At 36.6% G+C, this 144179-nt stretch overlaps 2 non-coding genes and 1 pseudogene across 2 annotated transcripts; 1 reads left to right on the top strand and 2 right to left on the bottom strand.

Moving 5' to 3' along the window:
• Window positions 1–37080: 37080 nt before the first annotated feature.
• Window positions 37081–143521, bottom strand: LOC128054816 (voltage-dependent anion-selective channel protein 3-like; annotated as a pseudogene).
• Window positions 90198–90269, bottom strand: TRNAW-CCA (transfer RNA tryptophan (anticodon CCA)). The gene has a single exon. It is a non-coding gene; the product is annotated as a tRNA-Trp (tRNA).
• Window positions 101753–101824, top strand: TRNAW-CCA (transfer RNA tryptophan (anticodon CCA)). Its single transcript has one exon. It is a non-coding gene; the product is annotated as a tRNA-Trp (tRNA).
• Window positions 143522–144179: the final 658 nt, after the last annotated feature.

Genomic DNA, 144179 nt, shown 5'->3' with positions numbered 1-144179 from the left:
TGATACAAAGCAGTCTTAAGTCAGGACAGATTTATGTGCATTGGCAAAGCCAAGTAACAAACGAAACATGTTCTCACAGTATGTCTGGCCTGAGCCTGTGTGATTAAATTCTGACTTTGATGAATCCCAGACCTTCAGGGAAGAGAAAATAAAGTCCAAAGACAGTTGGTTAATAAGAAATTACTGAATCAGCCTGGGTCTAAGATGTTGCAGCAAAAGGAACAACATTTAATAAGTCTGCAGAGAAATAGAGGGAAAATCCAGAAAATAAAAGTTATATTTTCTACAAAAATGATAGTCTATCTTCCCCTCAATTTTGCTTTCATCACATTTTGTATGATGTATAGATATGTAGAATATTTTACGATCAAAATTGGATCTTTTATTAAATTCAGACATGTTGCTCTTAATAATTATAATCTAGGACTGCTCTGGGAAAATCAGCTTATATATGGCACTGATTCCAAAGCATTACAAGATTTTGTTTATGTACCTGTCTCCTCACTAATATGTTGATTCCTTGAAGAGAAAGACAGTTGTGTGTAATTCACTATAATATTATCATTAACCCATGTAATGTCTAGTATGTGGCCAAAATGAAATATTTTGTTGAGAGAGAGAGAAAAAAAGTATGAATTAATGTATGTATTGATGGATAAATACTAGGGAAACTCAATCTTACTACTAATATGCTTTCCCAGTATATTTTCAAATTATGTTAGATAATTTGAACACAAACTTATTTTATACACACAATAAAGGTATATATGTACCAAAAAGATGGTTTTGTGGTAATTCAAAGGGTTGAGATTGGAGTTTGAAATGTTCAGATTTAGAAAACATACTCAATAAGAAGTACTACACAGTACTTTTAAACATTCTTAGCAGCTTAGCCATGGGTACTGATGTAGTCATCTTTACTGGGCCCAGTTAGCTGATCAAGTGAAATACTAGAACTTGTAGTGATAACATTAGCTGGAAAATATTTATGTCAACATCTAACAAAAACTATTCAGAAATCTAGAAGTCTGTTCTTCATACTGCCCTTAATAAAGGTATTCTTGTAGACTTGATTGTTACAGAACTAAAGGTCACTGTTCAGAACAACCATTTTAATTGCACATGATTGTAGGTAGACAACTAAGCAAATACATACTGACATAGGAAAATGCCTAAATTTAGTTTTATTTGGTTATTATCACCACATAAAATTAGAAATCCTTGATAATGATATCAGACAAGCACAGCATAAAAGAGAATCAAAGAATTCTAAATGAAATATTTTAAAACCTAAATGCAGCAATATTCATGGACTGCTGCTGCTAATGCTAAGTTGCTTTAGTCGTGTTCGACTCTATGCAACCCCATAGACCGCAGCCCACCAGGCTCCTCTGTCTCTGGGATTCTCCAGGCAAAAATACTGGAGTGGATTGCCATTTCCTTCTCCAACGCATGCATGCATGCTAAGTCACTTCAGTCATGTCCGACTCTGTGTGACCTTATAGACAGCAGCCCATCAGGCTCCTTTGTCCACCAGATTCTCTAGGCAAGAATACTGGAGTGGGTTGCCATTTCCTTCTCCTATACCCATAGACTACACAGTGAGATTAGTCTAGGATTTGTTGGCATAATATTAAGAATTTATTAGGAGTAACATCAATGAAAATGGGGGAGCAAGCACCTCAAAGAATTTCTTTACTCCACACACAAAAAAATAAAAACACCGGCCAAAAAAAAAAAAAAAAATCAGAATAAACTTCAGCACTCCACAAATTAACCAGAGACTAGCAAAAAAACAAGATCATTTATTTAAGGAAAACAGCAGAAAAACAGTTTACAATATGTAACTTGCCCTAATGGCACCCCACTCCAGTACTCTTGCCTAGAAAATCCCATGGGTGGAGGAGCCTGGTAGACTGCAGTCCATGGGGTCGCTAAATCAGACATGACTGAGCGACTTCACTTTCACTTTTCACTTTCATGCATTGGAGAAGGAAATGGCAACCCACTCCAGTGTTCTTGCCTGGAGAGTCCCAGGGACAGGGGAGCCTGGTGGGCTTCTGTCTATGGGGTCGCACAGAGTCGGACACGACTGAAGTGACTTAGCAGGAGCAATCCTATCTTCCTTTCCTCCTAAGCTTTGTAGTATCTTTGAAAACCAAGAGCCCATCATCACAGTAAAAATGAATAACTTAGTAATCACTAAAGGGGGCAATAAAAGGTTGGGGCTATTTCAAAGGCCCATTCACAGAGAATTTTTATTATTGACTGATCTGGTATTTCCTTAGGATATCTCACTTGCAAAGTTTTCTTTACTTAAAATGACCTAAAGATTATACACAAGAGGCTCACCAAAAATCTTAAAAGAATAAAGCATAAGATGTTAATAGGGGGTTTGGCAAATCCCCGATATATTTCTGGTAATATAGAATGCCATGCATGTAGGATGTTATACATTCCCAGGGTTATGAACTAGTTCAGGACAGATGTGAAAAGGTCCCTACACTCTTCACTACTAATTATCCTTGAAGCTCTGCATTTGCAAGAAATGAAGGCTAAGGCAGTTTTAAACTCCCTGGCTGAGTGTCAAGGCTTCACTAACATGTGTAAGCAAAAGTAGGATGCCAAGGTTGTTAGAATGACTATTCTGCTTTGTTTTTATTCCATAAAGATATAACATCTTCAGTTTAGGATAGAATTCACAGAAATATAGTGAATTTCCATGCCTCCAAACAAGGGTAGGGGCTTCCCTGGTGGTTCAGCAATAAAGGATTTGCCTCCCAATGCAGGAGACTTGAGTTCTATCCCTGGTTTGGGAAGATCCCCTGGAGAAGGAAATAGCAACACTTTCCACTATTCTGATTTTTCCAATAGTCATACACAGATGTGAGAGTTGGACCATAAAGAAGGCTCAGTGCCAAAGAACTGATGCTTTCAATTGTGGTGCTGGGACTCTTGGGAGTCTCTTGGACAACAAGGATCAGTCAATCCTAAAGGAAATGCTTCCCTTGTGGTTCAGCTGGTAAAGAAACCACCTGTAATGTGGAAGACCTGGGTTGGATCCCTAGATTGGGAAGATCCCTGGAGAAAGGAAAGGTTACCTACTCCAGTATTCTAGCCGGGAGAATTCCAGAATTCCATGGACTGTACAGGCCATGGGTAGCAAAGAGTCAGACAGGACTGAGAAACTTTCACTTCATTCACTTCACTTCAAAGGAAATGAACTCTGAATATTCATTGAAAGGACTGATGCTGAAGGTGAAACTCCAATACTTTGACCACATGATGCAAGGAACTGACTCACTGAAAAAGACCCTGATGCTGGGAAAGATTAAAGGCAGGAGGAGAAGGGGATGGCCGAGGAAGAGATGGTTGGATGACATCACTGATTCAATGGACATGAATTTGAGCAAATTCCAGGAGATTATGAAGGACAGGGAAACCTGACCTGCTGCAGTCCATGGGGTCACAAAGAGTCAGACATGACTGAGTGACTGAACAACAACATGTATACAGAGCACTTAGACACTCATTGAAAGAATTCTTGGTTCCAGGCATCTAAAAAATCTCTGTGCAATCATTATCTGACCACTAAGCTAACTGAGCAGAAGCCTTAGTAACCATACCTGACAAATAATACAAACTTCACAGAATTAGTTCAGAAAAGTCACTAAACGAACTACAACAAAAAGCAAAAGCAAAACCCTGATAAGAAAAACAATCTTATTTTCAGAGTTCCTTCTTTTCAGTGTAAGGAAAAAACAAAAGCAAACAAACAATCAAAAACTATGTGGCTTGGAAAGAAGCAAGAAAATATGGCCTGTGTTGCAGGAAATAAAACCAGCAATCAGAATCTGTCTCTGAGAAAGCCCAGAGGTTGGAATTATTTGACAAAGGCTTTAGATTAGCTTTTAAAAATATGTTTAAAAAACTGGAGCCCATATCTTAAGAAATATAGGAATATATGAGAATGATAGAGGATATCAACAAGGAGATGAAACGAAATGACAGAATGAAAAGTTCACTAGAGAAGCTCAACACCAGATTTCAGCAGGTATAGGAAAGAATCAGTTAACTGGGAGATAGCTTAATTTATTATCCAGTCAAAGGTTACAAGAAAAAATAGTAAATAAAATCAACAGAGCCTCAGAAACTCACAGGACACCACCAAGCATATCAGGATACACATAATGGAAGTTCTGGAAGAAGAGAGAGGAAGAGGACAAATGAATATTGAAGAAATTACTAATGAACGTCCAAAGTTTGATTACAACAATTATCAACTATTAATTCTAATTCCAGCCCCTTCTTCTCTCTGGAGAACGGGGTGAGGGACTAAAAATCCCAAGCTTGTAAGCATGGCTTGGTCTTTGTGGTGACCAGTCCTATACAGGAGCCATTCAGGAGCACACTCCTAACAAAAGAACAAAGGACATTCCTAGAACCCAGGAAATTCCGAGGAATTTAGGAGCTCAATGTCAGCAACCAGTGCCAAAGAGCAAATATTGGAAGAAAAGATGTTCCTAGTGTTCTCATCACTTAGGGAATTATAAGGGTATTAGGAGATTTATTCCAGGAACTAGAGATAGAGACAAATATATATATTCCCTTCTATTATACAAAAGGTTTTGTATACTATTAAATTTGAGTTGATATCAATCTAAATCAGATTTCTATACATCAAAATATTATTTGCAATTCCAAAAAAATCATTTTTTTCTTCAGCTTTGTAAAACAGTTAAAAAATAGTGGAAAAAAATGACAAAAGGATAAAAATGGTACAACACAAAATGTCTATTTAACACAAAGGAAACTACTAATGAAGAAACAGAAGAAAAATGTTTAAGATATTAAATATAGGAATATTACAGATATAAATCCTATCTTATCAATTCAGTTCGGTTCAGTCTCTCAGTCATGTCTGACTTTTTAGAACCCCATCGACTGCAGCATGCCAGGCCTTGCTGTCTATCACCAACTCCTGGAACTTGCTCAAACCCATATCCATCCAGTTGCTGATGCCATCCACCATCTCATCCTCAGTCATCCTCTTCTCCTCCTGCCTTCAATCTTTTACAGCATCAGGGTCTTTTCCAATGAGTCAGTTCTTTGCATCAGGTAGCCAAAATATTAGAGTTTCACCTTCAGTATCAGTCCTTCCAATGAATATTCAGGATTTATTTCCTTTAGAATTGACTGGTTAGATCTCCTCGCAGTCCAAGGGACTCTCAAGAGTCTTCTCCAACACCACAATTCAAAAGCATCAATTTTTCATTGCTCAGCTTTCTTAATAGTCCAACTCTCATACCCATACATGACTATTGGAAAAACAATAGCTTGGACTACAGGGACCTTTGCTGGCAAAGTAATGTCTCTGCTTTTTAATATGTGGTCTAGGTTGCTCATAGCTTTTCTTCCAAGGTATAAGTGTCTTTTAATTTATGGCTTCAGTCACCATCTGCAGTGATGTTGGAGCCCAAAAAAATAAAGCTTCTCACTGTTTCCATTGTTTCCACATCTATTTGCCATGAAGTGATAGGACCAAATGCCATGATCTTACTTTTCTGAATGTTGAGCTTTAAGCCAATTTTTTCACTCTCCTCTTTCATCAAGAGGCTCTTTAGCTCTTCTTCACTTCCTGCCATAAGAGTGGTGTCATCTGCATATCTGAGGTTATTGATATTTCTCCTGGCAATCTTGATTCCAGGTAGTGCTTCATCCAGCCTGGTATTTCACATGATGTACTCTGCATAGAAGTTAAATAAGCAGGGTGACAATATACACCTTCCTTGATTTGGAACCAATCTGTTGTTCCATGTCCGGTTCTAACTGTTGCTTTTTGACCTGCATACAGGTCTCTCAGGAGGCAGGTCAGGTGGTCTGGTATTCCCATCTCTTGAAGAATTTTCCAGTTTGTTGTGATCCACAAAGTCAAAGGCTTTGGTGTAGTCAATGAAGCAGAAGTAGATGTTTTTCTGGAACTCTCTTGCTTTTTCGTTGATCCAACAGATGCTGGCAATTTGATCTCTGGTTCCTCTGTCTTTTTTAAATCCAGCTTGAACATCTGGAAGTTCACAGTTCACATATTGTTGAAGCCTGGCTTGGAGAATTTTGAGCATTACTTTGCCAGCATGTGATATGAGTGTGGTAGTTTAAACATTCTTTCCAACAAAATGTGGAAAATTCTTAAAGAGATGGGAATACCAGACTACCATCCCTGCCTCCTGAGAAATCTGTATGCAGGTCAAGAAGCAAGTTAGCACTAGACATGGAACAACAGACTGGTTCCAAATCAGGGAAGGAGTATATTGTCACTCTGCTTATTTAACTTATATGCAGAATCAGTTCAGTTCAGTTCAGTTGCTCAGTTGTGTCCGACTCTTTGCGACCCCATGAATTGCAGGACACCAGGCCTCCCTGTCCATCACTAACTCCTGGAGTTCACTCAAACTCACATCCATCAAATCGGTGATGCCATCTAGATCATGTGAAATGCTGGGCTGGATGAAGCACAAGCTGGAATCAAGACTGCAGGGAGAAATATCAATAACCTCAGATATGCAGATGACACCACCCTTATGGCAGATAGCAAAGAAGAACTTCACATCACAGAAGAACTTCATGATCACACCATCATGATTACCTGGGTCATGGAGATCTTTTTTGTATAGTTCTTCTGTATAATCTTGCCACCTCTTCTCAATATCTTCTGCTTTGGTTAGGTCCATGTCATTTCTATCCTTTGTTGTGCCCATCTTTGCATGAAATGTTCCCTTGATATCTCTAATTTTCTTCAAGTGATCTCTAGTCTTTCCCATTCTATTGTTTTCCTCTATTTCTTTGCATTGTTCACTGAGGAAGGCTTTCTTTTCTCTCCTTGCTATTCTTTGGAACTCTGCATTCAAATGGGATCTTTCTTTTTCTCCTCTGCCTTTAGCTTCTCTTCTTTTCTCAAATTTTTGTAAGGCCTCCTCAGACAACTGTTTTGCCTTTTTGCATTTCTTTTTCTTGGGGATTGGTCTTGATCACTGCCTCTTGTACAGTGTCACAAACCTCAGCCCATAGTTCTTCAGGCACTCTATCAGATCTAATCCCTTGAATCTAATCTAATCAGATCTAATCCCTTAATCTAGCCTTTACTGCAAAATTCAGACTTAAATTGAAGTAGGGAAAAGGACTAGACCATTCAGGTATGACCTAAATCAAATCTCATCAGTAATTTGATGAAATATAAATGAATTAATCCTACTAAAAAAAGATGAACAATGGCACAATAGATTAAAGGAAAATAAAAGTTAACTTTCAACATAAATGTAAAGGAAAACTTTGACAGTAAAAGGATGAAAAAATATAGTATGCAAACAGTAAGCAATAGAGAGCTGGAATGGCTAAAATAATATCAGATAGACATGACTTTAGGACAAAGAATTTACTAAAAAATATTATTATTATAAATTGTTAATTTATAATTATAAGGGTAAACTCATCAAGAAGATAGAACAATTGTAAACAAATGTGCACCTAAAATAGAGCCCTCAAAACAGGCAAAACATTATGGCTTCCCTGATGGTACACTGTTCGGGAATCTACCTGCCAGTGCAGGGTACACAGATCTGATCCCTGGTCCTGGAGGATCCCCCAGGCCGTGGGGTGGCTGCAGCTGTGCACCATGATTACTGAGGCTATGCTCTAGAGCCCATAAGCCATTGTTGCTGAGCCCTCATGCTGGAACTGCTGGGGCTTCCATGCCCTGAAGCCTATGCTCCACCAAGGGAGAGGCCACCGCTATGAGGGACCAGCCCAACGCAGCTAGAGAGTGGACCCTGCTCACTGCAAATGGAGAAAGCCCACACACACAGCAAAGAAGACCCAGCAAAACAAAAAATTAAAAATAAATATACAAATAAATAAATCTTTAAAAAAGAATATAAAAAAACACTAATTCACAGAATTTAAGGAAAAAACAGGCCAAACAAACTGGGATAGTTGAACAATTCAATGATTCACTCTCAATAATGGATAGAACAACTATAGAGAAGTTTCAAAAGGAAAAAGAGCACATGACCATCCTATAAAACAATTAAACCAAGCTCACATGTATAGAACACTAGGGTGTTAGCAAAATGTGGCTCAGACGGTAAAGCGTCTGCCTGCAATGCAGGAGACCCGGGTTCGATCCCTGGGTTGGGAAGATCCCTGGAGAAAGAAATGGCAACCCACTCCAGTATCCTTGACTGGAGAATCCCATGGACAGAGGAGCCTGGTAGGCTACAGTCCACGGGGTCCCAACAAGTTGGACACAACTGAGTGACTTCACTTTCACTTTCACCTAGCAAGAGCAAAAAACATATCCTTAAGTACCAGAGAACATTCTCTAGGATAGATTACATATTAACCCATAAAACAAGTCTTAATAAATTTAAAAGGATTGAAATCATACAAAATATAGTTTCCAACCACCACAAATGATATTAAAAATAAATAACAGACAGAAATTTGGTATTCACAAATAAGTTTAAATTAAACACACACTGATAAAGATCAGTGAGCTAATGAGAAATCACAAAGGACATGAAAAAATAACCTTAAGATTAATGAAACAAAATCACTGCATAACAACTTACAAGATGCATTAAATGAAAGATTAGAGGAAAATTTATAGCTGTAAACACCTATATTAAAAAAGAAAAAAGAAAGATAAATAACTTTCTACTTTAAGAAATTAGAGAAGGAAATTATGCTCATAGTATGCAAAAGGAAAGAAATAATAAAGATTAGAGTAGAAAAAAGTGAAATACACAAACCCAAAAGATGGTTCTATAAAAAGCCAACAAAAGTGATGAAGCTATAGCTAGATTATATAAGAGAAAAAGAGCAAATAATCAAATTATTAAAATCAGGAATGAAAAAAATGGGCATTACTAGAAATGAAAATTATTGCAGAGAATACCAATCCTTCATAAACTCTTATAAAAAGTAAAAAGAGAGGAAATATTTCCCAACTCATTCTGTAAGATTAGTAAAGAGACATAGAAAAATCATTTGATAATATCAAACATACTTATATAATTAAAAAAAAGAAAAACACTCAAGAAACTAGGAACCAAGGGAAATTCCTCAACCAGATAATGGAATTCTAAAAAAATAAATAAATAAAACTAACATTGTGCTTAATGGTAAAAGATTCAAGTATTTCCACTATGATTAAGAAAAGATGAGGATTCCCACTCTCACCACTTTTATTCAGCATTGTACTGCAGTCCCTGAGCAAGACAATTGGCAAGAAAAATAATTTAAAAAGCATCCAGATTAAAAGGGACTAAATAAAACTGTCTCTATTTATAGATGATATTACCTATAATATAGAAAATCCTAAGAAATCTAGTAAAAAGAAAACTATTAGAGATAATAAATGAGTTCAATAAAATTTTAGGACACAAGATAAATAAACAACAAAAAAAGTAAGACATATTCTGAAATCTACAAAATACCATTGGAAGAAATTAAATACCTAGATAAATCAAATATATCCTGTGTTGAATGAGAATAACTTAATACAGTTAATGCATCAATACTCCCCAGAGTGGTCTACAACTTTAATGCACTCTTTCACACAATATCAACTCATTTCTTTATAGAAATTGACCAGCTTATTTTAGCATTTATATGAAATTTCAAAGAACCAGAATTGCCAGGGGCCAGTGTGAGGAACTCCGCCCATGGCAAAGGTCATGAGGAAGGAGGCTTGGCATACGCAAAGGCGTGATCAAGCCTCAGGAAACCCCCTGTTCCCTCTACCCCAAAACCAGAGTCTGTTTTATGCTCTCACCTACACCTCTGACTTTACGGGGGGCTCTCCCCCATAACCGTTTCTCTAGGAGAAGGAGTAAATGTGCAGCTCCAAGGCAATAAAAATTCCTGGGCGTGACAAGAGTGTTTCAGCTTATGGACTCCTCTGAAGGTTATCTAGCCCGCCTGTATAGGTTCTTCCGGCCACATGTGATTGTTTACAGCCTCCCAATCTGAGAGGCAGGAGATGTTTTAGACTTACTAAAGGCAAATTCTTTTGGGGAGTTAGAAATTATTAGTATAGTGGGTTGGTTAGGAATTATATTGGTGAAGGGTTTTTCATTTGTTGTGTCAATAATTGCTGATAATTCCCTGCTCTGGGTGGGACAAGGATGTCTCAGGTCAAACCTCTCTGCTGACAGACTAGCTTGTGTGACAGGATTATCCATACTCCTGCCATATGATTGTTTACTACTTCTTAACCATAAACAGCACAGAGAGTTTTGGAGTATTTTGAAAGTCTTAATTAGCATAGGGCTTTTTCTTCTTGTTGAGTCAATGATTGTCACCAGGCCTCCATATCCTTAGGCACCTGGGAATATATTAATCAGTGTATTTGGAATATAGAAAAGGAAATACAGTAGTTTTTGATGTTAGCAATGCTAGACTTTTTGAGTTAATGGATTTTCTCTTTTGTAATAGATCACTGTGCTTTGTTATAAATCACTGTGTCCTTGCTATGTAAAAATGTAACTTTATCACTATCTTAAGACTAAATAGATCTTAAGGGGAACATTGGGGAAAGGGTTTTCACTTGTTGGGCTGATGTTTGCTGTTAAATCTCCATATTTCCTGCCCTTATAATGAATATAACTAACATATAGGAGAAATAAGTGTTAACCTTTAAGATTAATCATGTTAACCTTGGGTTAAATAAATTCCTTTCTTGATTGTAACTCACTACACCCTCACCCTATAGGAATGTAACTTTATTTGGAGGGTGGTGCCTGGTTTAAGAAAAAACACCCTTGGAAAAAATAAGTTTTTTGGTTATCAGAAAGAAAGGATCATAAAATCCCTAAGACCTTTTTATGTGAAGCACCTGATTTTGATAAAGGTCAGGACTGCTGACCCCCCCGTGACTCTGTATTCATCCCTATGTGTAACAAAAGGTATATAAGCAAACCTAAAAATAAAGAAAATGGATCAGTTTCCGGAAAGACTGATTCCCCCATGTCGCTTCTTTCTTGCTCCCGTTTTTCTGGCTGAATTCCCATCTGGAGCATGGATGCTATTCCATGTAGACCAAGTTATTCAGCCTCTTTTTCTCCACTAATCCTCCTACTACACTATCTGTTTCTAATCTCTCTATATATCTGTAATTAAATATGTATTTTTCCAAAGACGCCGACTCCGTCCCCCCACCTTTGAATCACCCTGGATCCACCGGGGCTGGACCCTGGCACAGAATAGACATAACAATTTTGAAAAAAAAAAATAGTAGAAGGAATCACACTTCTGATTTCAAAAGTTACAAAAATCTGTGGCAATGAGGATGAATGGCTCTGGTCAAACACTGACATATAATAGATCAGTGGAGCAGAACTTAAAGTTCAGAAATAACCCCAGATGTTACAGTCACTTGATATTTTAGCAGTGTGCTAAGATCGTTCAATGTGGAAAAGTTGTCCTTTGAATAAATGATGATAGAACAGCAAGACCACCACAAGCAAAAGAATTAAATTGAATCCCTAACCCATACTATACACAAAAATCAAGATTAAAATGAATCAAAGACCTTAATATAGAAGTTACAATCATAATTTTTTATAATAAAGCATCATGGTAAATATTTGTGGCCTGGAATAAGTAATTGTTTCTAAGATATGATACCAAAGCATAAGAAACTGAAGAAACAAAAATAAGTTGGATGTTATCAAAATTAAAATCTTTTGTGCTTCAAAGTACACTATCAAAAAATTGAACAGGTAACCCACAGAAAGAGAAAAGACAAGAAAGAAAGAAAGTGAAATCGCTCAGTCCTGTCCAACTCTTTGTGACCCCATGGACTGTAGCCCACCAGGCTCCTCAATCCATGGGATTTTCCAGGCAAGCTAGAGTGGGTTGCCATTTCCTTCTCCAGGAGATCTTCCGGACCCAGGGATTGAACCCAGGTCTCCCTCATTGTAGGCAGATGCTTTACTGTCACCAGCAGATGCTTTAGAGATGCTTCACCAGGGAAGTCACAGAAAGAGAAAATATTTGTAAATCATAAATCTAATAAGGAGCTTATATCTAGAACAAAGACAACAGAGGACTCTCACAACTCAACAATAAACCACAAATAATCCAACTTTAAAATGTTCTAAGAATTTGAATGGTAATTTCTCCAAAGATAAACAAATGGCCAATAAACACAGGAAATGGTTCTCAACATCATCAGTTATCAGGGAAATATAATTCAAAACCACAACATGGTTTTGCCATACATTGACATGAATCCACCACGGTTGTACATGTGTTCCCAAACATGAACCCCCCTCCCACCTCCCTCCCCATAACATCTCTCTGGGTCATCCCCGTGCACCAGCCCAGCCCCAAGCATCCTGTATCCTGCATTGGACATAGACTGGCGATTCGTTTCTTACATGATAGTATACACGTTTCAATGCCATTCTCCCAAATCATCCCACCCTCTCCCTCTCCCTCTGAGTCCAAAAGTCCGCTCTACACATCTGTGTCTCTTTTGCTGTCTTGCATACAGGGTCATCATTGCCATCTTTCTAAATTCCATATATATGTGTTAGTATACTGTATTGGTGTTTTTCTTTCTGGCTTACTTCACTCTGTAACCAATACAGTATTGTAAAGTAAAATAAAGTAAAAATTAAAATTAAAAAAAAAAAACACAACATGATATCACTTCATACCCACTAGAATGGCTGTAATCAAAAGACAAGCAAAAACAAGTACTGATAAGATTGTGAAGATATTAGAATTCTCATACATTACTTTTGAAAATGTGACATAATGCAGCCACTTTAGAAAAGTGTAGGGCAGTAGTAACTCAAAAAATTAAGCAAAGAGTTCTGTGACTCATCAATTTCACTCCTCAGTACATAACAAGAATATATATATATATATATATATATATATATATGCATCTCCACATAAAAAATTACACACAAAATGTCATTGTACAGTTTCCAAAGTCAAAGAATGTACAAGAGTGAACCCTAGGGGAACTACAGGACTTTGGGTTATTATGATGTGTCATTATAAGTCACCCTTGGTAAAAAAATTACCATTCTGGTGAGTGATATTGACAATGGGGGAGGACATGCATATATGGGAGACAGGGAATATATGGGAAATATCTGTACCTTCAACTCAATTTTGTTGTAAAACAAACTGTTTTTAAAAAGCAAAGTCCTAATTTTAAAAAATTTACATTTATGAATATTATGGCAATTTTATTCATAGTAACCAAAACATGGAAATAATTCAAATGTCCTTCAACTAATGAATGGAGAAATAAAATACGGTATATCCATAGAATGAACTATTATTCAGTAATTAAAATTAATACCATACTAAGTGAATTCAGAAAGACAAATACCATATATCACTTATATGCAGAATACAGAATATGGCAAAAATTGTCATCTACTTAATTTGATAAAAATTAGATAAAAAACTAAGTTATCTACTTAAAAATAGAAAGAAACTCACAAAGAGAACAGATTATTGGTTTCCAAGGGGGAAGAGGGAAGGAGAAGGATGGATTGGGAATTTGGGATTAGCAGATGCAAAATATTATACATATAAAGAATAAACAACAGGCCCTACTGTATAGTACATAAAAACTATATTCAATATCTTATAATAAACCATAATGGAAAATAATAAGAAAAAGATTAAACAAAGAAAAAGGGAATGAAGTATTGATATAACATGAATATATCTTGAAAACATGATGTTAAATGAAGGAAGCCAGTCACCAAAGGCCACAATTGCATGATTCTACTTACTTGAAATGTCCAGAATAACAAATCCATACTAATGGAAAGTAGATCAGTCATGATAAAGGTTGGGAGAGGGTTGTCAGGGAGTGAAAGCTCTGAGCTGAGAAGAATGTACTTGAATTCAGGGATGATGGTTGTAAATAACTGTGAATAAATTGGAAACTACTCAATCATATATTTTAAAAGGCTGAATTTTGTATTATGTAATTTATATTTCAAAAAAGCAATGTGAATCACTACAGATTAAAGAAAAATTACAAGTTATCTCAATTTATGAGGAAGAAATATTTTATGAAATTTAATACAGTAATAATTTTTAAATTAGCAATAAACTAATAATAGAATGCCCTACTTAAATTGATAAACATCATTCAACAACATAGCAAATAACCTAAAAATAAATCCAGAGTCCACAAAAAAACTTCTACCACTAAAATTTTATAAATCTGACACTAATAACATATCATGTACATACAGGTTGTTAGAAATACATGACCAAATAACATGGAGTGAGGGGAAGTTGGGACACTATAAAATTAAGCCTCAAAAGTAACTTAAATATTAAAAGTTGCAAAATTGGACTTTAAAATAGTTATGATTAATATGTTAAATGAAATAACTTACAAGGTAGAAAACTGTGCCGGAGGACTCATAAGAAGAATACCAAATGTGAATTTTAGAACTTAAATTACTATAACTTGCCAGGAGCCAGCACGGGAGATCCCACCCATGACAAGGTTATGTGGAGAGACCTGACAGGCAAGGTGAGTCAGGTCTCAAGGGGTCCTCTGTCTGAGCATCTACTCTGAAACCAAAATCTATCTGTTTACTGTCCGCTATACTATACTCTTCTGACATTACCACCTTTCTCTGGAAAGAGTTAACTCAGAGCTCCAGTTAACAGTCTCTTGCGTATAAAGAGAATGTCTCGGCTTAAAACGCTTTGATGGCTTTCTACCTTACCTGACCGGTCTGCCCCAACTTTTACAACTTGAGAATTGTTTACAGCCCCCCAACTGCGAGAGGCACAAAGCTTAAAACATCTTAAAGATATAGAGCCTTTTAGTTTGGTGAAGAGTTTGTTGAGTTAATGTTTGCCACCAGGCCTCCATATCCTTTATCTTTTAGGCACCTGGGAGGATAGTAATGAATGTAATTGGGATGCAGAAATAGGAATAGAGTAGTTTTGATGTTAGCAACACTAGACTTTTGAGTTAATTAATTTTCTCTGTTATAAATCACTGTACTCCTTTTTCCTTGTTATAAATTGTTGTGTCCTTGCTATGTAAGAATGTAACTTTTATTTAGTGCTTTTTGAGAGTGACACCAGACTTTGGAAAGAACAACACTATTACCCTTATCAAAAAAGGGCTGTAAAATGCTAATTGGCCTTCTGGCCAAAAGATGATATAAACCACCTAGGACTTGTGCATACAACTAGGTATGCAGAGAGAAAACCTGGTCTCGATAAGAGTCAGGGCTGTTGACACTGCATAATTTTATATTATCCATTGATCTCTATGTACAAAAAAAAAAGGTATAAAAAGCCTTTACGAACAATAAAGAATGGACCAGTTTCTCTGACCAGCTTCTCGAACTGGTTTCTTGGAAATCTGGCTCCCCCCGAGTCAAATCTCTCTCTCTCTCTCTTTCTCCCTCTCCCTCCCTCTCCTTTTCAGGCTGAATTTCCATCTGGGGCATGGAGGTTCTCTGAGTCTACTTACTTGCCCTGGCTTCTAAGACCCACGCAAGAGGGAGCCTAAGGCAGGGCACCCTCCGCTATTCAAGTGGGCGCCGGTGGCCTAATGTAGATGGTGCAAGTTCCTTGTCTTGGAACTTTATTAGTTTTCCGCGTAAACCAAGTTATTCAGCATCTTTTCTCCACTAAATTTCCCACTACACTATTCTTTCCTAATCTCTCTTTTATATTTCTTAATAAGTAAATTTTTCCTCACCTACTCCATCTCCCCTTCGAATTACCCTGGATCCACTGGGGCAGGAGCCTGGCAATAACTGAAGATGAAAATGTAATATACAGATTTTAAAACATTGAAATGTAGCAGATGAAAAAGTCAATTGATTAATAATAATTCAACAGATTATATCCAGACTGAAGCACAGAGATTGAAGGGTATGACCAATTAACAAAAATAAGGTAATAGATTTGTGGACCAGGTGAGAGAAGGGAAGTTCTAAAATACCTATAAAAGAAGTTCCAAAGGAAAATAAAATAATGGATGGGATAAAAACAATAGTTGAAACAATACTGGGCAAAAATCTTCCAAAATAGAAGAAAAAATACCCTTAGAGGTTTAAGTAGCTCAATGAATCATAGCAAAGAAAAATATAAAGAAAAGCATGCCTAGACAGAGCAGAGTCAAACTACTTAAAGCTAAAGACAGAAGAAAATTTCACAAGCAACTAAAAAGAAAAAACAGGCACATTGCCTTAGCAGAGTAACAAGAAACTCACAGCTTACTTTCTAACAATAATGATGGAAGCCAGAAAAACAAGAAATAGTTTCTTTAAAGTGCTGAAAGAAAACAACTGCCAAACTAGAATTCTATATGCAGTGAGAATGTTCTTCAAAAAAAGGCCACATGGGAATTCCCTGGCAGTCCACTGCTTAGAATTCCACACTTTCACTGCCAAGAACCCAGGTTTGATCCCTCCTAGGGGAACTACAATATCAATCCTAGAAGCTACAAGGCAGGGGGTGAGGTGGGGGGGAGAGGGAAAAAAAAAAGCCATAGGAAGATCCTATTCAGAAAAAAGAAAAACTGAAAGAGAGGATTCTTCACCTGCTGAATCTTATAAAAGATATAATAAAGGCACAAAGTGAATTCTTTGGGTAGTAGATGGAAGTACAATGGATGCTCAATGGAAATATAAAAAAATGAAGGCAGATTTTAATGGTATACATGTAGTTAAATACAATAATACAATTATTGACTATATCGAATAATAATATTAATTTTGTGGGTTTAAAGTTTATGAAGAATTAGAATTCATGACCCTAAAGTACAAAAGCTGTAGGCAGATAAGTAGACCTGTGTTGTAAAGTCCTTGTTTTGTCAGTAAAGCTGTAAACATTCTAATTTAAGTTTTAATAAATCAAAGACATATGTTGTAATCTAATGGGTAACCAGTGAAAGAATTATAAAAATATATATATAACTACAAAGCCAATAGAGGAGAAACACAGAATTTTACAGAATAATTGATTAATCCAAAAAGTCAAATACAGCAAAACAATATAGAAGTAGCACAGAAGAAATAGTATGAAACATTTAATTCCAAAATATGTACAATTATATGTGAATGAATTAAGTGTTCAAATTAGATTTGAAAACATTGTATTGCATATGAGATAACATAAATGTAAGAACATGAAAAAGTTAAAATAATGCAAAAATGTATTGCATGAAAACACTAACCAAATAAATGCTAGTACAGTTGTACTGTTAGACACAGGAGACACTGAGACATAAACATTATTAGATATGCAAATTATTTTCAAAATAGTAAAGGATCAATCTTTCAGAAAGATATTCTAAATCTGTATGCACCAGATAATTTAAAGTCAGAAGTTATAGGGAGATATAAAATCATAGGGAAAGAAGGTGCTCAGTCACTTAGACCTGTCTGACTCTTTGCAACCCCATAGACCATAGCCCACCAGGCTCCTCTGTCCATGGGACTTTTTTCAAGTAAGAATACCAGAGCAGATTTCCATTTCCTCCTCCCAGGGATCTTCCCCGCCCTAGGATCAAACCTGCATCAGGGAAAGAATACTGGATTCATAAAAAGTCAAGAGTACACATTCATGCATATAGATTATTTACCCAAATATAAACAGTGCTGCATCATAAAGAAATCCTCAAAGATGCTCTTTGATAAAAGTAGAAATAAACTAGAAATCTATAAAAAATGATGTCTGGAAAACCCTTAGATGTTTAGAAAGTAATGGCTACAGTAGATAATATGAGGGCATTAAAAACTGAATAATAACTGAAGTCATGCATAAAAAATCCTTGATATATACAGCTAAATCATCTGAGAAAAAAAGATTAAAATTCATATATAAGAAATAAGGCCTAGAAATTAATGTAAGTTTTCATTTAAAATAGTGAATGCCAGAAAATGAAATTCAAAGAAAATTGCTAAATGGAAATGACAAAATAATAGCAGCTATTAATGAAAAAGAAAACAAAGGTACAATAGGGAAAATAAATAGTGATAAATATTGGTCTTTGAGAAGAGAAATACAATTGATAAGCCTCCAACAAGAGTAATGAAGAAAAAAATCACATAAATTAAAAATGGGACATTACTGCAGATTCTACAGATGTTAAAAAGATAACAAAAACAGGCTCTGAAGAAATTCAGCTAGTGTATACCTGAATAGTCTATTTTATTAAATAAATCAAAATAGCATTTAAAATGTTCCTAAATGGCAACCCACTCCAGTACTCCTGCCTGGAGAATCCCATAAAGGGAGGAGCCTGGTAGGCTACAGTCCATGGGGTCACAAAGAGTCAGACACGACTGAAAGACTTCACTTTCACTTTTCACCTTCACAAATAAAGCCCAGATGCTTCCTTTCAGGTTCTTTCAAAGTTTTAATAATGAAATAATCTCAATCTTCTAAAAACTTAGAATATAAAAAACGGAAACACACCCACTTCATTTTAGGTGGCCAAAATGAACTCAAAAATCCTGGAAAGACCACAACAAGAAATAAAAATGTATAACTAACGTTCTCATTACCAATCATGAATTCTATTCCAAGTAATAGTTAACTGAATTTTATAATTTATATAAAATACAGTTTAAGTTATTCCCTGAGTATTAGCTTGGTTCAACATTTAAAAAAAATAATAATAATAAATATAATTCACTGTGCTAAAAGAAAAAATATGAAATTATTTTGACACGCAGTAAAGTTTTTCAACAATTTAGTTATTTGTGATAGAAACTCTTAGCAAACTATAAAAAAGTCATTGAACTATACACTTATGACTTGTGAACATTTTTGTATACATGCTAATTTTCACTGGTAAGTTTATATTCTAAATAAACAGATGAATACATTTGAACATTAGTTCAGTTCAGTTGCTCAGTTGTTTCTGACTCTTTGCGACCTCATGGACTGCAGCACACCAGGCTTCCCTGTCCATCACCAGCTCCTGGAGCTTGCTCAACTCATGCCCATCAGTTTGGTGATGCCATCCAACCATCTCATCTTCTGTCGTCCCCTCCTCCTTCTGCCTTCAATCTTTCCCAGCATCACAGCCTCTTCCAATGAGTCAACTCTTCGCATCAGGTGGCCAAAGTATTGGAGTTTCAGCCTCAGCATCAGTCCTTCCAATGAACACCCAGGACTGGTCTCCTTTAGGATGGACTGGTTGGATCTCCTTGCTGTCCAAGGGACTCTCAAGAGTCTTCTTCAACACCACAGTTCAAAAGCATCAATTCTTTGACACTCAGCTATTTTTATAGTCCAACTCTCACATCCATACATGACTACTGGAAAAACCACAGCTTTGACTAGATGGAACTTTGTTAGCAAAGTAATGTCTCTGCTTTTTAATATGCTGTCTAGACTGGTCATAACTTTTCTTCCAAGGGGCAAGTGTCTTTTAATTTTATGGCTGCAGTCACCATCCACAGTGATTCTGGAGCCCAAAAATATAGTCTGTCACTGTTGACATTGCTTCCCAATCTATTTGTCAGAAGTGTGGGACCAGATGCCATAATCTTAGTTTTCTGAATGTTGAGTTTTAAGCCAACTTTTCCCTCTCCTCTTTCACTTTCATCAAGAGGGTCTTTAGTTCTTCTTCACTTTCTGCCATAAGGGTGGGTGTCATCTGCATATCTGAGGTTATTGATATTTCTCCCAGCAATCTTGATTCCAGCTTGTGCTTCATCCAACCCAGCATTTCACATGATGTACTCTGCACATAAGTTAAATAAGCAGGGTGACAATATACAGCTTTGACATACTTCTTTCCCAATTTGGAACCAGACTGTTGTTCCATGTCCAGTTCTATTGCTTATTAACCTGTATACAGATTTCTCAGGAGGCAGGTCAGGTGGTCTGGTATTCCCATCTCTTTTAGAATTTTCCATACTTTGTTGTGATCCACACAGTCAAAGACTTTGAAATAGTCAATAGAGCAGAAGTAGATGTTTTTCTGGAACTCTCTTGTTTTTTCAATGATCCAGGAGATGTTGGCAATTTGATCTCTGGTTCCTCTGCCTTTTCTAAATCCAGCTTCAACATCTGGAAGTTCACGGTTCACATACTGTTGAAACCTGGCTTGGAGAATTTCAGCCATTACTTTGCTAGTGTGTGAGACGAGTACAATTGTGCGGTAGTTTGAGCATTCTTTGGGATTGGACTGAAAACTGACTTTTTTCAGTCTTGTGGTCACTGCTGAGCTTTCCAAATTTGCTAGCATATTGAGTGTAGCACTTTTACAGCATCATCTTTTAGGATTTGAAATAGTTCAATTGGAATTCCATCACCTCCACTAGCTTTGTTTGTAGTGATGCTTCCTAACTTCCACTTGACTTCTCATTCCAGGATATCTGGCTCTAGGTGAGAGATCATACCATCATGATTATCTGGGTTATGAAGATCTTTTCTGTATAGTTCTTCTATGTATTCATGTCACCTCTTCTTAATATCTTCTGCTTCTGTTAGGTTCATACCATTTCTGTCTTTCACTGTGAATGACAAAATTCTCCCTATTTATTTTCTTGCTTTTTTAGGTTACTTTATCCAATCATTCATTCCGTATCTTTGAATTATGAGTACCATCCATATTTGAAGCACCTCTAGTTATTGAAGATACAGTATATTGTCCTATCCCATTTTATTTGGTTTGCTCATGTGACTGCTTTGATCCTGCAATGTTAAGTAGCTCTACTCAACAGAAGCTTTTCATATGCTGTATGGTTTAATTTAGTCCCCCATGTTTCTGCCACAAGTCATGAGAAGATCATGTCCTGGGTATCACTGATCCAAGGAAAACAAAAATACAGTCTTGAGCCAAAATGTCAGCCAGGAGCAGACATCAGTCAATCCCAACCAAAGCTAGCAGAACTATACAGCCTGCTTGTACACTGTGAGAAAGAAATAGATGTTCTTCATGGTGAACCATGGAACTTTAACTGTTTCAATGCAGTGCTATTTCAGCTGAAATCTGATCAATATGGCTTTCAAAGATTTAATGGACCCATGGATAATTCTTAATTTACATCAGTAATTCATAAGGCTTTTGTGAAATTAAGCTAGAGGTCATGGAAAGACTGGGAAGTCAAATAATACTGTGTAGTTGAAATAAAATAATCATATTTTTAAATAATTAATACTTCATGCCATTGTTTTATAATATGTCACAAATTTTGGTGTATTACTACATAGAAGTATATGTGTGATTATACTGTATATGTGGTGCTGGGTGCTGGTGGATGGAACGTTTTCTTTCAATAGAGTAACCCAATTTTGCCATTCCACTACCTCTCAGTGAATGGTAAAAGTAATCTCCAATCCATGAAAATGAAAAGTGAAAGTGAAGTCGCTCAGTCATGTCCAACCCTCAGCGACCCCATGGATTGCAGCCCACCAGGCTCCTCCGTCCACGGGATTTTCCAGGCAAGAGTACTGGAGTGGGGTGCCATTGCCTTCTCCGAAAGTATTGGCAGAGTTCTTACTTACTTATGGTGACACTTCTGACTATTCCCCTATTGGATTAGTGTGGTTGGAATCTGTAAGTAAATGCATGGAGAAGCTAAGAACAGACATAAAAATTGGCTCTGCGCTTTTTTTTTTTTGGAAGCATTTGGAATATTACAAGGTGCATTGTTGGTTTACATACACATGTATGCACACAGATCTCTGACTCTGTCACAGCCATCAGTCTACTGCACAAATGTTCCTTTTTATATATCTTCACACGACTGAGCACACACACACACACACACACATAGCACAATTGCCACATTCCTGTTTCTTCCTCAAAATCATATCCACCAGAGCTGCTACACAGGTATATTTTTATCACCTCTTCCTTTACTGCTGCCAGTAGCAAATGAGGTAGCAAATCCATTCTAGGCTTTCAGACCAAAGTCTATTAGCATTTTGCAAGGCCAAAACACAGATGGGTACGATTTTTAATTTAAAAGCACAATCAGATGTTGAAAAGGAAAAAAGTTATCCCTCTAAAATACTAAGATAAGTATATTCTTTTAAAAAAGACTCATCATTTTTAATTTGTCCCAACTTATAATAGCCAGTCTTATTTTTAAATATCCTAAATATTATTGGAGAAGGAAATGGCAACCCACTCCAGTATTCTTGCTTGGAGAATCCCATGGATGGAGGAGCCTGGTAGGCTACAGCCCACAGCATCGCAAAGAATCAGACACGACTGAACGACTTCACTTCACGTCACTTCACACTCTTGTTTTATTCACATTGTTAAAGTGTAAAATACTTATCTTGCTACACAAATGTGAGCATAACCACACACATCTTTTATAGAAATTCCCAATAAGATGTCAAATAAAGAAAGAAAATGTTAACTTTTATTGCTAGTATCTATGTTAGGTGCCAAAGAGGTATATAGCAATGAAAAGCTCTCTCATACTATTTAATGCACTGAAGTATACAAATGTTTTTCACATCCTTAAACATTGGAAACTCTTCAAATCAAAGTTTATTTCTTGTAGTTGTGAATAATTATGACATTCACTCATCTAATCATAGGACTCAAACCTACCATATATCTGTTGTACTCTTTTGGTTCTATATTTTTCTCTATTCCAAAGGTGAAAGTAGGCATAATTTGGGGGGTCTTTTTAAAATTAAAAAATCCAATCAGACTTAACTAAGATCTATGCTTTTAAAAAAATAATAACATTTTATTTTGTGATACCTGCTGATGCACATATAATCATAAAAACTATCACAGAGATCCAATGTACACTTTACTAATTCCCCACCACCTCAAAAAGCATCTTGCAAAACCATAATACATTATCACAACTAGGATACTGATAGTGATACAGTCAAGAAATAGAAGATTTTCATCACCATGGAACCTTCCAGTTGCCTTTTATAGCCACCCTCACCTTTTTCCCTCAGCCACCTTCTCCTTAACCTGTGGCAAACATTAATGCATTCTCCATTTCTATAACTTTGTCATTTAAATACTGTTATATAAGTGGAATCATGCAGTATGCAACCCTTTGGGATTAGCTTTTTCACTCAGTTTAATTCTTGGAAGATTCAACCAGACTGCTGCATGTATCGATACTCTGCCCGTTTTTATTCTAAAATAGTATTTCACATTGTAGATGTATCATAGTCTATTTAAGCATTCACTCATTGAAAAATATCTACATGTTTTCCAGTTTTTGGCAATTATAAATACAGCTTTTAAAAACTTACATGTACAGATTTTTCTGAAAATATAAGTCTTTGTTTCTATGGGATGCATACCTGGAAATGCTGGGTCATGTGGAAATTACATATTTAGTTTTTTGTTTTTGTGTTTTTAATCTAACAAGCTATTTTCCAAGGTGAAATCAGCCTTTCATGCCTGGAATAAACATACCATAGATACCATATACAATCTTTACTACTGCTAGATTCTGTTTGCTAATATTTTGTCAAGGATTTTTACTACTATATGTATGAGGAATATCAGTCTGTAGTTTTCATTTTTTGTACAGTTTTTGTCTGATTTTGATATCAATCTAGTACTAGCTTCTAAAAATTAACGAGGAAGTCTCTCTTCTATTTTCTGAAAGACATTACATAGAATCTGTTTCACTTTTTTTTAAACATTTGGTAGATTTCAGTAGTGAAACCATATGGACTTGAAGATTTCTTTTTTGGTAGTTTTCAAACTACAAGTTAAATTCCTTAAGAGGAGTTTAAATTAGGCAATTTAAATTGTATGTTTCATAATGGTGAGTTATGGTAATTTGTGTTTTTAGAGGATTTAGGCTAATTTGTGAAGTTAACATACAAAGTTTAGGGATATTCTAAAAGGGATTGTGTATATTCTTACTCATCCCAATAACAAGCAGTCTGAAAACTTCCAATTCTATATGTTAAAAAGAGTTGTCTATGAATCTAAAACCATTGGTTGGAGTGGCAGGAGATGGTGGAAACACTTCCTGGTGATGGCGGCAATGAAGATAACATTGTGCTCCTCACTTAACCTGCTAGACAAAGCAGAAAATCTTGGACGTGAGAACAAGTAACTGAGGTACAATCCTGATGTGTTGCTGAAACCAGAGAGCTCTGCCAGTTGCAGCATTCCTTCCTCGCTCTTTGGGATGGCCCGGCATGAATGGTTGAGGCATTCTCCTGATTCCTAGTTAAAATCTGCAAGTGTTGGCCACCGTGACACTCTCTCTCCCTCTGGCTGGGGCTAGCAAGTATGAGGAGTCTCAGCATCATCCTCTTCCTGCCAAAAGTCAATTCAGCACTCTTCAGTCTTCCGGTTGGGGCCAACGAGAGCAGGCAGTCATGGCATCCGCCTGCTACAATCAAGAAGCTGACATGCAGACACAGACAAGGCACTATCACACTGCAGTGCTGAAGCCCACAGGCACATCATTTTCCCAGCGATTTCCTAGAGCAAGAGAGCAAGTCTTCCCCGTACACTTTCAAATTTCCTAGCTAAAGAAAATGGGTATATGCAATCCACACAAGGGATACTCCTTGACTTCCTGGCTCTCGTGGCCAAGGGGACTGGTGATTCTAAGCTCCGTGCTACCATAACAATCAGAAAGAAAGTTATTGGCAAGCTATCACAGAGCAGAAATTTCACAGATAGAAGACAAACACAATCCCAGACTACCTGTGAAAAAGGGCTGATAAGAAGAAAGACTAGTGTTTGTGATCTTACCCAAATATCTGCTAAAAAAAATCACCTGGCTATTTAACAAAATGTGATTTTTTTTTAATTCATGTATTCAAAAGAGGGAAACATTAATGATGGAAAGGACAGGAGTTTGAGTTGGGTAAGACAAATGGACAGAACTAGCATTTACTGAGTATCACCTAATTGTTATGCACTGTGTTAGACAACTTAAAATGTTAATCACTTGTTCACCATTTTCTTATCTTTGTTTCAGAGGTGAGTAAAATTAAAGATGAAAGAAATGAGCCAGCTGGCCCAACATTACACAACTTGTGAAGAAATTCATCTGCAAAATCCATGATTATTCTCTTTCTAATTTATTTATTAAATTAATGGTGGCTACGTGGTTGACCAGAGATATTTCCAAATATCAACAGATATGCTAACAACTTTAAATAATTTCCTAAGTCAACCAAAATCATATCAAAATTGAAAGACAAATCCATAACTTAAAGATAAACTTATCTATAAAATGAAATCTTAAAGACTATCTTTAGAAAACATTACTTACTTGGAGAAAACACCTTGGTTTTCAATATTCTCAAACTTAACAGATAATTGAAAAACAATATTCTCTCAACTGGACATAAGAGGCCAAAGGATATAAGTCCCAGGATAGGATCAACCATGAGGACTGAGAGCTAAGAGAAGAAGTGGTCAGAGAAGCTTATTTTGATCTTCCAAAGGAGCAAGTGCAGCTGGGGTGGGAGTTTCATCATATTGCCTCAGAGGATGAGTACTAATTTTATTATATCTGAGATCTTCAGAGTCTCAGAGTGGGAAGGGATGATGAACTCATCACTGATGGAAAGACACTGACAGGCCGTTATTCATCACAAAAAGTTGGCCTAAACTAGTCAGTTATTGCAACAAGAAGAGGGATAACAGAACCTAGAACAGGAAATGTAACTTTTTCTAGCAAGTATGATGCAAAAATCTTAGATCAGGAGAGCTATTATAGCCAGTGAAGAACTAAACATTGCTATTTTTCCACAAAAACTAGAAAAGGAAAGATAAAACTTCAGATGGTAAAAGGAGACTGCAAGGGAGACTGCTACGGAGGTCCTCCAGAGTCCAGGCTGGCGAGTCTTTAAGACACATTATTACTAGGTGTTTCATTATGGAAAAATAGTTAACCTTCCTGAGTCTGTTTCTCACCTGCAAAATGGACTATCATGAGGACTGAAAAAGATTTTTAAATATAAATATTATAGTGTGAGCTAAGAGGTTACTGAATACAAAGTGAGCACTCAGAAAATTTTTGCTGTTAACTAGGGACAGAATGTGAAGACTGGAAACGTGTGATCTGATAGCAATGCTATTCTTTCAGATGAATCTCTCCATCTCTCTTTCCTCTGACTCTTCCTATACTGGCCTGTGTGCATGCTTCAGTCGTGTCCAATTCTTTGCGACTCCATGGACACAGCTCTCCAAGCTCCTCTGTCCATGAGATTCTCCAGGCAAGAATACTGGAGTGGGTTGCTGTGCCCTCTTTCCATGATCTTCATTACCCAGGGATTGAATCCACAGTTATTATGTCTCCTGCATTGGCAGACAGGTTCTTTACCACTGGCATCACCTGGGAAGCCCCTTCATATACTTTAGTCAATGCTATAAGCAACGCCAAGAATTTACATTATAAGTGTCTCAATGCTGCTGGCAACATCTAGATAAAATATATTTATTACAAAAGGTATGTCCAGTACTGATTTTATTTATCCAGGATTCCTTCAAGTACATCTTATCTCTGGGCCTTCAAAGCACAATAATTTGTTTCAAGATCAAGACTGTGAAATAGGAAGATTCTGAGCTGACCTCTCTAATAGATACATCAAAACTACAAATACATATAGAACAATTATCTCTGTGAATCACCTTAAGACTGACAGAACAGATTTTGTACGGTTAAGGATATAAAGAAAAGGCCACACTGAGATAGACAGGAGAAGTCAAGCTGAAATCTAGGCAGAGCCCACACGCCTGTCACAACCACCCATAAGCAAGAGGAATATCACAACTGCAAGAGGGTCCCCTGAAGAGGAAGGGGTCTTAACTCCACTTTAGTATTCTCAAGATGGGGGACCTGAACTGGGAAGACAGACTCCCATAACATCTGGCTTTGCATATGTTTTATTCCTTTGTTCCGCCTAGCTACATGTACAAACCCTAGTTAAAAGTAATTAGAGGGGAAAATAATGTAACTTAAGGGAAGTTCTGCAACCACATAAGATGCAAAAAGCTTGAATAAAACATCATACTCTTCCTAAAAATGAAAAACCTTTAGGTAATGTATAAAATCATAATTTGAATCCTTCAGAAAATTGAGATGATGCCAACCAGATGAGGCAGATTTTAAACAATGAGAGTCTCTTCCAGTGAGAGATGAAAACACTAAACTCTTATTATTGCCAGAGCATAGGAAAAAGTAGCTGATAACAAAACAGTTAAGTATTTTAACAAACTCTTATATCTCTTTATGCTTTAGTGTGATAGTTTAAAATCTCTAGAAGTGTCAGACATATAAGCTACATCAACTTGTTAGGTTTTTGCCAAGGGCCTCTGTAATAGGTGCTCGAAGAAGAAATGGTGACAGGGCAGGAGACCCAAAAGAATTCCCCTTGAAAGACACACAGAACGTCTGCCTAGGTTTTACAGTGGAACAGGTGAATCTGTAGAAGCCTTCCTGATCGCTGGACCCTGTATGAAAATAAAGTGTGGATCAGCAGTCCCTAGAGAAAAGGCTATATACCATCCTACATGCTAGATTTTTCTGTGCTATAAAGCAAATATTGGCTTACATTAAGTGAGAAGCAGGACACTGACCCATGCAGCAGACCAGCTCTAACATAAGGCACAAGCCATCTGTCAATGAGAGAGAGAAAGGAAACACTTTCATATCTGGTCTCTACCTGTGTGCTCAGTTGCTCAGTCACACCCAATTCTTTGCAAACCCATGGACTGTAGCCCGCCAGGCTCCTCTGTCCATTGGGATTATCCCAGCAAGAATACTAGAGTGGGTTGTCATTTCCTCCTCCAGATGTTACTACCCTAATACCACAAAAAAGTTGGCTGCCACTGGGGGAGGAGAAAAAAATCCTTTTGTTCTCCAGATGCTGCTATGATATTCATATGAAGTAGAATGCTACTGCCACTGATGGTAGTGAGGGAATCTCACTTGCATTGAACTTGTCCCCCACCACCAATAAAAGACAAAGTTAGACTGCCATGGGAATGGAGGCAAAGGGAAAGATAACCCGTCCTTGTAAAAGTCACAAGTTGTCTACCCATTAGAGGATGGGAAAAATTGAAAAACATCTACCCCTGTGATTTTGTCTGCCTCACACACATAATGTCTGCTTCAGACTGCTGTTGTATTAGAACAGAGATATCTCCCTATACCCACCATGACCCTTTACCAAATCATAAGCAATAGCAGCCTGTGACAAAAGAAGGAACTAAAGAGAGAGCGACTTTGTTATGAAAGCATATAGGGCAGCACACAGGGCCTGCTGAAATCTTAGGGTAGAGAAGAAATACTGGGAAAAACTCTGGAACTCCAGCCCACAGACGTGGGCAAGCTAAGACAGTTCACTACAAAAGAAATTTGAAGCCTTTGGTTCACTGAAGGTAATCATAGGAACAAAAAATGTAAACTCAGTACAATTACTAACTAGATTGACTTTGAGTTCAGTTCAGTTGCTCAGTCGTGTCTGACTCTTTGCGACCCCATGAATCGCAGCACGCCAGGCCTCCCTGTCCATCACCAACTCCCAGAGTTCACCCAAACTCACGTCCATCGAGTCAGTGGTGCCATCCAGCCATCTCATCCTTGGTCGTCCCCTTCTCCTCCTGCCCCCATTCCCTCCCAGCATCAGAGTCTTTTCCAATGAGTCAACTCTTCACATGAGGTGGCCAAAATATTGGAGTTTCAGCTTTAGCATCATTCCTTCCAAAGAACACCCAGAACGGATCTCCTTTAGGATGGACTGGTTGGATCTCCTTGCGGTCCAAGGGACTCTCAAGAGTCTTCTCCAACACCACAGTTCAAAAGCATCAATTCTTCGGCACTCAGCTTTCTTCATAGTCCAACTCTCACATCCATACATGACCATTGGAAAAACCAAAGCCTTGACTAGATGGATCTTTGTTGGCAAAGTAATATCTCTGCTTTTTAATATACTATCTAGGTTAGTCATAACTTTTCTTCCAAGGAGTAAGCGTCTTTTAATTTCATGGCTGCAATCACTTTCCCATAAAGTGATGGGACCAGATGCCATGATCTTAGTTTTCGAATGTTGAGCTTTTAGCTACACACAAATGGCTTAACAGAAGTGTTATTTATGCCCATTATTGGGCATAAGTAATATATACTTCAGTTTCTCTTGTTCTTTTATCACAATTACATCATTTTTCGAGAATTATAAGACATACACAGACAAAAGAAAAATGTCAAGAAAAATGAACCAAATGTTAAGAAATAGAAGACTTAACAGGACCAGGTCTGCATATGCCCAGATACAGAAACAATATTTAAATAAGCATGATTAATATGTAAAATGGCTTCACTGGTGTCTCAGATGGTTAAGAATCCAATTGCAATACAGGAGACCCAGGTTCAAATCCTGGGTTGGGAAGATCCCCTGGAGGAGGAAATAGCAACCCCACTCCAGTATTCTTGCCTAGAGAATTTCATAGACAGAGGAGCCTGATGGGCTACAATCCATGGAGTCACATAGTTGGACATGACTGAGCGACTAACACTAACTAATATGTAAACTAATCTAGTGGAAAAACCAGACAATAAACTTAATCAAAAATTTTAAATGGAGTTAAGAAACTACAAAAAAAAAAAAAAAAAGATCAAGCGTACATGTTAGAAATTTTTTAAAATATATCTGACCTGAAGAAGTCCTCTCATTGTTTTATTAGCAGATTGGATACAGTAAAGAAAAAAAATTGTATTTTAAGATAGTTTAATAGAAATGATCCCTATGAAACAAAGAGGGAAAACAATTTTTTAAAAAAGTTAGCTAACAATAACGAAGAGAAAAATGCATTGAAAATCTGTGAGACAAAATAAAACATAATAAAACACCTATAACTGAATTCCTAGAGAACTGAAGAGAGAGACAGACAGACACAACAGGACATAAAAAATTATTTAAAGAAAAAGAGACCCATGGCCAATAATTTTCCAATATTTTATATGACAATAATATACAAATTGAAGAAGCACAATGGATCCTAGAGGAAATGAATTAAAATAAAATAAAAAACACTCTTAGGCATTTAATAGCTAAAAGGTGAAGATCCAAAGATAAATAGAAAATATTGATGACTGCCGTAGGGTGAAACATTTCAATCAGAGGAACAAAATTAAAATTACAGTACACCTCTCATTATACACTTTCCAAGTCATAGAACAATAAAATATCTGTAAAGTTCTATAAGAAAATGTCAAACAGGAATCCTATATACAGCAAAAACATCTTTAAAAAGGGCATGATAAAGGACTTTCTCTTTTTTAGATAAACAATTGCTGAGAAAATTTATTGGGTTCAGTGGAACACTGAATCAGAAAGTAAGCTCATGTCAGTGACTCCATATCTTGTTTTAAAGTTTGACTTTATTTGGCAGGTTATAGGGAATGTCTGAATTACTTTTTACCTCAAAAAGCAGAGGTCTACCCTCCTACACTGTTGGTCAGAATGTAAACTGGTACAGGCACTGAGGAGAATAGTATGGAGGTTTCTTTAAAAAAACTAAAATAGAGCTACCATATGATCCTGCAATCCTATACCAGGGCATATATCCATAGGAAACAGAGGACTGGATGAAGACATGGTACATATATACAATGGAATATTACTCAGGGATAAAATGAATACTGCCACTTGCAGTAACATGGGTGATCCTGGAGATTGTCATGGTGAGTAATATATGACAAAGACAGATATCATATGATATCTCTTATATGCAGAATCTAAAAAAGGGTACAAATGGAGTTGTCTACAAAACAGAAGTAGAGTTCCAAATATAGAAAACAAACTTAGGGTTACCAGGTGGTAAGGGGAGAAGGGAAGAGGGAAACTGAGAGATTGGGATTAAGATACACAAACTAGTATATATAAAATAGATAACTGAAACAAGAAAATAGATAACTAATAAGGACCTACAGGTCACTCTACTCAATACTCTAATGGCCTATATGAGAAAAGAATCTAAAAAAGAGTGGATATATGTATAACTGATTCACTTTGCTGGACACCTGAAGCTCATACAACACTGTAAATCAACTATACTCCAATAAAAATGTAAATAAATTCTTTATAGATATTAACGTATTCCTAAAAATAGTTCTATGAGGCAGATGCTATTACTCCTGCATGTAGAAGACATGAGCAAGGCCCTAAGACATTAAGACAGATGATGGGGAACTGGGAGGCCTGGGCGCTCTGGCTCTTTGTCTTATCCCAGTGCCTTCCATCTCCCTCACCACAGATGCACTTCCCAGTCGTTGCCACCCTCCTGGGACCCTGGAAAGCTGACTTGGGAGTATGGACTCCAGTGAAGATTTCTCCTTCCCTCCAGCTTCTGGTTATGTTCAACCAATAAAGAGAATGGAGGAGAGGCATAGCTGCATGTTTACTCCTCTGGCTTCCTCCTTGGAAGGTGGCTGCTGGCATCAGGCCTTCTTCCATCTAAGATTACTTCTATTAGGTGACATATCGTCTCTGAGTTCTGGTAACTATTGCCCTGACCTTATTATTCTGGAATTTCTAGGTATAACACTTGGTCTTTAAAAGATAATGCACCTAGAGTGCTTAAACACACTTCAGATTGAGTGTCTTCTTAAATTCTGTGCCTTCAGTGCCTAGCTCCATCCCTGGTCACTCACTATCTAGCATCCCATCTGTTTCCTGCTGAGACATTGACCAGTACATGTTCTAACCGTGATCTACTGATCTATTCTGCCTCCTAAAATGCTCAGAAAGAGTAAGTTAAATGGCCCTGCTAAATGATGCCCATGGGGTCAAGGCTAAGAGACTCAATTTAGAAGCAACACATTTTTAAATAAAATAATAAGAAAAAAAAAGAAGTATTTTCCAAGCTGATTTCCCATGACAAAATTACCTGTCTATTCTGGAATTATTTGAAAACCATTGTGCCTCTTTCCCTGTGTGTTTTTTGAACATTACCATTGGATTCAGAGCTTTTAGCCGCATAGGCATCATCACTGACAATTATTCACACCACTTATAAAAACTTTCATGTCCACTGAAATTATCTTGGCGTTTGTAACATGCTGATCATCAAGCAAATTGCATGCAGAATTCTACCTCGGTAGCTCTGAGGTGGGATCCTGAATCAATATTTTATTAGGCATTCCAGATGATGCTGATGCACAAGATCCATGGATTACACTTAGAGATACAACTAGGCTATTACTCTACCGATGGTTCATAGGATTGGCATATCTTTTTCTAACTCCATAATATTTAACTTTTTCAATTATCCATACCATCGCCAGGTGCAATTAGGTTCTGTTGATAGAAGCAAAGGAAATGTTAACTGTGGTGGCCAGAAGATAGGCATATTCTGGAGTGTAGTGGAAAGTCTCACCTCCAACAGAGCATAAAACAAAATAAAACAATAACAAAAACAATATACAGTATTAGTGAATAACAAAGACTTCCAAGTAAAAATTCAAAATAAAGATAAAGATTCATAATAAAGATACTTTATTAAGTAATAGAATTAAGGTGCTATGACAGTTCAGTGGATGAATCTATTTTTAGGTAGACTGGCTGTATGCTGCTGCTACTGCTACGTCGCTTCAGTCGTGTCCAACTCTGTGCAACCCCATAGATGGCAGCCTACCAGGCTCTGCCATCCCTGGGATTCTCCCGGCAAGAACACTGGAGTGGGTTGCCATTTCCTTCTCCAATGCATGAAAGTGAAAAGTGAAAGTGAAGTCGCTCAGTCGTGTCCGACCCTCAGCGATCCCATGGACTGCAGTCTTCCAGGCTCCTCCGTCCGTGGGATTTTCCAAGCAAGAGTACTGGAGTGGGTTGCCATTGCCTTCTCCGGACTGCCTGTATACTGGCGCATTAATCTTATTTCATGGGCCTATACAAGTTTGTCAAGTTCACTTTGGGTATGTTACTTGTTTAGTTGCTAAGATGTATCTGACTCTTTTGTAACTCCATGGACTGTAGCTCACCAGGCTTCTCTGTCCATGGGACTTTCCAGGCAAGAACACTGAAGTAGATTGCCCTTTCCTTCTCCAGGGGATCTTACAGACCCAGGGATTGAACAGGCATTGCAGGCAGAATCTTTACCACTGCGTTACTGGGGAAGCCCATGGTATCTGACTAGTGGTATCTTATTAAACAAAGTTAGAGAGATCTTTAAAAGCACCAAATTTCTCTCCTCTAGTTTCAGTAATTTATGAAGATGATAGAGATGAGAATAAATGCTATGAAACGTTATGACATAAAATGATTATTCTTCCTTTATTTACTCTTTTCCAATCACATTCATTATGACATTTATCATCTACTTAAAATAGTTCCTATACTTCAGTGAAAAAATTAAATAATAAAATAAAATATTTCCTTTCTTTTAATACATACTTTTCATAAATAATATATATGAGAGAACTCTGAGTATAAATTCCTTTGTTTTGAATGACAGTGTGCATGTTTTGGTAACTTTTGCTTAAATAATACAGCATTAACTGTCCTAGAGGCTCTCTGTTATAGTTGTTTTCTATTTCACATGAGGAAATTTGCAAGCTGAATGCTACATTAACATATTCATTTAATGAGGCCATGAGATTACATGTAAAACACTGACTGTCCCTTCCCTACCAAATATTTAAATAGAAAAAAATATTCAAATTGCAACTTTCAAATTTTCTGTCAAATGACATCATGCAGCAATTTAAGAGTAGATTTGGTGAAGCAATAATGCAACTTTGTCATCTCACTTCTCTCAGTATAAACAAACCAGGTTCTGTTGCTTAAAGTTTTGAATGATTCTAATTTTTTTAGTAAAGAAAATAACAGTGAAATTATGATGTTTTAAAGCTACAAAGCAAATAATGTCAATCTTGGAGAGCCCTGTTCTATATCACCTGACTTTCAGAAACAACTATTTCATAAAAGCACCATTTACTTTTGCTTTAAATTACAATTATTGAAATTTTAATAAGGATTTTGCAGCAGTATCAGCTATCACATAATGCCAGGAAGGAATTATAGCTTTATTGCAGCCCACACTGACAGCCAACTCATAAAAATGAATGACATTCTATATCATAACATCTCATAGGCTGTTCAGAATGTTAATAGCTTACTTCATCTTTCTTTAGCGTAATGAGGCAGACTGTAACAATACTCAGTGTGAAAATGAAGATTAAGAAAATCTGAATTAAGGTAGGAAAGTAACATTTAACAGGATTCAGACAACATTCAGATTAAAAGTTTCAATTAAAACACTGTTAGCAAGTTTTTTATCACAAAAGCAACGCTTTGTCACCCAAGACCAATCACTATTTTGAAGAATATTTATTTATCTGTAGACACACTTAGCTCTTCTATTCTTCTATTTTTCATTCAATTTATAAAATGTTACAAAGTTTCTACCAGCACTGCAGAATTCTTTGACTCAGAACTATAAAAGGTCACTGAATTAAAATAATTGCAAAAGAACCTTATAGACACATAACTGAAATAATACTTATCTCTATTAAAAACCATTCTTTAATCCAATAGCCTTAAACTTCAACACATTTTAAAATTCTATAGTTTACTTTTGGATTGAGATAAATCCAAAGACAGATGAGGGTACATGAGTTTTTTCTTAAATGTATCTATGATTTATAAATATAAATTTCATATAAATACAGAAATGTATTACATAATAATATACTATAATATATATGATTTATCTGCCTTCTCCAATGGCTTAGAAGGTAAAGAACCTGCCTGCAAAGAGGAGACACAGATTTGATCCCTGGGTCGGGAAGATCCCCTGGAGGAGAACAGGCTACCCACTCCAATATTCTTTCCAGGAAAATCCCATGGACAGAGGAGCCTCGTGGGTTGCGGTCAGATATGACTGAAGTGACTAAGCACATATAATTTATAAATATAAATTTTATATAAATACAAAAATATATTCCATAATAATACATTATGATATTTTATTTATATATATTATATTTTCCAGTTCCATGTTTATGGGATTAAAAATGCAATAACCATGAATAAATAAAACAAAGTGAGATACTTCTAGCAGCATATAAAACTTAAAACTGGTTGTCCATCTTTGTAAAACTATACAGCAATACAAAAATTGAGTATTTTTCAATCTCTTTAACTTTGTATAGAATTGAGAAATTTATTTTTTGTCATCTTTCTATGCACTGCACAGAATTTTTTAGTTAGCTGGGTTACCCAAATTGCTGAAATAAAATGGGCAGAGAAAGCAGTCAACGTTAGCCACAGATGGGGAACAACGGGGTTTTCATTCTGAAAGGGAAAGTGAAGTCACTCAGTCGTGTCCGACTCTTTGTGACCCCATGGACTGTAGCCTATCAGGTTCCTCCATCCATGGGATTTTCCAGGCAAGCATGCTGGAGTGGATTGCCATTTCCTTCTCCAGGGAATCTTCCTGACCCAGGAATCGAAACCGGGTCTCCCGCATTGCAGGCAGACGCTTTACCGTCTGAGCCACCAGGAAAGCTGAATACAAATGGGGGAAAGTAAAAGCGATTAGAGGGGCTTTCCAGGTGGCACTACTGGTAAAGAACCTGCCTGCCAATGCAGGAGATACAAAGGATACCAGTCCGAACCCTGGGTCAGGAAGATCCTCTGGAGGAGGGCATGGCAACCCACCCTGGTATTCTTGCCTGGAAAATCCCCATGGACAGAGGAGTTCAGCTGGCTACAGTCTACAAGGTTGCACAGAGTCGGACACATCTGAAGCGACTAAGCACACAAAAGTGATTAGGGACAAATTACCTGTGCCTAATAGACTTCTACTACCACTATTATAATAAGAGAATGATAATGTGTCATTTTTGAGAGTTGTCATGCTTCTTGTGTGGATTATTTATGATGTAAGAAGAAACTAAAATACTAGAAAACACAATAATGTTATTTCACACTTTAAAACAACTAAGATTTATTATCATGAAATTAAATTTGTTCCTCATTTTTCAAGGTGTTGGAATAGTGTCAATTCCCTTTAATGAGTGCTATGTCATCATTAGCGATTTGATATTTTCTAAAAACTTGTCAATTTAGTAACATTACTTAATTTTTTTCACGTTTCTTTATTTGAATGATTTTTCCCTTTCAGATGAGTGCAGAATTTCTTGACCATACCAGCTAAAGATTTTTTAAAATTTTGTAACTTATGCTAACTGCACATTTGTTTCATATATTATCTAACTGTAAGAAATCTTAAAAATAAAGTTTTCATTTTCAACCAATGCTTCAGTTACCATGAACTCTTATGGATAATTAAAACTTTTCTGATGGTACAATTATACAGCTACTTTGAAACAGATTTAATGACTTGTTGAAATCTTTGAATTTATCACATTATGTTAATTTTCTTGGAAAATCTCCCTATATCCTTCAATTGTATTTAATATTTGTTCTATTAATGCATTATAAATTCTTTTATCTGTGACATCTGACTATGAATAAAGGGAATACTTGCTTCCATTCTCTTTCATTTTCATTATCAACCTATCTTCATATACTATGACACAAACTGTATTTTGGATCCTAACCTTAGGAAATCAAAGTTTGTCCTTCCTTTTTAGAAATGGTGACCTCTAAACTTTATCCTTTTATACAATATGTTTTTGTTTTTATTTTTTTATGTTCCAAATATGATGGGTTTATTTTATTTTATTCCGATGCAAAACCTAAGATTCCACTATTGTACAGAGGCAAATACATTGCAAGGTTATAAAAAAGTGGTATATGACATGTAGAACATGATGGACAACTGGAGGGTTGGGTCAACTTCTTTCTAACATGACACTACACTATTGCTGAGGAAGACATTTAAAATAACACTGCAGAACTGAACTGAAATGCAGCAGGAACATGACAATTTCTAGACATTCCTTCAAGTACCTCCCTTAAGATGAACTTGATAGGTAGGCCTCAGTGTGGAGAGGATTACAATTCTTCAGAATAATAAGAAGCTCACACCATTGAAATTTCACAGAAGAATTTTAAGGTCAAAATATAGTGGGTTCATTTCTCTTCATCTCTAGAGACAAAGCTGATGCTTTACTCAAAACCTAGTTCAAATCCCAGCCCAAACTTGTGGCCTCCTGCATTGAAATTCTTTCTATTAATTAGAGCTGACAGGGTGAGTTTCACTCTGGGTCAAAGGATCTGAGTACAACCCAATCCAATCAGACTGGTGTTATTTACTTTATCAGATAGAGAAGTTCTATATCCAGGTTGTATTTAGCAGGGATGCCAAAATAGCTGTCATCACTGCTGGTCGTCCACATTAGGCTTATTGATGTTTCAATCATCTCGTTCATCTTTTGGTAGATGGACCCTCCAAATTCAGTGCCATTGTTCATGTGAATGTGCAGCTGGAAGTCTGTGACCTCGTAACCTAGTGGAAAATTATTCTGTGACAGTTTGGATTTGGCTGTGTCAAAATTCATCTGATAGCCTACGAAACAACCATCAAAGGCCAGCATAGCCCAGCCATAGGTGGTTGGTCTAGAAACATCTATATCAATGTTACTGTCAAGACTGAAACAATCCTGTTTATATGAGGCCTTTAATTTCCCACTCTTCTTTTCTTTTCTTGATACCATTTTTAGTACAAAAATGGCATCAAGAGTCAGTTTCGACCTTTCAGCCAACTTATTCTCCAAAGAGATTTCTCTTCCAAGAGTACTGTCTGTGTACCACTTTTGGGTGAGGGTCAGTCCACAATTACAGATTTTGTATTTGACCTCTAGGTTGCCCTCCCTATATTGGTATAAGCATGACCAGAAGTAGAAAATTCCACTCCTCTACATAACTTGGTTCTCAGCTCTATTTGACCATGCCAAACCCATATCCTTTGTGGAAGACATCCTTGGCAGCCTTTCCTAGGTCACAGTAAGTCAGTGTTACACATATCTCCAATCAGAGGGCCTGACAATAAGTTTTAAGTGATATCTACCCAGGTGGCTCAGGGTTAAGGAATCTGCCTGCCAATGCAGGAGACACAGTTTCAGTCCCTAAGTCAAGAAAATCCCCTGGTGAAGGAAATGGCAAACCACTCCAATATTTTCACCTGGGAAATCCCATGAATGGACAGAGGAGCCTTGAGGGCTATGGTCCATGTGATCACAAAAGAGTCAGACACGACTTAGTGACTAAACAACAACAACAACTATCGTTAAAGAACATAATTTAGCTGTTCACTCTCACAAGGACAAAGACAACATATACTTTCCAAAGAATTAAAATGAAAAGAGAGACCTCAGCTTCCTTTGCTGGCCCTAGTCCTCCTTGCTGATACCTGGATAAGTAACTCAATATTTTTGAACATCAACTTATCTCACACATAACATGGACATATCTTTTTTTGTTCTACCTCGGTAAATAAGTAGGCTAGATTGAGCTATTTTTCCCTCCTTTCTTGTCAAATTTGAGCAGTTTTAAACACTGCTAAATTTCAAAAGAGTAAAATAATTTTCAAAAATGATGTGGATCAAATCAAGGATGGAAGGTGCAAAGAAGGGGCAGGGCAACCACTAAAATAAAACAGTCCAGAAATAATGAGTTAGATGTCAAGTGCGGCCCAGAGAAGCACACATTGTCGTGGCTAAAAAATGGGTTTTAGAGTAATTTGGACATTGTGGCTTTTGACACATTATCGCTTACCTCTTTGTGTGTGGTTTTGTTTTGTTTTGATAAATAAAATACACATAATAAAACCTGCCTCTGAATGTGGGTATAAGAATTAAATAAAATCATGGAGGTGAAGCATTTGGCACAGTACCTAGCAAATAACTATTTGTATTTCTATGTACTAGCCTTCATTCATTTGAGACTTAATGACAAGATGGCATGAAACAAAACCAACGGTTGCAGTATAACCCAAAAGTGATCTTTCTGTTGCAGAATATTTTAGTTAAGTTTCCCACCATATTTGAGAGACTTCATTTATGCAAAATTCAAGCAGCTCATCTAAGAAACAGCTCAAACCTTGTGAAAAATGCATCTTTCTGGAAGAAACTGAAGATGATGAATGTAAAACTATCTAGATGTGCAAACCTAGATGTGCAGTTTTCTGATGCAGCTGTAGAATTAATCTAATAAGATAACATTATAAATCACTGCAAACGTACACTGTGTAGTTTCTAAAACTTAAATTGACATTCTTGTCTGAGTTGTGAAGATTATGTAATATGGCTTAAGCTGTGTCAAGCAAACGCTTCTGGTGGAGTAGGGAATAGAAAGAGGTAAATCAAATCTATGTGACTAATGATTTAAATAAAGGTATTAGATTTAATTTGAATCTCATTGATCCCAACTCTAGTCAATTTTGGATTAGTTGTGAGTGGAGATGAATAAGGCAAACAATTCAAATAATTCAGGAACTGATGTAGCAAATGATGTTATGTCAGTCAAAGAACCTGTAGCCTCTTACTTTCTGAAAAGAGACTGGCTACTCACTAGAAGTCATAAACTAACTTAAGTGTTATTCAAGAGATATATCAATAGGTAATGACAAAACAGATTTATCATTTGGATGACCAAGTCATAGACAGTATTGTGGAAAGAAGATAGCTTCGTTAGCTTATGAAGTAAAAATGAAAAGAAAAGGAAAAAAAAAAAAGACCAAAGAACTCATAGATACATTATCTGAACAAAACTTTCTGGCAGTACCCTGGCTGGCTGAACTCATTGGCATGGGATCCAACCCAAATTCAATCTGAATCTTTACACAGCCACTTATTAGCCATGCTATCTATAGTAAGTCACTTAACATCTCTGAGTCTCTAGCTTTGTCATCAATAAGAATAATAATACTTCATCTGCATTGTTTTAAAAAAGGACTACAGATAAAATATGCAAAGCATATTAGCAAAACAGTAGGTTCTTCATAAATGGTAGCTATTCTTATAAACTGATAATATGATGATTACCCCTTGCTACAAATTGCCCAATTTTGAGAGCCCTTAAAGCTGAAACAGGAGAAAATCCCATGGACGGAGGAGCCTGAAAGGCTGCAGTCCATGGGGTCGCTGAGGGTCAGACACAACTAAGCAACTTCACTTTCACTTTTCACTTTCATGCATTGGAGAAGGAAATGGCAACCCACTCCAGTGTTCTTGCCTGGAGAACCCCAGGGACGGGGGAGCCTAGTGGGCTTCCGTCTATGGGGTCGCACAGAGTCGGACATGACTGAAGTGACTTAGCAGCAGCAAAGCTGAAATTCCAATACTTTGGCCACCTCATGCGAAGAGTTGACTCATTGGAAAAGACTCTGATGCTGGGAGGGGTTGGGGGCAGGAGGAAGAGGGGATGACAGAGGATGAGATGGCTGGATGGCATCACTGACTCGATGGATGTGAGTCTGACTGAACTCCGGGAGTTGGTGATGGACAGGGAGGCCTGGCGTGCTGCAGTTCATGGGGTCGCAAAGAGTCGGACATGACTGAGCGACTGAACTGAACTGAACTGAAGATTATTTTCTCTTGGGAGGCTGCCCTTTATGTTTAACTGGATTGCACTTAGGTATAAATGAATGAAGATAGAAAATAGAGTAATTTGAATTTCTAGAACCTTGCATTTCTACTGCTAATGCCAACCCCCACTCTGGTTGATACTTAGAAAAGATACGAAGCTTATGCAGAAAGCATCACCTTTATTCTAATCAAGCCTGGTCAAGAATGGAGAAACCAAACCTCACTGGTTATCTTCTACAAAATTAAATGAAAATACTTATACATGGCAAGCTTGTGATTATATAATGTGCTAAGTCGCTTCAGGCATTTCCAACTCTTTGAGACCTAGTGGACTGTAGCCTGCCAGGTAGCTCTATCCATGGGATTCACCAGGGAAGAACACTGGAGTGAGTTGCTATTTCTTTCTCCAATTACAAAACAAGGTCATATTATTTGTTAGTTCTGAAATTACAGTACCTCAAAATTGCATCTCAGTATTCTGTAGCAATTTGTTCATTAGTCTTACTTCCCCAAATAGTTTCTAGATTCCTCAGAGCAGGCGTATATATTTCACTTCACCTGAAGCACAAGGTGAACTACCTATTGCACAATGACATAGTCTTTCCCAACTGCCCTTATCCCAAGGGCAATAACCACAGGGTTCAGAGAGGAAAACACCTCATGGCCAAAACCCCAGTTCACGTATCCAGTCCTCATTTCTTGTCTCCTCTCGCAAGAAAGATTTATACTCAGTATTTCCAAAACTCTCTCCACATCTTAAGGCAAACCTACTTGATGAATAACCACGGAATGATTCTGGCACATACAGTTGCAGGATATTGTATCCTAAAGCTAAGTACTGATTCAGTTTTGGGACACCAGTTCTGGTCCAGAAACTGGACACGAGTTTCTGTTGCCTAGGCCAATCTCCTTTTGACTATATCGGACACGAGTTTCTGTTGCCCAGCCCAATCTCCTTTTGACTATATTTCCACTGCTCTGGGGTGAAAATCAGGCTTGCACAACTTTTCTTACTATCTCTGTGACACCTGTTGCCAACCTAATAAAATGACTTGTTGGACAAGATAAAATACAAGCATTCCTCCCAAGAGTAAGTGAAAATTTTCAGGGATGATGAAATCTAAATTGTTACATAAAAAAGAAACCATTGCTTGACCACAAGGCAGAATATCTGCAGAATATCTGACTAGACTCCCATTCACATGTACAAACCAGAATACTTGGCTTTCTAGTCTTAAAATGTCTATTCACTTATTTCTTACTTTTATCACTGATTTTTAGGAGGAAAGTTTATATTTCCTTTGAATTTCAGGGATAATCTGTAACATTTCTTAATAATCTACATTAAAACTTTGGACCTTCAGTAACACCAAGAAAAACTTGTTAAAAATAAAAGGATTCTATTTTAACTCATGCCTTTCTCAGGAATAATTGTTTAATACGTGCCTTATATTTGCATAATTAAAGATCACAGTTTTGCAATTTTTTTATTAAAAAGAGAAACTGCAAAGGTAAGCAAATTCATGTCACAACCTCTTTAATACAGAAAACTGCCGAAAGCTTTGAAATTACTGTCTTCCATAAACATATTAGAAATTTTTTAAAAAGTAATATTTTTAAGAGTCTTCATGAAAATATGATACTCATTACAAACATTGAAGAGAGGTAAATCAAAGAAAAAACTTCCATGCTAATCTAAATAGGAGGTTTGCCTCCAAAAAAAGAAGTCTGAGAGAGATTTTATTTAAGGCTTCCAAGGAAAGAAGATGCGTGTGTACTCCGTCACTTCAGTCATGTCTGACTCTTCATGACTCCATGGACTATAGCCCAGAGGCTCCTCTGTCTATGGGTGTCTCCAGGCAAGAAGACTGGAGTGGTTGCCATGCCCTCCTCTCGGGGTACTTCTTGACACAGGGATTGAACCCGCATCTCCTGTGGCTTTGCAGGCAGATTCTTTACTGCTGAGCCACCAGGAGGCCCAAGGAAAGAATATATATCAGGGGGGAAAAAAGTGTTTTTTCTGGGAATCAAAAAAGCAGAAATAGATAAAAATGATTGCAATCTTTATGAATACAGTGTATAGCAAAGTAATATTAATGTCTTCAAAGAACTCAGCATGATGTGCTTTTCCAATTTGGCATAATGATTTTCAGTCCTAAATCTTTTCTGCTCTAACTACTGAATCTACTGTAACATTTAAACAAGTGTAAGAATATGTGAGAAATATTGTAAGAAGAAAAAAAGAAGAAATCTCCCTTGAAATATTCACTAAAAGCTGATTTTTCAAACTACAGCAGTCAGGTTCTGGGAAGAAATATATGATACACTTAAATGGGGATATCTGAATACAGTATTTAAAAAATGAACTATTTACAAGTTGTGAGCAGATATACCAAAAAGAATAATACTGTATGTACTCTGCAGCTGGTACTGTCTCTAGGCCTAAAGGGGCAGAGAATGACAGACTCATCACAACCTGGAAACAAAATGTCTATGTGAAGAGAGCCACCTTGAAGAGCAGTGATTTTTCTTTTGAGGACGATTCATGCTGTGGTCACCCAGAAGAAGTCAGATCTTTTATCTCCTTCCTTGATGATCACTGACAGTGCCCACCCAGAAGTCAGAAGACAAGTGAGCACCTTGAGGTGCTCCATATCAACAGATTCCTAAGCAACAGGAGTACATGAGAAAGAATCAAGCACGTACCCACACTCCACTTGCTTTGTCTTGAGCCATTCAAGACATGCTTTGAAAGTGGAAGAGGGCTATAGAATTGTGGGGTGGTCTACTTAGTATATATACTTTCTTATTTACAATTCACACGAACATGTAGATATTCTCTATTATAATTTTAAAAACAGAATTAGAATACTTGAGAGTGTAATTGGCTGAATAATACAACTAACTCAGAGGTAACCACAAAAGAGGCAAAATAAATTTTAATTTTCACATGTTACAATTTCTCCAGTGATACTTCGAAACAGCTACGTCAAACACTACTATCTTTCACCCATGGTTAGATTACTTGTAATTGAAATTCTGTATTAACATCTGTCAAAAGAATCAAGCTAGGGGCCCCTACACCATGATGGGAGAACACTACAGAATGTATCCTTGCTATTATTCCTGCATACTATCATACCCATGCATAGATCTCACAAACAACTCCAAAGAGACTAAATACATATCACATTATTTTGAGGAGAAAACATTCCAAATAATCCATCCTTTTTAAGAAATGTGTTCTTTTTATACATCACATGTTCTAGTTATATGTGTTTGATTTTTATGAGTGTGTGTCAATTTATTATAGAAATAAATGTATGTTATATATATATGTTATATATATATATGTTATATATATATATAAAGAGACAGAGAGAGAGAGAGAGAGAGAGAGAGAGAGGATGAAGAGAAGGGAAGAAAAGAGAGAGACTGTAACAATGTGATCTTCTGCTGGACATCCCTAATCATTAGGACCATCCATGGGTCAGCTCCATGGAACAAAGATGCAAAACATGGTTAGCTGAAACGAGGTAGTTTGTATCTCCTTCACATTAAGCCTACACTGGTATAGCAGCTTGCTTCACAGGGTCCTAAGAAACCAGGTACGGATATGGAGTTCCATCCATGCGGCAAGGATCCAACTTTTTTTTCTATGTTACCCAAGAACGTTGCACCACCACATCTTTATTATAGCCAGAAAGTAAGGGACTATGGAAAGGAAAAGACACATCTGCTCCTTTCAAAGGTATAAATATGAAATTGCCCATATCTCCTTCACTGTCTCATCCTTTTGTCCAAACTTATTCATAGGGCCTCATCTTTTTGAAAGAGGCAAGAAAATATAGTCTTTTGGGAGGTGGCCACAAATTCAACTACAGAAGAAGAAGAAAGCATGGATATTGTGGAAAAGGAGCCAAAGTCATTTGGAGTGACTTACCAGGCATCTGCCATGAAAATCGGTTCCTTTGTATAGGAAAGAAATGTCACAAGGGATTCATTCTCATGTTTACCTAAATATACCCTACAAGAATTGTTGACCAATCACCAAAATATTCAGTGCTCACTGTCTACTAACATAAATTGCTCTTAAATATCATACAGATGAAAAATAAATTACTACAAACCAGAGAAGGAAATCGTAAAGAAAAATCATTAGCATTGGCTAGACAACCTAGGGTAGAAAAAAGGAAGATAGAAACTAAGAGTGGGGAGATGACAGTATGATGAAGGACAAATCTGATCAAGCACTGGAGATATGGAAATGTAAAAACATCTCGATTTTAGTTAAGAACAACAAAGAAAAGAGAAATGAGTCAATGAAGTGTACATAAATAAGTTATTTACTACTGTGTGTGGTTATGCTGGAGACTCTGAAAGATATAAGACATGCCTATAATTTTCACCTTATAACTGTCCACCCAAGTAATGAGAAAACTGTGTATTTTACTTATGATTTCCTGATTTTATTTACTGACTGAGTGTTGTACCTGGAACCATCAACTTTCCAGCATTTCTTCTCTTCCAGGAAGAATGACTAAAGAATGCCCTCAGGCAGGAAGGTGTGGAAAGCTTTTGGAATATAAAACAAGGGTCAAATGGAGGTGCAGGTGATTTCTAGGATGGCCTCAAGAAGCATGAGTGGAGGGGTAGAGGATGAACAGCATCTGTTATAGAAAGTGACCAAGATGTCACAAAAATCTCTGCTTTTGTGGATTTTAAAATTCATCGGAATTGATGGACAATAAACAAGTAAATACATGGGTGAGATAATTCCTGGTAACAAAAGACATATGCTATACACATGAAACAGAATCATGTGATAAAGAATGACTGGAGGACAGGATGAGGGAAAGAAAAAGAAAAGAGGAGAAGCGAAATTAGGTTCAGTTATCAAAGGAAGTCTCTGAGAAAGAGGAATTTGAAATAAGTTCTGCAAAAAAAAATCAGGGAACAGAACATTCCAAACAGGGCAAAATATAAGAACAACAAAAACTCAGAGGTAGGATCAATCTTGGCATGCTCAACAGTCAGAGAAAAGGAAGCAGAGGTAGAGTGACAAGAGATGACATTGAAGAGGGAGTCACATTACACAGATCCATAGATCACTATAAGAATTAAAATGGTAAAACTCATTTATATATTTTTTTAAATCAGTTGGGTACTCTGTAGGATATGCATTTTATGGGGGCGAGAAGGAGGGGCATTATCACAATAAGTAGTACAGACAAGAGACAATGTTTGCTTAGACAAGACTGGCAGCTCTGGAGGTAGATCAGGATATATTCGTGATCTTCAGTTCACTAAATGTGTTGATAGATTGGAGCACAGAGGGTAAATGATATTCTACTCTTCATTGAAAGAGAAATATAGAGGAAAAAACTGAAGTGTTGGGAGTTCAGGAGACTCAACTCCTGACTTTGAATCTAACTAGCTGTTTAATCCTAGGTCAGCTGAACAGCTATTTTAGGTTTTCTGCTTCCCCACTTCTGAAATGGTATCAATAACAGCATTCCTATGCCAGAGTTTCTAAACTTGAAACTATAGAGATAAAAGATATTTGACAATTTCAATGTGCTATGTAAATTTAAGGTATTATTAGGGATGTCATAAGTTGCTTTTAAAAAACTGTATGCTATTACTTTCATAACCTTTTATTTATGATAATTAATGTGATTAGTGTGTTAATTTTCTACAGCTGCACCCTGGGGCAGTCACGCAACAGTTATAATTTTTAAAATTGGGCAAATAAGTAAATGTCAACCTGTAATAAAATCCAAATGAGTCCCTGATGAATGTTGATGGTAACTGGTAATTTACCTTATAAAATATTGTACCTGCCCAGTTATCTTGGAATAGCTGATTTTTCAAAATAATTACCTTGTTCTGCCTAGTGAAGTGTCATCTGAGGGAGTCTTAACACATAGTGGTGATTTTTAATTTGCTGATTTAAATATCATATTTATTAATGAAATAGTAACATTTTAATTCAGATTATGTCCAAAGAGAGAAATGCATGTTACACACTATACAGTGCCCTGTTGCACAATGATAAGGCCCTCACTTGGTCCTTTCCAGACGATTAGCACTGCTGTGACTTACAACGGGGTTATATGTAACTAGCGCAGTAAAAGAGAGCTGCTCATTTCTTACATGTTTTTAACTACCATTTATCAAAAAAAAGAAAGAAAGAAAGAAAAATAAAAACTCTCCTCCTGATAAAGGTATAATTTTATTGGAGAAAGAGCTAAGAAGCAAATGGATACAGCCTCCTACCTGGACCCCAAAAAAAGTTAGTCTAAGACATGATATATTTAAGAAGTCAATCTTTAACTTTTTATTTTCTGAGAGTCATATGTTATTTCATTAGATCTGCAAACAAACTATAGAATCATATTGACAGTATGGAGTACTGATATTTGCTATGATAGTGTTCACTGCTCATCAAATTTTTGACTTTTGGTTAACTTTCCGTTTTGCTTTTTAAAGCATAATTCTCACAGATATCATCAGTTCAAGAAATCCAGGGGGGTGGGGGTGGAAAAGAGCTTAAAATTCTACTTGAAAATGAATTAGAGAATCATAAAGTAATTGCCTGGAATAAGTGTGTGGAGACATGGATAAATAATTATAAAAGGACTAAAGTAGACTGAAAATAAAAATAACATTTTTTAGCATGTTTGGAAAAACCTCCTGAAGATGTTCTTTCAGCATGGCCAATACCAAGTAGGTAAAGATCAGTTTTGGTTTTTATATCCAGTCCAAAAAATGATAAATTCTCTAACAGCTCAAAAGCTCTTGTCTCTTTTACTTCTTCAGACTTTTAATCAGTATCACAACTTTACACATTTTATTGGAAATATATAGATTATAAAATACTATACATTGTGCCAGTATGTTTGAATTAACCCTTTCAGTTATTTGAAAACTAAGGATGTAAAACATTAGCATAATATGAAATAGTCATCTTTTAATTTAAAAATTAAAAGGAGAACAAGACCTGAACAAATGCTTGAGCAAAACAGGTTTACAAATAGCCAGTAAACACACGAAAAGATGATTAGTATTATTATTCATTAGAAAAATGCAAACTAAAACCAAAGTTGAACGGTTTTATGAAGATATACAGGGCCTTCTAGAATTAACGCCCCCAAAAATGTCATTTTCATAATAGGGAACTGGAATGCAAAAGTAGGAAATCAAGAGATACCTGGAGTAACAGGCAAATTTGACCTTGGAGTACAAAACGAAGCTGGGCAAAGGCTAACAGAGTTTTGCCAAGAGAACGCACTGGTCATAGCAAACACCCTCTTCCAGCAATGCAAGAGATGATTCTACACATGGACATCACCAGATGGTCAATACTGAAATCAAACTGATTATATTCTTTGCAGCCAAAGATGGAGAAGCTCTATACAGTCAGCAAAATCAACACCAGGAGCTGACTGTGGCTCAGATCATTAACTCCTTACTGCAAAATTGAATAAAGTAGGGAAAATGAGTAGACCATTCAGGAGGGACCTAAATCAAATCTCTTATGATTATTAAGTAGAAGTGACAAATAGATTCAAGGGAATAGATCTGATAGAGTGCCTGAAGAACCATGGACAGAGGTTTATGGCATTGTACAGGAGGCAGTGGGCCCTGGTAATCACTGATCTGATTTGTGTCTATAGTTTTCCCTTCTCCAGATTTTCATATAAATGGAATGAAATTATTTGTCTTTCTTCATGTCTTTTGTAAGATTCATCCATGTTCTTGCACTGATTTGAAGTTTGCCCTTTTATAATTGCTACCAATCTATTGCTTCTATGTATTACAATTTGTTTATCTCTAGCTGATTGATGTACATTTAAATGAAAACATGAAAAGAAATAGAGGATAAAAATAGAATGGGCAAGACTAGAGATATCTTCAAGAAAATTGAGAGATCAAGGGACTATTTCATACAAGGATGGGCATGATAAAGAAAGTAAAGATAAGGACCTAACAGAAGAACCATATATATAAAAAGGGTGAGTTTTAATAAATGTAGATTATGCATTAATAAATATGCTCTTAAAATGTTATTGATGACTAGTGACTAATTAACATGATTTTATTAAGATGACATGACTAATTTTATGGCAACAATTTAAACACATAATAAATAGATAAATATCAAGAAAAATACTTACTAAAATAGACACAAGAAAAACAGAAAATCTAAGCTAAGTGATATATTATGAAATTAAATGTTTACTATTATTAATTTTGGAATACTAATGTTTTAATTCACCTATAAAATTTTTTAAAGATTTAAGAAAATAATAATAATTGTAGACTAATACTTACAGAAAATAGAAACTGTGAAAACCCTTTTCAGAACATTTTATGAAGCCAACATAATCTTGATAGAAAATCTGACAATGTACCACATGAAAGAAAAGTACAATCTAGCCTTTATCATAAAAACTGATGCAATACAAAAATCCTACACAAAAATTTTACAGAAAAATGCCAGTAACATATAAAAATTGAAAACTGCCTAAAAGATTTCTTTTTAAAAAAATTAATCTATTATTTTAATTGGAGGATATTATATCATTGTGATGGTTTTGGCCATACACTGAAATGAATTAACCATGGGTGCACATGTGTCTTCCCATCCTGATCCTCCTTTCCACCTCCCTCTTCATCTTATCCCTCTGGATTGTCCCAGAGCACCAACTTTGAGTGCTGTGTTTTATCCATTGAACTTGCACTGGTTGTCTATTATACATATGGTAATATACATATTTCAATGCAATTTCTCAGATCATCCCACCCTTGCCTTCTCCCTCAGAGTCCAAAAGTCTGTTCTTTACATCTGCGTCTCTTTTGTGGCCATAAGATTGTCGTTACCATCTTTCTAAATTCCACACATAAATGTTAATATATGGTATTGGTGTTTATATACAAAAGTGTTTTAATTCTTAAATATAAATAAGTAAACTTTCATTTTATAGTTGTACTTTTGATTTTGACAGTTGTTGGGGAGATGCCTTAGTTCTTAAGAAAACAGGCCAATTATTAATAGCTTTTGGATTAGAGATACGAAGGGAAAATTTTATGCAGAAATGGGCTCAATAAAGGACAGAAATGGACCCAGCAGAAGCAGAAGATATTAAGAAGAGGTGGCAAGAATACACAGAAGAACTGTACAAAAAAGATCTTCACGACCCAGATAATCACGATGGTGTGATCACTCACCTACAGCCAGACATCCTGGAATGTGAAGTCAAGTGGGCCTTAGGAAGCATCACTACGAACAAAGCTAGTGGAGGTGATGGAATTCCAGTTGAGCTCTTTCAAATCCTGAAAGATGATGCTCTGAAAGGGCTGCACTCAATATGTCAGCAAATTTGGAAGCCTCAGCAGTGGCCACAGGACTGGAAAAGACCAGTTTTCATTCCAATCCCAAAGAAAGGCAATGCCAAAGAATGCTCAAACTACTGCACAATTGCACTCATCTCACCCACTAGTAAAGTAATGCTTAAAATACTCCAAGCCAGGCTTCAGCAATACATGAACTGTGAACTTCCAGATGTTCAAGCTGGTTTTAGAAAAGGTAGAGGAACCAGAGATCAAATTGCCAACATCTGCTGGATCATGGAAAAAGCAAGAGAGTTCCAGAAAAACATCTATTTCTGCTTTATTGACTATTCCAAAGCCTTTGACTGTGTGGATCACAAAAAATTGTGGAAAATTCTGAAAGAGATGGGAATACCAGACCACCTGACCTGCCTCTTGAGAAATCTGTATGCAGGTCAGGAAGCAACAATTAGAACTGGACATGGAACAGCAGACTGGTTCCAAATAGGAAAGGGAGTATGTCAAGGCTTTATATTGTCACATTGCTTATTTAATTTATATGCAGAATATATCATGAGAAATGCTGGGCTGGAGGAAGCAGAAGCTGGAATCAAGATTACCAGGAGAAATATCAATAACTTCAGATATGCAGATGACACCACGTTTATGGCAGAAAGTGAAGAAGAACAAAAGAGCCTCTTGATGAAAGTAAAAGAGGAGAGTGAAAAAGTTGGCTTAAAGCTCAACATTCAGAGAACAAAGATCATGGCATCTGGTCCCATCACTTCATGGCAAATAGATGGGGAAACTGGAAACAGTGGCAGACTTTATTTTGGAGGGCTCCAAAATCACTGGAGATGGTGATTGCAGCCATGAAATAAAAAGATGCTTACTCTTTGGAAAGAAAGTTATGACCCATCTAGATAGCATACTAAAAAGCAGAGACATTACTTTGCCAACAAAAGGTCTGTCTAGTCAAGGCTATGGTTTTTCCAGTGGTCATGTATGGATGTGAGTTGGACTATAAAGAAAGCTGAGCACAGAAGAATTGTTGCTTTTGAACTGTGTTGTTGGAGAAGACTCTTGAGAGTCCCTTGGACTGCAAGGAGATCCAACCAGTCCATTCTAAAGGAGATCAGTTCTGGGTGTTCGTTGGAAGGACTGATGTTGAGGCTGAAACTCCAATACTCTGGCCACCTGATGTGGAGAGCTGACTCATTGGAAAAGACCCTGATGCTGGGAAAGATTAAGGGCAGGACCAGAAGGGAAAGACAGAGGATGAGATAGTTGGATGGCATCAACAACTCAATGCACATGGGTTTGGGTGGACTCGGGAGTTGGTGATGGACAGGGAGGCCTGGCATGCTGTGGTTCATGGGGTTGCAAAGAGTCAGACATGACTGAGCGACTGAACTGAACTATGGATAAAGAGAGCAATATTGCCAATTACTCTGCTTCAGAAAGAAAAAGAGGGAAAATCATAATGGGGAAAATTTATGCATTTGGAGAATCTGAATGTATGGGAGTTTTTTATATTTTTCTTTCAACTTTCCTATTAATTTGAAATATTACCTCCTTTCCCAAAATTTGCCAAAATTACACTTAAAAATCAATCAGTATAATTCACTAGTGAATGAAAAGAAATATCTATGAGAATGGCATAGATTAGAAATAAAAACCAATTCAAAGTCATAACCCATTTATACAAAAGCTCAGAAAACTAGTAGATTTTTAATTTGATAAACATAATCTTCAAAAAATATGAGAAAAAAAATCTGAAATGTTAAAAGTTTTCCCTGCAAGATAAAAAGTGAGGCAATATTTGTTACTATCATCATTTTCATTCCATTTCATTCTATTTTATCCAAAGCCAATGCAAAGACAAGGAGTAAAAGAGTAATGATGAGAAAGGGATAAATTTCACTTTTGATTGAAGTCTATATGTTTGTGTTCATATACAAGAGAACTTTCTACTAAATTATTATAAATAACACAGTCAAGCAACAAGGTCAATATTTAAAAATGTATTTCTTTATACAACAGCGAGAATACTAAAATAAAAAATGATACTATTTAGAATAGCATCAAAACATCAAATACCTTGAAAAAATCTAATCAAATTAATGTAAAATTTCAACAGAACTATAGAGCATTATTGAGTAAAATTTAATCAAATCTAAATAAATGAAGAGATAAAATATGTTCACATATTTAAAACCCAAATGTATAAATGTGCTCATTGTCCTAAAGTAATAAACTGATTACTGTGGCAATCATAGTTCTAGCAGACTTATTTATTTTCAAAACTGACATATTAACTCTAAAATTTAGGTGAAAATACAAAAGCTGAGTCACTAACATCTTAAATATAAGACTACAGTATTCGTCACTTCAGTGCAGTTCAGTCACTCAGTTGTGTCCAACTCTTTGCGACCCCATGAATCACAGCACACCAGGCCTCCCTGTCCATCACCAACTCCTGGAGTTCACTCAGACTCGTGTCCATCGAGTCAGTGATGCCATCCAGCCATCTCATCCTCTGTCGTCCCCTTCTCCTCTTGCCCTCAATCCCTCCCAGCATCACAGTCTTTTCCAATGAGTCAACTCTTTGCATGAGGTGGCCAAAGTACAGGAACTTCAGCTTTAGCATCATTCCTTCCAAAGAAATCCCAGGACTGATCTCCCTCAGAATGGACTGGTTGGATCTCCTTGCAGTCCAAGGGACTCTCAAGAGTCTTCTCCAACAACACAGTTCAAAACCATCAATTCTTTGGTGCTCAGCCTTCTTCACAGTCCAACTCTCACATCCATACATGACTACTGGATAAACCATAGCCTTGACTAGACGGACCTTAGTTGGCAAAGTAATGTCTCTGCTTTTGAATATGCTATCTAGGTTGGTCATAACTTTTCTTCCAAAGAGTAAGCATCTTTTTATTTCATGGCTGCAATCACCATCTGCAGTGATTTTGGAGCCCCCAAAAATAAAGTCTGACACTGTTTCCACTGTTTCTCCATCTATTTCCCATGGAGTGATGGGACCGGATGCCATGATCTTTGTTTTCTGAATGTTGAGCTTTAAGCCAACTTTTTCACTCTCCTCTTTTACTTTCATCAAGAGGCTTTTTAGTTCCTCTTCACTTTCTGCCATAAGGGTGGTATCATCTGCATATCTGAGGTTATTGATACAAAGACCTATCATATAAATGAAGAGAGGGAGGATTATTGCAAGGGAGGATAAACCCATATGAAAGAATAGAGTCCTGAAAGAGAACAACCTGGTTCTTTGACAAAAGGGGCAATGTCGTGTAGGAGAGATGATCTTTTCAATAAACAATTCTCAGCAATTGACTATCCATAATAAAAACAAAAGTAGATTTTTTAACACACATCAATCCTCAGAATCACTTTCATTTATTGTAGATCTAAATGAGAAATGTAAAGTAACTATAATTTTAGAAGATAATATAGTAAAATATCTTCAGGGCATTGACAGAATATTTTTAATAGGCAATAAAACATTAATCATTTGAACTACATTAAAATTAAATATTGCAGTCCTGCAAAAAGTGCGAGTAGGAGTTCAAAAGCAACCCAATCAGAATATAATTTGCAACTCATACAGGTGACAGATGGTTTACTAACAGAATACACAAAGTCTCCAACAATGAGGCAACTTATCAGAAAAATGGCAAAAATTTTGAAGAAACATTTTCAAAAGAGGCTCTACAAATATCCAATAAATACTTGAAAAAGTACTCAAGTTCACTAATCCTCAACTAAGTGATAATTAAGTCTACCATGAGAAACCACTACAAACCCACCAGAATACCTTTTAAAGATGGATACATGTATGACTGAATTCCTTCACTGTTCCCTTGAAACTACCACGACATATATTAATTGGATATACCCAAATACAAAATGAAAAGTTTAAAAGAAAATTTAAAGTGCTGATGAAGTTTTGGAGCAACTGGAAATCTCTCACAATGCTTTTGGGGATGCAACCTGAACAACTACTTTGGGAAAAGGTTTCATGGTATCCACTACATTTTACACTTACTGTATGACTCAGGAATTTCATTTCTAGGTATCTTATCAATAGAAATATGTATATGTATATATGTACTACTAGAAATATTTATAAATGTTCACAAAAATTATTTATAATAGCCTTAAATTGAAAACAATGTCTAACAAGATAAATAGGAAAGAAAAAATAGTATTATATACATATATTGGACTACTATACATCTAGCAAAATAAATATGATAAAGATATAATCATTTATGTGATTCTCAGTCATAATATTGAGCAAGAGGAGTAAATAAAAACAAGCACATTCTGCATTAATACACTTATATCAAATTTTTAGGTTTAAGTTGTTCTGTCCCATTAGAAATCAAGACAGAGGCTACATTGTGGCAGAAGGGCTTAGGATAGTGATTAGGATGGGGCAGGAGGAACCTTTGAGATCCTGCTAGTCTTCCACTTCTTAACCTAGTGTGTAGATTCAACAGTCTATTCACTCAGCCCTAATTCACTGAACTGTATGCTTATGATTTGTAAAATTTAATGTATATATATTATATTCTAATGAAAAGTTTCAAAAAAGAGAAACATGATGATAAAATGGTATGATTTTACTTAGTGGAGAAACGGAATTACGTCACAAAGATAGAAGGTTTCCCGCAGGTCAACTGTGTGACAACTTTAGCCTCAAAAAGAAAAATGATTTTAGTGGGTTGAAACACCACTGGATCAATGAAAATCCAAGACTCCATAATGATTTTTAAAAAAGAAAGACTAAAAAAATTTGTTTGTCACCCTTTATCCTTTGAGGCAGCTATTAAAACACCTTACTCTGAAAATTGATAATGAAAGACAAAGATTTAAGTACTTACATTGCCCTTCCTATAAAAAACTATATTTTAAGATAATAGACAGAGAGATAGATAGAAATGGAACTATCAGTCAGTTCAGTTCAGTCGCTCAGTTGTGTCCGACTCTTTGCGACCCCATGAATCTCAGTACGCCAGGCCTCCCTGTCCATCACCAACGCCCGGAGTTCACTCAGACTCACAACCATCGAGTCAGTGATGCCATCCAGCCATCTCATCCTCTGTCGTCCCTTTCTCCTCTTGCCCCCAATCCCTCCCAGCATCAGGGTCTTTTCCAATGAGTCAACTCTTCGCATCAGGTGGCCAAAGTATTGGAGTTTCAGCTTCAGCATCAGTCCTTCCAATGAACACCCAGGACTGATCTCCTTTAGGATAGACTGGTAGGAGCCAAATCTCACATCCAAATATGACCACTGGAAAAACAATAGCCTTGACTACACAGAATTTTGTTGACACAGTAATATCTCTGCTTTTTAATATGTTGTCTAGGTTGGTCATAACTTTCCTTCCAAAGAGTAAGTGTCTTTTAATTTCATGGCTGCAATCACCATCTGTAGTGATTTTGGAGCTCCCCAAAATACAGACTGCCACTGTTTCCACTGTTTCCCCATCTATTTCCCATGAAGTGATGGGACCAGATGCCATCATCTTTGTTTTCTGAATGTTGAGCTTTAAGCCAACTTTTTCACTCTCCTCTTTCACTTTCATCAAGAGGCTTTTTAGTTCCTCTTCACTTTCTGCCATAAGGATGGTGTCATTTGCATATCTGAGGTTATTGATATTTCTCCTGGCAATCTTGATTCCAGCTTCTGCTTCCTCCAGCCCAACAATTCTCATGATGTACTCTGCATAGAAGTTAAATAAGCAGGGTGACAATATACAGCCTTGATGTACTCCTTTTCCTATTTGGAACCAGTCTGTTGTTCCATGTCCAGTTCTAACTGTTGCTTCCTGACCTGCATACAGATTTCTCAAGAGGCAGGTCAGGTGGTCTGGTATTCCCATCTCTTTCAGAATTTTCCACAGTTTATTGTGATCCACACAGTCAAAGGCTTTGGCATAGTCAATAAAGCAGAAATAGATGTTTTTCTGGAACTCTCTTGCTTTTTCCATGATCCAGCAGATGTTGGCAATTTGATCTCTGGTTCCTCTGCCTTTTCGAAAACTAGCTTGAAGATCAGGAAGTTCACGGTTCATGTATTGCTGAAGCCTGGCTTGGAGAATTTTGAGCATTACTTTACTAGCATGTGAGATGGGTGCAATTGTGCAGTAATTTGAGCATTCTTTGGCATTGCCTTTCTTTGGGACTGGAATGAAAACTGACCTTTTCCAGTCCTGTGGCCACTGCTGAGTTTTCCAAATTTGCTGGCATATTGAGTGCAGCACTTTCACAGCATCATCTTTCAGGATTTGAAACAGCTCAACTGGAATTCCATCACCTCCACTAGCTTTGTTCGTAGTGATGCTTCCTAAGGCCCACTTGACTTCACATTCCAGGATGTCTGGCTCTAGGTGAGTGATCACACCATCGTGATTATCTGGGTCGTGAAGATCTTTTTTGTACAGTTCTTCTGTGTATTCTTGCCACCTCTTCTTAATGTCTTCTGCTTCTGTTAGGTCCATACCATTTCTGTCCTTTATCAAGCCCATCTTTGCATGAAATGTTCCCGTGGTATCTCTAATTTTCTTGAAGAGATCTCTAGTCTTTCCCATTCTGTTGTTTTCCTCTATTTCTTTGCATTGATCGCTGAAGAAGGCTTTCTTATCTCTCCTTGCTATTCTTTGGAACTCTGCATTCAGATGCTTATATCTTTCCTTTTCTCCTTTGCTTTTCACCTCTCTTCTTTTCACAGCTATTTGTAAGGCCTCCCCAGACAGCCATTTTGCTTTTTTGCATTTCTTTTCCATGGGGATGGTCTTGATCCCTGTCTCCTGTACAATGTCATGAACCTCATTCCATAGTTCATCAGGCACTCTATCTATCAGATCTAGGCCCTTAAATCTATTTCTCACTTCCACTGTATAATCATAAGGGATTTGATTGAGGTCATACCTGAATGGTCTAGCAGTTTTCCCTATTTTCATCAATTTAAGTCTGAATTTGGTAATAAGGACACAATGTGGTCCACTGGAGAAGGGAATGGCAAACCACTTCAGTATTCTTGCCTTGAGAACCCCATGAACAGTATGAAAAGGCAAAATGATAGGATACTGAAAGAGGAGCTCCCCAGGTCAGTAGGTGCCCAACACACTACTGGAGATCAGTGGAGAAATAACTCCAGAAAGAATGAAGGGATGGAGCCAAAGGAAAAATAATACCCGGCTGTGGATGTGACTGGTGATAGAAGCAAGGTCCAATGCTGTAAAGAGCAATATTGCATAGGAACCTGGAATGTCAGGTCCATGAATCAAGGCAAATTGGAAGTGGTCAAACAAGAGATGGCAAGAGTGAACGTCGACATTCTAGGAATCAGCGAACTAAAATGGACTGGAATGGGTGAATTTAACTCAGATGACCATTATATCTACTACTGCGGACAGGAATCCATCAGAAGAAATGGAGTAGCCATCATGGTCAACAAAAGAGTCCGAAATGCAGTACTTGGATGCAATCTCAAAAGCGACAGAATGATCTCTGTTTGTCTCCAAGGCAAACCATTCAATATCACAGTAATCCAAGTCTACGCCCCAACCAGTAACGCTGAAGAAGCTGAAGCTGAACGCTTCTATGAAGACCTACAAGACCTTTTAGAAGTAACACCCCCCCAAAGATGTCCTTTTCATTATAGGGGACTGGAATGCAAAAGTAGGAAGTCAAGAAACACCTGGAGTAATAGGCAAATTTGGCCTTGGAATGTGGAATGAAGCAGGGCAAAACTAATAGAGTTTTGCCAAGAAAATGCACTGCCCATAGCAAACACCCTCTTCCAACAACACAAGAGAAGACTCTACACTGGACATCACCAGATGGTCAACACCAGAATCAGACTGATTATATTCTTTGCAGCCAAATGGAACTATACCTTTATTATAACCTATGGTAACTTCCCCTATGTTATAATTTTATATGTTTACTCTTCTATGTTGCTATTTTGCTAATTTAAGTTTTTCTTTTTTATGTTAAATTATTTATAGTAAATAGCCTCTGAATGCTGCTACAGCTATGCTAAATGTTTTAAAGCGTGGTGTTTCATTATTATTTTCTAGTTAGATTTCAGTTATAATTTTGATTTGTTCTTTGATCCAATGAGATGACAGAATCTTCTACACCAACTGGTATAGATAGTTTGCTTATAATTGTTATTATTAATATCTAGTCATATTACATTATCATCATGGATTAAGCTCTGCATTGCTTCTCCTTTTTTGAATATCCTGAGGTCTTTCTTGAGGCCCAATACTTTGTTGACTTTGGCTTAGTCCATGAACATACAAATGAATATCCACCTATTAGTTCTCCCCCCAACAGTTATTTTTACCATCCTTAATCTCACTGTTTTGCCCACTTGATCATTTATTAGCTGAGAAAAGAACACTGTAAATTTTCTTTTAAAAACATGTTTCTACTTCCTGAAGTTTTTACTTTATAAATTTTGTAGACACAGTATTTAGTAAATTAATATTTATAATAGTTATTTGTGTATATTATCTTCATATTAAAATATGTCTATATTTGTCCATTTTAGCCTCCCTTGAGGCTCAGTGGTGAAGAACCTTCCTGAAAGTGCAGGAGATGTGGGTTCGATCCCTAGGTCTGGAAGATCCCCTAGAGAAGGAAATGGCAATCCACTCCAGTATTCTTGCCTGGGAAATCCCATGGGCAAAGGAGCCTGGTGGGCTATACTCCAAGGGATCAGAAAAGAGTCAGACAGGACTTAGTCACTACACAACAAAAACAACAAGAATTTATCCTTTTAATATTTTTTTTTTACCAATCATGAATCAGTCTAACTTGATATTAAGATTATGACCCATGCTTTTCTCTTAGTTTCATTTGCCTGCCACGTGTTTGCCTAAAGTTTCCCTTTCAAGCTTTTTGAGTTAATTTTTATCATGTTTCTTATACACAATAAATCAATGGCATTGAAACTAGAGATAATTCTGAAAGAAATCATGATTCCTCTCTGAGGTTCAACTGTAGAGAACTAAATAAAGAGCTTGTTTACAGAATTATAGCTAGGATTTACAGAATTCGTGAGAGAAAACAAGAGATGCTTGGGAACAGAGACACAACAACCGCAGTAAGCACTAAAGGGGAAAAGGGATGAAAAGTGTCACGAAAGCCAAGTGAGTGCTGGAGCTATGAGGAAAGGCCCCCAGGAGAAGCGATACAGGGAGACATGCTGCCAGAGGCACAGGACCAAAGCAGGGAGGAAACGGGATAAATACCCTCTTCTCCCTCCTCCCAACTTGAACCCTACTGAAGTCACCCACTGAGAGTATTCCGCTAGAATTCAGACCACAAATGGACCTGGATGACCAGTTCTGCATCCATGACCTAAAAGAAAGCTGGAAAGGAAAGAAAATAGATCTAGGAAGCAAACAGAGAAGTACCAGATCACTGAGCCCACTCAGTATCCATTTTTGGCTTTTATTAAGAAAATTGCATCCCCAGTGCAGGGAAAACTACAGTTCCATGATGACTTAAACAGTGACAGGGTATCAGAAATTCACCCATACTCCCAGTTGAAATTTAAATTTTAATATTACACACCATCAGTAATCTTCATATAAGATAGCAAAGAATATGGTAAGAGGAAAGAAATGCTCAATTAACATAAAATAAGCTAATTAGATGCTACTGTTCTTGCCTTTGATCATGAAGCCAATTTGGTCATTAGAATTTTTTTCTATTATCCATTTCATGTTCAAAATACACTTTGCTAAACTTCTGAAGGACAGGAATATTTGTCTCATGAGATGACCCAAATCTTCATCTCATAGTCTTTGACAGTCTTTGGTAAGTCTGTCTTTATTTGGTGCCCAGGTTGTTTCACTGACTATTTTTATGGTACATGTAAGTGATAAAAGGCTCTATAGTGAATCCTCTGGACTCCAGACTAGTCCTCCTAGCGTAATTTTCTCTTGTTACAGAATTAATCATAGAGTAAACTTTATTGTTGCCAGTTAGGTCAGTGGCATTAGAAGTGAAACATCATAAGAGTATAGTTTTAAAATCCAATTTAATAGATACATAGGCAGAAGTCTTCCCTTGGAAAAAGAAACCCCCAAAGTCACCTAGTATGTACAAGGTTTCAGGAAGAGAAACAAAATTTTATAACTAGAATATTAGGTAAAATAATGAGAAACATTTCTCTCAATTGTACCTCTTAGTTCCAAGACCTTCATGTTCTTCTGGCTTTGGGGCATATGGAAACATGAATTGACTGATGGTATAATCCATTAGGCAGTACTACAATTTCAAACAATATAGTCTCCCAGCTGGCACTGTAGCTGAACCTCCAGGAAGCCATTCCATCATTCTATCAGGCCAGCAGCTTACTGGTGATTGGACGTGTGGGGAAACTTGAATTTTATGGCTATGAATCTGTTGCAACAGTTCCTTTGCTGTAAAATGAGTTTCCTGATCCAAGGCATAATGTTCATAATGTTGGACATTATGGCAATGAATAAGGTATTCTATAAGGCTATGTATGGTGATACTGGTAGAAGCATTAAGGGCAGGAAAAGATTAACCCATCTCCAGAATGTGTATCTATTTCTATGTGGAAAAGTCATTGCTTATTCCATAATGTAAAGAGTTTAATGTAATCACTGTGCCACCAGACTGGTGGTCCCTAAGGAATGGTAGCATATTAGGAGTTCAGCATTACCTCTGGAAGTGGTTGGCTAGACACCGGCGATAGCTGCCAGATCAGACTTACTAAAGGGTAGTCCATTTTGTTCAGTTCATGCATATTCACCATCCGTGCTACCGGGATCACCACATGGACCCAATAAGTAAGCACCAGAGTCACTGGTAAAAGAAGTTTACAGATAACCATCCATGGAGAGGTCACACATCTGACTCACCTGATTACTGAACACCTTCTCTTCAGACAATTATTCTGATAAATACAAATGTGGATCGAGGGAAATTCAGCAAAGAAGTATACACTGTAGGAAACTGAATTACCTGCTTATTTAATGGACTTGTGATTCCCATACCTGTTCAGGCCATTTCATATAAATAATTTCCATTTTATAACTTATAATGCTAATGTACCTGCACTTTAGGATTTGATAACTCAGCAATAACACCCAGTTGGTATAAACACTTGAAATCACATACCCAGTATCCCATTCTCAAGCATTTTATTTATTCCTGGGCCCCATAGCAAGTCAGAAATGGTTTTTCATATACAGAATATTTGAAAATCAGGTGTGGCTTTGCTTCAAAATCTTAGCCAAATGAACTGCAATACTTCTCTAGGAGCTAGCTGGAAACTTCAGACAGCATCACTCTCAGTCTCAGAGACTCTCTGCACCATTAGATCTAATGAGTCATAATGCCTACATGGCAGGGGAGCTTACAGGACCAACTGGACCTGCTGCAAAGTGCTCTTTCTGCATGTTGGGCAGTACAAAATGCCATTGCTTGGTGTTCTTTGTAAAAGAGATATTCTTCCATACTTCACTTTGTAACAGCCATTATATCAGTCAGTATCCTTGCAAGAAACCAATTTCTGCTTCAGTGATCCACCTTACAGACCTAAGTGAAGGGTCTATTTTCCTCAATGTGTGCAGAATTTAGGGACCCAGCAAAGAATGCTACAGTACTCAGAGACTAGAAATAGTGAAAAACTTTTAACTTAGACCTGAAGAGACAGAGGGTATAAGTAGCATTATGTAAGCTCAGGAAGAGCTGGTCATGTTAAGAAGGGTTATTTGGTAGAAAGTATAGTCATGCAGAATCAGCAGGGAAATAGAGAAGAAATGCCATGATTTTTCTCTCTCCATGCTCTCTGATCTCTTGCTAGTACCTTGAATTAACCCAGTTTGACTAGAAGCCAGCTGGCAGGAGAACCAAGTGATAGAGTTTGAAGTTTGCCTCCCAGAGTACACAAAGGAGCAGCAAAAGTTGGAGGAGGGATCTGGTGGAAGAAACGGGAAAACCAACACTTTTTTTCTTGTCCAATATGAGTATTTTTTCTTTCATTTTTATTTCATTTACATATCCTAGTAAAGATATAGTTTAGTTTGAGTTTTGTCATCTTATGTAATTGTTTCTCCTTTGAATGGTTCTACTTTTTTACATGTTCCTGTAATATATCCCTGTATGTATATATTTGAGTTTATTTCCCTTCATATTATCAGACTATGAATCAATGTGCATGTCTTTGCTATGAAGGTTGCTAGCAAAAAAATTTAAAACTGACTTTTAAATATGCAAATATCTATTAAGTAGACATGAACCAAATCAATGTTTGGTCAGAAGCTGAGCATCAAATTCAGTGTTCACCTGAAGCTAAACATTACTATCATAAAATGAATCCAAAATCTTATTAAATTCAGTTGTAACTAATTTTGTTATCGAAATTCTGCTAATGACTACATTTTCCATTATTGTACTTATGATGACATTGCCACCAAATTATTACATTTTCTCCCTTTATGATATTAAAGAACTAGGGTACAGGTATGAACATTCTGGATCCTCAAATGTGGTTGATGGTACTGATACAGTTTTACTGGTACAATCCTGTTAGGGAACTGTTGACTGAAACCACCCACCTTGGCCAGGCACAATAATAATCACATGCATGAGTAGTCTCACAACAGAATGACCTGATAGGAAACATGGTGCCACCTCAGCAAACTAACTGGCAGAATTTGAGAGGGGCTACAAGCAGGGAGGAGATGCCAGCCCATCCTATGTCCTGCCAACCTCCCAGAACATCTCACACTAGAATCCATCTTGGCTGAGAGATGCATGAGTTCCCAGGAAGGAACCTGAGTCAGACCAAATATGGACACAGGCAAGAAGACTGGCCAGAAACAACCTAGAAAGCAAACCACTGCCATCAGCCCAGAGACTATGAGCCACGTGGCAGAGAAGTCCTCCTGGTTTCCCTTGCCCTGCTACTGTCTGCCTGGGTGCCATTTCGCAATAAAGTCTTATGCTTTGTCAGTGTGTGTATCTCCTTAGACATTCATTTCCAAGTGTTAGACAAGAGCGCACTTTGGGGCCCTGGAAGGAGTTCCCCTTCTGGTAACAATCCCAACCAAAGCTTTGCACAATGACAATATTTTCAGAAGCAGAACTAGGATTGTTACCCTGACTTAAAACTTCTTATTTCTATATTTGCTTGTACTAGTTGCTCCATGAAATCACTTCAGAATAACTGTCTATAAGTCTTAGTTTTTAAAATGTGGCAATGGAAGAATGAAATTGATTTTCAAGATAAAACAATTGTCCCTGAGTTTTCACCCACATTGAAACTTTCACCATACACACTAATTTACCCAGGTTAGGATAGCAAGATGGTCTTCACAGCAGGTATTTTATAAGAAATATGTACATTCTATTGGCATACTGCATTGGATATTTCCTCAGAAAATTCCAGCAAATAATTAACTTCTCTGCAAACAGGCATTGGATGTCAACAAGTCCTTCTATGCAAAGTATTGCTATTAAGGTATGGTCCAGCAGACATTGTAATGTGTAATTGTTGCTGATTCATATTACACAGATTAGTGATAAACCAGTTCTGAGACTGTATTCATATCACATAGTATGTCTGAAGATTTTAAGGTTCCACCCAGACAAATAAACCTTTGAAAGTAAATATTCAAATATTTATAGTAAATCTGAAGGATTATAAGATCATTGCTCCCAGGCAAGCTCAAGGATGACAGAAATGACGGTAGAATAGGTTTGTCTAATTTGGTCTCCCAAAATCTGAGGGTAAATCTGAAGGCAAATGGAGATTTGAGCCAACACAGATGTAAAGCCAAAAGTTCATGCATTTTCTTTTTTTAAAAGGAAGATAACTGTAAATCTGCACATTTTTTAGCTTTCCTGCAAAGCTGGTACAATTCAACTCAGTAACTTTCTTTTTCTTTCTTTCTTTTAATTTATATTTGGCTGCCCTGGGTCTTTGTTGCTTTGTGCAGGCTTTCTCTAGTTGCAGTGAGCAGTGCAGGAGCATAGAGGGGCACTCTTCATTGTGGAGCACAGGCTTCTGGTTGTGGTGGCTTCTCTTGCTGTGGAGCATAGGCTCTAGGCATGGGCTTCAGTAGTTGCAGCACATGGGCTCAGCTGCTCACAGGCTTGTGGAATCCTCCTGGACCAAGGATGTCCCTCACATTGGCAGGCAGATGCCTAACCACTGCACCACCAAGGGAAGTCCATGTCGGTGCATTCTTTATGTGTATGAGCATGTGTGTGTGATGAGAAGGCAATGGCACCCCACTCCAGTACTCTTGCCTGGAAAATCCCATGGATGGAGGAGCCCGGTAGGCTGCAGTCCATGGGGTCGCTGAGAGTTGGACACGACTGAGCGACTCCACTTTCACTTCCCACTTTCATGCACTGGAGAAGGAAATGGCAACCCACTCCAGTGTTCTTGCCTGGAGAATCCCAGGGACAGGGGAGCCTGGTGGGCTGTTGTCTATGGGATGACACAAAGTCGGACATGACTGAAGTGACTTAGCAGTAGCGTGTGTGTATGGGTTTGTGACTGTGCACACATGTGAGTGTCTACATGTGCTTATATGAGAAAGGAATTCTCCAGGGCCTGGAAAAGTAGTGGCTGAGATAGCCTATTCAGGAACACATGAACACTGATGTTTTCTTTATGCATGGGAGATACTGGTTCATGGGCTAAACCAAATTCACAGAGAAAGATTCTGAGTTTCCAATATACATCAAATAATTAAGTGAGGTATCACTGAAAGTTCACTGACTATTATAGTGGAAGGAAAATCTCAAAATAATGGCATTATGGATGATTTGATGGCTGTGTTAATATCCTCCACCTGGTAAGAGGAAGAGTGCTTTTCCCAATTTTTGTGAATTTGGGTCTTTGTTCTAGATTAGGAGTTGTCATATTTCTGGAACTGAAGAGAAAACTACAGCCAACCAGAATCTAAACTTTCAATCCAGCCAAGAGTTTACTTAATTCACTCACTTAAAATGCTAATTCTTTATAATACCTATTCATAATCTCTTTAAGCCCATATTTTCCCCATTATGTACAACTCCCACCAGAATTAATTTTTGAACTTGTATTCCCTAATTCTATAGATTCATAAAATCCATATTCACCTCTGTTTCATTGCTTATTCATCTAGAAACAGTGGTCAGAAATAAGATAGAGTGTGTTTCACATATAACTCATTCACTGCCTCTCTTATTTCCTTTTGTTCACTAGACAAAGGAGCATCAGGAAGCAACAGGACTGGGGGAAGAGGGCAGATAACTGAAAAAATTTATGTATGATCCATCTCTTGAAAAGGTAGTCTAATGCCCTACTAGTGTAGGAAGTCTATCCTACACTTCCATCTGTAAATCATAACCAATTCTTCCAGTTACCAGAGGGAAACTTTCTTTTATTTATGTTATACATTGTTTAACTTGGAAAAGTAAAATAAGAACTTTGGAATAACACCTAAGATAACAGTCTCATAGTAATCAGTGTAATCACATAAAATAGTCTGTTTTGGAGTTTAAGATTACTTAAAAAAATTGAGCTACAACTGTGGAATGTTTGATGTAAGGAGTAGAAACCAGGTTATACATACCAAGAGCAGATAAATAACTAGAGATGTTTAGCTTGAAAGAAAGAGTTTATGATGATATCAGAGCTGTCTTCAAATATGACAGTAGATGAACTTGGAGACAAATTTTATATTGCAATAATGAGTAGATAAATGAACTAGGAGTTTTAGAGTAGTAAATTTGAACTACTATAAGCAATTAATGGTAACAATCAAATATTGATTGCTTTAAGGGGTTATTAATACAAATAGAAAGGTCATAATAGAGATCTGTCGTTAAAAGATGCTGTACAAGAAGTTTGGGCACTGAAATTTGGGCGTTTGGGGAGTTAGATTAATTCAGTTTATTGACACTTTCAATTCTGATGTTCTGCAATTGTATGAAATTACAGCACTGACTCTGCTGCTGCTGCTAAGTTGCTTCAGTCGTGTCCAACTCTGTGTGACCCCACAGCCGGCAGCCCACCAGGCTCTCCCGTCCCTGGGATTCTCCAGGCAAGAACGCTGGAGTGGGTTGCCATTTCCTTCTCCAGCACTGACTTTAGCAACTTGGAATTAAAATATCTACCAAATCTGGGCCTTAGTTATTATGCTAAAAATGATGACTATTATACTATCTATCTCACAAGATTATTATGTGACTTAAGTCAGATAGAGCATATTCAATTTAGCAGCACTTAAAGATGACCTACTATGTGCAATACAGTCTTACAGGCATAGGCTCAAAGATGAGCAAGATGCAACTACAGCCTAAAATTCTGCTAGGGTTTACGGCACATAAAAGACAGCTATAATTCAACAGGCTAAATGCTATAATAGAGGTGAATCAAAAAGCATTTTATGAAAATATAAAGTTGGGAAAAGAGGGTGGGTTTGGGAAATGAACTGGGGGATAATGCAGAAAAAAAAAAGGTGCCATAAATCCCTTAAGATAAACAGAATTTAGGCAGTATGCAAATAACATATCAAAAATATTCAGCATGAGAAAATGCATAGTGGTGAAAACAGTCTGCTCAAGGTCTCCCTCTCTCCCAAAATAATAAAATGCAAACCCTATCTGGTGAATAGCAAATAGTAAAGGCTGATTTGATTACGTATTTGAAAACATTTAGTATGGTACACAGCAGATAGCAGGTACATAATACATGCTCTTTTAAAACCAGAGTGTTTGATTTCTGGTTCTAGTCATAACAAAATAATGGATTTCAGACTATTCTTCTGCAGTAAATGACTATAACACTAGAAAAAATATATGATGCAATGGGTTTCAAGCATTGTACAGCAAACAATACAGAGGTGCTATTCTTAAAGTGAACTCCATATTCAAGGCTGAGTTTCTATATATATAGTTACTTTTAAAACTGCAATAAAGGAAGGAGAAGCCCAAATAGATAAAAGTAATTTTTCTAGATAGGGAAAGAGATTATAGGATGAAGCTGAGATGACTGGAATTTATGAATATGAGCAAGGTCCCAGAGAGAAAGGAGCTGCAGCAAGGAGGAAATCCAAAACCATACATATGACTCTTCTTGAGTTTTCAACTCAATACTAAATTGTATGGACACTGAGTAAGATTTCACAAGGTGAGAGAGAAAATATTTACTGAACACCAATTAACTGAGAGGCTATACAATGTTGGGCAATATTCAAGTTTCAACTAGTCAAAGTGAAAAGACCTCACTAAACATTCTCAGGTGTTTAAGAATTCAGAAGAGTAATGCATAATTAGGGACAATCTAGCCCTATCAAAAGAAACGATCTAAGTTTCAGAAAGCTTGAAATCAAGTATAACTGAATCGTTTACCTGATAGTAAACTACCTGCTCAGAAAAAAATTCAACATAATTTCATAGAAAACAAAGATCAAGACATTCAATAACATAGCCTGGAAAATATCAAGCAGCAAATTTTAAAAGTTATTAAACAAAGAAAAAAACAAAAAAGAGGAAACTGTAACATAATCAGAACAAATAAGCTATAGAAGTAGACCTGTAGATAAACAGAACATTATCAATAGAAGACAAGCTTATATTAAATGTTAAAATATGGCAAAGATTTAAAGTAAAAAAAAAGAAAGAAAGAGAAAGAAGATATAAGGAATATGAGGAGAGAAATGAGAATTTTATATTGTAAATATATCCAGCTGGGAAGACACATAATATAAAAGTGAATGATAATAAAGGATACGACTAACTTCTCATCAGAATAAATTTATGCCAGATAACAACTGAAAAAATATTTTAAGCACTGAAAAGAAGTATCATTTCAGAATTACACACCCAGCAAAAACAACCTTCAAAAGAAAAGGCAAAATTAAAGATTTTTGGGTTAAAATAAAAGGTAAGAAAATTTGTTACCAATGGAACAGCACTAGAAGAAATATTTTTAACAAGATCTTTGTATAAGAAGAGTAATGATAAAAAATGTAAACTCAAATATACTAAAGATACAAAGAGTATCAGAAATGAGAGCTATGTGGATAAATTTAAAAAGATATAGTTTCATAATTTATTTAAAAACATGACTGTTCAATTAAAAACAATATTAAGGTATTGTGTGGTATATATGCAAAGCACATCATGAGAAACACTGGGCAGGAAGAAGTAAAAGCTGGAATCAATTTTGCCAGGAGAAATATCAATAACCTCAGACATGCAGATGACACCACCCTTATGGCAGAAAGTGAAGAGGAACTAAAAAGCCTCTTGATGAAAGTGAAAGAGGAGAGTGAAAAAGTTGGCTTAAAACTCAACGTTCAAAAAACGAAGATCATGGCATCTGGTCCCATCACTTCATGGCAAATAGATGCAGAAACAGTGGAAACAGTGGAAACAGTGGCAGTCTGTATTTTGGGGGGCTCCAAAATCGCTGCAGACGGTGATTGCAGCCATGAAATCAAAAGACACTTACTACTTGGAAGGAAAGTTATGACCAACCTAGATAGCATATTCAAAAGCAGAGATATTATTTTGCCAACAAAGGTCCGTCTAGTCAAGGCATCTAGTCAGTTTTTCCAGTGGTCATGTATGGATGTGAGAGTTGGACTGTGAAGAAAGCTGAGCTGAAGAATTGATGCCTTTGAACTGTGGTGTTGGAGAAGACTCTTGAGAGTCCCTTGGACTTCGAAGAGATCCAACCAGTCCATCCTAAAGGAGACCAGACCTGGGTGTTCATTGGAAGGACTAATGCTGAGACTGAAACTCCAGTACTTTGGCCACCTGATGTGAAGAGTTGACTCATTGGAAAAGACCCTGATGCTGAGAGGGATTGGGGGCAGGAGGAGGAGGGGACGACAGAGGATGAGATAGTTGGATGGCATCGCTGACTCAATGCACATGAGTTTGAGTAAACTCCAGGAGTTGGTGATGGACAGGAAGGCCAGGTGTGCTGTGATTCATGGGGTCGCAAAGAGTCGGACACGACTGAGTGACTGAATTGAACTGAACTGATATAATAAATGTAGAAATTGATTGCATGATAGATATATCAGAGAACAGGAATAAATGGATACAATCACACTGGCACAAAGACTGGCATGTGTGTGTACATGTACCTTGCCTCCTTAAGCATGTCAGTACCCCCATGTTTATATCACTATCCATGGTGACAGTCCCAGTGCAGGAGATGTGAGAGACACAGGTTCAATCCCTGGGTCAGGAAGATCCACTGGAAAAGGAAGTGGCAACTCACTCCAGTATTCTTGCCTGGGAAATCCCATGGACAGAGGAGCCTGGCAGGCAACAGTCTATGAGGCTGCAGAGTCGGACATGACAGCACTATCACAAGTTTAGGCCACAAAGTTCTTTAATGAAGAAACATTTTCATGATGAAACATTAAATGATGGTTTATTTTTGAACATGTTTGCTATTTACCATTTTTTAAAATGGTAGTTGTAGAAAGATATGCCAGTTTATTGGTTTTAATTATATATTTTAATTCAGAACAGAACTGATGTAATTGAAATAAAATCCACAGAAGAGATTCTTTGCATGTTAGTACTGACTTAACCTATCTACATATGAATATTCATATTCTATTGCAAGTAAACCTGAATAAGATAAAGAAAACTACAAAATTTCTGATGTTTTTTTTTTTTTACTTTGAAGCAAAGATTTAAACACATTTGTCCTTCAGATTTTTAGTTCTTAATTCAAATATCATTCATTACATTTGTTAGTAATTCCTTTTCAGACAGTATTGTTTTACTTGTAAACAATTTTAAATAATCATGGCCAGTTAATTTTTTTACTATAAGGCTGGGTTTCTACACAGGGTATCTGAGACTCAGTGTCAATTTTCCAAGTTTTGATATTAATTATAGTTATTTGATATATCAGTAATATCACTAAAATTTTAAACAAAAGCTTATGTAATTTCAAAATAATTCAAGAAGTGAGGTTTATATTTTGTTACACAAATATTAGAACATGGTTTGCTGAAGTTTATTTAAGATGAAGTTACTGATGGTTTTGTTATTCTATGTAAATATCTTTTTATACCCCCACAGAGTGAGAACAAGCTTAGGGAGTAAAATAAACAAGTTTTCTCTTTTTCCTTTGTTTCTCTTTCCACAACTAAAAACACATGAAGATTTTAGAAACAGCAATATGAATTCCTAAACTTGTGCATCACCATAATAAATTAACTGAATATTAGGGTTTAGATCAGGAGTTAGAGTGGGTTTAATAGTCCTATTGATTATTTCTCTCCTTGTGTTATACATAACAAACCAACTCCGTCCTCTTGCTATGTTTGAAGTATTAAACTGTTTTTATATATAACTGAGCCAACTCCAAATGAAGAAATTCTATCATTGAGGTCTATATAACACTTTATGATCACAGCAATAAAAGACAGTAGTAGAAGCATTTGAATTTTTTTTTTTCAGTTCTATATGATAGAACGGAATAATACACTGCATGTACCATATTGTACCAAGTTGAGTAGGAAGCGAAAGAGCAGAATAGAGAAATGATATTTATTGCTTACATTAAGGACTAGGCTTGTGATGGATTTTTCTGTACATGTTATTTATTCACACAAGAACCTCATAAGCTGAAAATCACTCTCATGTTACAGACAAGAAAACTGAGACTCAGACAAGTAAAGTAACTCATCCAAGGTCATATTAAGTGGAATTTCTATCCATATTTGTCTAATATCAATGCCCATTATCTGGCTCTCTGGAAGGGCAACAAACTGGAGAGGACAAAGAATAAATATAGCAGTGAAATAAGGAATCTCTAAATTCTGTAATTCAGTCAGGATTATATATCTTATATATTATATATATCTTTCTGGAACTACTACACATGAAAATTTAGCCCTCTCCCAGTATCTCTTACCATGTCTTTATAATATAATATTTCTTTGTAATAAGCTACAGAGAAACATAGAAGGTGAAGGTCTCATCTGTTGGTTAAATGCTCCTAAGTGTATATAAATGTAAAATGTCTAGGTCTTGTGCAGACCCTGATCTAGAGTGGGCCAGGGAGGCCCTTGCCACAGGCATGGTGCCAAAAAAGCTAAGCACTCAAAGTAAACAGTATTTTAATGTAATATTTTATTAAATCGAAGTTCATTTTTTAAAAATCTATGATAAGCAACATAGCAATTTTTTTTTAAGACACAATCAATATTACTGATTTTTCCTTTTGCTTCAGGCTTCCACATGGCTTGGCAAGGTACTGTTACCAATCCTGTCAGATAACCAAAAGTGTCTGCTAGAGATAATAGGTAAAAAGGCTGAGTCAAAGATTAGGCACATTATAAACTCAGATAATTACCATGTTTAATAACTAACTATGCCCTTTTAGGTTTTAACAGATTTGAAATTAGAATGTCTCTCAGAGGATCCTATATTGCAATTACTGATGGTAAGGCAGCGGTCTTTCAATGGTTGTCACTGTTTCAGTTCAGTTGCTCAGTTGTGTCCAACTCTTTGCAACTCCATGGACTGCAGCACGCCAGGCTCCCTGTCCATCACCCAACTCCCGGAGCCTACTCAAACTCATGTCCATTGAGTTGGTGATGTCATCCAACTATCTCATCCTCTGTTGTCCCCTTCTCCTCCTGCCTTCAATCTTTCCCAGAATCAGAGAAATAAAAATAATGCAAGGCACAAAATTCTACAGGTTACATAAAGAAAGTTTAAAAAAAAAAAGCTGGAAGAGTGCTAAATAATCTCTTATAACAATACATAAGTTTATACTATCTAAAAGTGAAATCTGAAGTTAAAAGAGGAAACACCAGGACTTCTATTACCATTAATAACAGACTTCATTGATACCAGCTAAAGAAAATTTTCCTCAAGACAATACGTGTAAACATGAAGGATTACAAAAGTAAGATCCAAGAGAAAGTGAGCTTGACATTAAGAACTTCCTTTCAGTTTCAGATTTCTGCTAATTCTACAGCATCATTAAATAGACTGTGAAACTGGTGAGTATCTTGACAGCCAAATATATATATATTTGTGTGTTAGTGAGCATGGGGTAAAAAGTAAAGGGCCCTCAAAGCTTTGATTTGGGGCCAGAATCACATTCTAGAAACACCAGCCTACACAGGTACACAAGATCAGTTTCTAGATCGTGTACTTCTATAGTTGCATTAAAATAACACTGAAATGCTAATGCCCTTAACTTCCTGTAGAGTAAATTTAATTACTCTAAGGAAAGTTAATATTTTTCTCAACTTCAAATTATTTTCAAGGCCTAGTACTCAAAACAAATAGAAATAAATAGGCACATGTGAAGATATGAAAGAAAAGAAATCACTAGGAGGAAAAAAGACATACAATTTTTAAAAATTAAGAGAAAAAGTTTCTCCTTGAAAAATCATTAAACCCTTTATAATTCTTGAATAATAATGTATTTAAGTTATTTCAGAAAGAGGAAAAAAAGACAGGGAGACAAAGAGAAAGAACACAGTTTACCAATAAATGAGAGAGAACATTATACAGATTTTATAGAAAGCAAAAAATTTACCAAAGATATCCTAGTGGTCCCAGTGAGTGCAATAAATAAGAATTTACATTTAAAGAATGTAAATAAAAGAATAAAATAAAAAGAATTTAGACAATAGAAAGAATTTACATTTATAAAGACTACAAATAAAATATAAATATTTTAAGAGGACCTGGCTATGTGCAAAGAAAATCCAAAATTAACTAAAATCAGAAGTAAAAATAAGTTTAAAATGGTAGCTGAAATTATGACAAATGCACAAATAGTAAAAATTGCTTACCTATACATAGGCAATTGGAAAAGGAAATTTTTAAAATGTCATTTAAAGAACAACAAAATTATATAATTATACACAACATCAACAAAAGATGTGTAAGACCTCTACACTGAAAACTATGAAAGAGTACTGAAAAAATTAATCAGATCCACAAACAAAATAGACCATACTGAAGGATTCAGTACAGTTCAGTTCAGTCGCTCAGTCGTGTCCGACTCTTTGCAACCCCATGAATCGCAGAACACCAGGCCTCCCTGTCCATCACCATCTCTAGGAGTTCACTCAGACTCACGTCCATGGAATCCGTGATGCCATCCAGTCATCTCATCCTCGGTCGTCCCCTTCTCCTCCTGCCCCCAATCCCTCCCAGCATCAGAGTCTTTTCCAATGAGTCAACTCTTCGCATGAGGTGGCCAAAGTACTGGAGTTTCAGCTTTAGCATCATTCCTTCCAAAGAAATCCCAGGGCTGATCTCCTTGCAGTCCAAGGGACTCTCAAGAGTCTTCTCCAACACCACAGTTCAAAACCATCAATTCTTTGGCACTCAGCCTTCTTCACAGTCCAACTCTCACATCCATACATGACCACAGGACAAACCATAGCCTTGACTAGACGGACCTTAGTTGGCAAAGTAATGTCTCTGCTTTTGAATATGCTATCTAGGTTGCTCATAACTTTTCTTCCAAGGAGTAAGCGTCTTTTAATTTCATGGCTGCAGTCACCATCTGCAGTGATTTGGGAGCCCCAAAAAACAAAGTCTGACACTGTTTCCACTGTTTCTCCATCTATTTCCCATGGAGTGATGAGACCGGATGCCATGATCTTCGTTTTCTGAATGTTGAGCTTTAAGCCAACTTTTTCACTCTCCTCTTTTACTTTCATCAAGAGGCTTTTTAGTTCCTCTTCAAGAAGGATTAGAGGGTTGAATAACATTAAAGTGCCTGTTGCTGCTGCTGCTGCTGCTGCTGCTTACGTTTAAAGTACTTATTCTTCCAATATTCAACTTTTATCATAGATACAGATATGGATTTAGCTTTAAATGTACATCTAAGGTGCAACAAAGTTGGGAAAAAAGGAGAAAGAACAATATGTTATTCATTATAAGTTATGTGTTTTTTGCTTGCAAATTAGAAATAATGCACCAAAAATAGGAAAAGAAAGGAGAAAAAATAATTCCATTCTTATGTTGTGTACCTACATGCTTCTCTTGACTCATCCTGGTATTGGTCCTGGTATATCCAATAAAGACACTATTCATTAGGGAAATTCAATTTAAACTATAAAGAGATACCACTGTACACATACCAGACTAACTTGTATTAAAATACTAACAAGAATAACTATTAATTAAGATATAGAACAATAATTCTCAAACAATGTTGGGAAGAAAATAAATGTGTGAGCTACCCACTTACACATTTACACTATAAGACATGTACATATATATTCAGATATTCACAGCAGCATTATTTGCCATAAAAAGAAAAGGTAGAAAAAAATTTAAAACTCCATATTGAATATTATACAACAACAAAAATCAACAAATTAGAATAGCATGCAACTTCACTGATTAAAAAAAGGACTCTGTACTATTTTACTGTGGTTCTTCTAAAAAATTACAATAAATTTAGTAGCTTAAAACACAGAAATTTATTCTTTCATAGCTCAGGCTAGATGAAGCTGGAAGTCTAATAATGTCAGTTTCCTTAGCCCAGTTTCATAGAGCTGCACTCCCTATGGAGACTCTAGAAGATAATCTGTTCATCACCTCTTCCAGCCTATCAAGTTACATTCCTTGATGAGTGGCCCTATATAACATTTTCAAAACCAGCAGCATCACACTTTCAAATCTCTTTGCTTTCACTGTCACATTGCCCCCTGCCTTCTTTTATTAAAAAAAACTTGTGATGACATTTAAAGACCACCAAGACAACCCAGGACAATCTCATCTCAAAATCCTTAAATAATTACATTTGTAAAGACCCTTTTTTCTCAAATAAACTTTACAGGGATTAAGATGTGGGCATATCTTTGGGAGCCATTCTCAGCCTGCCACATAGTAGATATATAAATTCCACAGCACCAACGAAAGGATACTTTGAACAGTGGATACCTTTGAAAACAAAGTAAGAAGTAATGGTCTATTTTGCAGAAAATGTTTTTAATAGTTATTGAGGTATTTGTTTTGTGATAGTTCCTTTAATAGGATAGATTTTGAGTACTTTTAAGTTTTTGCTATATGTGTGTGTGTGTGTGTGTGTGTGTGTGTGTGCGCGCGCGCACATGCAACTAAGTTGCTTCAGTTGTGTCCGACTCCTTGTGACCCTATAGACTGTGGTCTACCAGGCTCCTCTGTCCATGGGATTCTCCAGGCAAGATCTAGGGAATCTTCCCAACCCAGGGATCAAACCTGAGTCTCTTACATCTAACTGCATTAGTAAGCATGTTCATTACCACTGACACCACCAAATATAATTAAAATTTAACAGACCATCATGACTCAATCATCTGATTTATCTTCTCTTAATGAAAATGTGAATTTTATAGGAAACAATGCACTAAAGGAAATAAATGTACTACTTTTACCTAAAATAGATTCTCAGAAATATCTCTTATCTTTTGTTACCTGTATATGTCTATCTTTCATACACACACACACACACACACCACACACACACACACACACACCCCACACACACACACACCAATCAATCCATTCAAATTTTTAGGATATATGAAATTTGAACCAGATACAATTTTATAGTTTTTATAATGATAGTTGTGTGTGTGTGTGTGTGTGTGTGCATGCATGCGCACGCATGCACACATGTGTACTCGGTCAAGTCCAGTGCATTGCGACCCTATGGACTGTAGCCTGCCAGGCTTCTCTGTCCTTGGGATTTTTCCCAGGAAGAATACTGGAGTGGGTTGCCATTTCCTCTTCCAGGAGGTCTTCCTGACCCAGGGATTGAATCTGTATCTCCTCTATTGGCAGGCGGATTCTTGACTACTGAGCCATCAGAGAAGCCTTATAATGATAGTACATGTGTATTATTTTAAAAATTTAAACAATACCAAAAGCTAACAGGAAACAGAAAAATCACCAAAAATGAACTTTGACACTTAACACGATTATATCTGGCAATTTTGGATAATATGCTTGTTTCTTCTTTGCACCTTTTGGATATTGTTCAAATTTTTTAAATGATAAGCATGTAGTATTCAAAGGGAAAATTATTACTATAAAAATCACTTAAGTGAAATTGGCTTCTCTGGTGGCTCAGACGGTAAAAATATCTGCCTGCAATTGGGAGACTAGGACTTGGATCCCTGTGTCAGGAAGGTACCCTGGAGAAAGGAATGCCAAGCCAATCCAATATTCTTGCCTGGGAAATCCCATGGACAGAGGAGACTGGCAGACAATAGTCCATGGAGTCACAAAGAGTCAAACGTGACTGAGTGACTAACACTTTCACTTTTTTCATAGATTATAACAGTGAGAATAACGAAAAGAGGGATTGCTATTTACATAGCAAGTTATTTAGCACTTAAAGTATATTATGAATTATCTTATGTGATTTTAATTGTTTTCTAAATGTGACAATAATTTGACAAGAGAGACATGTAAAATAGAATGTCTCATCTATACTATAGGTGAGGAAGCAGAAGTGCTTTGTAAGTAAAAGTGGCATGACCAAAAAACAGGTATTTTCAGATATGGTACTGGAGTCCTCTGGCTTCAGAATGAAAAGAAAAGACTCTGATATGCTCCACCTACAAGTATTTGGATTCAGTTATGACTGAATCAGATGAGGTTGCTGGCATTTCATAGGTATAGTTGTTCAGTGAACCCATCATGAATTATGTACACTTCTGTGATCTCCCTAAATCTTGTACTCCTTCTTCATTCTCCATTACCTAACCCCTCCCACAAAATACACATGATACATACAAATAACAATTAGTTCCTTGGTGACTCAGGGGTACAGAATTTTCTGCAAGTATTCTTGCTAGGAAAATCCTATGAACAGAGGATCCTGGGGGGCTATGGTCCATGGGGTCACAAAGAGACATGACTGAAGCAAATGAGTGTGTATATATGTGTACGTGTATATATATATTTGTACACACACATGCAGAAGCGCTGGATCCAAAACCAGAGCTTGGGTAGTAGGCAAGTAATCTCTTGTCTGCTTCCCATACAAAAAGATAAAGTCCACGAAGTCCATAGCCACCATATCCAGAGGTTACAACAGTGCTACTATAAAAGCTCTCACTACTATTGTCATAGTTTCCATTAAGTGAGGTCAACTTAAATCGAGAAGAGGCAAAAAGATTATCAAACGAAATCAAATAAGACTCTGACCACATTCTCTCTTTCAAGAATTTGCATCTGAGAATATCATAAAGGAAAGCAATTCAGAGGTAATTGCTTGTTTAATATGCAAATCAGTAACATGCTAGTCTAAAGCTTGACTTTATGAGATTAGTGCTATATAAATGTAGGCAAAAGAAAACCACCAGGAACCAAAACTGTCTCTTATCAGAGAAAGTGCATAAGTCTGTATTTTCATAAAACTCCAACTAGTACTTATTAAGCCAATATGAATGCAAAGCAGCTACAGCCACAATGTTCAACCTGCATGAGAAAACATAAAGACAATGAACTCAGATTTAATATTCCTAATTATCCCAATGTAAGTAACAGTCAATGAAAGAGCATGCAGCCCTTTCCAATAACAAAACACCCTACAGGCAAGAATTCTCCAAACTAGGCTTCAACATTATGTGAACTGAGAACTTCCAGATGTTCAAGCTGGATTTAGAAAAGGCAGAAGAACCAGAGATCAAATTGCCAACATCCATTAGATCATAGAAAAAGCAAGAGAATTCCAGAAAAAACATCTACTTCTGCTTCACTGACTATGCTAAAGCCTTTGAATGCATATCACAACAAACTGTGGAAAATTATTAAAGAGATGGGAATATCAGACCACCCTACCTGCCTCCTGAGAAACCTGCATGTAGGTCAAGAAGCAACCATTAGAAAAGAACAAGGAACAATGGACTGATTCAAATTGGGAAAGGAGTACTCTAAGGCTATATACTGTCACCTTGCTTGTTTAACTTATATGCAGAGCACATCATGAAAAATGCCAGATTGGATGAAGCACAAGCTGGAATCAAGATTGCCTGGAGAAATACCTCAAATATGCAGATGACCCTTATGGGAAAAAGCAAAGAACAATAAAGAGCTTCTTGATGAAGGTGAAAAAGGAGACTGGATGAAGCACAAGCTGGAATCAAGATTGCCTGGAGAAATACCTCAAATATGCAGATGACCCTTATGGGAAAAAGCAAAGAACAATAAAGAGCTTCTTGATGAAGGTGAAAAAGGAGAGTGGAAAAGCTGGCTTAAAACTCAACATTCAAAAAATGAAGATCATGGCATCCAGTCCCATCACTTCATGGCAAACAGATGGGGAAACAATGGAATCAGTGACAGACTTTATATTGTTGGGCTCCAAAATCACTGCAGATGGTGATTGCAGCCATGAAATTAAAAGACATTTGCTCCTTGGAAGAAAAGCTATGACCAACCTAGACAGCATATTGAAAAGAAGAGACATTACTTTGCCAACAAAGGTCTGTCTAGTCAAAGCTATGGTTTTTTCCAGTAGTCAGGTATGGATGTGTGAGTTGGACCATAAAGAAGGCTAAGCACCAAAGAACTGATGCTTTTGAATTGTAATGGTGGAGAAGACTCTTGAGAGTCCCTTGAATAGCAAGGAGATCCAACCAGTCCATCCTAAAGGAAATTAGTCCTTGAATATTCACTGGAAGGACTGATGCTAAAGCTGAAGCTCCAATACTTTGACCACCTCACACAAAGAAATGACTTATTGGAAAAAAACCCTGATGCTGGGAAAAGTTGAAGGCAGGAGGAGAAGAGGACAACAGAGGATGAGATGGTTGGATGACATCACCAACTTGATGGACATGAGTTTGAGCAAGCTCCAGGAGCTGGTGATGGACAGGGAAGCCTGGTGTGCTGCAGTCCATGAGGTCGCAAAGAGTCAGATACAACTGAGCAATTGAACTGAACTGAAAGGCAAGAATTTACAAAATGTATTTATAAAAATCACTAAAATGAATGCACCAAATGATTTCCTTTCACATTTGCAATGTTTTCTCAAGTTCAGATGATCTTCTCATAAAATCAAGTTCCCCTAAAACTGAGTTTGTCTGCTGAGCTTATGATTAACCCCTCTATCCAAAAATATTCCCTTTCTTGTCAAAAATCTGTTCCCCTCAAGATTGAGAACTATCAAGGGAAAGGAGGGATTGAAACCATATACAAAACCCTGTGTCCCTTTCCTTTGAAGTAGAAGGCTTTTGCTTTATTTTCCCAAGCCTCTTCTGTGTCTCAAACAGCTGGTTCAAGAGTTTAAAATTTAGACTATAAACCAACCACACAGTAGAGTCACTGAAATCCCAGTTCCCTGAAAGATATAAAGGACTGACACACTTCCTCAGTTGTTTTTACATGAAGCAGACCCACCCGCCCCCCAGCCCAGGTGAAAACCGCTAACTGAAGGCATGTAGGGCCATGATGGGTTGAAACCAGAAGACTGATGACACTTGCAACTTCACCTTGATGCCAGGATGTCACACAAAATTTGTTGACTTGAGCACGAGCTGATGATATGCCCTGAAGCCCCCTCCCTCACACTGAGTTTTTAAAAACCCTTCCCTGAAAGCCACTAGGATGCTGGGTCTTTTGAACATTAGCTGTCCATTCTCCTTGCTCTGCACCCTGCAGTAAACACTGTGCTTTCCTTTACCACAACCTGGCGTCAGTAGACTGACTTACTGCCAGCAGGCAAGCAGATCCAAGTCCAGGTGTGGTAACACTCATTGCTGTATTTTTTTTTTTATTATTTCTATATATATTCAGGTAATTCTTACTTAGAAATATTGAGCTCTAAAAATATTTTCCTCAATTAAATTTCTTAGAATCAGAAATGGGAAAAGAATTCTAAGATATAAACATTCTTACAGACTAATAACTAAATATTACTCCTAACCGAATTAAAATGTGCCTTTTATCTGTGTTCCAAGTAAAATAAAATGGAAGAAAATGAATATTTTAAGAAATGCCAGTTTTCAGCATTTCTCTTTTGCACCTAGTGTAATAGTAAATAACTAGTTCACTTTTGAATAAATAACCACTCAACACTCTCCAAGAACTGTCACTCTGTGCTGCGCTTAGTTGCTGAGTCATGTCCGACTCTTTGCAGCCCCATAGACTGTAGCCCGCCAGGCTCCTCTGTCCATGGGATTCTCCAGGTAAGAATACTGGAGTGGGTTGCCTTGTCCTCCTCCAGGGTATCTTCCCAACCCAGGATCGAACCCAGTTTCCGCAGTGCAGGCAGATTCTGTACCAGTTGAGCCGCCAGGGAAGCCCAAGAATACTAGAGTAGGTAGTCTATACCTTCTTCAGCGGATCTTCCCAACTGAGAAATCAAACAGGGGTCTCCTGCATTGCAGGTGGATTCCTTACCAGCTGAGCTAGCAGGAAAGCCTTCATTTCATTCTGACAAATCGTCAAATGATACAGATAAGGGCTTTCAAGGTGGCACTAGTGGTAAAGAACCTGACTGCCATTGCAGAAGACTTAAGAGATGCAGGTTCAATCCCTCAGTCGGGAAGATACCCTGGAGGAGGGCATGGCAATCCATTCCAGGATTCTTGCCTGGTGAATCCAATGGACAGAGGAGCCTGGCAGACTACATAGTCTGTTGGGTTGCACAGAGTCAGACATGACTGAAGCAACTTATCACGCACAGATATGCCATCCTTGACTCCAGTAAACAACAAAGAGTAAGAGACAAAATTGACAAAACAGCAAAGAGACACTGGAAGAAAGATGATTTGTTCTCAAAGACAAACATGTAAGGTCAAGGTATGAATTTTAGATAGACAGGGAAACAGTGTCTCTTGTGAAAAGATTAAAAAAAAACTTGGTGATACGTAACGCACTTGCAATGTCAGAAAAAATAAAGTATTACGTTTCAACTTCAAAGTATCTGGTATGGTATGATAGTTAACTCAAGGGATGTTAGTTTCAGGGAGAACAAAGCGACCAAGAGCCAGACTTGTCTGCACTGCTTCCAGATGCCTCCTCTGAGTCTTAATCAAACTAAGGACCCGTTACACTTGGGAAATCACCACTAGAATTTTAATCAACTTTGTTGTTGCCTTTCATCTACTTTGCTGTCTCGGAACTAGATTGATTTATTGATTTTGATTTTGAATTGTAAGAATTTCAAGAAAGATCTTTTAGTGCCAGACCAAGGTATACAATTTAAAAGGTGCTTGAAATATCTTGTGAAGATGCTGTCTTTCTACTGAGTTACTGAAAAGCATTTAATTGGCCCCTAAAATAATAAGTTTGATTTAGAGGCCTGATGCCAGGTTACAAAAGTGCAGGAGGGCTTAGATCTGTTCCTTTCAAGCTTAATGAACAGTCTTTGTTCAGCTTCCAAACACACCTTATGGTTCATACTTGATAGAGAACAATATTTTCATTCAGAAAGGAAAGTTCAATATGTTTACTCACAACTCCTAATTGAACAGCCAATTTAAAGCCAAAATTTAGTCTTTTTTTCTCTATTAATTTATATATTTAGGAGAGTTTTAGGGTGCTGAAGCAGTTGTATAAAATGTGCTTCCAGAACATGTGTGATTGATTTGGTTTCACTGCTGATACTCACAAAATCTTGACTTCCTCTGACTTCCCACTCAGCAAGCTAGTAGAGAAAAGTAATAGTGAAAATGACGAAGTACTTTTCTTTGAGGAACACAAGTTTTTTTCCAAATATATCTTCATTAATCCTTACAACATTCCTATGATGTTAACTGGTAGAGAGATTATTTCTGTTTTATAATAGGGACCAAAATCTTATATATATATATCAGTTCAGTTCTGTCACTCAATCATGTCCGATTCTTTGCGACCCCATGGACTAAAGCAGGCCAGGCTTGAGGCTACTCAAACTCATGTCCATCGAGTTGGTAATATCATCCAACCATTTCATACTCGGTCGTCCCCTGCTCTTCCAACCTTCAATTTTCCCAGCATCAGGTCTGGGAAAATGGGTCTGTTCTTCCATTCTTTTCAATGGGTCTGTTCTTCACATCAGGCAGCCAAAGTATTGGGGTTTCAGCTTCAGCATCAGCCTTTCCAATGAATATTCAGGATTGATTTCCTTTAGGATGGACTGGTTGGATCTCCTTGCAGTCCAAGGAACTCTCAAGAGTCTTCTCCAACACCACAGTTCAGAAGCATTAATTCTTCAGCACTCAGCTTTCTTTATAGTCCAACTCTCATATCCATACATGACCACTGGAAAAACCATAACTTTGACTAGATGGACCTTTGTTGACAAAGTAAAGTCTCTGCTTTTCAATGATGCTGTCTAGGTTGATCATAGCTTTTCTTCCGGGGAGCAAGTGTCTTTTAATTTAATGGCTGCAGTCACCATATGCAGTGATTTTGGAGCCCAAAAATATAAAGTCTGTCAGTTTCCATTATTTTCCAATCTATTTGCCATGAAGTGATGGGACCAGATGTCATGGTCTTCGTTTTCTGAATGTTGAGTTTTAAGCCAACTTTTTCACTCTCCTCTTTCACTTTCATCAAGAGGCTCTTTAGTTCTTCGCGTTCTGCCATAAGGGTAGTTTCATCTGTGTAGCTGAGGTTATTGATATTTCTCCTAGCAACCTTGATTCCAGATTGTGCTTCATCCAGCCCAGCAATTCACATGATGTACTCTGCATAAACTTAAATAAGCAGGGTGACAATATACAGCCTTGATATACTCCTTTCCCGATTTGAAAAATGTCTGCTGTTCCATGTCTCATTCTAACTGTTGCTTTGTGACTGGCATACAGATTTCTTAGGAGGCAGGTCAGGTGGTCTGGTATTCCCATATCTTTAAAATTTTCCACAGTCTGTTGTGATTCAGACAATCAAAGTCTTTGGCATAGTCAATAAAGCAGAAGTAGAAGTTTTTCTGGAATTTTCTTGCTTTTTCAATGATCCAACGGATGTTGGCAATATGATCTCTGTTCCTCTGCCTTTTCTAAATCCCACTTGAACATGTAGAATTTTGTGGTTCATGTACTGTTGAAGCCTGGCTGGAGAATTTTGAGCTTTACTTTGCTAGCATGTGAGATGAGTGCAGTTGTGCAGTAGTTTGAACATTCTTTGGCATTGCTTTTCTTTGGGATTGGAATGAACATTGACCTTTTCCAGTCCTGTGGCCACTGCTAAGCTTTCCAAATTTGCTGGCATAGTGAGTGCAGCACTTTCACAGCATCATCTTTTAGGATTTGAAATAGCTCAATGGGAATTTCATCACCTTCACTGGCTTTGTTCATATTGATGCTTCCTAAGGCCCACTTTACTTAGCATTCCACGATAACTGTCTCTAGGTGAGTGATCACACCATCGTGGTTATCTTGGTCATGAAGATTTTTTTTATATAGTTTTTCTGTGTATTGTTGCCACCTCTTCTTAATATCTTCTGCTTCTATTAGGTTCGTACCATTTCTGTCCTTTATTGAGCCCATCTTTGCATGAAATTTTCCCTTGGTATCTTTAATTTTTTGAAGAGATCTCTAGTTTTTCCCATTCTATTGTTTGCTTCTATTTTTTCACACTGATCACTGAGGCAGGCTCTCTTAGCTCTCCTTGCTATTCTTTGGAAATTTGCATTCAAATGGGTATATCTTTCCTTTTCTCTTTTGCCTTTCACATCTTTTCTTTTCTCAGCAATTTGTAAGGCCTCCCCAGACAACCATTTTGCCTTTTTGTGTTTCTTTTTCTTGGGGATGGTCTTGATCACTGCCTTCTGTACAAGGTCACATACCTTCATCCATAGTTTGTCAGGCACTCTATCAGATCTAATCCCTTGAATCTATTTGTCACTTCCAGTGTATAATCGTAAGGGATTTGATTTAGGTCATACCTGAATGGTCTAGTGGTTTCCCCTACTTTCTTCAACTTAACTCTAAATTTTGCAATAAGGAGTTCATGATTTGAGCCACAGTCAGCTCCCAGTCTTGTTTTGGCTGACTGTATAGAGCTTCTCCATCTTTGCCTGAAAGAATATAACCAATCTGATTTCCGTGTTGACCTTCTTGTGATGTCTATGTGTAGAGTCGTCTCTTGTGTTGTTGGAAGATGGTGTTTGCTCTGACCAGTGTGTTCTCTTGGCAAAACTTTATTATCCTTTGCCCTGCTTCATTTTGTATTCCAAGGCCAAATTTGGCTGTTACTCCAGGTGTTTCTTGACTTCCTACTTTTGCATTCCAGTCCCCCATATTGAAAAGGACATCTTTCTTGTGTGTAAGTTCTAGAAGGTCTTATAGGTTTTCATAGAACCGTTCAACCTCAGCTTCTTCAGAATTACTGGTTGGGGCATAGACTTGGATTACTGTGATACTGAATTTGTGATATTGAATAGTAATATATCAGTTACTTGTCCAGAATTTTGTAAGCTACCAATGTAAAATCAGGATGAACATTCAGTTCAGTTCAGTTCAGCCACTCAGTCGTGTCCGACTCTTTGAGACCCCATGAATTGCAGCACACCAGGCCTTCCTGTCCATCACCAACTCCCGGAGTTCACTCAGACTCACATCCATTGAGTCAGTAATGCCATCCAGCCATCTCATCCTCTGATCCCCTTCTCCTCCTGCCCCCAATCCCTCCCAGTATCAGAGTCTTTCCCAATGAGTCAACTCTTCGCATGAGGTGGCCAAAGTACTGGAGTTTCAGCTTTAGCATCATTCCTTTCAAAGAAATCCCAGGGTTGATCTCCTTCAGAATGGACTGGTTGGATCTCCTTGTAGTCCAAGGGACTCATAAGAGTCTTCTCCAACACTACAGTTCAAAAGCATCAATTCTTTGGCACTCAGCCTTCTTCACAGTCCAACTCTCACATCCATACATAACCATTGGAAACTATAGCTAAGATACCCATATAATTTACTGTCCAACTAGGACACTGTGAAAGGAGCAATAGTAATAAGAGGGTTAATATTAATATCAGAACTACAGTCATAAACTTAGACATACAGTTACATGACCTATAGTCCACTGAATGGAATAGGGATAAAGCCACAATCTTAGTGGAAAGTCAATGGTGTAAAACATACATTTTGAACTTGTATGGAGAAAATATATAAGAACATAAGTAGTAGTTCAAAGGATTTGTTTCATTATTTACTATAAAATTCCACTACTGGTAGTTTGTTGCATTTACTTTTAGGGTTGTTCTACACAATTTAGAAAATAGTTGAAATTACACTCTATATGTAAGTTAGTCTTCAGAATTCTGAACTTGACAAATCAAAAATATTTTTCCAATTTACTAAAAATGCTTCATGAACTTTTAAAAATTACCACATTATGTCCCAGGATATTGAAACACCATAATCAATATAATCATATCCAATTATTGCTAATAACATTTTAGATTTATGAATAGTACTATGATGAGAACTTTAGCATACATTTTTCAGTTCAGTTCAGTTCAACTCAGTCACTCAGTTGTGTCCAACTCTTTGCGACCCCATGAATTGCAGCACGCCAGGCCTCCCTGTCCATCACCAACTCCCAGAGTTCACTCAAACTCACGTCCATCGAGTTGGTGATGCCACCCAGCCATCTCATCCTCTGTCGTCCCCTTCTCCTCCTGCCCCCAATCCCTCCCAGCATCACAGTCTTTTCCAATGAGTTAACTCTTCGCATGAGGTGGCCAAAGTACTGGAGTTTCAGCTTCAGCATCACTTCTTCCAAAGAACACCCTGGGCTGATCTGCTTTAGAATGGACTGGTTGGATCTCCTTGCCCTCCAAGGGACTCTCAGGAGTCTTCTCCAACACCACAGTTCAAAAGTATCAATTCTTTGGCACTCAGCCTTCTTCACAGTCCAACTCTAACATCCATACATGACCACTGGAAAAACCATAGCCTTGACTAGATGGACCTTTGTTGGCAAAGTAATGTCTCTGCTTTTCAATATGCCATATAGGTTGGTCATAACTTTTCTTCCAAGGAGTAGGTGTCTTTTAATTTCATGGCTGCAGTCACCTGACCTGCCTCTTGAGAAATCTATATGCAGGTCAGGAAGCAACAGTTAGAACTGGACATGGAACAACAGACTGGTTCCAAATAGGAAAAGGAGTACATCAAGGCTGTATAATGTCACCCTGCTTATTTAACTTCTATGCAGAGTACATCATGAGAAATGCTGGGCTGGAAGAAGCACAAGGTGGAATCAAGATTGCTGGGAGAAATATCAATAACCTCAGATATGCAGATGACACCACCCTTATGGCAGAAAGTGAAGAGGAACTAAAAAGCCTCTTGATGAAAGTGAAAGAGGAGAGTGAAAAAGTTGGCTTAAAGCTCAACATTCAGATAACGAAGATCATGGCACCTGGTCCCATCACTTCATGGGAAATAGATGGGGAAACAGTGGAAACAGTGTCAGACTTTATTTTGGGGGGCTCCAAAATCACTGCAGATGGTGACTGCAGCCATGAATTTAAAAGCATACATTTTTAATACAGTTCTAATAATTTCCTTAGGATATATTTTTTCAGTTTCCTCCAGCTATAAAGTGAATCGCTATCATTCTTTCTATTTCTTTATGCTTTAAGTTTACATTTTGGGGGAGATTTATGCTTTAATTTTATTAGGCGTTGTTCAGAAGTTTGAAGGGAAATTTGGATTTTGTATCATTGTTATTAAAAAAATTCTGATTAGTTTTATCAGTTGGTCATTTTTTATTTTTTCAGTTTTGTATTATATCAAAGTGTGTTTGAATAATATCACCTTTATTTTACTTTTGTTAGTGTCATTGAGATTGTTTTGAATTAGTTATGAATTCTTCTATTTAGCTTTGATTTTCTTCTTCACTCATGGCAGCTGTTTAATGCTATACACAAAATTCTATGTAGAGCTATGGTCTCTTCACAAAAATTCTAAAACACAGTGTTGGAAATTTCCTGAATTACATTAGTTATGCTCTTTCTTTTAGCTTCCCCTTTGAAGGTCTCATTTTGTCAATAGTCTTAAGGCTCTCACTTTTGTTTTTCTCTAGATTACCTACAACTTTAAAATTCTTACCTCTCAATTTGCTGATATTCAGCATCATTTCAGTTCTTAATCTTGATTGATGGTTTTAGTTTTCCTTATGTAAATTTTGTATTCTAATTCCCAGTTTGGGAGCATTTTGCTATAAAAGATGAACATTTTATAGTTTGGATTTTGCTCTCTATATAATTGCTTTGGTATTTAGAGGATCACATTTATTGATATACCTATGGTGAAGGAGGAGATTCGTAGAGTAAATTATGTCAACAAGCAGCCTCAATTTCGTTTTATTTTCCCTGAACATTTTCTCAGCAATTCTCAGCAATTTCTCAGTAATCTGTGGGAATCATTCTTTTCATGGCCAGCAGTAAACTGGTCTGGCTTTATCATTAATTTAGCCTTGGAAACTATGAACACTGAGCTCAATATAGATATGAGTTGAAAAATCCATTTAATGTCATTTAAATATCTAGAAAAGTTATGACTTTGGCAGATAATAAGAATATAAGTACTCTGACAAGAATCATACAATAAATAGATTTTTAATCTAACTTAGTCCTTAAACAATCTGAGCAGGGAAATGAATTAAGATCAAACTGGATGTAAGATAATGTGAAGAAGACACATTGGTATGGTGAATCTAATGAACACGAGTTGTCCCTCCATCACTTCATCCTTCTTCAGAGTTCATAGACTTGGAATCTCTATTTATTAGTATAACTTTATAAAAGGCTCAAATTTTGTTTACCATATTTATAAAGGAAATCACCCTGAATATCTGCAACTCCAGAAATCAATATCCAAGTGAAATGTCCATGAAGCAGCCCGCGAAGGTAGCTACAATTTACTTGAGTTGAAAACCCCATTTGCTTAAGAAAGCTTAATTGTTTTCATGGTAATTTTTTCCCTGGGAAAAGAATTTTTTCAAAGTAGAGAAATGATTAAATAGATCAAAACTATAATATTCATATTTTAAAGGTGCTATACACATCAATAATTGATGTTAGTAATTTAAATATCTACAGATTAGCACTTTAAATTCACACTTTAAGTACATAACCGAGTGATTATTTTAAGCATTGTTTTTTGAGTTGAAAGATATAAGAAATTTTACTAAGTTGGCAATAGTGTTTTAACATTTAAGACACCTTAAGATTCACCATGTTATTAGTTTGATTTATTATCTTTATAAGGACTGTTTAAGTACTCTGGAAGGTTTTGTTTGTTAGATAATTAAAATGTTCACAAAGATAATTGAGCACACTAAATTTATAAATGCAGTTTAAAAACATTAAGGGAGTCTAATTAAGTTGTAAATGGAACCAAATATTAATCAAAGTCCCCCTTTAAATTATTTTTAAATTTATTAGATTTATATAGAATAAAGCTTCCTAGTTTAAAATATAAAATTGTAAGTGTTTAAAAAAATTTAATATGCTGCATGTTAACTTAAAATTTGTACTTACTGTTAAGGCTCCTTTATATATTCAAAAATCAGAGTAAAAAACAGCTCGACATGCTCACTATCAGTGTAAAACTGATAAAAGTACTGTAAAACTCTTGTTAGCTATAGATCCTGTATGGATTTTAATCTCCATGATCTGAGGATCACACATCAATTCTTTCTTATTTTATTTTTAATTTTAAAATGTTATATTAATATATCACACAGGTTAGTCAAATAATTATTCAAATCTTATTATGGAAGATGGCAGTATCCTATTCCTTGCATCCCATTTCTCCCTCCTCAGAAGATACTACTTTCAATTACTTTAGCATTGCTTTTGGATTTCGCTTTTGTATCTCTAAATAATAGTCTAATACTCAAACTTCATTATTGTTCATCATTAAGTATTTTCTATCAATCACTACTCTAACAGCTAAAGATTTAACTCTTCTTCCCATCCTTTCAATATAATTATATCTTAAAGTTGTTTGGTCAATAGTTAGTGTTCATATTATTATGACTATGTTAATATTACTCACAACTGATCCATTTAAGTATAAATGATCATATTTCTTTCCAATATTTCCCTTCCTTTAGTTGATAATTCTCTTATTTTTGTTTTGTTTAGTTTTGTATATATGTCTCAAAAAATGAGCTCAATTCCATTGTCTAAAGAGTCTATTAATACATTCAAAAGACAAATTTTATCTCTGAAGATTTTTTTCTTTACTGCTAATATAAACAGATTATCACTTAAATATATTCTACTTCTTTAACAACCTAGAGATTCCTTATACACCGTGCCCTTCTCTTTCTTCACTTACTGTTCAATTTAGCAGAACATTCTTCAGTAACTTTCTAACATACTATGCATTGGAGGTATCATTTTGGAAATTTTAATGTCAAAAATGCTTTTTGTGATTTTTCTCATATCTGTTTAATAGTTTGGCTAAGTATATTATGCTACATTGCAAATAATTTTCCAGTTTATAAACTTTTGCTTCATTGACTTCTAGTGACCTATTTTTGTTTTTCCTCTCAAACAGCAGGAATTATCTTCTGGGTTTTTTCTCAGTGAACTGATTTTTTTCATTATTATTCTTAGTGTTGATAGGTCTATTTTCATCTACTGAGTTGAACCCCGGTGTATAAATTCAATGTGCAAACTTATGAACTCTAATTGTTATCCATTACAAATTATTTAATTTATGTATACCACACTCCATTGTAATATCTGCTCTTTAATTATAGAATTATTCCCCTATATATTTTAGTTGCTGCCCTATTGGACTGATGCTTTGTTTTACCAAACAGTTCTCTCCTAATATTCATCTTTTATATTTTTCTCACTTTCTCAGGAAATTCAGTCAACTTTATCTTCCAAATCTATAATACTATTATATTATTGCAATATTTTTAAATTTTCAATAATTTTAGTGATTCATTTTATGTCACATCTTATTCTTGTTGTGTAGGTGTATTATCTCTGAGGAGATTAATGGTAAGTCTCATTCCTCCCTGTATAAACTTAGTGTATTTGTAGAGATTTTATTTAGTTTTGTCTCTTTTACCTTACTGGTTATTCCTAGACTTTCATAATGGTTATGAACATAACCATTGTCATAACATATTGTCAACAAATGTTGACAATAATCCCTAAGTTCATGAAGAATACTTTTCAACTGTGGCTTCACTACAGGTTAATCTAAGTGGACTATTTCCTTGGGATAGCCCCTTATAAACATAGTGAAGTGAAGTCACTCAGTTGTGTCCAACTCTTTGCAACCCCATGGACTGTAGCCCACCAGGGTCCTCTGTCCATGGGATTCTCCAGGCAAGAATACTGGAGTGGGTTACCATTTCCTTCTCCAGGGGATCTTCCCGACCCAGGGATCGAACCTGGGTCTCCTGCATTGGAGGCAGACGCTTTAACCTCTGAGCCACCAGGGAAGCCCTTATACACATATCCTTTGGTCTATTTCACTGGACTAAAGTAGATTCTTCAAAGCAGATTCAGTTTCCTCCTCTGAGGGTACAAGACTTATAGATCTTGATATTGTGAGCCCACAGAGGATTAAAGACTGGAGATATCTCAGCTTTTAGTATTAAATGTTTGTTTTAGCCCCTATTTCATGTATCAACAAAAAGTTGATTTCTCCCATCCCAAGATTCCCTTTTACCTGATCAGAGGATAAACCTCTACTATTCTGCCAGAGAGGCCAAAAGGCATTCACTAGACTTGGTAATCTGAGCATTTAAAACATACTTCTAACCAATTTTCCTGAGTTTTATCTTAGCTTTTCTCTATACTTCCAATAGTATCTTATACCATTAATTCAAGAGACTTTAGGGGGATCAGATTTCCCCATTGTCAGTGTAAAATTCAGTTCTCTTTAGTCTCTTTAATATTTAGATGTCCTATGTTCAAAAATATTGCTGTTTTCTCTTTGATCCTATAAGTTTATATCATTTTATTAAACTATTTACCATCAAACTATGTAATTTCAAGAGAGACTAATATATATGCATTTGATATGACATATTTATTCAGGTTTCTGCGCCTACTCTTGCCTTATTTTGAAGAACAAAATAAATTGTCATGGCATTGAGCAACTATTCCTCAGAGTTTACATAAGGATTTTTTTCATAGTGTTTATTTTTAACTTAACTGGGTTTTGTGTTTTCTCTTTTATATTCATTTTTTCAGTTGTTTTAATGATGAAAAACTGTTATAAGTCACATTTTACCTCTTTTTATCTTATGTATCCCTTAACTATTATAATCACAGTTATTTTCACTACTTTTGTCTTTTATATGCCAAACAATGTTCAAACTACTGCAAAATTAGACTCATTTTCACATTCTAGCAAGGTAATGTTCAAAGTCCTTCAAACCAGGCTTCAATAGTATGTGAACTGAGAACTTTCAGATGCACAAGCTAGATTTAGAAAAGGCAGAAGAAAACGAGATCAAATTGCCAACATCTGTTGGATCATAGAAAAAGCAAGAGAGTTCCAGGGAAATTTCTACTTATGCTCACTGACTAAACTAAAACCTTTGACTGTGTGGATCACAACAAACTATGAAAAATTCTTCAAGAGACGAGAATACCAGACTACCTTACCTGCCTCCTGAGAAACCTGTATGTGGGTCAAGAAGCAACAGTTAGAACCTTATATGGAACCACAGACTGGTTCAAAATTGGGAAAGGGAAATATTGTAGGCAGGAGGTGAAGGGAATGACAGAGGACGAGATGGCTGAATGGTATCACCGACTCAATGGACTTGAGTTTGAGCAAACTCTGGGAGATGGTGCAGTACAGGAAAGCCTGGTGTGCTGCAGTCCACGGGGTCACAAAACTTCAGACATGACTGAGTGACTGAACTGTCTTTTATATACCAGCTTTATAAGTGATGAATACACTGCTTCTACCATATCTTTGCTTTTCCAGTGAGATTTTTTCCTTCAATATATTCTTGTTACTAACTAGCACCTTTTCTTTGCAGCTTATAAAAGTTCCTTTAACATTTCTTGTAAGACTGGCTTAGTGGTAATGAACTCTAGCTTTTGCTTGTCTGGAAAAAGCTTTATATTTATTTCAATTCTGAATTATAGCTTTTCCAGGTTTTCCTGGTTAAAATTTTGTTTTTTGTTTTTTTCCCTTTCAGCACTTTAAATATATTGTGCCAGTGCCTACTAGCTTACAAAGCTTCTGCTGAAAAACCTGTTGTTAGTCCCTTGTACATAATAAGTTGTTTTTCTCTTACTGCTTTTAATATTCTTTCCTTGTCTTTAAGTTTTGACACTTAATTTTAATATGTCTTCATGTGAATCTCTTTAAGTTCATTTTATTTGAATTTCTCCGTGTTTCCTGGATCTTGATGCTTGTTTCCTTCATAAGATATAGAAAGTTTTCAGCTATTATTTCTTCAAATTTAAAATTTCTATCCTTTTCTCTCTCTACTCCTTCTCTGAGACATTTTTATACATAAGATTCATAGTGATCAGAAAGCAAAAACCTGTAATAAATACAAATAAGATAAAGAAATATAAACATATGACTAAAGAAAGTCATTAAACCACAAAAGAAGACAGCAAAAGAGAAGAACTACTAAAAGAGTTAAGAAACAACAAAATGGCAATAAGTACATACCTATCAATAATTACTTTAAATGTAAATGGACTAAATTCTCCAATAAAAAGACAGAGTGGTTGAATATATGCAAAAATAAGATCCATCTATATGCTGCCTACAAGAGATTCACTTCAGATATAAGGATACACATAAACTGAAAGGAAGGGATGGAAAAAGATATTTCATGAAAAAAAAAAAAAAAAACCTGGGGTAGCCATATGAAATGGAGCAGGAACCTATAGTCCTCCCCTGATCATGTCTACAGCCTGCGTTTTGTCTGGGGAATAATTTTAGCCAAAGAATAACCTTAATCAGAGAAATGAGAAAATGCAGAAACAAAGGAAAACAGTCCAACAGACTAAATAATAATAGTTTAGTCATTTAGTCAAGGACCTTTAGCTCCTATGCAAGGGCTATTTTTTAGATAATATTCTGAGCCATATTCTTGAGTTATCTTATAGATACTAAAACCCCTTCAGGTATAAGAAGTTAACTATGATGACCAGACCGTGGCTATGATATAAGATGTCACAATTCCAATGACCTGTCTTAAAGAGATGGAGACAAACTGACCCTGGAACTAACAACTAAATGCTCTTAAAACAATTAAGATGATACTGATCAGACCATTGCATGACTAATATCAAGATGACTATTAGAGGTGAGTGTGCTGTTTCTGTCTGGAGCTCCCTCCCTCAGTCTATAAAAGCTCTTGCCCACTGATTGTCAAAGGAGGAGTCAGCCTTTGACCAGAAGTCTGTCACCCCCCATGGTTGCCTGCGTCTGAAATAACGCAAATCTTCCTTTCCACCAAACTTGCCTCTCTAGTGGCTTTTGAGTGATGAGTAGCAGACCCCATTTTCAGTAACATACTCATATCAGAAAAAATAGAGTTTAACAGTAACAAGAGACAAGGTAAGTGTTACATAAAGATAAAGGGTCAATCCAATAAGAGGATAAAACTCATATGATCTTTTCAATAGATGGAGATAAAACATTTGACAAAATTCAACAGTCATATATACTAAAAGCTTTAAATAAAGTGGGTGTGGAGGCCACATACCTCAACATAAAAATACCATACATGGCAAGCCCACAGCTAACATCATACTCAATGGTCAAAGCCTAAAAGCTTTTCCTCTAAGATCAGAACAAGATAAGGATGCTACTCTCACCAATTTTATACAAAATAGTGTTGGAAGTATAAGCAAGAGCATTTAGGCAAGAAAAAGATATGAAAGACATTTACATTGGAAAGTAAGAAGTAAATCTGTCACTATTAACAGATTACATAGTATTATATATGGAAAAATCTAAAGGCTTTATCAAAAAGATGTTATAACAATGAATCTTTTTTAATTTTTTTTTTCAAATAAATCTTATTATAGTGAACAAGTGAAGTCCCTCAGTCATGTCCGACTCTTTGCAACCCCAGACTGTAGCTCATCAGGCTCCTCCAACCAAGGGATTTTCCAGGCAAGAGTATTGGAGTGGGTTGCCATTTCCTTCTCCAGAGGATCTTCCTGACCCAGGGATCGAACCCGGGTGTCCCACCCTGTAGGCAGATGCTTTACCATCTGAGCCATCAATCTTATAGTAAATTTATAGTATATAAAATAAACAAGCCAAAATGTGTTGCATGTCTACACACTCATAATGAATTATCAGAAAGAGAAATTTAGAAAACAATCCCATTTATAACTGTACCAAAAAGAGTAAAATATCTATAAATAAGTTTAACCAAGGACATGACAAGTACAAGACACATACAAAAAGAAATGAATATAACACAAATAAATGAAAAGATATTCCATGCTCATGGGTTGAAAGAATCAATATTGTTAAAATAAATATATTACCCAAAGCAATTTATAGATTCAAAGCAATAATCCTAAAACTGATATGGGCCACAAGCAACTCAGAACAGCCAAGTGAATCTTGAGAAGAGAACAAAAGTGGAGGCCTCAAGGTCCCTGATTTCAAACTATATTTCAAAGATATAGTAATTATTAATAAAAGTATATACAGGCATAAAAACACAGATCAGTGAAACAGATGGAAAAGAAATAAACCTGCACATATATTGTCAATTAATTTATAATAAAGGAGCCAGGAATATTCAATGGGAAAAGGATAGTCTTTTCAATAAGTAGTGTTGGGAAAATGGGATCATTATAGCAAAAGAATGAAAAAAGACCACTATCTTATACCATACACAAAAATTAATTTAAACTGGATTAAAGACATGAATGTAAGATCTTCTGAAAACAAAAATTTCCTAGAAGAAAACATAGGTGGTAAGCTCCTTGACATAAGTCTTGGTGATGATTTTTCTAATCTAACACCAAAACAAAACAAGAGCAATAAAAGCAAAGGAAAAGACAACATACTGAATGGGAGAAAATATTTGAAAGTCATATAGTTGATAAAGGGATAATAACCCAAATATATAAAGAATCCATAAAACACAATAACCAAAAAACAAACAATCCAATTTAAAAGATGGGCAAAGAATCTGAATAGACATTTTTCTAAAAAAAATAAATACAGGTGGCTAAACATCATTAATCATCAGGAAATGTAAATTGAAGCCACAATGAGATGTCACTTCACACCTGTTTCGAATGGCTATTATCAAAAAGACAGGAAACAACAAGTGTTGGCAAGAATCTGGAGAAAAGGGAACCACTGAGCTCTGCTGGTGGGAATGTAAACTGGTGTAGGCACTATGCAAAACAGTATGGAGGGTCCTCAAAGAGTTAAAAATAGAACTGCCATATGTTCCAGTAATGTCCCTTGCTCACTGAGTATTGTTTTCAATAGCCAAGATAGGAACATAACCTAATTGAAATACATCTCACCCTATTCAGAAATATTATTCAATATATAATACTGTTCCAGAGTATTATTCAAGTTCATATATATATCAGTATTCAGTTCAGTTTAGTTCAGTCGCTCAGTCGTGTCTAACTCTTTGCAACCCCATGGACCACAGCATGCCAGGCCTTCCTGTTCATCACCAACTCCCAGAGTTTACCCAAACTCATGTCCACTGAGTCAGTGGTGCCATCCAACTATCTCATCCTCTGTCATCCCCTTCTCCTCCTGCCTTCAATCTTTCCCAACATCAGGGTCTTTTCCAATGAGTAATCTCTTCACATAGGTGGCGAAATTATTGGAGTTTCAGCTTCATCATCAATCCTTCCAATGAACACTCAGGACTGACCTCCTTTGGGATGGACTGGTTGGATCTCCTCACTGTCCAATGGAATCTCAAGAGTCTTCGCCAATACCACAGTTCAAAAGCATCAATTCTTTAGCATTCAGCTTTCTTTATAGTCCAACTCTCATATCCATACGTGACTACTGGAAAAACCATAGCCTTGACTAGATGGACCTTTTGTTGGCAAAGTAATGTCTCTGCTTTGTAATATATGAGTATTATTGATTCATAAAAAAATGAAATATTTAACACGGACAACACAGATGGACTTTGAGGGCATGATGCTAAGTGAATAAGTCAGATAGAGAAAGACAAATACTATATGAGCTATCCTTATGTGAAATCAAAGAAAAAAAATTGAAAAACCCAGAGATACAAATAATAGTAACAGATTGCTGGTTACCAGAGGCATGAGGTAAAGAGTAACAGAAATGTGTTAATTTTTTTTAATTAAAAAGAAAAAAGGAAATAAATTTGTGAGATCCTGTAATCAAGTTAAAGGGAAATATTTCCTCCAATTTAATTAGATATGCATATTGCTATGAAAATCGAAATAAAAACGAAAGCAATCTTAAACACATACACACATGCACACTTGAAGGCAGAACTATATTTATTTCCTGTGCTCTCACTAACAAGAAAAAACCTTTAAACAGTACAAGAATTAATTTTTCATTAAGTCTAATAGGACCTGCTTGAGATATTCATGTAGGCCTTAAGCTATTTGGGTGGTATGACCTTACAACTTTTTCCATTTCTTCTATGTTGTTGGAATATTCAAAAAGCTTTAATTTCTCTTAATTCAGACTTTTTTTACACTTTTTCTAAAACAACCTTTTCACATACACTTTAAATATGTTGGCCAATATTTACATACTTTATTCTTCAGAACCATTTAAATCATCCAGTTTCTCTTTCTTCTTGATTTATCTATTTATATTCTTTCTTTTGGGTGAGGGTGTGTCTAATGCATTTGTATGAAAAAAAAAAAGGCTTTCGTTTATATGAAAATTCTATTGGTTGTTATGGAGGAAGGTTAATATTTTAAATGGAAGCATATTGTTTTCCAGATTATGAGTAATACATATTTACTCCAACATTTCTTAGAGCAGATAGTGAAATACTTCCTGATGCAATGTTTCTCCAAAGGTTACACAATTGGACCTTCAGACTAAACAATTCTTCCTTGTCTAGGACTGTCTGCCCAATGCAGGATGCACACCGTCTCTGACCTCTACTTGGTAAAAGCAAGCCATGTCCCTGTTGTTGATTAAACCTAAGATGACTTACATTCCCAAAAGCATGTGAGGGGAGTGGTCCTGAGAGACATTTGAAAATTCTCAACTCCCCTTCTCATTTCAGACCCAATTAAATATTGGAATAAATATGCAAACCAATATATGAAAGGTTTTTCATTATACAATTGTTTACAAAATGGATAAAATGGAAATGCCATACATTTTCATCAATTATGACTTATTTAAATATATGTAAAAGGAATTTCATGGTGGCCCAGTGCTTGGGACTTTGCCTTCTAATGCAGGGAATGTGGGTTTGATCCCTAGTCAGGCAGGGAGCTGGGATCTCAAATGCCTCAAGGCTAAAGATCTAAGACATAAAACAGATGCAATGCTGCAACAAATTCAAGAAAGACTGTAAAAAAAAAAAAAATCCAATTAGAAGAAACTTAGAAAAATAAATATAGGTTAAAAAATAGCACTTTACAGACTTTCAAATAATGGTAAGATGTTCAATGTATTTTTTAATGAACCCCCTTCCTTCTCCAGAGGATCTTCCCAACCCAGGGATTGAACCCGGGTCTCCTGCATTATAGGCAGACGCTTTACTGTCCGAGCCACCAGGAAAGCCCCTGTCAGAAACTACATACCATAAATAGTATTTTTATATATGTTTGTATACAGAGAAAATGGTATTTTTAACTTATTATAGTTAATCCACTTTGTCCATTCTGGACTGTTAGAGTATTTACAATAATCATTTTTTAAATGGTATTTCAATTTTTTTTAAAGGGAATACCAGGTAACAACTGCAGCCATTCTAGTATTCATAAATGACTATTTCTTGCCTTCATGTCATGGTAATGGGTACATATTAGGGAAAGAGACAGATTCCATGCTGCGTGCAGTGAGGATATAAGAATAAACAAAAGGAAGATTACCCAACTATGTGCCCTGGCATCACCAGTTCCTGAGCAAGCTGGGAAGCCACATAGTCCAAGTTTCCATATGCACTAGTGAAACATTATTTTTGCCAAAGGACATTTTCTTAGTGGTGAAAACATCATGTTAGGTACGAAAAAATGGTACATTAACTATGCTAAGGAAAAACTGTGGTTCAGTGACATTTTCAGTCCCTTTTGAGATCATGTAGTTACAGCAATAATACAAGCTGTTTGTCTCAGAATGATTTCTGGCTTGCTTATTTCTACCTATTCATGATTATTTTAAAATTTAAACAAAAACAAATACTAAAATAACATCCAAGAGTATACAATTAAGCTCTATGTTTTAGGGGATGGTTTATAAGTATGGAAAAAAATTCAAAAAGGACAGTGATCAAGGAGGGAATAGTTAAGAATGGGAAAAAAATGAAATCCAGTCAATGAAGGAAGGCTAATAGTTATATGGCAGGATGGAGAAGAACATTCTTGGCCAGGAGAACACAAAAGAGGTCATGGGTTTGACCTAAGGATAACAAATAGGAAGGAAGGAAAAGAATACTCAATGTGCTTAGGAGCAGAATTTAAAACGCTTAAAAAAAAATCTTAGTTAAGTACTATGGGACCAAGGAAAGGAGAAAGATTAAAGCAATGAAGAAGAATTTAAATATAAAAAGAAGAAAATTGAGAATATTTGTAGGTTTCTGATCAAAAGATGCAATGATTAAAGCCACATTATAAATTATTCTATCCACAGAATTAATGATGGATTGAAAGGGATAAAAGTCAAAGAAACTAACCACAAGTTTCTTTTAAGTGACTATAAGTCTACTTCAGAACCTAAAGAATTCATGTATCTAAATTAATCAGGTACTTTCTGTATATGATTTACACAAAAGTATCTATGTATACATTTAGAAAACTTCTTAATTGCATGTTTTCTGAAAAAGTAAAATAGGAGATTGTTCATTACTTCAAGTAAAATTCATTTAGATCAACCCATGTCTTCCACAAAAATATCTTGGTTAAGGATTAGACTTCACTACCATGTTTCAGATTTGATTCACTTTCAAAAAGGTATTATCTGTTATTCTGACATTCAAACCAAAGGTACATAAATAATGTGGCTTATAGCCAAATTCAGCTTCAACATAACAGTTGTGTATTGAAACATTCAGCTTCAAATGTTTTCCTTCTAACTGGAATCTTTACTTTAGAATTAACTTACATTTTCATTACAGTCTCTACAATGAAATTATTTTAAAATTCTTCTTTAGTTTAAAGAATATGCAATTATTTTGTTTTCATAATAGAGCTAGTCCATCAAAGAAGTTAGAAACTATTATGACAGGAAGGTCCTACAGTGCGCAAAATTGGGTGAAAATTGAATGTTTTAAAGTTAGTGACATGAAACACAAAAGAGAAAATTAAAATTTGTCACAGAATGGAAAGAGCCTTAAGTAATTAAAATCATAATGTATGAGTTACAGATTTTGCCCATGCTATTCTGGGGAAGAAAGCAAAGACCTCTATATCATCATAAAAATGTAAATAGAGATGTTTTAACTTTTCGTAGTTTGATAACGGTTCAGTTCAACTCAGTTCAGTCACTCAGTCATATCTGACTTTTTGCAACCCCATGGGCTGCAGCATGCCAGGCTTCCCTGTCCATCACCACTCGGAGTTTGCTCAAACTCATGTCCATTGAGTCGGTGATGCCATCCAACCATTTCATCCTCTGTCATCCCCTTCTCCTCCTGCCTTCAATCTTTCCCAGCATCAGGTCATTTCCAATGAGTTAGTTCTTCGCATCAGGTGGCCAAAGTATTGGAGGTTCAGCTTCAGCATCAGTCCTTCCAATGAACATTTAGGACTGATTTCCTTTAGGAATGACTGGCTTGATCTCCTTGCAGTCTAATGAAATCTCAAGTCTTTTCTCCAACACCACAGTTTAAAAGCATAAAATCTTCAGTGCTCAGCTTTCTTTATGGTCCAACTCTTACATCCATACATGACTATTGGAAAAACCATAGCTTTGACTAGATGGACCTTTGTCAGCAAAGTAATGCCTCTGTTTTTTAATATGCTTTCTAGGTTGGTCATAGCTTTTCTTCCAAGGAGCAAGCGACTTTTAATTTTATGGTTGCAGTTACCATTTGCAGTGATTTGGGAGCCCCCAAAAATAAAGTCTCTCACTGTTTCCATTGTTTCCCCATCTACTTGCCATCGAGGGATAGGATGGGATGTCATGATCCTCGTTTTCTGAATGCTGAGTTTTAAGCCAACTTTTCACTCTCCTCTTTCACTTTCACCAAGTGTTCCTTTAGTTCTTCTATGCTTTCTGCTGTAAGAGTGATATCATCTGTGTATCTGAGGTTATTGCCACTTCTCCCTGCAATCTTGATTCCTGCTTGGCTTCATCCAGCCCGACATTTTGGATGATGAACTCTGCATATAAGTTAAATCAGCAGGGTGACAATACACAGCCTTTACATACTCCTTTCCTGTATTGGAACCTCTCTGTTGTTCCATGTCCGGTTCTAATTGTTGTTTTTGACCTGCATACAGGTTTCTTAGGAGGCAGGTCAGGTGGTCTGGTATTCCCATATCTTTAAGAATTTTCTACAGTTTGTTGTGATCCACACAGTCAGAAGCTTTGGTGTATTCAGTAATGTAGAAGTAGGTGTTTTTCTGGAACTCTCCTGCTTTTTCAATAATCCAACAGATGTTAGCAAAATGATCTCTGCTTCCTCTGCCTTTTCTAAATCCAGCTTGAACATCTGGAAGCTAACAGTTCATGTACAGTTGAAGCCTGGCTTGGAGAATTTTGAGCATTACTTTGCTAGCGTGTTAGATGAGTGCAATTGTGCAGTAGTTTGAACAATCTTTGGCACTGCCCTTCTTTGGGATTGGAATGAATACTGACCTTTTCCAGGCCTGTGGCTACTGCTGAGTTTTTCAAATTTGCTGGCATGTTGAGTGCAGCACTTTAACAGCATCTTCTTTTAGGATTTGAAATGTTCAATTGGAATTCCATCACCTCCACTAGCTTTGTTCAAAGTGATGCTTCCTAACACCCACTTGACTTCGCAATCCAGGTTGTCTGGCTCTAGATCAGTGATCACACCATCATGATTTTCTGGGTCATGAAGATCTTTTCTGTATAGTTCTTCTGTGTATTGGTACCACCTCTTCTTAATATCTTCTTCTTCTGTTAGCATTTCTGCCCTTTATTGTGCCCATCTTTACATGATATGTTCCCTAGGTATCTTTAATTTTTTGAAGAAATCTCTAGTCTTTCCCATTCTGTCTGACCACTTCTAGTTTACCTTCATTCATGGACCTAACATTCCAAGTTCCTATGCAATATTGCTCTTTACAGCCTTGGACTTTACTTCCATCACCAGTCACATCCACAGCTGGGCATTGTTTTTGCTTTGGCTCTGTCTCTTCATTCTTTCTGGAGTTATTTCTCCATTCTTCTCCTGTAGTATATTGGGAACCTACCAACAGGGAGTTCATCTTTCAGTGTCCTATCTTTTTGCCTTTTCATACTGTTCATGGGGTTCTCCAGGCAAGAATACTAAGTCATTTTCCATTTCATTCTCTAGTGGGCTACTTTTTGTCAGAACTCTCCATCATGACCCATCCGTCTTGGGTGGCCCTACACAGTATAGCTCATAGTTTCACTGAGTTAGAGAAGGCTATGGTCCATGTGATCAGATTAGTTTTCTGTGATTGTGGTTTTCATTCTGTCTGCCCTCTGAGGGATAAGGGTAAGAGGCATATAATAGTTAAAAAAAGAATTTTAAAAGCTCATTGTTATATAATGTGAAAAATAGATATTGAATCACCATGTTTATATAATACTAGTGTTCTATATATCATATGGGCTTCCCTGGTGGCTCAGAGGTTAAAGCGTCTGCCTCCAATGCGGGAGACCCAGGTTCGATCCCTGGGTCGGGAAGATCCCTTGAAGAAGGAAATGGCAATCCACTCCAGTATTCTTGCCTGGAGAATCCCATGGATGGAGAAGACTAGTAGGTTACAGTCCATGGGGTCGCAAAGAGTCAGACACGACTGAGCGACTTCACCTTCACCTTCACCATACATCATATACATAGAAAATCAGAAATTAACAGAAATTTTCTAAAGTAATGAAAATGAAGAGTACTAAGTGACTTTAATGTGAACTTTAGTCTTATAAAAAATTAAAATTTTGGTAGATTCTCTTTGTTTAAATAGAATTGCTAACATTACATTAAAAACTTTCTCTAGTTATTCATTATATTAAAGTGTTCCAAGAATGCCTGCTTACTTTGGTAAAATTATTCATTACATATATTCAGGAATCAAGCAAACTGCCCAAACTTTATTTTTAGAATTTATATGTTAGAGATTTAAAAGCAAAGTATACCTTACATTCACCCAAGAAATTGTATTTCTGGATAAACCAGCTCTCTCTGTTAACTCAATGACCATAGACATTGAATGAATTTTAAATTAAAAACAAGACAAGGTCCTGATTAAAAAAATGAAGAAAAGATGTTCCAATTCAAAACTGAAAGATGGAACCAGAGCTTATATGAAATAAGATCTTCCCTAACAATGTGGAGATCTTACATAAAAAGCAGAATTTATAAATTCTTTCACCAAATGAACATACAACCAATTAGTAAGTAGCTGATTTTTACATGAATCTTTATTACATGTTGGTTAAAATCCCAGAACCAGATGATTTCACTGCAGAAATCTGTGCAATATACAAAAAAGAATCAATGGATAAGAGGGTGGCAGCGGATGAGATAGTTGGACAGCATGACCAATTCAATGGACATGAAACTGGGCAAACTCTGGGAGATGGTGATGGGTGGGCAGGGGTGGTGTACTGTAGTCCATGGGGTCACAAGGAGTTGGACACAACTGAACAACAACAAAGTTAGTCTAACTTACAGAGGTCAATCAGTCCAGTTGTTTAGTCATGTACAACTCTTTGTGACCCCATGAACCACAGCATGCCAGGCCTCCCTGTTCATCACCAACTCCCAGAGTTCACCCAAACTCACGTCCATTGAGTTGGTGATGCCATCCAACTATCTCATCCTCTGTCATCCCCTTCTCCTCCTGCCTTCAATCTTTCCCAGCATCAGGGTCATTTCAGATGAGTCAGCTCTTCACATCAGGTAGCCAAAGTATTGGAGTTTCAGCTTCAACATCAGTCCTTCCAACGGACAACCAGGACTGATCTCCTTTAGGATGGACTGGTTGGATCGCTTTGCAGTCCAAGGGACTCTCAAGATAAAGTAAAATTAAATTTTCCAAGGAAAGGCAGGAGAGAGAAATATAGAGTTGGCTTTTCAATGAGTTTTAAATAGGAAGATGAAAATAGTTGACAATACTGTACTGTACATTTAAAAATTGTTAAGAGGATAGATTTCATGTTATATGTTTCTTATCACTATAAAAATATTTCTGTTGAACTGACATTTTATGGGAAAGGACAAATAAACTAGTAAACAGCAGTCTTAAATGCTGTAAACATATCAAAAAAGAGGAATCAAGAATGTGTGAGTACAATTTTAGTTCATAAATATTTCTGTATTAAAATAGTATATGAGCAAAGAACTGGGGAGTGAGGAGGTAAACCATGCGGAATGCCCAAGGCATCCAGTAAGACATACAGAGAAAACAACAATGAGGATAAAGACCATGAAGGGAAATCATGCTTGGCTTACTTCAAAACAACACCAAGGACACCGGTGTGACTGACAAGAATGATCAGTGGGGAGGCTGGTGAGTTTTTCAGAGACATAGCTGAGGGACAGTACCCTAAAGGCATTTATAGGCTCAGTAAGAACTTTGAATTTTATGCTGGATAAAATGTGGAGCCATAGAAAGCAGAATAGTGTTTTTAAGCAGAAAGGTGAAATGATCTGCCTTATATTTCAAACGGATTATTCTGTTTTAAGGAGTAGATACTGTACTGCAAAGCTAGAAGCACAATCAGTTAGGTGCTTACTGCAATATTGTTATATGAGAAACAGTAAAGGTGATGAGAGGTCATCAGCCTCCAGCTGCCATTTCTTCCAGACATTAGGCTCAAAGACTTTTGGACTCTCCAGAGTTTCTTCACAGTTCTTACTTTCATTTCTCATGTGCAAACATAATCCTTTTACTTCTGCTACATCTTAGATCGAGATCCTGTTTAGAGAATCAGCAGTCTATTTCAGTTTAAATGTTTTGATATTATTTGATATAATAATATAGAGTACAGTAAAGTGGAGGTTAGAGGAATAGTGAAGAGGGAAAGTTCCTCTCCTATGTCAACATCAGTGCCAAAAGAATAAAGAGATATATCTATATGGTTTTCCTATTGGCATAGGTCCTCAATTCTGTTAGGAAACAATTATTGAATATAAATGAAATAAAAGACTTTTCTTACTTATTTTCAGGATTTCTTTTCTTTGTCACAAAAAAGAGGAGTCAAGGCATTTTTCTTCTCTTTATTGCTTTTTACAAATTCACCACCATCTCTCACTAAGTTATTGATGCTCTTCCTCAAATTGCGGCATACTATGGTCCTATATTCTAAATTGTTCATGGCCTGAGTTCTCACTTTTTCTGTTCCCTCACAATTATTTTAGTAAAAAGTTGGGACCAGCTGCAATGGAGTCACCTAATCAGATTTTTTTTATCCACCATAATTTCTGAATAAGGAAAAAACATCAACACCTTTTCTCCTGAATTTGCAAAGAATTTCCAAGGAGAGGAAAAGAAATCAAAACAGCTGCAAAATGTTACAAACCAAGGGACCGTATGAGGTGAGAGTTAAAATGAGAAAAATGTCCATATTACTTCGGGCAATGCAACTCCAGGGAAATAGTAACTCAGCACCTGAGAGCTAAATAATTCTACAGAAATAAATATATATTCTGATATTCAGGGGGAAAATGACATCATGGAGAGACTGGGTCTATTAAAACACACATTTGTAGACATGTCAGTGTGAAAATTGCTTTCCAAGAAGGGAAGAGGAGAAAAGCTCATCTTGTTTGTCTAATAATTCTATTGGGTGCTTTTCACTAAGAGAATCATCCATACATTTATAATAGCAAGAATGTGAATTGCAGTACATTTCAAATTACATGAGAAACTAGAGAAAATCTTTCAGTTTCAGGTCATTGAGTAATGCTTTCTTGCTTAGTGTTTGCCCCTAAATTTTGTGATTTTATGAATAATTCAGAACAATGATTTTACCTTCTTTTACTACCACAGCACTTGGCAAGTTTCCACTTCATTTTTGTTGCAAAGAAATAGCTGAGGTTCTTACAATGGGAATAATGTTTAGAATGTATTTTTTCATAATGAAGAATATTATGAAAGAGTCAACTAAGACATAGTTTAGAGGTTCTCAATACAGATACTTGGAGAAGGAAATGGCAACCTACACCTTTATTTTTGCCTAGAGAATCCCATGGACAGAGGAGCCTGGTAGGCTGCTGTCCATGGGGTCCCACAGAGTCGGACACAACTAAAGTGACTTAGCATGCATGCATGCATTAGAGAAGGAAATGGCAACCCACTCCAGTATTCTTGCCTGGAGAATCCTGGGACAGAGGAGCCTGGTCGGCTGCTGTCTATGGGGTTGCACAGTCGGACACGACTGAAATCTCTTAGCAGCAGCAGCAGCAATACAGATACTAACAGACTTGCTGCTGCTGCTGCTGCTAAGTCACTTCAATCGTGTCCGACTCTGTGTGACCCCATAGATAGCAGCCCACCAGGCTCCCCCGTCCCTGGGGTTCTCCAGGCAAGAACACTGGAGTGGGTTGCCATTTCCTTCTCCAGTGCATGAAAGTGAGAAGTGAAAGTGAAGTCGCTCAGTCGTGTCCGACTCTTAGTGACCCCATGGACTGTAGTCTACCAGGCTCCTCTGTCCATGGGATTCTCCAGGCAAGAGTACTGGAGTGGGTTGCTATTGCCTTCTCCTAGCCTCAAGGAAAAAACGGCATCTTGGTAACTGTAAGAGAAAGAAGATAACATTGAGCCAGAGGGGAAAGGTGGATTCAACTTAGTTACAGATCTGTCAACCAAAACAAAACAAATTCAAACTTGAATGAAGCTGCTATTGATACTGAAACATTTATTTGATACATAGAGATAGTATCAGACAAGCATGGCCATGTGAGTGATTTTATTTTAAAGGAGACTTCAGCTACTGGAGGGCTTCCCCAGTGACTCAGTAGTAAAGAACCTGCCTCCAGTGCAAATTTGATCCCTGGATCGGGAAGATCCCCTGGAGGAGGGCACGGCAACCCACTCCAGTATTCTTGCCTGGAGGATCCCATGGACAGAGGAGCCTGGTGGGCTAGAGTCCATGCGATCACAAAGAGTCAGACATGACTGCAGTGACTAAGCACACATGGACACACTAGTTACTGGAACATGTAACCAAAAGGCCATAGGCGACTTGTCTGTATATCAATCAAAACATTTGGGAGAGTAATGCAGATCCAGTAGGGGAATTGTATTGATATGTAATCAAGGCAAAATGAATTATAACTAATGGGAAAATCCATTAGGCTTGGTTAGTAAGTAATTGATGATTCATTGTGAACCTTGATACTGGACTTAGAGCAGCAATCCTATTTCCAGATCTGCCTGAATTCTGGTTCAATATTCTCAAATGCTTTCAGTTTGGGCGGGGACTAGCCCAATACTGAAGGTAGTTGAGTGTGCAGGTGTCTACCTGGAGCTGTAAGAGGCCAGGAAAAGCACTATTTAATGCTTGGAAAACCTGACCTGGAGTTAATACCAGTCCCATTTCAAATGGGAAAGTAGCATAATTATAAGAAGCTATTATCCAATAACTGATAGATAATTCCTTTCTCTGCCAAAGTCTTCATTCAGTAGCAATCTTACTTACCACCACCCTCCCAGACAATCTCAAGGGTTCAAGGAACCTAAAAGCAGCTTCCTGTTTCTAAAACTAGGAAATCTGATATTGTGCAAGAAGGAAATTATTCTATGTCTTGCTTTCTTCTAACGTAACCTGCAATCCCTAAGCACTAATCAAAACTGATGAAAATTTTCTAAGAAATTTTCCTTGCATTTCAATAAGTTCTTTGTTTCTGACTTGTATGTATTGTCAGGCCTTGAGGTTAGCAGTATGGCTTACCAAACTTAAATCTATCCCTATCCTCTACCGTTATCTTCACTCCTCCCCAAGATTAGCACACTGTCAATAAATGTTCAACATATAATTGTTCCAAGTTCCTTAACCTACATAAACACCACATGTCTACACTCACCTACAGCAGCAGAAGATAACTTTTTATGTCAGTTACATATTGCTAACAATTGCTCAAACATCATACCCAAGCTCCACATTAGACATCAAAACTTGCCAAAATACACACTTTAAAAACAATGTGTAGCAAGTGCAAACAGAACCCAATAAATGCTTTAGTTTATCGCAATGCCTCCAGAATATTAATCCTTCTCCTGACATTGCATGCAAATGAGAAAGATTTTATCTCACTTGAAAAACAATGTGTTTTTCTGTGTTTATTGAACTAAAGTGTAATTGAATAGAACTCATGTTTAAAGTTTTTCCTCAGTGTTAAAATTAAATGTTCTTCCATGTGATTCTTTGTTTGTATTCTTTTCCATTTTGTTGTTGGAATTTGCCTCTGCTATTATGATCCATTTAACATTCTAAGCTGTCTGCTCTTTTTGAATGTGTATTTTTGATAAGAATCTCAAAGCTTCAACCTTTGGGCTAGAAACATTTTTGAAAAACAATATTTGTAGTGAATCACATATTTTAGCAAAAATTTGCCTGTAGAAATACAGCCTCAACCAAAATAGCTAATAGCTGACTGACATTTACAATGGCCAAGTATGCTCTCCATTCTCAATATTTTATTTTCGAGCATAAATGCTGGATATAGGAAAATTTTCATAAAAATAAGCAGGACAAGTTCAATTGTCTTGTCTCCACTTTCACTTTTTTTAAAACTATGTTGCAATATTTACCTTTATAATATCACATATACATTAAATGTAGTATTACCAACACTCTACTTCTTTCAAATTTGGATTGAGCTATGTATAAAAAAGGTCTGAATGACCTAGATAACCAAAATGGTATGGTCACTCACCTAGAGCCAGACACCCTGGATTGTGAAGTAAAGTGGGCCTTAGGAAGCATCACTACAAACAAAGCTAGTGAAAATTATGGAATTCCAGCTGAGCTATTTCAAATCCTAAAAGAAGATGCTGTTAAAGTGCTGCACTCAATATCCCAGCAAATTTTGGAAAGCTCAGCAGTGGCCACAGGCCTGGAAAAGGCCAGTTTTATTCCAATCCCAAAGAAGGGCATGGCAAACCACTCCAGTGTTCTTGCCTGGAGAATTCCAAGGACAGGGGAGCCTGGTGGGCTGCCGTCTATGGAGTCACACAGAGTCGGACACGACTGAAGTGACTTAGCAGCAGCAGCAGCAAAGTAGGGCAATGCCAAAGAATGTCCAAACTACCACACAACTGTGCTCATTTTCAAATGCTAGGAAGATAATGCTCAAAATCCTTCAAGCTAGCCTTCAACAGTATGTGAATGAAAAACTTCAAGATGCAAAAGTTGGATTTAGAAAAGGCAGAGGAACCAGAGATCAAATTGCCAATATCAATTGGATCATAGAAAAAGCAAGAGAATTCCAGAAAACATTTACTTCTGCTTTGATGACTATGCTATCACTTTTGACTGTGCAGATCACAACAAACTATGGAAAACTCTTCAAGAGATGGGAATACCAGGCCACCTTAGTGGCCTCCTGAGAAACCCATATGCAGGTCAAGAAGCAACAATTAGAACCTTATGTGGAACAATGGGCTGATTCAAAATTGGGAAAGGAGTACATTAAGGCTATATACTGTCACCCTGCTTATTTAACTTATATGCAGAGTATATCATGTGAAATTCTGGGCTGGAATCAAGATTTCCAGGAGGAAGAACAATCTCAGATATTCCAATCATACCAACTTAATGGCAGAAAATGAAGAGGAACTAAAGAGTTTCTTGATGGATGTAAAATAGGAGAGTGAAAAAAACTGGCTTAAAACTCAACATTCAAAAAACTAGGATGAGGGCGTCTAGTGCTGTCACTTCTTGGCAAATAGATGGGGAAGCAATGGAAAACGTGACAGATTTTACAAAACCACTGTGGACAGAGACTGCAGCCATGAAATTAAAAGATGCTTGCTCCTTGAAAGAAAAGCTATGACCAACCTAGACAGCATAGTAAAAAGCAAAGACATTACTTGGCCAACAAAGGTCGGTCTAGTCAAAGTTATGGTTTTCCTAGTAGTTATGTACAGATGTGAGAGTTGGACCACAAAGAAGGCTGAGCAGTGAGGATATGATGCTTTAGAACTGTGATGTTGGAGAAGACCCTTGACAGTCCCTTGGACAGCAAGGAGATCAAACCAGTCAATTCTAAAGGAAATCAACCCTGAATATTCTTTGGAAGGACTGATGGCTGAAGCTCTAATACTTGGCCACCTGATGCAAAAAGCCACCTTATTGGAAAAGACTCTGATGCTGGGAAAGATTGAATGCAGGAGGAGAAGGGAATGACAGAGAATGAGATGGTTGGATGGCATCACTGACTCAATGGACATGAGTTTGAGCAAACTCCAGGAGATGGTGAAGGACAGGGAAGCCTGGCCTGCTGCAGCTCATGGGGTTTCAAAGAGTCAGACATGACTTAGCAACTAAACAGCTGATAATCGCATAAAAATTAGCATTGTAACCATTATTCATCTACCTCATTTTCCTTCTTACTTTCTGAATTTCTGCATCATTGTTCACCTTCACATCAATTGTATATTACACAATAATTTCATATCTTATATTACCTAACTTTAAAATATTATTTGAATTTATGCATCTACAATTTTCCTTTGCTTCTGGGAAAATATATTTTCATTGGAGCCTGTTTTCTTATCCTTTTTCAAGAGTGATGCACAATCATTGTTCAAAGTCCTGCTCCCTGAAATGAGTAAAAATCTTCACTAAATTATTTCATTTAATGTGTCATGTTTTCTCATCTGGATTCAATAGGAAATACTAATAGCATTCCTCAGCTAAACAATAAGTGGGAGTACATGCAGTTAACGCCATGTTTCTTAAATTCTTCTCTGATCCAGAATAACAAATACAATGGGGTGAGAAGTGGAGAAAAGAAATTAAGAGTATCTACATCTGCAAGCAACTGTTGCAGCCACTTTGTCAAGGGTAAAACAATCATCAATGAGCAATACAGATTGTTTGTCACCAGAATAACTGAAACAAGAGGTTCCAATTCATTGATTTCTTTCATTCCCATATGCTTGAACATCTGGGACACAAAGAAACAGTGCATATATGTTAATAGGCAATGCAGTGGTAATGACTTCTACCTAAACTAGAAACAGTTATCCATTTTTTCTTTAATATCTAACTTTACATTAAAATACTTTAGATGAATTCTGATGAAAACTCAGGAAGAACTAAGAAATACATGAATACAAAAGAAATGTAGCAGTGGAAGAAAATGAGAGCTTAAAATTTTTTACAAGGACAGTAATGTTGGGTAAACTTTTCATAATTTTGATTTGAAATGATAATATACAGCTAACAAAGTATAATATTCAACTTTTAAATGTGTATATTTTAAGATTCAATAACTAGGGTTTATGGCAATAAAGAATTTAGAGAATGTTGGATTGGATTTTATGTTTCTTTCATGTTTATTCCTCTTGTCAGATAGTACCACATTTCATCAGGTGTTCAGTAAGTTAACATTCAATCTGTGAAAACTATCACATGAATTATTGTAGAAATATAGTAGGAAATACACATGTGGCTCACTGTATTCTCAAGTTTATAAGTCTGTGTGAAGACTACACTATATATGTGTAGAAATAAATAATTATGCTCATAGTTGATTTTTAAAACATGCAAATTAATATAATATGAACTGAATGCATAAGTATGGGGGCACAGTTTAAAGCAATGATCAATGCCAGTGAGATTAATCAAGAAAGGTTCCTTGGAGGAAGTGAATTCTAAGCTGAATTAAATTTATTTATTTAGCACTCAATTAATGTTTTCTAATTATAAAAATAATATATTCTATGGTAGTAAGTTTGCAAATTTAAAATTTGTGAAATAAAAGAAAATAATAATCTACTGTCCAAAGATATCTGAATCACTATTCAGATTCCATTATTTTCCTTCCATTTTGTTCTTTTACTTTTTACATAGCTACCTAATATTAAATATTTAGTATTATAACATTCTTTATGTTTCAGCAGGGTCTTAAGGTACAGACATTGAGTGATTCAAATGTCTCATTAAAGTCAAGCTTAATGCCATTCAAAATGTGTCATATTCATAAATCATTTGCCTACAACTGAACATTTAGATTTTTCAAAATTTTTGTTAAGACAAATAACTTTAAAAATCATTATTATTGATACCTTTTTACCCTAGTATTATTTTTTAAGGTAGACTTCATGATCATATGTAATGATCATTTTAAGGTTCCATATATCTCTACACAGTCAGCAAAAACAAGACCAGGAGCTGCTCAGATCATGAACTCCTTACTGCAAAATTCAGAATTAAATTGAAGAAAGTGGGGAAAACCACTAGATCATTCAGGTATGACCTAAAACAAATCCCTTATGATTATACAGTGGAAGTGACAAATAGATTCAAGGGATTAGGTTTGATAGACAGAGTGCCTGAAGAGCTATGGACAGAGGTTTGTGACACTGTACAGGAGGCAGTGATCAAGACCATCCTCAAGAAAAAGAAATGCAAAAAGGCCAAATGGTTGTCTGAGGAGGCCTTACAAATAGCTGAGAAAAGAAGAGAAGCTAAAACCAAAATAGAAAAGGAAAGATACATCCATCTGAATGCAGAATTCCAAAGAACAGCAAAGGGAGATAAGAGAACCTTCCTCAGTGATCAATGCAAAGAAATAGAGGAAAACAATAGAATGGGAAACACTAGAGACCTCTTCAAGAAAATTAGAGACACCAAATGAACAAAGCTAGTGGAGGTGATGGAATTCCAGTTAAGCTATTTCAAATCCTGAAAGATGATGCTGTGAAAGTGCTGCACTCAATATGCCAGCAAATTTGGAAAACTCAGCAGTGGCCACAGGACTGGAAAAGGTCAGTTTTCATTCCAGTCCCAAAGAAAGGCAATGCCAAAGAATGTTCAAACTACCACACAGTTGCACTCTTCTCACACGCTTGCAAAGAATGCTCAAAATTCTCCAAGCTAGGCTTCAACAATATATAAACTGTGAATTCCCAGATGTTTGAGCTGGATTTAGAAAAGGCAGAGGAACCAGAGATCAAATTGCCAACATCTGTTGGATCGTCGAAAAAGCAAGAGAGTTCCAGAAAAACATCTGCTTTGTTGACTTGCTAAAGCCTTTGACTGTGTGGATCACAACTGGAAAATTCTTAAAGAGATAGGTATATCAGACCACTTTACCTGCCTCCTGAGAAATCTGTATGCAGCTCAAGAAGCGCCAGTTAGAATCAGACAGGGAACAACAGACTGGCTCCAAATTGGGAAAGGAGGACATCAAGGCCTTCTTATTTAACTTTTACATCATGCAAAATGCTGGGCTGGATGAAGCACAAGCTAGAATCAAGATTGCAAGGAGAAACATCAATAACCTCAGATACTCAGGTGACACCACCCTTACAGAAGAAAGCAAAGAGGAACTAAAGAGCCTCTTAATGAAAGCAAAGAGGAGAGTGAAAAAGCTGGTTTAAAACTCATCATTCATAAAACTAAGATCATGGCATCCAACCCATTACTTCATGGCAAATAGATGAGGAAACAATGGAAATACTGGCAAACTTTATTTTCTGGGGCTCCAAAATCACTGCAGATGGTGACTGCAGCCATGAAATTAGAAGACACTTGCTCCTTGGACTGCAAGGAGATCCAACCATTCTGAAGGAGATCAACCCTGGGATTTCTTTGGAAGGAATGATGCTAAAGCTGAAGCTCCAGTATTTTGGCCACCTCATGCGAAGAGTTGACTCATTGGAAAAGACTCTGATGCTGGGAGGGATTGGGGGCAAGAGGAGAAGGGGACAACAGAGGATGAGATGGCTGGATGGCATCATGGACTCGATGGACGTGAGTCTGAGTGAACTCCAGGAGATGGTGATGGATAGGGAGGCCTGACATGCTGTGATTCATGGGGTCACAAAGAGTCGGACACAACTGAGCGACTGAACTGAACTGAACTGAACTGCTCCTTGGAAGAAAAGCTATGACCAACCTAGACAGAATATTAAAGAGCAGTGACATTATTTACCGAAAATGGTCCATCTAATCAAAGCTATGGCTTTTCCAGTAGTCATGTACGGAGGTGAAGGTTGGACGATAAGCTGAGTGCCAAAGAATTGATGCTTTTAAACTGTGGTGTTGGAGAAGACTCTTGAGAGTCCCTTGGACAGCAAGGAAATCAACCCTCAATATTCATTGGAAGGACTGGTGCTGAAGCTGAAGATCCAATACTTTGACCATCTGATGTGAAGAGCAGACTTATTAGAAAAGACCCTAATGCTGGGAAAGTTTGAAGGCAGGAGGGAAAAGGGAATGACAGAGGATGAGATGGTTGGAGAGCATCACCAACTCAACGGACATGAGTTTGAGCAAGCTCTGGTAGTTGGTGATGGACAGGGAAGCCTGGCGTGATGCAGCCTATGAGGTCACAAGGAGTCGGACATGAATGAGTTACTGAACTGAACTGGTGTCTGTATTATTTATAATTAATAAAAGCTATCACTTCTTTGTAATTACTTATTTTTGTTTTATATTTGATTGCATTGATCCGAATTCTCAGAAATATCAAATGCTAATTACTAACTCTAATATTCCTGCTCATTCAATAGTAATGAATTTAATAAAATGATACTGTTTAGAAATTTTATTAGCATGCTTGATACATCTTTAAGGATACTGGTATTTCTACTTTTCCAGAAATTTTTTGTTTCGTTTTTAATCAGAAATCAATCTTGAGTTCTGCTCAAAAACTTCATAATATTTATTCTAATATTTACATTACTTTACTTTAACACAATGTCCCCATTGAAACATCACTTTTATGTAACAGAATAAGAGTGACCTCATGCATGTACTGTGAGATATCAATACACTGATATTCAACTGCATTGAAAATGCAAAATATCCACACAGATATTCTCAGTTCCCAATGTGTCACAGCTTGAAAACTTTTTGACTTTCCAGATAACAAATAACAAAAATTTGTATTAAGATGTGGCAATGAAAATGATAATGAAAGGATAGATACTAAATACATTTCAAAGGAATAAGAACTGGCTAGACTTGACAAACAGTTATACGAGGCATGGAAGAATCAGGAAGCAAAAGAGTCTATGAGGATTATGAACCAAAGTGAATGGGAATCATATAGCATCATTTTTAACAGAAAGTCTCAACCTTTAGTATTGATGCACACAAAGTGTCACAAGGATGTACTGCTGTTAATAAAGTCTCATAACTATGAATAATTTAGTTTTCATGAATTAAAGAGGATTTTCAAGTTTACCCCCAGAAAATATCACTTACTTTCACTCCTATATCATTTCTTCAGTGTAAAAGAGAATTTGATGGACATATTGCTAAAGGTAGGACTTTGTCTCTTACTCTGGTGCATACTTAGCGAATGAACATACACTTTATGACTGTAACAATTAAACATTTCCTACCCTGGACTTTCTTCAGAAGGAGAAAACTCTGGAAGAAAAGATGATTTGTGAATGGGAAAAAATGATAATATTTATGTCATATGAAATACCTAGAAGGAAGCCACTTTTTGATGGAAGTTTGCTCACATCAGTAGATCCCCCATGTGTGAAAAGATTCTCTTGCACATGCCACAACTTGTTAGACTATCCTACTCCATCTATGCAGAATTAGGGCTCCCTGCACTTTGCACTTGATTCTTTAAGGTTCCCTCTGAAACGTGAATCTGTTTTTCATGTTTATAGCTGCTGTACCCAGTAGAAGCACAAAACCTAGTTCAGTTACAAAATGGATGGTCTCTGAGGCCAAAACAGTCTTCTGCATTTCACTGAGAAATTTATATTAATTCACATTCCTTTGATAAATATATAGTTTCAAGCTGTAGACTTTCAAAACTGAAAATGTACATATAATGTACAGTGATACATATCATACATCATAGCAGCTTATTATTAATACAGTTCTCGAGTTCACTGTCATTTTTAATTATCCTAAATATGACTGGGGGATTTTAATGGCTATAAGTCAAAATCTCTTTTCTATTTTTTTAGCATTATTCAATCTATTCTTAAAAAATTAAATTTTTACTGTTTAGCTGATCAGGATCCCAACATTGTTCATTTCATTATCCAGTCTTTTCTGAATGAAATAATGTCAAGCTTATTGCAGTCATACATTTTATACAAGTTTATTATTCCTTATTTAAATCTTAAGGAGAATTTCATTAATTTTTCTATCCTCTAATAAAAAAAGAACTGAGTACTTTTACTTTAAATGCAAAAATAATGTTTTCCTAAGTAATTTTTCTAGATCCTAAACAAAATAATTTTTAAGGAAAATATTTTAAAATATAATATCTTAATTTTTTCAAATGAATATTTATTATGAGATTTTGTTAAGAGAGTATTGGAGGTTTTTAACCAAGTGAATATCTTAGGAAAGATAAAATAACACAGTGCCAGTTTTTAAGTTTTGGATACATAGAACCACAGTTATCTATTTAAAACAATAATAATAATACTAGAAAAATTCAAAAGGTAGTTGTTTCTAGTGGATTAGGATATATTTTTATTTGGGGTTTTGCTCACATATATTTCAAAGTCATCTTCAAAGGGCATGTATTATAGTTTAATTTTTAAAGATCATTTTATTTACATCAAACTTTATATGTTTCTTTCATTTTACACCAGAGACTTTGTAATAGTTGAAGCAACTATATTTAAAAATGGATCCTCATAAAACCCCGATTCTGGGCTAGTATAGTGTGCCTCCTCAGTAATGAAAGCACAGGATTATAGCTGTAAAATTGTTTTAAGCGCAGCATATGTGTATCTGTCCTTATTTTTTTAATGCAGATCAATAGAAAATACATGGTTTTATATGTTAGATTTCAAATTAAGGACTACATTTTAGACATTCTTTTGCTTAACAAAATATATCTGTATTCAGAAAAAAATTATTTGCTGTGAAGCAGAGTAAAATTGATTAAGTATCCAAAGCATAAGTTAAATTTATTTTTTGAGGAGTTATAGATTATTATCCCCATTTGGATTTTACACCACTATAAGTTCATGTATGTGCATGCTCAGTGCAACCCCACAGAATGTAGCCCGCCAGCTCCTCTGTCCATGGAATTCTCCAGGCAAGAATACTGGAGTGGGTTGCCATTTCCTTCTCCAGAGGAATCTTCCCCACCCAGGGATTGAACCCAGATATCTTGCATGTCCTGCATCGGCAGGCAGATTCTTTACCACTGAATCACCTGGGAAACCCCATACATGCAACAACAGAAAAATGGTTCTCAAAGTGCAATCTGCAAAAACTGGGGGCCCCCAAATTCAAAACTATTTTCATAATAATGCTCAATTCATTTCAGACACTCAGTCATGTCCGACTCTTTGCAACCTCATGGACTGCAGCTCAACAGGCTTCCCTGTCCATCGCCAACTCCCTGAGCCCACTCAAACTCCTGTGCATCACATCAGTGATGCCATCCAACTATCGCATCCTCTGTTGTCTCCTTCTCCTCCTGCCTTCTCTCTTTCCCAGCATCAGGGTCTTTTTCAATAAGTCTGTTCTTCGCACCAGATGGCCAAAGTATTGGAGCTTCAACATCAGTCCTTCCAATGAACATTCAGGACTGATTTCTTTTAGGATGGACTAGTTGGACTGGTTGGACTCCTTACAGTCCAAGGGACTCTTAAAAGTCTTCGCCAACAGCACAGTTTAATAATGCTAGGAAATTCTTTTCCTTTTGCACTCTCATTCTGCTGTAAGGGTGCAGTGGGATTTCACAGAGGCTATATACATGTGATATTAGAACAGATTAAATCCAGACACAATATAAGATTCCCAGAATCTTCCATTAAGCCAAGTTTTGAAGAGATTTGCAAAAACATAAAGCAGTGTTAATCTTTTTACTGATCTTTTTTTTTCCTTTGGAAAAATAGTTATTGTTCAAAGAAGTCATTTGTTTTAGTGTATAATAAATTTATAATCTATTTTAAATGAATTAATATATAAGTAATTTTAAAATTGCTTTTAATTTCAAATATGATAAATTCAGAACCAACATAAATAAAAGTTTTCTTAATTGTAAAGTTGTCTTGACACCAAAAAGTTTGAGTACACCTATACCGCCAAGTTTAAGTAACCACTTGGTGACAGTACTATTTACTTCTTATGTTTTTAATCTTATATCTAGACCTTCTTCTAGACCAGAGACAAGCAAATTTCTTCTCTTGGCCATGCTCAGGCACTCAGTTGTGTTCAACTCTTTGTGGCCCCATGGACTCTAGCCCGCCAGGCTCCTCTGCCCATGGGATTTTCCAGGTTAGAATACCAGAGTGGGTTACCATTTCCTCCTCCAGGGGATCTTGCCAACTCAGAGATGGAACTAGCATCTCTTGCATCTTCCTGCGTTGGCAGACAGATTCTTTACCACTAGCTCCACCTGGGAAAGCCCTGTTTGCCGTATGGGCCTGTAAATATGCTTTAGGCTTTGTAGGCCATATAATTTCTGCTGCAACTAGTCAAATCTGTCATTATATTGCTGAAGCATCTATAGTAGATACTATGTAAGCAAATGAGTGTGGTATTATTCAAATAAAACTTTGTTTACTAAGATAGATGGTGGGCCAGATTTAGCCACAGACTGTAAGTGACCAACTCTTGCCCTAGTTTCAAATTTATTTTTTAGTGTGTGTGCATATGTGTACATGGTGTGGAGGAAGGAAGTAGAAAAGTAACATTTATCTCTTATCTCTTTAGCATTTATTAAGAACTATATGCTTTATATATTATTTAAATAGTTACACTTCAGTGAGTTGGTTATAGAAACTAATTTTTAATGCTATTTTATAGATGAGGAAACTATGATGTAAAAATACGACATGCAGTAAGTACAAAAGCGACTTGGATTTGAATTCCAGTCTGACTTTCAGTTTGGCAGAATGCTTGCTATCACCATCAGCACCAGCATCAGGGGCAGTAAAAGCAACAGGTACCGTTTCCACAGTACTTCTTAGTACACAAGGTGCATTCACATAGATTACCTCATTTGATCTTCTTACACACACACAAACACACAAAAAGAGCCAAAATCTCTGCAACAGGTAGAACAAGTATCACTGTTTCCAGTTCACAGAAGAAAATGGGGTTCAGACAGCAAAGCCACAATTCTGACCCATATATTTTTTGTTCCTAATTCAAATGTTCTGTTTTTATAGATCACTTTAGAGGGTTTACCCATTTTAAGATTTCTGGAAATCAAATATTTCTCCTTTTTTTTGACACCTAATCTTTTAGCACAAACTTCAAAGTTATAAAATGTCCATTTCTCTGAAATGTACAAAATGGAACATAGAGTGAAAATGTGCATTTTATCTCCATCTCTATGAAATAGAATTCATGCTGAATCAATGGGAAAGCATCAAAGGTCAAAGAGATGGAAAAGACCTCAGCTTAGAATTAGTAACAATTTCAATGAGGTATTCTTCTTTGAAGCAGAAGGTAATGGGGCTACTAGGACATTCAAGTGACCCAGAGTTATAGTGGCTTTCATTCCTACAATAAATGAGAGCAGAAACCATTGCATCCTGTAGAACTGTGATGGTAATCTGTGAGCCTCTTATTGACCATTTTAAAAGTCCCAGATATACAAGTTGATATATCTCTTGGTGAAATATGTTTAGAACATGATAGTGTTAAGGATCCAGTGTAGATAAATATTTGCTTTAGGTTAAGAACAATTTACAAATCTATAAATTGACTGATAGTTTATATATCTTTCTTCTGAAAACACTGATAGCTAATTTAAGAAAGAAACTAAATAGATAGAATAAAATATAAATTTATGGTAAGATTATTTAAAAAAAGGCTCTTTGTGCTAATGATGCAAGTGAAAGGGAATATTTAAGGTTCCAAATCACCCCAGCATATTTTCCTGATAGGGTCAATTTTAACTAAATACTATCTTTAATGGCCCTCTCTCACTAGTCCTTGTAATGAGTATTCCCGTGCTGCCCATCAGCTATGCAGAGATCACCCATTGTCTAGATTTTTCTTCTTCTAATTGACTCTTACATGCTTTCCCCCACCCACTCAAAGAGGTGTGCTAGTAAAATAGCAGTAGGGAATTGAGATGGATCACTTCCAACTTCTGTCATCAAGTCTTCAGACATCAGGGGCCAAGAGATGATTATTTAATGAAAAGGAAGTTGACATTATTTTAGTATGTAGTATTTAGTATTTTATGTAGTATTTAGTATTTGAGTATGTAGCAGGAAATATATGAGAAGGTGTGAAATAATGAAAAATATATAATCTTGTCTCTGCCTCCTGTATCTGGCATGTTGCTCCTAAATCCTTTATGATGGCTTCAGACAAGTTTCATTGTTGCTGTTCAGTCACTAAATTGTGTCCAACTATTTGTGACCTCATGGAGTGCAGCACACCAGGCACCCCTGTCTTCTACTATCTCACAGAATTTGCTCAAATCCATGTCCACTGAATCAGTGATGCTATCTAATCATCTCATCCTCTGCTGCCCCCTTCTCCTTTTGCCTTCAATCTTTCGCAGCAGGTGGCCAAAGTTTTAGAGCTTCAGTTTTAGCATCAGTCCTTCCAATGAACATTCAGGGTTGATTTCCTTTAGGATTCACTGGTTTGATCTCCTTGCAGTACAAATGACTCTCAAGAGTCTTCTCCAGCACCACAATTCAAAAGCATCGACTCTTCAGTACTCAGTCTTCTTTATGGTACAACTCTCAGATCCATTCATGACTACTGGAAAAACCACAGCTAAGAGAAGTAGAAATATCTTTCTTTTTCTAATATTTTGTCTCTTTGACCTTGGTTTCTGAAGCTCCCAAATTCCTTGGAATTCATTGGATGATAATAGTGTCTTTAGTTCTAATGAGACAACTCTTGGCGGGCCCATCAGTAACTTCATGTTGGGGGCTAACCACTAGAGACCAAGCCATGATTAGAAGCTGGAAACTCAAGGCCTCGCCTTTTATACTCTGGGAAGGGGAGAGGGACTGGAGACTGAGTTAATCATTGATCATGTCTATGTGATGAAGTAAAGTGAAGTAAAAGTTGCTCAGTCATGTCCGACTCTTTGAGATCCCGTGGACTATACAGTCCATAGAATTCTCTAGACAAGAATATTGGAGTGGATAGCCTTGCCCTTCTCCAGGGGATCTTCCCAAACCAGGGACTGAACCCAGGTCTTCTGCATTGCAGGGGTGTTCTTTACCAGCTGAGCCACAAGGGAAGTCTATGTGATGAAGCCTCCATAAAAAAAAAAAAACAAACTACAGAGCTGGGAGAGCTTCTGGGTTGATGAATACATCCAGGTGCTGGGAGGGTGGCACACTCCAACTATAGGGAGACAGATGCTAGTGTGCTCAGAACTCTCCTGTACCTTGCTCTATATCTCTCTTCATCTGGCTATTTATCTATATCACGAATTATATCTTTTATAATAAACCAGTTAACATAAGTAAGCTTCCCTTGAGTTCTGTGAGCCATTATAACAAATAATAAAACTCAAGAAAGGGATTATAGGAATCTTGGTATATACAGCCTGACAGAAGTACAGTGACAACCTGAATTTATGATTGACATCTGAAGTGGGGGAAGTCTTGTGGGACAGAGCCCTTTACTTGTGAGATATGAAGCTATTGATATATCGAGGCAGATGGTGTCAGAACTGAACTGAATTATGGGACATCCACCTGGTGTTGGAGAACTGCTTGATGTGTGGAAACCCCACATATCTGATGTCAGTAGTGAAGTAGGTAGTAGTGTGAGAATAGAGGAGAAACACAGCATATTTTTACAACTTAGAAGAAAAAATTAAGCTACATACCCGGTAAAACGTCGATCCTGCAACAATTAATCAATTACAGAAAACTTAGCCAAAAGAGTAGCAGAAACCAAATTGCTCAAATCACTAAATTCAGCAAAACCCCTGGCAACCTACCACAATAACCAAAATCTCCTCAGCAGGGCTGAAGCCTAGGTGGTGTAATAGGTGTTTTCCATCATAATTTTCACGCTTCTCTGATAATTGTAACTTTGCTTTCCTGCTATGTTATACTTCCCATTCTCAGAAACTACTTAGAATTCTTGAGTGAAATCTTGTAGAAATCAAGCTGAGAGGACTCTGAGAAGAAATGATGAATGCTGAGTTATTCAGCTACTTGTGATTATTTTATTTAAAGCCAAATATTACTAAAATTTTGACAAGCTGTCATTGTACTCTTATTAAACTTCTTGAAGAATTTCAAGATGGAGACAAGCATAACTTTAGAAATGTGAAAAGCAGGATGACAAAAATCAGTGGTTGATTTCTTTAGCTGATTTGGCCTCTGTGTGTGAAATCATGAAGGCAGGAGGAACACAACAGACTACTTGGCAACCATGTAATGGATTTTGTCTCAGATACAATACAGGCTTAAAATGGAATAGCTTGAAAAGAGTCCATCCCATCACAGAGGAGCTCCAAAACCAGGCTTCCTTATGATAATTTCTGTTCCAGAGAACTTTGGTTTTCAACTTCTAGTGTACCTAAAAATTACTTTGCTTCAAAAATACTATGCTGAGAGAAGTAAAACAGAAACAATTATCTATGGTAGGTTCCATGTTGCTAACATTCAAGAACAGATATAACCAATGTATTTGAGAAAAGTCAGAATTGTGCTTAAACACAGTTGGAGTACTGAGAATTGACTGAAAAAGAGCAAGATGAACTTTCTGGGATAACAATAAAATTGTTCTACATCTTGTTCTGGATGGTCACCACACATAATTTACTACATACAGTTATGTCTCCATAAAGTACTATTTAAAAAATAATCTACTGGCTATCTAGTTAGAAATGCAAATTATTAAAACTCAATATCATGGATACTAATTCAGGAGATATAGGAGGATAAAGTCCTCAAATCCACAATTTGATCTTCAGTGGGGTAACTCTTAGATCATACTTTAAAATTTGCTGATAGATTAAACAATGCTTTACTTTTAAACAGAGCTACCTAGGGCCTTCCAGAGCATGTTGGAGATTTCTGCTCAGCTTTAGGAAGACTATAGTAGGTTCTCCCCATACCATCTCTGCATTAGTCAAGTGAACTATTCTCTTATACCTCTAGTCTCCTTAGGACAATTAAAATGGAATAATAATTTCTGTCTCCTATCTCATTGCTGTGTCTCCTGGTCTATAGGTTCTTACATGAGCTGCTCATGGAGTTGAATCCTAATTTTTATGATTGACACTAGAGATTGCTGTATTTCCTGTTTGCAAGCTTCTACACAGTAACTGGCAGAGCTGTCAGGGGTCATGGAAAAATGACAAAATTTTCTAACATTGATGAAAAAAATATATATATACATATATGAAATTGTTATTATTTCTTTTCTCAACAAGAATGTCTATTGTCTGGAAGCTAACAAATTGTAAAGATTGAAAACATGAACTTTAAAATGAGCTATTTTCTATTTCTTCTAGTTTTATTTTTTAAACTCTTATTTTATTGAATTGTTAAAAATAAAAATGATTGTTAAATATATTTAAATAGAATTAAATCAATCTAGCTTAATTGATTTAAAAATTTAGATAATTACCAAAATAATTATTACTATATATATGCAAAAAAGTGAAGCTTTATATATAATTTAACACTAATGAATTAATGAATTAAACAGAAGCTATCAAATTTAACCAAACTATAAAAATACAGCTTTAAAAAAGCATTAAAAATTGGCAACTTTTTACACAAATTTCCAGTAGTATTTCACAACTATGAGGTTTTGGAGGCAAGGAAGAAGTTTTAGCAGAACTGAACAGAGAAATAAACAGTTCTACAAGAAGAATTGGAGATTTCAATACCCCTACCGCAATAATAGATAAAATAAACAGACAAAAGATAATAGAGGACTTGAACAGCACAATAAACCAACCAGGTGTAACAGGTATATGCAGAATTCTTTACCAAATAACAACCAAATATATATTCTTCTCAAGTGCACATGGGTCATTTTTCCATACAGGACAATGTTAGGACACAAATAAAGTCTCCAACACAATGATATGAAGTTAGAAACCAATAACAGAGAAAACTGCAGAATTCGCAAATCAGTAGAAATTTTTTAAAAAATCAATTAATCAAAGAATTCAAAAGAGAAATTAGAAAATACTTATCGACCAATGAAAACAAAAATACAATATATCAAATTGATGGGACACAGTGAAAGGAGTGCTGCTGCTACTAAGTCGCTTCAGTCGTGTCCGACTCTGTGCGACCCCACAGAAGGCAGCCCAACAGGCTCCGCCATCCCTGGGATTCTCCAGGCAAGAGTACTGGAGTGGTTTGCCATTGCCTTCTCTGAAAGGAGTGCTAAGGGGGAAATTTACAGGTATAAATGCTATAAAAAGAAACAAGATCTCAAATCAGCAACCTAACCTTATAACTTAAAGAACTAGAAAAAGAGTAACAAACTAAACCCAAAGCTACCAGAAGAAAAGATATAATAAAGATTTAAGGTTAGTACAGAGATAAACAATATGGAGAATGGAAAAATCAACAAAACCAAAAGTTGGTTCTCAGAAAAGATTAACAAAATTAGCAAACCTTTAGTTAGATGAATTAAGAAAAGAGGAAAAAAGACTCAAAATATTAAAACCAGAAATGAAAGGGAGGACATTACTGTGGTATTGAGATCTATAAGAAATATATTTTTGATCTTTGGCCCAGTTTCTGACACAGAATTCCTAAAATCCTTGAGATTTCTTGCAATAAATGTGTCTTTTGTTATGTTAATGAGGTTACTTTGGGAACAGGATTGGTTGGTTGTCAGTGGAGCCAACTTCCCACTCCCAACTTTTAGTCAGTCCCATTACCAACTTCTAGGAAGAGAAGAGGAGAGGGACTGGAAATTAATCAATCACCAATGGCCAACAATGTAATCAATCCTGCCTATGTAATGAAGCCTCCATAAAAACCCAAAATAATGGGGATTGGAGAGATTCCAGGTTGGCAAACATCTGGCAATTTAGGGGACTGTGTTGCAGCTAGAGAGGGCATGAAAGTGCTACACACTACCCCCATAGCTTGCACCATACATCTCTTCTATCTGGCTACTCCCAAGTTATATCCTTTTATAATAAACCAGTGATCTATTAAGTAAAACATTTTTCTGAGTTCTGTGAGCTACTCTAGCAAGTTGAGGGCTTCTCAGGTGGCTCAGTGGTAAAGAATCACCTGCCAGTGCAGGAGATGCAGGAGACACGGGTTCGATCCCCAGACGGGGAAGATCCCCTGGAGGAGGAAATGGCAACCTGCTACCTGCTCCAGTATTCTTGCCTAGAAAATCCCATGTACAGAGGAGCCTGGTGGGACACAGTCCATGGTGTCACAAAAAGTGGGACGCAACTGAGTAACTGAACACACACACATGCACTAGCAAATTAGTCAAACCTACAGAGGAAGTCATGGGAACTTCTGAATTATACTCAGTGATTCAGAAATATAGGCAACAACCTGGACTTGTCACTGGTATCTTAAGTTCAAGAAAACTGTTTTTGGAACCTCCAATCTATAGCAAATGGAGCAGAAACACCGGTGATAACCTGCTGATACCTGAGAATTTCTTGATGTTGTGTGGGAAATCCCCACATGAATATTGGGATTGAATCCAGAAATCCAAAATAATTACTAACAATTCTATAGAAATAAAAATGACTATACAAAAGTATTAAGAGCAATTATACAAGTGTAAGTTATATAATCTAGATGAAAATACTAGAAACACAAAACCTATCAAGACTAAACCAGAAAATCTGAGACTAACCATATATAGAATATCTGAGTAGACCTATAATTAGAAAGGAGATATGTACCAAACATTCAAAGAACTAAAATTCTTTCTCAAACTTATCCAAAAATTGAAGAGAAAACTTTCCAACTAGTTCTGTGAGGCCAGCATTACCTTGATAGCAAAGTCAGACAAAGACACTGGGAAAAAAACTACAGATCAATATCCCTGAAGAATATTGTGAGGGAAAAAACCTTCATAAAGTACTAGCAAATGGAATTTGATCACATATTAAAAGATTATACACTATGACCAAGTGTGATTTATTTCTGGAATGCAAAGATGGTTAACATATAAAAACCAGTTGATGAAATAGACCATATTAACAGAACAGAGGACTAAATCAACACAATCAACTAAATATATGCCAAAAATAAAAATAAAAATTATCTGACAAAACTCATTTTCACAAACACTCAAAAAATTAGGAATAGAGGGAAACTACCTCAACATAACAAAACCAATATATGAAAAACTCACAGAAAATATCATACTCATTATAAAAAACTGAAAGCTTTTCCTACAAAGTCATGAGCAGAGCAGTTCCCACTTCTATTCAACATAGTACTGAGACACTTGGTCAGAACAATAAGGCAAGAAAAGCAAATTAAAAGCGTCCAGATAGGAAGGAAGAAGTCCAATGATCCCTGTTAACAGATGATATGATCTTATATATGTATAACTTCAAATACTAAAAAGAAAGCTTAACAAAAAAAATCCTGTTAGAACTAATAAATTCAGCAAAGTAACTGGATAGAAAGTGAACACCCAAAACTCAGTTCCATTTTTATACAGTAATAATGAACACAACTAAAAAGAAATTAGGAAAATGATTCCATTCAATGGTATCAAAAAGATTAAAGTACTTAGGAATCAATTTAACCAAGGAAGTGAAAAACATATAAAGAAAACTATTAAACAGGTGAAAGAAATTAAAGATATTCTTAAAAATAGAAATAAAGCTCATGTTAGTGGATTAAAAGACTTAATATTATTTAACATTCTTAAAATGATAACATTACCAGAAATGATTTACAGATTTAATACAAAACCTATCAAAGTCCCAGTGAGTTTTTTGTAGAAATGGAAAACCCATGCTAAAATTCATGTGAAATCTCAAGGGACACTGAATAGTTAAAAGAATCCTAAAACAGATCAAGAAAGCTAGAGGACTTACATTTCCTGATTTTAGAGCTAACTGCAAAACAAAACTACAGTAATCAGAAGAGTATAGTACTGGTCAATATATTCAAATGATTTTCAATAAGGATGCTGAAACCATTAAGAAAAAAGACAGTTTTTCCAACAAATGGTTGCAGGAATCCTGGATATTCACTTGCAAAAAAAAGTTGCATTTTTACCTAAGACCATATACAAAAACTACTTCAAAACAGATCCATGATCCAAGCTTTACAATGTCAGATTAGCAACAATTTCTTGGGTATGACACCAAAGGCACAGATAACAAGAGGAAAAATAAACATATTCATGATGTTTTTAAAAAAATTGTATATCCAAAGACACTATACACAGAGTACAAAGACAACCTACAGAATGGGAGAAAATATTTGCAAATCACATTTCTTATAAGGACTTAATATTTTAAATATATAGATAACTCCTAACACTCAAAAACAAACACAAAACAACCCAATTCAAACATAGGGAAAGAACTTGAACAGTCATTTCTCCAAAGAAGATATACAAATTGCCAATAAACACATAAAAAATGCTCAACATCATCAACCCTTAGGAATATGCAAAGCAGAACTATTTAATACAATGAAATACTATCACACACCTAGTAGGACGGTTGCTACCAAAACAAAAACAGAAAATAATAAACATTGGTGAAGACGTGGAGAAACTATTAACACTTGTGCACTATTAATGAGAATGTAAAATGATATAACCATTAAGGAAAACAGTATGATGCTTCCTCAAAAAAAATAAAAATCATAAAAATAATCCGAACAATTTCAATTCTGGATATATACTGAAAAGAATTTGAAGCAGAATCTCAAAGAGATATTTGTACATCCATGGTCGTAGCGACATTGCTCACAATAGCTAAAAAGTGAAAGTAGTTGAAGTCTCCATTGGTGGATAAACAGATAAGCAAATGCAGTAAAAGAAGGAAGGAAATGGAAAGAAATACTGCAATATGCTACAATATGAACAAACACTGAGGGCATATACTAAGTAAAATATGCCAGTTACAAAAAGACAAATACTATGTATTCCATTTATATGAGGTCAAAATCCTACAGATATAAAATGAAATAGTATTAATAGTTGCTCAGGGAAATGGGATGGGGAGTTATTGTTTAATGGCACAGTTTCAGTATTGTAAGAGGAAAAGTAGAAAAGAGTTCTGGAAAGGATAGTGATAAAGATTGCACAAAAATGTAAATTTTACCTAACTAATGCCACTGAGTTGCACACTTCAAAAGATGCTTAAGATAAAATTGTACATGTATTTTACGACAATAAAAAAATTGTGGACTTCCCTCATGGTCCAGTGGTTAAGAATCCACCTACCAATGTGGGGACATGGGTTGTACCCCTGGTCTGGGAAGACCCCACATGCCTCAGGGCAGCTAAGCTCCTGCCCCACAACTACTGAAAGTCACACACCTTATGTTCTGCAGCAAGAGAAGAAGTGCTTCTCACTGCAAGGAGAAGCCCACTCACCCCTAGGAAGAGTAGCCCCCGTTTGGCAACTAGAGAAAGCCTGCACACAGCAATGAATCCCCAGGATGGCCAAAAATGAATGAATGAATTTTAAAAACTTAATTAATGTACTGTAAGACCACTAAGGGTTGTGCTCTCAAAATAAGTGGAATATAAAGGTATCTGGAAACTTCCAACTGGACTTGCAAACAAATTGATATGTAAATTACAGGTTATTTATTTAACATACCTTTCATTTTAAAGCACAGAGTACTATTTATCATAAAACAAATTATGTAACAAAATCCTTGTATGTACTATTCATATTTAAGCCACACTTATAATTCACTCTATTTGTCTCAGATTATATTCTTCATTTATAGGAAAAAAAATTGTACAGGTACAGCTAAACCCACCCCAGATCTACTTTTCTTCTCTTCTAAAAGGGAACTACTATCCTAAAGCCAGGAAATATTATTTTAATTAATGTTTATATAGTTCTATTAAGTATGTAGGCATCTTGAAACAATACATGTGGGGCGGCTATTTACATAAAGGGCATTTCTCTTTTTAAAAAACTTTTTTTCACTCTGTATCAGGTTTTTGAGTTTTATTTGCATAGATTTGGAAAAAACAAAAAGCCAAGAAACCTCGTCTGAGTCTGGCTAGGTTACCGAGCCAACCTGAGCAGTCAGACAACCTGAGGGGACAACCTGAGGGGACGACTTGAGGAGAAGACATCTGAGAGCTCAGAACTCACGGATCCAGACTAGGAATTGTGGGAAGGCTCCAGAAGAAGTTGCCAGGGCAAATCCTCGCATTCCCCCTCCTGCGTGCCCCACCTACCTGACCCCGAGCTCAGAAGATAGGGAATCGCACCTGTAGACACCGACCAAGGACCACAGGACTTCGGGTGCCAAGACCAAGTCGTCGTGGCGGCGGGACGCTCACACGGCAGTCCTTCACAGGGAAGCGGTCATAGCTGCGTCCAGAGAGCACAAGTGCCGGTTGCACCTGGTGACGCTATCAACCAGGTGAGGAGCAACAGGAAGCGCGGAAGCGCAGGGGAGGCCTTGGGTGGGCGTGGCTTGTCCCTGAGCTCTGCCCAGAACATGGCCTCCAAGAGGTCCCACACCAAGACATGCTCTGCAGACTAGCCTTACCCAGAGAAAAACCCAGTAGAGCTAGTTAAATCACTTTGATTTCAGTGTAATATTTGGTTGATTAAATATATCTCATGTTATTAAAAAGTCAAGTTGTTTGCAATTTTTCCTGTTAAAATGTTGCTGTATAAAGAAATCCTACTATATGTATATGTGTGCAAAATTTTTTCTAGGATAGAAAATAAGAGTAATTATTATATCATAGGGGCTTCCCCAGTGGCTTAGTGGTAAAGAATCTGCCTGCAATGCAGAAGAGGCAAGAGCCATGGGTTCCATCCCTGGGGATCTCTGGATTGGGAAAATTCCCTGGAGAAGGAAATGGCAGTCCACTTCAGTATTCCTGCCTGGAAAATTTCATGGACAGTGGATCCTGGCAGGCTGCAGTCCATGGGGTCACAAAAGAGTCTGACAGGACTTCGTGACTAAACACATACAATATATCATAGAGCGTGCTTATCTTAAACTTTAGGAGGTATTCTAAATTGCTCTTCAAAGAGAGATTACTTAAAATCATTCTTTGTTTGCAAAATTCTAATATATTAAGGAAAGCAACAAAGTTCTTTAGAAAGAGACTTGGAAAAGTGACATGGGTCAGGCCAACTTAATTAGAAATACCTCACCACCATTTTCTTCTAAGATAACTCATATTCTAAAACTGGTTAAGATAAACGTGCATTTCATTTAAAATGCCTTTTGGTACATTGCTAAGAAGCCTTCTAATGACATGGAAGAGAGAATAAACTACTGAGAATTCCAACAATAAATTCAAAGTATGTCTTCACTAAGGAAATGAAATAGATGCAGGAGCAAAATATATACATAATTTCTCATTCTAAGACACTTCAGTAACATCCGATTCTTAGCAACCCTATGGATGGTAGCCTGCCAGGCTCCTCTGTCCATGCGATTCTCCCAGCAAGAATACTGGAGTGGGTTGCCATGCCTTCCTCCAGGGGATCTTCACAACTCAGGGATCAAAACCACATCCCCTTCATTGCAGGCATTTCTTAAACCACAGAGCTTTGCTAACCTACAGTTAGTGTGCTCACTCGCTCACCAGGGAGCTCCACAGGTGCAGGCTGCACCTGGAGAAGCTATCATCCAAGGGAGGAGCAACACGGGAAGGGGAGGGGAGGGGGAAATCCCACTCTTTGTGACCCCATGGACTGTAGCCCACCAGACTTCTCTGTCCATAGGATTCTCCAGGCAAGAAGACTGGCGTGGGTCATTTCAAGTCAGTTTTCATTTAAAGTGTGAAACATGTGTCAATACGTGTTGAGGTTCCTCTTTTCTTTTTCCCATCTTTTTTTCTTTTTTTAAGTATGGAGATATCCAGTTGTTCTAACACCTGGACAAAGACATATTTGTTCAAAGACAACCATTTGTCCATTTACTGGCCTAGGCAATTTTATCAAAAATAAACTGATCATATATGTGTGGGCCGATTTCTGGCCTCTGTAATCTGTTCCATTTTCTATGCATTGCATCCTTTCAACAACCCCATACTTTTTTAGTTACCACAGTTTATGAATAATCTTGAAATTAGGTAGTTTGAATGCTCTAACCTCAGACTTTTATGCAGAATCATTTTATTTATTCTAGTTGCTTTGCCTTTCCATATAAATTTCAGAATCTTCCTGTCAATATCTATAAAAACACTTGCTGAGATTTTCATTGAGATAAATATATAGATCAAACTGGAGGGAAGTGACATCTTAATTCTCATCTTCAATTTCAGAACTCAGACTATATCTCTCTCATATCAAGGCATATATAGCAGGAACTGTATTTCTTTTATCAGTGTTTTGTAGGATTAGGAGGCTTTATTTGTATCAATCAGATATGGAAACAACTCAAACAAATGCTCATCAATACATGAATAGGAAAACAGATTTTGGTCTCTGTACTGTGGAATACTACTCAGCAGTAAAAAGAAGAAATTATTGATAGAAACATACAAGAACATATCTGGATTTTATAAGTAATTATGCTCCATGAAAGAAGTCAGTCAAAAAATACTGCATTCTGTATGATTTTATGTATTTAAAGCTCTATAAACATAAAGCTAATCAATACTGACAGAAAGAACATCAGTAGTCGCCTGGGTATGGGTTGAAGGTTGACAGAAGAGAGTAGAACTGAGGATTTACAAAGAGACACAGGTAGATTTTTGGGGGTGATGGATATGTTCCTTCTTTTGTGGTAATGGTTCATGGGTGTACACATAGCTCAATACTGATCAAATTATACAATTTAAGTGCTTACAATGCATTGTATGACACATATAACTCAATGAAGCTTGCTTGTTTTACTTTGTATTGCTAAATTTGGTTCTGCATATTTGACAACACGCTAATAGCCATTACATCACCTGTCCCATATTTTCTCCCCAAAGAGGAATTTGAAGACTTCACGACAGAATCAATACATGGAGCTCTAGTAACAAAACAGGACCAGTTCTCACAGGTCTACATTTTCTAAATAGATTCAGATCACAAAGTAACCACATAATGACACATTTATAACTAAATACTCATCTAAGTTAAAGGAATATTTTTCCCCCTGGAAGTCATAAATTGTAACAATATATTGCATTAGGTAATCACAATTTTGAAGAATAGATGGTGTCCCATTCAGAGTGGTTACTTAGGACATTATAATGGCAGTGTTCCATTCATCACAGCAAATAGAAGACATGACACAAATACAATAGAAAGGTCATTAATGTAGAAAGGTTTTAAAACTGTCATCAGATCCATTAGATTTGCTACCAGTATTTTACATAAAAATTGCCTGCTGTGAGGATATGCTACCTGAGATTAGATATTTGAAGAAAATCAAATCAGATACTTGATTGCTAGATGGCATAGCTGTTAAAAGGCCAGACACAAATATATATGAGTAGAAGCTTGATGCATTGAAGGCAGAAATGTCAAGAGAAATTTCCTTGAGAAATAGCCTGATTCTTTGGTTAGGAGCTGAAATAAGATGGAAACCCATTTTTCAAAACAAACCTGAGCATTATCATTTTTGTCTATCATGGAAAAATATTCATCAATACGTTCATATACTGTGGGTTCAGCCAAGTAATTCAATCAAGTAAGTTGTCAAAGTGACCTTTGTTCTCTTCTTTTTTAAACCTTGACATGGAAATGTCACTAGGAAGCTGTTCAAACTCTTGTGGTGTGTACTCTGATAAAGATCCAATATAAACAGATTAGTGCACAGTGTATTTCAGTTTTTAATAACTAGTATGGTAGAAGGCTAGTGTGTGTGTGTTCAGTCATGTCCAACTCTTTGCAGCCCCAAGGACTGTAGCCCACCAGGCTCCTCTGTCCATGGGATTTCCCAGGCAAAAATACTGGAGCAGGTTGCCATTTCTTTCTCCACGGGATCTTCCTGACCCAGGGATCGAACGCACCTCTTGCTAGTCTGCTGCACTGGCAGTCAGGCTCTTTACCACCAGTGCCGCCTGAGAAGCCCTGCTAGCAGGAGGAATTCTGTTTATTACAAAACTATATACATCTGGTGTCTGTCTGGCAAGATGAGCTTTTTAGAGTTCTGGAATGAACCTTGTCTTAGCCATTACGTTCAGTATTAGCAGAGTTATTCGGAAAAAAAGAATACATATTTTATAAGGCAGCAACTGAAAGGAGAAGAAAGTTTTGCCCAGTAGGTTATCATAATAGGATTTTAATAAATTTATGTCAGGGCTGTGATACAATTTGGTTAATTCTCAGATCATTCTTTCACCTACTTGAAAATTCATTCATACCTGTTCTATGATTAGCATCACTCACCAGGATGAGGTCACAATTCTATGTAGAGCCCAAGGGTTCGCACTTAGCTGGACTCTGAATGCAAAACATGTGGAAAGGGAATTAGAATAAAACCACCAGTGAGTATGCTAAGAAAGCACTGTTGCCTTGAAAAGCAATATGGTTGGACTTAAGACAGACCAAGAATGGTTCAAAGCTGTTGCCTCCTGCCCCTGACTTTTCCCCTTAATAAAGGATACTGGCAGTAGATGGGGTGGCTTACAGAGTGATCCCTTTCAATTTAATGGACACCTAGTCCAAACTTAGAAAAGGCAGAGGAACCAGAGATCAAATTGCCAACATCCGCTGGATCATCCAAAAAGCTAGAGTTCCAGAAAAACATCTATTTCTGCTTTATTGACTATGCCAAAGCCTTTGACAGTGTGGATCACAATAAACTGTGGAAAATTCTGAAAGAGATGGGAATACCAGACCACCTGACCTGCCTCTTGAGAAACCTATATGCAGGTCAGGAAGCAACAGTTAGAACTGGACATGGAACAACAGACTGGTTCCAAATAGGAAAAGGAGTACGTCAAGGCTGTATATTGTCACCCTGCTTGTTTAACTTATATGCAGAGTACATCATGAGAAACGCTGGGGTGGAAGAACCACAAGCTGGAATCAAGGTTGCCTGGAGAAATATCAATAACCTCACATATGCAGATGAGGAGCACCAAAGAATTGATGGCTTTGAACTGTGGTACTGAAGAAGACTCTTGAGAGTCCCTTGGACTACAAGGAGGTCCAACCAGTCCATCCTAAAGGAGATCAATCCTGGGTGTTCATTGGAAGGACTGACGCTGAAGCTGAAACTCCAAAACTTTGGCCACCTCATGGGAAGAGTTGACTCATTGGAAAAGACCCTGATGCTGGGAGGGATTTGGGGCAGGAGGAGAAGGGGACGACAGAGGATGAGATGGCTGGATGGCATCAATGACTCAGTTTGAGTGAACTCCGGGAGTTGGTGATGAACAGGGAGGCCTGGCGTGCTGCGATTCATGGGGTCTCAAAGAGTTGGACACGACTGAGTGACTGAACTGAACTGAGTCCCAACAACCCCTGTACTTTTCTCTAATTCTGTAGTCATTTATGCTGTACCTGTGGACATACAGTTGATAACACTACAGTCTGTATTTACTCAGTATAGTGCTAACATCAGGGGATTTCTGAATCATTTAAATCACACAATTCATCAAAATGTTCATCACTGAGAAAAAGGACCCTATGTGGGTTTTCTTTTCTTTTTTCTGCTTTATTCTACATTTCACTTCAGTTCAGTTTAGTCGCTCAGTCGTGTCTGACTCTTTGGATCTCCTTGCAGTCCAAGGGACTCACATGAGTCTTCTCCAACCCCATAGTTCAAAAGCATCAATTCTTTGGCGCTCAGCCTTCTTCACAGTCCAACTCTCACATCCATACATGACCACTGGAAAAACCATAGCCTTGACTAGACAGACCTTTGTTGGCAAAGTAATGTCTCTGCTTTTCAATATGTTATCTAGGTTGGTCATAACTTTCCTTCCAAGGAGTAAGCGTCTTTTAATTTCATGGCTGCAATCACCATCTGCAGTGATTTTGGAGCCCAAAAAATAAAGTCTGACATTGTTTCCACTGTTTCCCCATCTGTTTCCCATGAAGTGATGGGGCCAGATGCCATGATCTTCGTTTTCTGAATGTTGAGCTTTAAGCCAACTTTTTCACTCTCCTCTTTCACTTTCATCAAGAGGCTTCTTAGTTCCTCTTCACTTTCTGCCATAAAGGTGGTGTCATCTGCATATCTGAGGTTATTGATATTTCTCCTGGCAATCTTGATTCTAGCTTGTGGTTCTTCCAGCCCAGCGTTTCTCATGATGTACTCTGCATAGAAGTTAAATAAGCAGGGTGACAATATACAGCCTTGATGTACTCCTTTTCCTATTTGGAACCAGTCTGTTGTTCCATGTCCAGTTCTAACTGTTGCTTCCTGACCTGCATACAGATTTCTCAAGAGGCAGGTCAGGTGGTCCGGTATTCCCATCTCTTTCAGAATTTTCCACAGTTTATTGTGATCCACACAGTCAAAGGCTTTGGCATAGTCAATAAAGCAGAAATAGATGTTTTTCTGAACTCTCTTGCTTTTTCCATGATCTAGCGGATGTTGGCAATTTGATCTCTGGTTCCTCTGCCTTTTCTAAACCAGCTTGAACATCTGGAAGTTCACGGTTCACGTATTGCTGAAGCCTGACTTGGAGAATTTTGAGCATTACTTTACTAGCGTGTGAGATGAGTGCAATTTTGCAGTAGTTTGAACATTCTTTGGCATTGCCTTTCTTTGGGATTGGAATGAAAACTGACCTTTTCCAGTCCTGTGGCCACTGCTGAGTTTTCCAAATTTGCTGGCATATAGAGTGCAACACTTTCACAGCATCATCTTTCAGGATTTGAAATAGCTCTAATGGAATTCCATCACCTCCACTAGCTTTGTTCGTAGTGATGCTTTCTAAGGCCCACTTGACTTCACATTCCAGGATGTCTGGCTCTAGGTGAGTGATCACACCATTGTGATTATCTTGGTCATAAAGATCTCTTTTGTACTCTATATTTAGAATATTTCAAATGAGTCTGCTCTAACTTTTCAAAGAGGAAAAGCCAAAGACAACTTTAAAATATGGTAAATTCTAATCACAGAAAAGTAGTTAATTACAGGGAAACTTTAAATAGACATTATACATAATGAGGAGGCAATGGCAACCCACCCCAGTACTCTTGACTGGAAACTCTAATGGATGGAGGAGCCTGGTAGGCCGCAGTCCATGGGGTCACTGCGAGTTGGACACGACTGAGCGGCTTCGCTTTCACTTTTCACTTTCATGCATTGGAGAAGGAAATGACAACCCACTCCAGTGTTCTTGCCTGGAGAATCCCAGGGAGGGGGGAGCCTGGTGGGCTGCCATCTATGAGGTCGCACAGAGTCAGACGAGACTGAAGTGACTTAGCAGTAGCAGCAGCAGCAGCATACATATGACCATTTGGATACATAATGAAGCAAAACAGGAAGAGGAATGACCTACCATCTGACAAATCACTGCAACCTTCCAGTAAACATCTTTAGTTTAGGTCATTGGTTCCTAATTCATCATTTCATGTAAATCAGAGACTTTTTACTTTACATTACTTTCAAAGAAGAAGGAAATCTTTATCTCAGTTGGTAACATTATTCGTTGCAGACTATCTGTTTTGTTTCTGTGGTCAGTCTTGGGAACCGTCTCGTGAGCCAACTGGTATTATTAGTAAAAGAGGGTGCATTCGAATGAGAGGCAGAATACTCTTCATAAGTCTAGTTTGTGATAACCTTCCTCTTAATTCTATTTTGTGTTCTGTAAACCATTTAAGTATATCCTACTTTGGGAATGTAATTGGAAATACTCTATCTAAACTGTTTTTAAATTGACAATTTAGGTTGGGAAATTGCTGTGGGCCATTTATTAATAACTTATTCAGTTCAGTTCAGTTGCTCAGTCCTGTCCGACTCTTTGCAACCCCATGAATCGCAGCATGCCAGGCCTCCCTGTCCATCACCAACTCCTGGAGTTCACTCAGACTCACGTCCATCGAGTCGGTGATGCCATCCACCCATCTCATCCTCGGTCGTCCCCTTCTCCTCCTGCCCCCAATCCCTCCCAGCATCAGAGTCTTTTCCAATGAGTCAATTCTCCACATGAGATGGCCAAAGTACTGGAGTTTCAGCTTTAGCATCATTCCTTCCAAAGAAATCCCAGGGCTGATCTCCTTCAGAATGGACTGGTTGGATTTCTTTGCATTTAATTTCTATGCAGAGTACATCATGAGAAACGCTGAGCTGGAAGAAGCACAAGCTGGAATCAAGACTGCTGGGAGAAATATCGATAACCTCAGATATGCAGATGACACCACCCTTATGGCAGAAAGTGAAGAGGAACTAAAAAGCCTCTTGATGAAAGTGAAAGTGGAGAGTGAAAAAGTTAGCTTAAAGCTCAACATTCAGAAAATGAAGATCATGGCAATAACTTATTAGGATTACATGATTCTTAGACTCATTTGGTCATTAATGGTCTCAAATAAATTACACTCCATCATGATTTTGACTCTGATGGTGAAATAATATGTAACTTTTATTCTAATTAACGCTTAGTTCATAACATGAATAGTTCAGATTTGCACACATGAGTATATATATTTATATATTCTGGATAACCAGTTCACATAGTTGTATCAGTTTATTTCCTTTTAATTCTCTTATCACTATTCTTTAATGCCCATTTAAACCACCAGCTCTAGCTGATTAACTGCTATTAAAACTGGTTAATTAGGAATGCAGATTCCTTTGATTTGTTCAATAAAAATACTTTCTAAAAATATAGCAAAAGTAGAACCTTCTGTCTTTTACATTCAGTTAAAATTTCGTTACCTCATAGCCACTTGAAAATATATTCTTCTGCCAATGCTGAAAATATTTCTAATTTTAAAAAAAGAAAGAAAACACCTGTTTTGGGTCCAATTATGAATTCCAGAGCACTATCATTCCTAATTACTAAATAGCTACAGAATTCCCATTTAAGTGAAATCAACTACACTTGAAAATAAACCTAGAATTTAAATGTTATAATCATTTATAATTCATTCTGCTTCTGCACACAAAAATAAGGCTTGATTTAAAAGCAAGCCAAGGGTAGGACATGTACTTTGCGAATCTCACTGGGTGGTTTTAACATGGATGACAATAAATTTTGAGAAATTGAATGAGACCATTTGCTTTTTTTTCCTTCTAGCACATTTTATAATTTAACCTTAACATAATCTTAGCTTCCTCTCCCCCACCCCAAGAAAAGATAACCTGTAATATTTCTAAATGTATTTTAACTTTACCAATTAAATCTTCTAGAACCTCAATATGAAATTATACTTAAGAATTTCTGGGCATAATACAAAAGCTTACTCTTAATTTGTAAGAATGAGTATAATTAGATCTCAAATATTGAAACAGATAGCACTTGTACTTTGGGAAAATCAATGACCCAAAGAAATCCAATGATACTTTCTCAGACAAAATTACTGAGGGTGGAACTTTTAGAACTCAAATACAGTTAATGTTCCCTTGGGAAAGACTCTCAGTATCAATCTTTAATGTGTAGACACATTTCAGTCCCCCTGAACACTACAAATCAGTTCTCCCAATCTAGGCCTCTTTCATGTTGATTTGTAAAAAGGGTATTTTAGTCATTGCTTCATGCCATATATCACTAAAAGACATATATTATAATTACATTTTTCTTCAAAAAGGCATTTAACTATACCCAAAACAATATGGGCTGCTATAAGGAATTCTAGTGGGGGAAAAAAAAAAATCAATGGCCACTTTTTGGAACTTGGTTTTGTTAACTAAGCCTTCGTCTATAGGTTATTTTAGACATGTTTGTTTGCTGCTACTTAAAATAAGGTCACACGTAACCTTGCTGATTATAGAAGTTCTCTTCTAAAAACCACCTGACGCAGCACATATTCTGACAAAAGCAGACATTGCAGGGTTGATTTATAGGGGAATATGACAATATTCAGGTTAGGTAGGTGGCAAAGTTTAGCATTCCCTTAAGGCTCTATGTGTACATGCTGATTTACAATCAGTTGAGTACATCTTAAATTAAAACATGTATATACATCAACAACAAAAACATAAATTTCTGTTATGATTTTTTTTTCAGTTTGCATGCCCCCTTTTCTGCATTTCTCCATGTAAGTAGTGATGTTTTTGAGTCCACAAATAAAGGAATGGATTCCTAGGCCTGCTGAGAACACTAGGATGATCCTAGAAATGCTCACTAATCCTTGGTAGGGATTAAAAACAAAGCAAAATAAAGAAACAAACAAGAATGTTGTCTTGCTTCTGATATGTGGATCTGGGAGGAAGTCAGTCAATATGCCTCATTCTCCAGCTTTTCTTCTAATAGTAAAGAAATTATTTAAGCACAGACTTTGAAATTGACAGACATATATTTGAGTTCTGGCTTTGCCACTCACCATGTGTGAGATTTCGGTCAGGTCACTAACAGCTTTAGATCTTAGTGTTACCCCTCACTAGGATGGGGATAAAAATTGTATCAAATTTTTAGAGAATATATGATACATTGATGAAACAATACATGTAAAGAAATTGGTAGCTGACACAACAGTCATTAAGTGTTACTATTAGTGTTATTTCTGAAAGTCACAATTTTTTTGTCAGCTTTACAACATATTTCACCAGTGAATTTTTACAATGTATACAGAAACATAACCATGACAATCACCATAAAATAGAACATTTCATCATCCTAAAATGTTCCCACATAAAGTCACAAACTTTTAAGACTTGAAGAAAATTTTGTGGTATCTATCCAATGTCTTTATGTTATAAATAAGGAAGCCAAGGTCCTGTGCACTGTAGAAAATTATGCATGCTTACTTACCTCGGTAGTGTCAAACCTGTTAAATATCTCAAATCTCCTCCTCTGGATTTTGTTCTCTTCTGAGGTAGCACACTGCCTCCAGGGAGCCCCCCTGAAGGGAAGGCTCAGCACCCTACAGAGCTAACCACAGGAATGCAACAACACATAGGACCAGGACCAATGGCCACAGAACCAGCAAACAGCAGATAATGCCCTCATTTGGAATGTGAGCCCTGGAGAGATTTCTTGCTTTTTCAGTCTAGAAAAACCTGCAAAATTTACTTTATTATTGAAGTTCAGAAATGTCAATAGTGTTTGCCAAGAGCAACATATTTAAAGAAAAATAATACATACATTAAACAATGAAATTTAGGGATAAAGTCGATGTACCTTAGAAAAAGACGTTGTATTGGAAAAAGAGAGACTACGTACTGTAGACGCAAAACAAAAATCATATGGGTTTTGGACCAAAGTCTTGTTTTTAGGAGGATCTGATGCTTCATTGTTGGGTGAAACATTGACGCATTTCACACCAAGCTATGATGACCTTGTATCCTGATTGGGCTTTTTAAGTGTTTAGAGTAGGTCAGTCAGGATACAGAATTCCACACTGCTTGTTCTTTTGAGATGAAAGGGCCTTGCACTTCTAACATTCATCAAATGTCTACGGGAAAGAGATGATATCTACACACCATAGATGAAAATAGTGACTTTCTAACATTTTATTTATATTCTCTAAAATAATTTTGAAAACCTATGAATCGTCTTACACATTTTAAGTTGACATCCAAAATTTCCTGTCATTATTTTAAGTTTAAAATAGTATTTAAAATGTATAAGAGCTGGTGTTTTTTAAAATACTAACTTTTAAAAACAAAATTATTAGATTTCAAACAATTGAAACATATTTCAGATATTTTCAAAGAAATCTAATTATCATTGTGATTTTAATGCCCACCATCCTCTGCTGCTAAGTCACTTCAGTCATGTCCGATTCTGTGCGACCCCCTAGACGGCAGCCCACCAGGCTCACCCGTCCCTGGGATTCTCCAGGCAAGAACCCTGGAGTGGGTTGCCATTTCCTTCTCCAATGCACGAAAGTGAAAAGTCAAAGTGAAGTCGCTCAGTCATGTCCGACCCTCAGCAACCCCATGGACTGCAGCCTACCAGGCTTCTCCATCGATGGGATTTTCCAGGCAAGGGTACTGGAGTGGGGTGCCATTGCCTTCTCCGCCACCATCCTCTGTTAAAGAAGAAAAAATGAATAAGGTATTTTTTGAAAATCTACCATCATTCCTTTTGGATCTTGTTCATATAGTTCCATTCTACTTCCATATACAATTTATTCTTTATAAAATAATTTAACATATGAAAGTCTTCACTAGATAATCCTATAACACTTAATTTCAGTTTGTACATATGAACAAATATATTTGTTTATAATTTTCTATGATCATCTATGTTGACAGAAGCAAAACAAATTTATCATCAATTTCAATAGTGACTAAGGATAGTAAGTAAAATATAATTAAGAATGCATTTCTTAATGAAATACATGATGGATGCTCTTGTTTTGTTTCAATTAGTTTATGCACTCTCTTTTAAAAATTCAGACTCATTTCTGTTTCTATTTTTTACTTGACATATTCAGTGAGATAACTTGCTTTCCTCTAAAGAGATGAGAATCCAAAGAATTTCATTATGGCAATGAAACAATTCATTGAACTCCTTTCAAGTTATAAGGCAAAATCACATATTGATCTCTCATTAAAAATATGTCTGTAATGATCTAATTACTAGATTCGTTTCTTCATTCAGTTTTATCAAAAGCAAAGAATTAGAAGCCACCTGACTGGCAAAAGAAATCATTTCTCAGTCATTAGTATCATTTAAATTATCCCTTTGATTGGGCCCTCTCACAGAGGTAATGTACCATAAGAAGATTCCCTTTGTATGAAATTTATGACTTTCTATGGCAAAGTGGGAGAAAAACAATTAGAAAAGAGAAACTAAGAAACTTTCAGCCACCAGCAAACTGCCAGGCTTATCCATTCTAGGAAACTACACATGTGGCATGTTGAATATTTGGAAATAGATTTCTTTAAAGCTATTCTTTCTTAAGTACCTGGTGGAACATGGACTCTCAGGGGAAAGTATATATTCCAGCATGAAGACCACTGGAGTAACAAATGTAAGATTAATTTTATTCATAAAAGATTTTTTTCTATGCTGCTCTTTTGACCTCTATTAATTTGTATCATATGAAAGCTACATGCTTCCTAGAACCATTCCTCATTGAGATATATATATATATTTTCCTGATTTTGAAGGCCAAACACTAAAAAAATCATATACCATTACTAGGAGTATGATAAACTCAAGACTGAAACTTAGGGCCAATTGGAAAAAAAAAAGATAACGTTTAGAGGTAATGTTAGTATTTTCTGTAAAATGCTTATTGAAAATAATTCAATTACATTCCTCTCATTAAAGTCTCTTGCAATAAATTCTTTCCACTAATTTGTACTAGGAAATTTTTGTCAGTCTTGAATAATTAATAGATTTTATTTTATTATGGAAAAAAGGTTATAGAACATTTTGTGCTTCTACTTTTGTCTTAACTGCTAGAATACTTAGACCCCAATTTAGAGTTAAATCACTGTCAATATTTCTTAACTACAAAATATGCTTCTTCCTTTTTCTTATGATTTTATATTTTTTCAATAGGCTTATTATATATATGCAATTCATTTAAGCCATAAGTCTTTTTTTTTTTTTAAGATTTAAGGTATAAGTTAGAGAATGGAGGAATTGAAATAGAAATAATTAAAATATTTACAATCTGGCTATATAGCTGGGGAGGCTAAAATTTGTTCTTATGACAACTACCATCTGTTAGGAAACTGGTATAAATATGGTATACTCTGAAATGTTTTCCAGATTAGCAGGAGAATACTATACATAATTATTTATAGAGTTGCTATTGGTCTGTAACCTGATAGCATTACTGTGCATGGTAGCAAAAGGGCATAAGTTTCTATTGGTCTCTGATTGGAGCTGCTACCAGAACTTCTGACAGGACTCATGACCACAAAAGCAACCATAGCTAGAAACAGCAATGGTAAAGAGACCTCATTGCCTTGCTCTACTTTCCACGAATTTTGAAAGAAAAAGTTCTGCAACCTATCTAATCCACATGGGTGTCAAAATACGAAGAAACAGTTTTTGGCATTTCTTTCATCAATGACATCATAATTTATTGCTTAACAATTATGTGAGAAGACTAAGAAGCCCAAGGTAGAGCCTTGACCCCATTGTAAGAACCTAATCAAAGAATTCTCAGATTTCAGGATCTAGGTTGTGACTCATTTGAAAAAAAAAAAAGAATGGCTGGATATATCAGATGAGAAGTCAATTCCCAAAGCACAAGTGTTAACTGGCTTTGAGATCCTTTTAAATTGAGTAGCACATTATATATTTTTAGTCTATTAACAGATTTCTGAATGAATACTAATACTCTTAACTGAAAAGCAACAATAATTATCACATTTATTGTGGTTCTCTAATGCAAAAGAGTTGTTTATAGATTGGGTAACACCCCATTCTTTGAATGCAGGTTTAGGGGGAAAAATATTTTAAATTTAGGTTAATTTAACGAAATTAAAGTCATTAAATACAGACATAACATTTATGCACATTCTCTTTTACTGATAGATATAATTGGATGATAAACCATTAGAGACCTGAATTTAAACAGAGGATTGCAATGAACAATCTAAGTATACACATGATGTTAATTATTAAGTTGGCTCATATCCATTTGCAAACTAATGTCCTGCTTATTTCTTAAGGTCTACTAGACATATTGTACAAGAGAATGCCATAAAAATTATAGCAACCTCAATATAATATATGACCTCAACTCTAAAAAAAGTTCACATATACACATGTTAGTGTGAAAATATTGGAAAACAACATACATGTATAGTGGCTATTAGAGAATACAGCTGATTTTTATTTTATTATCTGTGCTCTTCTGTATTTTACAGATCTACTATGTATGCATAAATATATTGTAATATATAAGAATATAATTAGATATTTCTAAAATTGACAGGATTCTGATAGACAGGTTTTTGGGGTTTTGTTTGTTTGGTTATTGGTGAAAGAAAGAGATTTAAAGTTAAATATAGCTGAGTTTCAACTTTACCATTTAAGGCTATATGTCTTTACAGGATCTTGCTTTATTATGATGCCAGATTGCAGTATTGGGAGAACAAATTATAAGGGAGGTGGCTTCAGGATCTTCATTACCGAGTTTAAAGTCTGCACCGGTTGCATGGTTATTGAGTACATATAAGATCAAGCTTACCGTACCTTACTTGTCCCCCTGTCTCTCCAGCCTTCCTAATACTGATTTGAATGTCCTTGCTCTAGGGAAGGCAAAACATGCAATTATCCCAATGTGCAGGAAAGTAATTAACTGAGTAAAAAATATGACTAGAGTCCATATTAGATGAAGCTTTATCCAAACATTCTGTATGTTAACAGTAACTAGACAGAAGATAAATTCTAAACTGTCTAGTAAGGTAAAAACCACTGGGAAACCCCCTTGTAACACAAATGCAATTGCAATAGAATCATGTTGGGACATCCCAGCTTAAATAATAGCAAGTGTAGCTATGGAAGTGACCAACTCTGGGACCACCTTGTAACTACCATCCAGTAGGCCTATGGGACGAAGGAAGGTCCCATTTTAAATCATGCTCTTGATAATAGATGTTACACTGTTAAATAACTGCACTTATCTCCAGAGAGAAAACATGGCACAATATGAAGAAAAAAGTCAGGTGATCATGACTTGTATAACAACGTAAATAACCAAATTCTCAATAGTGTGTTTAAAAGCATGAATTTTCTGAAGTTTTATCAAATATTCTATCCATTCATTTGCTTATTCATCCATTTACCAAACATGCATTGAATACTTTTTTGGTAT

Source organism: Budorcas taxicolor, chromosome 10 (genome assembly GCF_023091745.1).
Source record: "Budorcas taxicolor isolate Tak-1 chromosome 10, Takin1.1, whole genome shotgun sequence".
NCBI classification, from domain to species: Eukaryota; Metazoa; Chordata; class Mammalia; order Artiodactyla; family Bovidae; genus Budorcas; species Budorcas taxicolor.
The sequence above is the reverse complement of the archived record's forward strand: the minus strand, read 5'-3'. Positions and strand labels throughout refer to the sequence as shown.